Raw genomic sequence first — 130,336 nt, 5'->3', positions numbered from 1 at the left:
AAAAAAGAGAATCGTAAGCCAATGTCCACATGACTGGACTACATGTCTAACTTTAACCAATAAAGGCGAGTTCAATTTGTCTGGGTAATTTGGTATGGTAGGCAAAAGGTGTTTTTTATTTCTCATTCTCATTTTCTAACAAAGTTTTTTCCATTTATTTAATTTAATGAGTTCAAAAGTAAAATGAAATAACACTTTTATGGAAGAAAGTATAAGACAAGAATATCAATATAACATCAACATAACTATTACAAAAGGAAGATATTTCAAAATGACCAAAAATTAAAAAAGAGAAGAAATTTAAGAAACTAAGATATGAGACACTTAGGTTTTCTTTGATTTTCTTCATTGAAGATGTCTCCAAAGGCATGATGCATGGCTGCAACAAATTCTAATTCAACTTCTTTGTCAAGTCATCTCTACTCAACAACAACAACAACACAATATTGGGTAATAAAAGATAAAATAGAAAGAAAAGGAATCTTCCGGTATACCTTGAGCTTCAGGGAAGTGATCAACTCGGCATGGTTGAAATGTTAGAATTCACATAACTGTGTGGCCTCATTGACCTCCACGGTTTTGATTTCCAAATTGCATAAGGATTCTATAATATAATTGGAATATCAATATTATTGAAAATCCAATATAATTAGAAGTATTATATTCTTTAAAGATTAGTAGAAAACCTTGATGGATAGGAAACCTATTAAAAGAATAATTTTAGGCCATCAACCTTCATCTATAAAAGGGATTGGCTACCCCATATTGAAAACATTGAATAGACAACGATTTGTGGAGAACACACAAAATAAGATAATACTAAAAGAAGTGATATCCATCAATCACCAATCCAGCCGATTCATATAGAGAGAAAGGAGAAGGTGAGTCTAGAAATAAAAGATCAACTTGATTGGGATTCCAAAGGTTACAAGAAACATGGATTGAAGGACACACCTCCAACATATCAAATCAACGATTTTGCTAACATAAGGTAAGTAACCATAACTTTGTTTTAACGTGAATGATATGTTTAAGATATGCATTGATTAGATTTTATTGGGACAATAAAAGTCATGTTGAAGATTTGAATGCATAAATTTTACAACATGTGATATCAGAGTTATGGTTTTTGAGTTTCCATATCTTGGCTACTATTCATGAATAAAAGATTTTCATGGTTTATAATAAAATTCTTGTGCCAATTTCTTGATCCCGTTATATAACCATAATTGTTGAATTTTTCATGTATGTACATGATTCAATTTTTTGTATTAAAATTTCTAATATATATATATATATTCAATAGGTATTTTAGGATTTCTGATTTATATATATTCAATCAGTATTTTTTGGGTTTTTTGATATTTATATATATAATATATATATATATATATATATATATCTATATATATATATATATATATATATATATATTCAATTGGTTTTGGAATTTTTGATTTCATGAACACTCAAATCGGTAATTTTGGGAATTCTAATTTTCATACATACATACATACATATTATATATATATATATATATTGCTGTTTGTATATTCAATTGGTATTTGAGATATTTCCAACTTATACATGTACAATCAACTTCAGAATTTTTCAATTTACACATGTATGTTAAATTTCAAATTTCGATTTATACATGTATATTCAATTTCAGATTTCGGATTATCAATGTATATTCAATTTCAGATTTCGATTTATCATGTATATTCAATTTCAGATTTCGATTTATCAATGAATATTCAATTTCAGATTTGGTTTATCAATGTATATTCAATTTCAGATTTTGATTTATCATGTATATTCAATTTCGGATCTTTCAATTCATATATGTATGATCAATCATAGATTTTAGGTTTACACATATATATTTCAGATTTTCGGTTTACATGTGTATATTTAAATTTTAGAATTTTCGGTATTTACATGTATGTTTCAATTTCAATTTTGAAATTTTGTTTTAGCATATATATACATAAGTTACCAATTTCGTTTTGGGTTTTGATATGTATATATTTTTCAATTTGGTTTTATTAATTTTATTTTCACTTATATACATTGCCAATTATGGTTTTGGAAATTTTCGATGCCATGTGATTATACAATTCAATTGTTTCATGGTTCTTACTCTTTGTTTTTTTTTTTTTTTCTTTTTTTTTTTTTTGTTCTTATAGAGGAAAATTTGTTCTTTAGGCATCCAATATTCTCTTCCTAGGTGTCAATTTTAATGTCTCTCCAACAGGACTCTTTGTTTATATGTGACCTTTGGCTCTTTACTTGACTTTTTGACAATCGTGCTGTATCGACATGGGGGACACAAATTCTTAGGATTTTGAGAGATTTGAACCCAATTCTAGTTCAGCAGAGATATATAGGCATTTTCTGAGGCATTTTGTGGTTTTCCGTACCCTTCAAAACCCATAAACATTGATTAGAGGCATCTTGGTCTTTGGAATAGAGTGTTCAATCCCAACCAAAACAAGGAAGTCCAATTGATGTGTGTTTGGAAGCATGAATCGCATAGTTTATTAACTGCACGATTACGAAGATGATTGTTCGGGTTTTGATTTGGGGAGTCGTAATGGGACTGGAAATCGGAGTTCTGACCTTTTAAATTAAAAGAGATTCTTGAGAATTGAGAAAGACAATTGGAAAGTCAATCTAGAAAATGGCTTTAGATGAAACGAGAAGCACTTAATTATAACCAATTGATAAGACTGCTTATCTTGGTTGAACAACTCAATTCACATTGACAGTACTAGGATATATATCCTCATCGTGGGACGACGAGTTGGTCATTATAAAAGATAAGGATAAGGCTAATCATGATCTGATCAAACACAAACAACACCAGTCTGATTCTGCTGGGGGTTGAACTGATCAAACACAAGAGGTTTAAATCAAGGAGATAAGATTCATGCCTTATTGGACTACTAATTCTCAAGCCTTATAGCATTGACTGTCTCAAGCTTAAATTATCGAAAGGATTTGATCTATTTCAAAGACCCAAGATGCTTTTCTTAATATATGTTTTGCTCTTGAGCTTTTCCATCAATTAATATCACTCTCAGTTAGTCCGCCATAATTTTTCTTGACAGAAAGATAACATGATGGTTACATGTTGGAATTTAACCAATAAAACCAAGTTCGATTTGTATTGGTAATTTGGTATATACGGTAGGCAAAAGGTGTATTTTATTTGTCATTCTCATTTCTGAAAAAAATTTATTTAATTTAATGAATCCAAAAGTAATATGAAATAACACTTTTGTGGGAGAATGTACAAGATAACAATATCAATATGACATCAACATAAGTATTACAAAATTAAGGAAGATATTGCATAATGATCCAAAGATGAAAAAAGAGAGAAGACATTAAAGAAACTAAGATATGAGACCATTGGGCTTTCTTTGATTTGCTTCATCGAAGATGTCTCCAAAGGCATGGTGCGTGGCTGCCAAATTCTGATTCAACTTCTTTGTCAAAGTCATCTCTGCTCAACAACAACAACACAATATTGGGTAAGAAAAGATAAAATAGAAAGAAAAGGAATCTTCCAGGATACCTCGAGCTTAAGGGAAGTGACCAATTCGACATGGTTGAAAATTTTCTTTGAACTTCTAAGATTTACAGATTTCAAAACTGCAAAAGAAGCCTAGAGTTGTCATAATCTACACATCACACACAAAAACAAGTTTTTCTTAACTTTCATTCTGCACAAAAATGGAAGTAGAAATGAAGGTAATGTATAGGCCAAAAGAGAAAGGCTTTCCATTTTAAGTCACATTAACTTTTTAAGCAACGAGGCTGAATTAAGAGTGTTTACATTAAATATAAAATCTTACATGCACCTTCCCAAATCACCAACATCCATATGGCTTGGTGAAGATCTTGTGGTTGGTGGTTATCCCACTTTATACCTAATTGGGTTGGTCGACCAACAAAATTGTGTCATAACAAAAAATGGATCAACCAGTTCTTATCAAACAATCATATGGAATACCGTAATTGAAATGATCAACAAAATTGAAAGTCGATCATTGAGATATCGATGCTCTGGGCATTTTGTCAAGTGTTTATTTAGTTATTACAGTTAATGGCAAGCTTTACAGGGAAATTTGAGACATTGATTGGATTAATGTATTTTGATCAAGATCACTAAACTTAGGGCGTGATAATTTCATGGAAAATATTTTCTTTGGAAAAATAAATTTCACTGTCTTGGAAAATGGATTTTCTAAGAAAAGTTTTTTGGGTGTGGGATTGCACAAAGGAAATATCATAACAAGAGTTAGTTTATAGTTTTAAGGTAGTGCGTGACCTTAATGGAATAACTTTAAGATTTTCTTACAATTTAGGCTTACCAATAGAAGAAAAGAATCAAAGAATAAAAGATGAAAAAAAAAAGGATTTTCTTACCATGATGAGAAAATTATTTTTGAGGGGTCACTCGCATGAAGAATGATTTTTCAAGATTAGAAAAGAATGCGAATCATCCTTGAAAGCCTCCCTTCAATTGATTCCCTCGCAAAAACAGTTTATTTCTCTAAAAAAAAAATTCTCTCTCAAGAAACCCTAAATCAGAGATGGACATTATTGCGGCTCAACAACTGATAGAGCTTAGTAGAGACAATACAGAAGGTAACCACAGACCTCTTATGTTGATCACCACCCTTCCAGGCAACGTGGCCACATTTCTCCCTGAAATGTCATAAACAATGACCAAACAAGAACATCTCCAACACTTTCTAAAAACTTTACAGATATATAGATCTCAAAAGAATCAAAGAAAGCTAGAGGTGTCATAATCGACAAAGAGCAAAAACAAGATTTTCGACACTCACTTTGACCAAAAATGTAGTGAAAATGAAGGGTACATATAGGCCAAATGAGAGAGACTTACCATTTAAAGTCACATTAATTTCTATAGGAATCTTGCTTAATTTAGTAAATATTTAAATATCAAATTTTACATGCACCCTTCCCATATCTTTAAGGTCCATTTTGATAGGCCCCAGATGGGTTGTCAAGTCTATCCACACTGGTTGGTACGTTACAACTAACTTTATACCGTATTGGGTTGATCAAACAATAAATCAATGTGATAACAAAAATGGATCATCTAATCCTTAAGGAACAATGATCACCTCGAATATGTCAAATGGAATGATCAACGACATTGAAAGTCGATCATCGAGATAATAATTTATTGTGCATTTTGTCACATGTTTATTTAGCTCTTGCAATTACGAACATTACACTTTATCTAAATATTGGTTGACGGACCCATTCAATGATATAACGTAAAGGAGTGATCAACGACATTAAATGTCGATCATCAAGATAAGAATTTACTGTGCATTCCGTCACGTGTTTATTTAGCTCTTGCAATTACGAACATTCTACTTTATCTAAATATTCCTTAACGAACCCACTCGATGATGCAATGTTTCAAATGGAATGATCAACGACATCGAATGTCGATCATTGTGAGATAACGATGTACTATGCATTTCGTTATGTGTTTATTTAGCTCTTGCAGTTACGAACACTCCACTTTATATAAATATTTTTTAACAAATCCACTCAATAATATATGAAACATTTCGAATGGGCTGATCAATAACATTAATGTTAATCATTGTGAGATAGCGATGTATTGTGCATTTCATTACGTTTTTATTTAGCTCATGCAGTTATAAACATTCCACTTTATCTAAGTGTCTGTTTAAAGAACCGATTCGATGGTACAAGCATCAAGCATGCAAGCTTTACAGCTAAATTCGACACATAGAATGAATAATGAATTTCCATAGCTCCTACTAAACTTAGAATGTTTATGATTGTGACGAGAATACTTTTTTCAGAAAATTATCTTATGATATTTATAAAGTAGACTTCATTATCAAAAAAAGTGTTTGAATGGGCACACTACCAAAATGTAAGAAAAAAAAAAAAAAAAAAGGCTGGTTAATAGTTTTGGAATTGTGGGTTATCATGATAGTATAACATTAGGATTTTCCTACCTCAGTGTAAAAAACCATTTTCTTGGGGATTGGGTCTGAATATTAATTTTGTCAGGATGAGAAAATATTTCCAAAAAGAATGATTTTTTGGTGGACCGCAAGGGCTAGTAGTGACGGGCAAATCCAGTTCCCCGAAAGAGTCCCTTCTTTTGCTATCGAAGCCTTGGACAACCTTGTTGTTGGGCTTGACATGGAACCAATCTGCCTTCAGCTTGTGTAAGGTCTCTAAATGGCAAACATTTGAGGTCGGGCAGTTGTCAATTAACATTCTGGTGACCGTCATGTCTTTACACATGACCATGATGTTCACTGATGTGTCCACGTCCCTTTTGAATGAATTCGTTTTCTATGAAGATGATAAGGTTGGGGTCATGATTTGTCCCACTGAAATCGTCTCAACCATTTTTCACTAAATAATGAAGGAGTCCGATTTGTAAATAGGGATTTTATGAGAGATGGGAGTCGCCACCTAGTTTAGGTCTAGGAACCAAAATAACTCCAAATGGATATGGATCAATCCACGGATCAGATAAATGGGTAAGGGGGTCGGATTATGGGTTTCGAAAGGTATTAGATACCAAACCCACCTGATTAAAATGATCGGTCTCTACTACGATCCAAGAAATATCCTAAGATCAAACAGGGAAGACTATGGTCAAGGCTAGGGTCTAATCATCATCATCAATTTATATCAGATATACCAAATGAATCTTATGGCTAAAATCCTCCAATTATTACATGATTTCTCAAATTCTACACAAAATAGAAAGATTTGAAAAAGCCTCAATTTAGCCTCATGATCTAAAGTCGATAAAAAATCCACATGAAAATATTTTCCAAGTCGTCCAAAATAGAAACTTATGAGAATCTTCTAAATAAAAAAATTTCAAATAGAAAAATACAAAATTGGAACTTATGAAGTTTCTAAATCAAGAATCTAAAGTTTCCTAAATTAGAATTTGAAGAATATGATGAGTTCTGAAATTAGAAGTTTAATGAATGAATCCTCAAAAATGGAAAGTTTTCAAAAAAATCAAATCTTCAAATTAGGAAATCCCAAATGTTTATGAATATGAAATTTTCGAATAGGAAAATGCAAAATCTTCTAAATTGGAAATTTGTTAAAACATGAAATTTCCAAAATAGAAATCTATAAATATATACTTTTCCAAAATAGAAAATTGTGTCATTTCCATACTAGAAAATTTCGAACATAAATTTTTCAATAATTTGCAAACAAAACTTCTTAAAAGAAGGATTTTATGAATATAGGGTCCCAAATTAGAAAATCATGAATTTACTCATCAAATTGAGAATTTAAAAATAACACAAATGACCCACGTTACTACGCTCACCGGATTGAAGATTGACGAATATCAATGCATACAAATTCAAATCCAAAATAAATCCCAATTTTTCAAAGCAATTATCACTCAACTACATGCCTCTCAATTTTTCTGAAATAATTATCAATTAAGACATGCATGCTCGTTATGCTAAAAATGTATCACCACATGGAATAGTTTTCAACTCATCACACATTCATTGTAAAAAAAAAATCATATAGAACCACCACTACGTCATAATGTTGGATAAACGACTGTCTTAAACAGTCGTTTTTGACAAAAACGACTGCCCTTGCAGTCGTTTGCGCAGTCGTTTTAAAAGGAGTCGCGATTAGAATGCGACTGCTGAAGAAAGTCGGAAAAAACGACGGTTTTTGACCGTCAAAAAGACCGTCGAAAAAAACGACGGCTTTAGTCCGTTAACATAACCGTCGAAACAAACGACGATAATGAATTTAGATCTCAGAATTTGGAACTGTTAGAAACCGTTCCAAAACTAGAATTTGGAACGGCTTAAAACCGTTCCAAATCTGAAAACACTACCCAAAAAAAAATATATATATATACCTTAGACATCGATTAAAATCCGATGTCTACAAAACTGATGTCCTAAGTCTGAGACTTTGGACATCGGTTACAAACTGATATCTAAACTTTTGAAGAAAAAAAGAGATATGCCCATACGGATGGGATTTGACAAAAAATGTGGAAGCAATATTTTAGAGCACGGATAAAGCTTACCAAAGTAGATCGAAGGGCTTGTCGAAGACTGACTGATTGTTTCTCTCACATTAGATACTCTCTCGGGACAATTTGTCGTTAAAACTTTTACGTTACGCGATTATGATACTAATAAGAACATAAAGCAATGAATTGATGCTAATAATGGCAAGGGCTATACCTGATGGGTCACGAAGACAATCTCAGATCGGAATGGTACAATCCAACCCCTTGGCGGTGTCATTGAGGAATATCAATGAAAAAAAGGAAAATTAGAAGTAAAATAATACAATTAGATGCACAAGTAGATTAGGGAGGGAAAAAAAAAGGAACAGCAGAACTTGTAAAAACAACCATAACACAATCAGATAGCTTATACAGACGGTATGCACCTCATTTGCCACATTTGAGAGAGCTCTATAAAGCCCAATCCAAACCGGTATCGTGGCAAGAGTTGGTAGGCATCCTAAAAAAGAGTAAAGTTCGTGAGTTTAAAAAATATAGGTACTGAAAAAATAAAACGAGAATAGAATTCATAACAAATAGCAATCAAACCCAAAAAAATTACAAAATACAAACTAGTAATGCCAAGAGAATGACAATCTTAAGCTTTTCTCTCATCAAGAGGTACAATACCAAGATAACTCACATCTCTATTTTGAAACATAAATGCCGTGCAAAATATGCAGCCTCTGTCCTTGCATTAGTACATCAAATGAAAGAATACTAGTGTCTATGATTTATGAAAATTACTACAATATATCATATCATTACACACAAAAAAAAAATTTATTTTTCTCCACTAAACCTTTTTCTTTCTTCTATAAGTTACTGTTCTGAGAACCTTCAAAAACTTACTATCAGTTGAACAAAAAAAAAAAATACCCACACCCATTCCAATTAAAACCAATCAACAGGGAAGAATAAGAAGTTCAAGGTTGAAACTCCTGAGGTAACAATCTAAAGTTCATTTGGAGAAGACTCATGCACAGACCAGTGAAGCAACTAGGCCCCTAGATATATAACTCATGTATATATTGACAGGTATTATGCTCCTAATATGATTGTTGAATCCAACTAACATAAGCTTGATTTCCTAGTAGAAAAGCATAGCAACAATACCGACACTAATTTTTGGATGAATACACGAAAGGTTCCACATAATCATATCCACACAAATAAGAATTCAATAGTTTGGGAATGATGAAATGGTACCACAGATGATAAGAAAGCTACTTGCCAATGGGTTTACACTGGCTAGTTTATACAAGCGGGCAGTTTCAAGTTGTATTCTTTCCTGCAAGCAGAAATAAATGTCAAGGTTAATCATCAGGGAAAAGATCATTTACTGATCTGTTTCAAATCTTGGCTGGATTTCAAATAATGAAACTGAAAAAATGTTTTATTTCTTTCAAGACAAGGAGCCCTAGACATTATGGTTTTTATTAAGGCCATGTTAGAAATAAGAACTTTGGAGATCAAGGATAGGCTAACAAGAGACCCAAACATAGTTCACGACATAGTAATTGATGTCTTGGGTCTCTTTTTTCCCTGGAGCACGATCTTTATCAAAGCAAAAGGGTTATTCTTTGAGGACTTATTGGGGAGGCGGAATCGGGATTGTAATCGCTTGTTCTTGATTTTTGATCTTTTTCTCTTTTCTCTTCTGCTTTCCTTGTTCTTCCTTTTGTGTTGCCTGCCGGGTCTGGTCTTCTCGACCCCCATTGTTTCAATAAAGCTTTTTATTCATCACAACAGAAAAAAAAAAAAAAAAAAAAAAAGAAACAAGAGACCCAAAACATCAGCTTGAAGTGGAATGTTTCACTAGAAATGTCCATTGATTTCCTGGGTCATCATAAATAAATAAGCATGTGTTAATAGATTGTAGTCCCTGCCTTCATTTTCTTTCCTGTTTATATTGGTGGAACTTATTACGAGATTGTGTAAACTAGCATAATAGAAGTCATATACCAATTAGAAACATAGTCACAAAATTCTCCTAATTTTACCGAAAATTCTCCAAATAAGAGACAGGACAATTAAATCGGCAAATAAACGATTAATTAATTAGTTGCTGAATAGGGTTAACATTCTTACTCTTCAACCTCAAAATTTAATCTTTGCCAACCTTCAAATCTCGAGAACAACTTAACCTTCAAATCTCGAGAACAACTTAAAGATTTTTTTAGTGAGGTTGAACATGATGGGTTTTGGGAAGAAAAACCAAAAACATCATTTGTAATTTTGTTTAGTCCCCGAAAATTCCACGAAATTTTTATGAAAAATTCCCATCCCTATCCAAATAAACTGATCTGAACTCTTGCCTAATAATTGCCGAATCCGAACTTAGTTACTACAACTAGAAGAAATTACATGAAATGCCAGGAAGAAAAAGCACCTGATCACCCGCATATCGTTGTTGGATCGCCTTTACTTGTGGTTGCAAAGATCGCATCGCCATTGCAGACTCAACCTACATTTTCAACAATTTTTGTCAAAAACTTTACTCAATTTGTCATTAATAAATTATTATTTTTTAAATGCAAATTTTACAACACCAAACCTGTTTCTTTGTCAAGGGAAAAGTGGCTGCTTTAACTAGAACAGTGAGGAGAATAATAGCAAACCCATAAGCATATGGCACATGTAAAGTTGAGAGCCCATGCCTAGAGGTGTAAATTATGGTTTCAATGCCCTTAACTGTGGATTATCGAAAACTAGCTATAGTTTTAATTAAAATAGTTAATCCTATTCGTTAATTAGATTTCTTAATGAACCTTCCACAAAGATCAAAACTGATGTTTAAATATAAATAAGACATCATCATATCTATCACAGTTTCAAGCTCTTAATTTCAAAGAAAGAATTAATACCTCGTATGCATGTGGTATTTCTTGTCCAGTAATAACTAAACGCATCAATGCATGGCCAATTTCTGGTTCTGAAAGACATGGTTGGTTCTGCCCACTTCAAGAAGTCAGAAATTCTCCACAAAAGAGGAGCAGGTCCTTCCTCCTTTTGGGAATCCATATATCCTCCACGACGTGCATCCAATAGACCCTGGCCAAAAGCACAAAAGTAAAAGCTACAACATATATTTAAACATCAGGCTCATAGATAATCCAACAATCATTTATGGGGCGGGCAATCAATGTTGTAACATCTCTAAACATGGGTATGATGAGATGGAATGAGAAAAGTAAGATATGTACGTTCTCTGCCTGAGTGACCGAATGCCTTTTCGGAAAATATATATATCATTCCAATTACGTAATAGGAACTTGATTCGCCTAGCAATGGTCCTGTGGCCAATCGTATTCGAAAATTATATTAACCTGCCCCAATCAAAGGGATCTATGTTATAAGCAGTCAACGCATAAGCATACAGTGGATTACCTCACCCACACAGCACAGACAGAAACTACCAAAGGGGGTTTGACAGTTATATGCCATTTTGTGAGGCTGGGCGTATCTGGAGGGACTATTCCTACTTCCAAAAGGGGTTGGGAAACCCTAGATCATCACACACATAGGCACACGAAATAGAAGTAACCATCAAAACTCCCTTTCCAAATGTCAATAATATGCAAAATTAAATGTACAAGCATGTTGACATATTGGGTTTGCCTAGAACAATCTGTCTCACAACCCTCATTTTAAAATTACAACGGTGTGCTAGCATGCCACCTAAGGAACCTTCTAAGTCAAAAACATTAAGGCCTGGCCAAGTGTCAAGTTTTCTCTTTTTTCCTTCTTTCTAGTTCTTTCAACATTTCTCTTGTTTTTATCGATTTCTAATCATAAATCTCAACAAGTTCATATTCAGATCTCTGAAAGGAATGGAAAAAACAGAAATGTAAGGGAGGAAAACCTTTCGGCCATGGTATCAAGTATAAAAGTCAAGATATTTAATGAGTTCATGGATCTCTTACTTCGAATATGGAAGTAATGAAATTAACATAAGATCAAGCAAATCCCATCTTTCCAACAGATCAAGTGGATCCTAAATCTCATTTGACAAATCAAGTGGATGCCACCCCATCTGCAACAGATTAAGTAGATTCCACCCAACTAGCAACATAGCAACTACATTTGGAAGTAACTGTCCTTTTTCTGTTTGGAAATGTTTGCATCTATGTTCAGTGGTAAGAACACAGAAAATGGCTCACAGAACCTTACCCTAACATTTCCTCTTTAACAATCAGATCGCGACACTAAAACAGCCAATTTACATAGGATATTTTATGCAAGTCATTATATAGGGAATTTTTTTTCATTCAATAGAAAACAAGACATATGAAGATCATTTTTTTCCATTCAAAAGCAAAGGTCATATACTAAGACTGCAGTAAAAAAACGGAACTGACCACAGATTGAAGTTGACCCAAACCCCACTTATGATTTTCACAGCTATAAAAATGAAAATTTTACCTCCTTTGGCTGGTGTAGGAGAAACAGCCATTCTAACTTCTTTAACAGATTGATCAATAGCTCCTCCATATACTTGACCACAACAAGTTCTTTCTATACACGCACTGCTTCCACTTCGACAACCATTTGTACCTTCTTAACGGTACAAGAACATGCACATCTAACGAAGTACATTTAGGCATTTAGCAAACACAAACAAGAAATTTTTAGAAATTAACAATACATCAAGTAACATAAGTAACACACAAACAAACCCAAACAAACAAGAAACAATACACCATTTTCAATCAACAAGAAGAACAGAACAACATTCAAATTCAAATCAAACAAGAATAACATAACAACAGTCTCACTTCCTCATATGAAGTCTTTTTCCAATTTAAGCCTTCTATTTCAACCTTGGGAGGATCAATTGACAATGTTGTACTTGATGAGGGTCTAGTAGAAGCACAAACATAATAAAATAAAAGTTTTATGCACTTCAGTGTCATTTAAGGTAAAAATATGCCCTCAAGAGTTTTATAATACTGAAGTTTCATCCACTAAAAGAACAATGCAACAAAAATAGAAAGCTAATAAATGTACATAGCTTACTATAAATAATAATAATAATAATAATAATACAAGTTCAAACAATCACTTCATGTCCTAAATCTAAATAATAATAATAAAGCTTGCTAAGTATTGTTTACTAACCTGATTTATCTCTCATTCCCTTTGAGCTGTGAGCGCCTCGTTTTTCTTTAATTTGGACATTTGATGATGATTAAACCCCTGAAGAGATGAAGCAACAAATTAAATAGAATTCAATGACTATCTAGTATTTTCTTTACCAGGATCAAGATTTTGGGCACTATTCTGAGATGCTAATATTTCCTGTGATTAAGGTAGAGAGATTTGTGTGACAATTTTAAAGGCCATTTGGTAGTACAAGACTCTTCGAATGAACCCTATTATCGTCTTCTCTATTGTGCTTAGGAGTCGCCGTGAATCCATGGAAATAGAGAATTTGATTCAAGATAACAAATAGAATCAACACTAACCCAAACAAAAATACGAAATAATTAGTACAAATCCGTCAGATCCACATTAAATTTAACTAAAATTTGACCTAAACAACAAATAAAGATCAGATTCAAGCAAAAATCCTAAAAAATTATACTCCAAACAAAACCTTATCTCTAACAAGAAAAACGAATCCATTAAAAAGAAACACAAAACCCTAAAAAGATAATCAAATCAAATAAAAACAAAATCAAGAAATAATTGAAGAATCGAAGCTCACTTGTAAGGCGATGACGAGGGTTCTAAAGAGCCTCCTTCAAGAAAGGATCCACGGCGTAGATCTTTCGATCAAACTCCGATCAATTTCTTTCCAAAAAAGAAAATCCGATCGATTTACTTTCGAAAATGAAAAAAACGGATCGATTCTGAGAGAGAGAGAGAGAGAGAGAGAGAGAGAGGGAAATGCTAGATCGAAACTTAGAGAGTTGATTCGAGAAGAGAGATCCGAGAGAGAGAGACTCGAGAAGAGAGATCTGACAGAGAGATTCGAGAAGAGAGATCTGACAGAGAGATTCGAGAAGAGAGATCCGAGAAGAGAGATTCGAGAAGAACGACGGATTTGAGAGAGAGAGAAAGAGAATAGCAGTCGAGTTTGTGCAATGGCGGAGAGACAGAGACAGAGAGTGAGAATGGCTAACAAGAGAGAGAGTGAGAGTCAGAGGAGAGACAGAGACGAGTTTGACAATGGTGGAAGTCGAACTTCTGTCCGAAGAAAGTGTTAGAATGGCTATCGGCACTCCAACTTTTACTTATTACACTCAAATAAGTGAAACGACGTTTAAACGACAGCCTAAAACTGTCGCAATTAACGACAGCCTTTAGCAATCGTTTTTAACGCAATTTTACCGTCGCAATATACACAATATGACGTAGTGCACCATGTTTAGACACAAAGATCATGTCATCACAAACTCATAACAAATGCATAAAAAAAATACTCTCCTAACCCTATCAATGTGCAAAAACAAATAAAAATATAAAAAAAATATAAAGAATATTCTTCTAACTCTATTGAAATGCAAACAAATAAAAACATGGAAAAACACCTAAAAACATTCTTCTATTCCTATCGACGTGCAATAAAAATAAATAAAACATAGAAACAATATATAAAGAAAGCAAATTTCTTCTAATCCTATTAAAAATAAATAAAATTCAGATTTCTTCATGGTATCAAAGCGAGCCTTTCTCTCCATGACGTCACCCATTTCATATCTCCATGTGCTTTGGCCTAATTCGGTCCACACGTGCAGGGGCGTGTTGAGTGCCAATTGGAAGAACTTCACACACTTCTTGAGTTCGACATGGCTGCCTGCGATGTCTCTGTTTTAGCTCCTTCAAATGACACCTTTGTTCTGTCAAACATCTCACACCTTGTTCCTATTAAACTAGATCGAGGTAACTATCATCCCTGGAGATCCTTATTCCTACCTATACTTCAAGGCCACAATCTTTTGGGCTTTGTAGATGGATTATTACCCTGTCCTGTACAGTTTACACTTGATAATGATGGGAAGTTGTCCGCTACTGTCAATCCTCAGTACAAGGAGTGGATTCTCAAAGATCAAAATCTGCTCACATGGATCAATTCCACCTTATCTGAAGCAGTTCTTCCATATATCGTTGGATTATCAACATCCAAAGCTGTTTGGGATGATCTGGACAAAAGGTTTGCCTCCCTTTCATGCTCTCATGTATTACAACACGAGAAACAACTACAATCTACCAGTAAAGGAACCTCCTCTATGCAAGATTACCTTCAACAGATTAAGGTGTTGGCCGACAAACTTCATGCATATGTTGGCTTGTCAATGAAGATGATCTCATCCTTCATACTTTGGATGGCCTGCCTATTGAATACTGTCCCTTTAAAGCTTCCATTCTCACTCTCTCACAGGCTGATCCAGGATCATTGGAAGAACTTCACACACTTCTTATCAAGTAAGTAGTTGAAGATGAGGGTGGGGTTAGGGCATCCTTTTGCATTTTGATGGACACAAAATCCTAATGATGAGACATAAACTTGTGCCATATGTTACCAACTTGCGATCCTTGTGTATTTGAGAGATTAGGGGACTGAACAAGATGGTTCTTACTCTTTGTTTTTTTGTTCTCATAAAGGAAAATTTGTTCTTTAGGCATCCAATATTCTCTTCCTATGTGTCAATTTTAATGTCACTCCAGCAGGACTTTTTGTTTATGTGTGACCTTTGGCTCTTTACTTGACTTTTTGAAAATTGTGTTGTATGGACATTGGGGACACACAAATTCTTAGGGTTTTTGAGAGATTTGAACCCAATTCTAGTTCAGCAGAGATATATAGGCATTTTGTGGTATTCAGGACCCTTCAAAACCCATAAACATTGATTAGAGGCATCTTGGTCTTTGGAATAGAGTGTTCAATCCCAAACAAAATAAGGAAGGCCAATTGATGTGCGTTTGGAAGCATGAATCACATAGTTATTAATTGTACGATTACGAAGATGATTGTTTGAGTTTTGATTTGGGTAGTCATAATGGGACTGGAAATTGGAGTTTTGACTTTCTAAATTAAAAGAGATTCTTGACATTAAGACAGACAGTTGGAAAATCGATCTAGAAAATGGCTTTAGATGAATCAAGAAGCGCTTAATTATAACCAATTGATAAGACTGCTTATCTTGGTTGAACAACTCAATTCATATTGACAGTACTAGGACATATAGCCTCATCGTGGGACGACGAGTTGGTCATTATAAAAGATAAGGATAGGGCTGATCAGGATCTGATCAACAAAAACAACATGAATCTGATACTGCTGGGGGGTGACTGATCAAACACAAGAGGTTTAAATCAAGGAGATAAGATTCATGCCTTATTGGACTACTAATTCTCAAGCCTTATAGCATTGACTGTCTCAAGCTTAATAATATCGAAAGGATTTGATCTATTTCAAAGACCCAAGATGTTACTTTTATATATGTTTTGGTCTTAAGCTTTTCCATCAATTAATATCACTCTCAGTTAGTCCGCCATATTTTTTCTTGACAGAAAGATAACATGATGGCCACATGTCGGAATTTAACCAATAAAACCAAGTTCAATTTGTATTGGTAATTTGGTATGGTTGGCAAAAGGTGTATTTTATTTCTCATTCTCATTTTCTGAAAAAAAATATTTCCATTTATTTAATTTAATGAATCCAAAAGTAAAATGAAATAACACTTTTACGGGAGAATGTATAAGACAATAATATCAATATGACATCAACTTAAGTATTACAAAATTAAGGAAGATATTGCAAAATGATCTAAAAATGATAAAAGAGAGAAGAAATTAAAGAAATTAAGATATGAGACCATTGCATCTTCTTTGATTTTCTTCATTGAAGATGTCTCCCAAGGCATGGTGCATGGCTGCAACAAATTCTAATTTGACTTCTTTGTCAAAGTCATCTCTGCTTAGCAACAACAACACAATATTGGGTAAGAAAAGATAAAATAGAAAGAAAAGGAATCTTCCTGGATACCTCGAGCTTAACGGAAGTGACCAATTCTACATGGTGGAAATTTTCTTTAAACCTCAAAGATTTATAGAATTCAAATCTTCAAAAGAAGTCTAGAGTTGTCATAATCTACACATCACACACAAAATAAGTTTTTCTTAACTTTCATTCTGAGCAAAAATGGAGTAGAACTGAAGGTAATATATAGGGCAAAAGAGAAAGGCTTGCCATTTTAAGTCACATTAACTTCCTAACCAACAATGCTGAATTAAGTGTGTTTACATTAAATATAAAATCTTACATGCACCTTCCCAAATCTCCAACATCCATATGGATTAAGCGAAGATGTTGTGGTCGGTGGTTATCCCACTTTATACCTGATTGGATTGGTCAAACAACAAAATTGTGTTATAACCAAAAATGGATCAACCAGTTCTTATCAAACAATCATTTGGAATACCTTAATTGGAATGATCAAAAAAATGTAATGTATATCATTGAGATATCGATGCTCTAAGCATTTTGTTACTTGTTTATTTAGTTCTTGCAGTTAATGGCAAACTTTGCCGGGAAATTCATGACATTGATTGAATTAATGAATTTTGATCAAGCTCACTAAACTTAGGGCGTGATAATTTCATAGAAAATATTTTCTTTGGCAAATAAATTTCACTGTCTTGAAAAATGGATTCTCTAAGAAAATATTTTTGGGTGTTTGATTGCACAAAGGAAATATCATAACAAGAGTTAGTTTATAGTTTTTAGGTAGTGTGTGATCTTAATGGAATAACATTAAGATTTTCTTACAATTCAGGCTTACCAATAGAAGAAAAGAAAAAAAGAAAAAAAAAACTGGATTTTCTTACCTTGATGAGAAAATTATTTCTGAGGGGTCATTCTCATGAAGAATGATTTTTCATGATTAGAAAACAATGCAAATCATCTTCAAAAGCCTCCCTTCGATTGATTCCCTTGGAAGAGAAGTTTATTTCTCTAAAAAAAAAAAATTCTCTATCAGGATACCCTAAATCAGAGATGGACATTGTTGCAGCTCAACAGCTAATTGAGCTAAGTAGAGACAACATTGAACGTAACCGTAGCCCTCTTATGTTGATCACCACCATTCTAGGCATGCGGCCACGTCTCCATGAAATGTCATAAACAACGACCAAACGAGAACATCTTCAACACTTTCTAAAAACTTTATAGATATATAAATCTCAAAAGAATCAAAGAAAGCTAGAGGTGCCATAATTGACAAAGATCAAAAACAAGATTTTCAACACTCGCTTTGAGCAAAAATGTAGTGAAAATGAAGGGTACATATAGGCCAAATGAAAGAGACTTACCATTTAAAGTCACACTAATTTCTATAGGAATCTTGCTCAATTTAGTAAATATTTAGGGTTTGTTCTTTACAAAAGCCAGCTCCAGCTCCAAAAACTGACTTCGGGAAAAAGTAGAAGTCCAGAGCTTGCAAAATCACATCCAGCAGAAGCTTGTTCGTTACAGAAACACATAAGCCAGAAATTGATGTTTGTTTGATAGCTTTTTATTGCTGGATTCTTATAAAATGACTAGAAAACCCTTAATGTTGATAATGCACCCATAATGCACAAAAATGAGCAGAATACCTTAATAAATATATACATAATAAATTTATATTAAAAAATTATAAAAATAATTATTTTCAATTTAATAAATTTATAAATTTTATAATTCTATTGAAATTTTGATAGCATCTCCTCTTAAAAATGAACATATGATAAAGAAAATACCTTTATATTATACAATCTAACATCTACATAAAGATGAATGATGTTTTGGTAATAAAGTAGTGATAATGAATTACTATTGATCTTTGTAGTAAAGATGAAGGGTATTTTGATAATTCTGTTTTATTTTTTAAGGTTAAGTTTGATTGAAAATTTGATTAAAGATGAAGGATATTTTGATAAAGATGAAGGGTATTTTGGTAATTCTCTTTTATTGTCTAAGGTTAAGTTTAGTTAGAAATTTAATTAAAGATGAAGGGTATTTTAAAAAATTAAAGGTATTTTGGAAGATGAAGGGTATTTTGATAATTCTTTTTATTTTTAAGGTTAAGTTTAGTTGGAAATTTGATTAAAAATGAAAGGTATTTTGATCATTGGTAAAAATGAAGGGTATTTTGAAAATCTTATTTTATTTTTTAAGGTTAAGTTTGGTTGAAAATTTGATTAAAGATGAAGGGTATTTTGATAATTCCTTTTTATTTTTTAAGGTTAAGTTTGATTGAAAATTTGATTAAAGATGAAAGGTATTTTTGGAAGATGAAGGGTATTTTGATAAATATGAAGGGTATTTTAGCAATCTCATTTCATTTTTTAAGGTTATGTTTAGTTGAAAATTTGATTAAAGATGAAGGATATTTTAGTAATTACACTTAAATCGTTTTACGTTTTTAGCCTCCAACAAAAGCCATTTGAAAAAATCCCTCTTGGGCAACTTCTTTTAAGAGCTACTTTTGGGCTTCAATTAAAATCTATAAGAGCCAAAAAAGTCCAAACGAACATTATTTATTTGATTTTTTTTGGCTTAAAAGCTAAAAAAGCAAAAAAAAAATAGTTTCTGAAACTGAAAAGAACAAGGCTTTAAATATCAAATTTTACATACAGCCTTCCCATATCTTCAAGATTCATTTTGATAGGCCCCAGATGAGTTGTCAACTCCATCCATAGTGGTTGGTACATTACACCTAACTTTATACCTTATTGGGTTGATCAAACAATAAATCAATATGATAACAAAAATGGATCATCTAATCCTTAAGGAACGATCGCCTCGAGTATGTCAAATGGAATGATCAATGACATTAAAAGTTGATCATCGAGATAAGAATTTATTTGCATTTCCAGATTTGGCAATAAGGAAGAGACTTATATTTGGAGAGATCCTTGGTTACAAGAAATTAGCATAATTTTCAGATTTGAAAATCGGGTTATTAATCAATTCGATTGTCATTTAAATGCGAAGATTTGGGATTTAATTGTCGATAGAAGGTGGAGTTTCCCAAGACCATATAATGAACGAATGCAATTAGTTATGGATCAGATTTCAGCCACTCAAATTCCGAAGATGTTGTTGAGGGATAGAATAGTTTGGCGCTTAACAGCGAATGGTCAATTCACATCGAAATCAGCTTATTAGGCATTACATGAAGGGCAAGGTTCAGTTGGTTGGAAGAAATTTTTTTGGAACAAGAACCATATTCCAAGAATTTCTTTTATTTGTTGGCTAGCTGTACAGAAGAAATTAGCTATAATGGAAAATCTGAATAAGAAAGGTTTCAAATGGGTGTCATGGTGCTCAATGTGTGATAACCATCAAGAGACAAATGACCATTTATTCTTTCGATGCTCATATACACAATAGATTTGGATCCAATGCTTGAAGAAGTTTGGAATTATCAAAGTTGGAATGGGGTCAATAGAGGATGAAATTCAAGTGATAAATAGTGTGCGTTTTCAATATAAACAGATGATGCAAATGTTACATTCAGCGTTTTGTGCGGTAATATACTACTACTAGAAGGAACGAAACTAACGAATATTTGCGGAACTTATATTTCCAAAGGAAATAGTGCTGAAACATGTGGGAAAGGCTATGAAGAATTGTTTCGATGGGGCAGCTATTGAAGTCGACTCCAAAAAAATTAATGTGCAGATTATGAGTAAATAAAGCTGCAATTACTTAGTTGTCAAACCAATGATTAAACATATCTTTTGGGCAATGTCAGAGGAGAACGTGGTGAAGATCAATACAGATGGGGCTAAATCTTAGCATGGATCGGGTTTCAGGTTCATCTGTAGGAATTATGTGGGAGAAATTATGTTTGCAAGATGAAGTAACATGTTTGTAGAAGATATAATTCAGATCGAACTTCAGGCTATCTTAGAGGCGTTGAGATATGCAAGATTGAAGAGTTTGCAAAGAAGCATTATCTCCTCAGATTCCTTATACTCATTCAAATGCATCAAACAAGAAATTGAGCCTTCATGGAAGTATTGTGAAATACTATTGGAAATTTCTGAATAGGTCCAAGTCTTTGTAGAGTGTTCCTTTGAATTCTTTTGGAGAGAAACAAATCGAGCGGCGGATTATTTAGCAAAATTGGGGTCCTATTCAGATAATTTTTTTGTTATTGAAGAGCGGTGCAATGTTCCTCAAGATCTAGTTAGAATTGTAGAGAAAGATTTAACTTGTAATTACATTCGTTAGTAGTGCTTCCAGGGTGGGGTCCCTTTAATTCAAGCTTATCAATAATAAAAATAAAAATAAAAATAAAAATTATTTGCATTTCATCATGTGTTTATTTAACCCTTACAATTACGAACATTCCACTTTATCTAGATATTGCTTGACGAACCCAATCAATGATACAATGTTAAGGAATGAGATGATAATTTACTGTGCATTCCATCACGTCTTTATTTAGTTCTTGATATTACGAACATTCAACTTTATCTAAATATTCCTTAACAAACCCACTCAAGGATGCAATGTTTCAAATGGAATGATCAACAACATCGAATGTCAATCATTATGAGATAACGATGTACTGTGCATTTTGTTATGTGTTTATTTAGCTCTTGCAGTTATTAACATTCTGCTTTATGTAAATATTGTTTCACTCGAAGATATATGCAATGTTTCAAATGGACTGATCAACAACATTGAATTTTGATCATTGTGAGATAGCGCTGTATTGTGCATTTCATTACGTGTTTATTTAGCTCATGCAGTAACAAATATTCCTTTTTATCTAAGTGTTGTTTAAAGAACCAATTCGATGGTGAAAGCATCTAGTATGCAAGCTTTTAGCTAAATTCAACACAGAGAATGAATAATGAATTTCCAGAGCTCCTACTAAACTTAGAATATTTATGATTGTGTAAAGAGTATTTTTTTTTTCAGAATTAATATAATGATATTTATAAGGTAGACTTTATTATCAGAAAGTGTTTGAATAGGCACACTACCAAAATGTTAATATATATATATATATATATATTAAAAAAAAATAGTTGGTTAATAGTTTTGGAGTTGTGGGTTATCATGATAGTATAACATTAGGATTTCCTACCTTGGTGGAAAAAAAACCATTTTCTTGGGGCTTGGGTGTGAGAATATTAATTCTGTCAAGATGAGAAAAATATTCCCAAGAAGAATGATTTTTCTTGTGGATTGCTGACGCAACGTGAAATAATAGAAGGATAAGAAAAATCTAGTACAGTATTCGCCAGAAAAGAACTCTCAAAGAAATTTTTATAAAATTGAAAATGAGTTCTGCACTGTAGTTATAGTCCTTTTTATAGAAAATGAATTCTAATCCTAGTAAAACATGAAAATAGCAAAATACAACAAAAACTACTAAAAATAGTAAAAATGAGTTACGCATGAAAATAAATACTACTTAACTCTAGAAGTAAAGTAGAATTGACAGTGGGTGATACTATCTTCTATAACTAAAGTTATAAATAAAATGAAGCAAAATGCAGAAGTAACATTAAAATGTAAATCGTGGGAGACATTTCTGACATACATCCACGTTAGAAATCTCCCCCATGATGTATATTTCAATGACACTCCAACACGACTCTAAAATGAAAGTTTCCTAAAATAAAAAAAATTACCTAAAATACGGTAAATGGAGTTATTGGGCCTAAAAATAAAAAGCCAATAGGCTTGGAACTGAAAGATCTCGACATTTCCATTCAAGAATGGATTTTTGAGGATAATTCTAAAAGGGGTATTTGATGAGGTAATTATTGATGATGATTCATCAAACAATTCAACTTTATATCTGCAAAGTTAAGATTGTACGCTAATCAATATTCAAAAACCACACACACACACACACACACACACACATATATATATATATATATATATATATATATATATATATATATATATATATATAATATATATATATATATATATATATATATATATATATATATATATATATATATATATATGTGCTTTCCAAATCTTGAAGGTGTAGTGAAGATTTATACTAGTGGTTCGTAATCGGTGGTTGGATAGAGCCTTGGCTTTGTGGGTAGAGATCACTGTAGGAAGGACTTCTTATCAAAGAAGTTCTTGCTTATCAAAGAAACAAAGGCTTAACACAGTTCCACCACATAGAGGTCTTCTTTTTATGGATCCAACTCCAACCACAGTTCTATGATACTAAAATGGGCACTTTGGTCCTTAAGAAATGATAATGGGTTGTGATCACATTGTTGAGATATCCATGTGTTGTGCATTTTGTTAGGTACATGGTTATTTACTTCTCAAAGTCACTAGACATCCCAAGTTATCACAACATTGCTGAAATTACATTTGATCAAATTTATCACTTCCGAAAAATGTGTTATCCCTATATGTATGAGTTCCTAAAAGTTGAAAATCATTTAAAATAATGAATAAGGTTATGCGAACTCAAATTGTAAACCTTCTGGGTAAAACAATCAACCTTAATCTTTTCTAAGCTTAATAAAAATACTAGAATTATCCTTTCAATCCCCCCCCCCTTTTTCTTTTTACCTTTTTAGCTATGTTGGATGATGGGTGGTTGTGGTTGATTCTGAGAAACGTGATTTTTTCAGTAAACTAGGGTTGGAAGCATCCCCCTGTTTACTAATATAAAATGAGTCATACTTTTGGTGTTGAACCACTTCTACTCCTCCCCCTCATTATAATAGTAAAGATTTGATAACTATAGTTTGTCCATGCCAAACTTGATCCAATGTAATTTCAACAATATTATGATAACTTGGGATGTTCGGTGACTTTGAGAAGTAAATAACCACGTACCTAACAAAATGCACAACACATGGATATCTCAACAATGTGATCACAACCCATTATCATTTCTTAAGGACCAATGTACCCATTTTAGTATCATAGCACTGTGGTTGGAGTTGGATCGATAAAAAGAAGACCTCTATGTGGTGGAACCATGTTAAGCCTTTGTTTCTTTGATAAGTGTTCAAGTTATAGATTATAAAATTAAAAGAACAAAACTATCTTGGTAAACAAGGATCAATCCACAAAGACAATGTTAATCCGGTAATCTTTTCACTTTGAACCCAATTCAATTTATGCAAACGATTTAAAAATAATTTTCGAGAGAAATTATCTAAAAGAAAATACTAAAAGTAAAGACTTAAAATACTATGGAGAAGTATAGACCAATTAGATCTACTGTCACAAGTTTTATCAATGATTTTATGATCCTCTAATTATCTCGATCCACTAAATAAAATTAATATTTGTGGATCGAAAAATCAAACAGTTATATTAGAAAAGATATTGAAAGTATGTGATTAATATATTAAACTAATATTATGTGATAGATATTAATTGTTCTCTGTGAAGCATGGTTAATCTTGAACTTATCAAAAAATGAACCATCAAAATTGAGAAACAATCAATATGAAATCCAATGATATTTACTTAAAACTATCACAATAAAATGATCATGCATTATCATGATAATAGTAAAAAGATTGATAAAAGCTTGCTCCGACTTCCTTAATCGATCTAACAAAGAGTTCAACCGACAATCATTACAAGAATTTTAAAATAAAATAAACATGATAGAAAATAGAGATGACAGATGAGGGAAAGATGAATCCTCTTTATTGCTTCTTGAACTTTGAAATCGGCAAAGGTTCTTCAATTATAAATCTTTAACAAAAAGTAAAAACAAAAATAGAAAAGAAAATTACTATTATTCTAATCTCTAGATGATTTTTTACTCTAGCCTAGTCTCCTATTTATAAAAACCAGATTAGGGTTTTTAGGATTTCAAAATTTTTTTCGTAATTACAATAAATCGAAAATCCTAATTCTATATGAATGATATTCAATCGTCAATCTTCAATACAATTTTTGAGGTTTGATTCACTACCTTAACTACGTCTCCCTAGTCAACCTGGGCCCACAGGACTTGAGTCTTGGTCAATTGATTGCTCCCGAGTCCTTTATCTCAATGAATGCTACAAATCTTCTGAATTATTCTCAAAAATTTACAGTGATCTCCCGGGTCCTTCCTACAGTGATCTATACCCACAAAGCCAAGGCTCCCTCCAACCACCAGTATAAATCTTCAATACACCTTCTTCGAGATTTGGAAAGCACATTTTTTTTTGGTTTTTGAATATTGATTATCGTACAATCTTAACTTTACAGATATAAAGCTGAATTGTTTGATGAATCATCATCAATAATTAGCTCAATCAAATATCTCTTTTAGAATTATCCTCAAAAACCCACTTCCAGATCCAAGCAATGTTATTGGCTTTTTTATTTTCAGCCCCATAGCTCCATTTACCATATTTTAGGTAAAAAAAATTTATTTTAGGAAACTTTCATTTTAGAGTCGTGCTGGAGTATCATTGAAATATACATCATAGGGGACATATCTAATGTGGTTGTGTGTCAGAAATGTCTCCCACGATTTACATTTTAATGATACTTTTGCATTCTGCTTCATTTTATTATTAACTTTAGTCATAGTAGACAGTATCACCCACCGTCAATTCTACTTTACTTTTTGGGTTAAGTAGTTTTTATTTTCACGTTCAATTCATTTATACTATTTTTAGTAGTTTTTGTTGTATTTTGCTATTTTCATGTTTTACTAGGATTAGAATTCATTTTCTATAAAAAGGACTATAACTATAATGCAGAAGTTATCTTCAATTTTATAAAAATTTCTTTGAGAGTTCTTTTCTAGTGAACACTGTACCAGATTTTTCTTATCCTTCTATTGTTTCACTTTGCGTTAGCGATCTACAAGAAAATCATTCTTCTTGGGAATATTTTTCTCATCTTGACAAAATTAATATTCTCACACCCAAGCCCCAAGAAAATGGTTTTTTTCCACCAAGGTAGGAAAATCCTAATGTTATACTATCATGATAACCCACAACTCCAAAACTATTAACCAGCTATTTTTTTATTTTTTATTTTATTTATTTTATTTTTTACATTTTGGTAGTGTGCCTGTTCAAACACTTTCTGATAATAAAGTCTACCTTATAAATATCATTATATTAATTTCTAGAAAGAAAATACTCTTTACACAATCATAAATATTATAAGTTTAGTAGGAGCTCTGGAAATTCATTATTCATTCTCTGTGTCGAATTTAGCTATAAAGCTTGCATGCTAGATGCTTGCACCATCGAATTGGTTCTTTAAACAACACTTAGATAAAGAGGAATATTTGTAACTGCATGAGCTAAATAAACACGTAATGAAATGCACAATAGATCGCTATCTCACAATGATCAACATTCAATGTTGTTGATCAGTCCATTTAAAACGTTGCATATATCATCAAGTGAGTTTGTTAAGCAATATTTACAAAAAGTGGAATGTTAATAACCGCAAGAGCTAAATAAACACATAACGAAATGCACAGTACATCGTTATCTCATAATGATTGACATTCAATGTTGTTCATCATTCCATTTGAAACATTGCATCCTCGAGTGGGTTCGTTAAGGAATATTTAAATAAAGTTGAATGTTCGTAATGTCGAGAACTAAATAAACACGTGATGGAATGCACAGTAAATTATTATCTTGATGATCGACATTCAATGTTGTTGATCATTCCTTAACATTGTATAATTGATCGGGTTCATGAAGCAATATTTAGATCAAGTGGAATGTTCATAATTGTAAGGGCTAAATAAACACATGACGAAATGCAAATAAATTTGTTATCTCGATGATCGACTTTCAATGTTGTTGATCATTCCATTTGACATATTCAAGGCGATCGTTCCTTAAGGATTAGATGATCCCTTTTTGTAATCATATTGATTTATTGTTTGATCAACCCAATATGGTATAAAGTTAGGTGTAACTTGCCAACCACAGTGGATAAAGTTGACAACTCATCTTCGGCCTATCAAAATGGACCATCAAGATATGGGAATGCTGCCTGTAAAATTTGATATTTAAAAATTTACTAAATTAAGCAAGATTCCTATAGAAATTAATGTGACTTTAAATGGTAAGTCTTTCTCTTTTGGCCTATATGTACCCTTCATTTTCACTACATTTTTGCTCAAAGTGAGTGTTGAAAATCTTTTTTTTGTTTGGCCTTTGTCGACTATAACCCCTCTAGCTTTCTTTTATTCTTTTTAGATCTATATGTCTGTAAAATTTTTAGAAAGTGTTGGAGATGTTCTTGTTTGGTCATTGTTTATGACATTTCATGCAGAAATGGTTCCAATTCATGTGGCCGACTTGCCCTGAACGGTGGTGATGAACATAAGAGGTATGTGGCACACTTGACTCTCTATATGTTATCCGTACTTCTTCTCAACCTTTCCCATGAAGGAACGATTTCAAGAAGGGCTTCGTACGTACAGTGGTATTTTCGTAATTCTGTTCGAAAAAGCTGTTAATAAAAAATAATGGTTCTAACCGTTTTATGTAAGTTAGTGTAGACGTTATAAATTTTCTCCATTTTCTTTTCTATTATATATTTCTCCAATCAAACGTCCAAGTTGAAACTAATCAAAGAGAAGTGTTGTTAGTTTTTGGTTTTTTTTTCCTTCTTTTCTGCCATTAAAGTGATTTTCAAAACTTCAAGGAACAGAACCTCAAGAGTTCGTTAGCCATGTCTTCTTCTCATGGGAACACTTCATCTCAGGTTCCTGTGGAAGGCAAAAGAATCCCGCTCTCCAATGAAGGACAGAGAATCTCGAGGAATGAGAGTGTTGGCTCAGATTCTCGCAATAGCCGTTCTGTCAATCAAGCAGATTGCATCAAAAACCTAGAGGATTACACAGAGTTGATGGACAGAGGATCGAATGCCCTGAAAGCCAAGAATTTTGCTGAAGCTATTTATTGCTTCGGTCGTGCCATTGAATACAAGTAAGAGTTTATTGTATCTGATTTTCTATTTCTTTGGTTTCTACTCTTTCATTTGATATTGAAATTTTGATGTTCAGATTGTTTCTATGAAATTTGATGCGAGATTGGTTTCCCAAATGAATTCTTCTGTCAATCTATGAACATTTTACTTCTTTGATTAAAGAAATGCACATTATTTAAAATGTGCATAATTTTGTTTGTAATTGTTTTTAATCATAACTAGTGTCTTTGAGTTGATTTCCAATTTTTATACTTTATATGTTTTAAAGTGTGCTTCAATCAAAGTCTTGTTTGTCTTTCTCAATTGTGATTAAAATGTATATAATTTTGTTTGTAATTGTTTTTAATCATACTAAGCATTAAAACTGTTAATTTAATTGTTATTTCCAATATTTATGCTTTATATATTGTTATACTACGTGCGGCAATTTTGATGAATAATACGAAAGAGAAAAACAAGAAAAAAATAAAAATAAACACAAAGATTTAACGTGGTTCAGCGATGTACTTACATCCACAAAAACGAGAAACTGAATTTCACTATATGTCAAATTAGAGTTACATAATAAGAATTTATAATAAACCCTAGTCATACCGTAGGTATTAGAAAATTTCAATAATACCCTTGTACCATACCGCGGGGTCGTTGCCCCCGCACCCCCAACCTACAAAATTCGTCTCTGGCAAACATATGTTTTTAATAGATGCCATCGTTCGATACGTTATGCATTCCGAGCAGAAAAAAGAACTCAAAACTCTCCTCTCTCCACTCCGGCATCTGCCTATATTCTTTATATACATATTCCACTCAATATGAGCCACATACATCAACATATATGTTTTAAAACATACTTCACTCAAGTTTCTTGTTTGTCTTTCCAAGAATGTCGTGTTGTTGAATACATGTTAGAGTTTATTGTTTCTGATTTTCTATTTAAATTTCACACGTTTTGTTTTTTATAATTAGTTTTGAAATTTCTTGAGCTTGATCGTCGCAAAGTATTTTCATTTCTTGGGTCTCTACTCTTTCATTTGGTATTAAAATTTTGAATTGTTTCTATGAAATTTGATGCAAGATTTGTTTCCCCAATGAAGTATTTTGTGTTTTGGTAGAGATATAGTTTTCAATCGAGGAACATTTTTCTTTCTTGATTAAGTAAATGTGTATTGTTGCAAATATATGTATAATTTATATGTCTTAAAGCATGCTTCACTGAAGATTCTTGTTTGTCTTTCTCAATTGCGATTAAGTTTGATGTTGAAACTTGGTCGAAATTCTTTCTCTGACCTTAGCATGCCCTGTTCTTTATTTATTGAATTTTTCTTTTGTTAAATTATAATGCTTAGATATTTTATTTAATAAAATTAGAATCCAAAAATGCTATTTCTCATTAATCATATAGACATATTGCACCGTTTTCTCGTCTGGGGTTATTGAAAGGGCTTCGGTCATTAATCATGCAATTGTATTTGCACAGAACTGGAAGCTCTGGTAATCTTTCTCCAGAATATCTTGGTAAAGTTCTTCGTGGGTATGTATCTATATCGTGGTTGGCATATTTATTATTTTCACTTCTAAACCAAATGAGCTCTAACTTTTTTTTTTTTTTCTTGGGGGGGTGGGATAGATGCTACTGAGGTAGATAAGGTAGAAGATGATGTTGAAGATAAGGTAAAAGATGATGATGCGGGAAGTAAAGTGGGCGAAGGATCTGACAGCATGTCAGACGTAGATAGAGCAAAAAAAGTGACTGAAACAACGAGTGAAATGGTTTGCATGTACTCGAGAGACACAATGCAGAGAAGAGACATCTATGCAGCCCTGGGGGACCTTGCTTCAGGAACAGGTTCATTTGTATTGCTTTGTCCTGGAAGGAACTCTCATATCTAAGTTGGTTGCTTAATTTGTTGTGTATCCTGCAAAGGACATTAAGAGATTGTTAAGGGATCATCATGACTCATTATCCATTCGGGAGCACCATCGGCTCGAACCTGACAGTCTACACATGGTTGAACTGTATCCGAGTTAATCTGTTTATTGTCAAATTCTTTATGTAGTAATAATTGTATTCATTTTTCCCAAAAAAAAATTTCTTGATGACAACCTTTACCCAAATCTCAGATATTTTAGGATATGTATGGCAATGGAGGTTGGCATAAAGCCTGAAAAGGCCATTACTTATTGCGAGAAAGCTCTATCAGTTTGTAACGCTTGGCTGCTGGGGTCATGGACGAACTGAAGGGTTCCGAATCTGATCCTTCTCACTCGGATATAAAGGCTGAGATTACCACTCTCCAGCGCATCTCCACTGAGTTGGACGAGAAAGTGAGTGTTAGTTAACAAGTACATGAAATACTATTATATTGTTCAACAGTTAGTAATTCTCACTCGGTGCTTGGTTGCATAGCTTTTACAACTACAACAGCTTGCCTTACAACCAACCCCTCTATCCTCGGAAGACATGGAAATGATTTCAGCTAAATCAATTCCAACAATGTCAAACTCTTCAGAAACGAGTAACAAAAACAACGGTGTGAATGCGGACTTTCCGACTGATTCTTCCACTAAGACAGGTGCAAGTTGCATGTGCAAGTGTGGTAGGGAAATGTTAAGAGAGCACGTATAGTCCCAGGCAGTGAAGAAGCTGACTCCTTATCTTGATCATTCCTTAACGTTGCATCATTGATTGGGTTCGTCAAGAAATATTTAGATAAAATGGAATGTTCGTAATGGCAAGGGCTAAATAAACACATGACAAAATGCAAATAAGTTGTTATCTCGATGATCAGCTTTCACTGTTGTTGATCATTCCATTTGACATATTTGTGGCGATCGTTCCTTAAGGATTAGATGATCCATTTTGTAATCATATTGATTTATTGTTTGATCAACCCAATTAGGTATAAGGTTAGGTGTAACTTACCAACCACTGTGGATAGAGTTGACAACTCATCTTGGGCCTATCAACATGGATCTTCAAGATATGGGAATGCTACATGTAAAATTTAATATTTAAAATTTTACTAAATTAAGCAAGATTCCTATAGAAACTAATGTGACTTTAAATGGTAAGTCTCTCTCTTTTGGGCTATATGTACCCTTCATTTTCACTACATTTTTGCTCAAAGTGTGTTGAAAATCTTTTTTTTTTTTTTTTTTGGGCTTTGTCAACTATGACACTTCTAGCTTTCTTTTATTCTTTTGAGATCTATATATCTGTAAAGTTTTTAGAAAGTGTTGGAGATGTTCTTGTTTGGTCGTTGTTTATGACATTTCATGGAGAGATGTGGCTGAGTTGCCTTGAAGGGTGGTGATGAACATAAGAGGGCTATGGTTAACTTCAGTGTTGTCTCTACTTAGAATTAGTTGTTGAGCTGCAACAAAGTCCATCTCTTATTTAGGGTTTCTTGAGAGAGATTTTCTTTTTTTAAAGAGAGAAACGGCTCTTGTGAGGGAATCAATTGAAGGGAGGCTTTCAAACATGGTTCGCATTGTTTTTTGATCTTGAAAAATCATTCTTCATGAGAATGCCCCTCAGAAATAATTTTCTCATTAAGGTAAGAAAATCCTTAACATCTTGAGCAACGATCCTGAATTAAGTGTTTAAATTAAATATAAAATCTTACGTGCACCTTCCCAAATCTCCAACATCCATTTGGATCGGGTGAAGATCTTTTGGTTGGTGGTTACACCCGCTTTATACCTAATTGGGTTGACTGAACAACAAAATTCAGTTATAACAAAAAAATGATCAACTAGTTCTTATCAAACAGTAGAATACTGTAATTGGAATGATCAACAAAATTGAATGTCAATCATCGAAATATCGATGCTCTGTGCATTTTCTTACGTGTTTATTTAGCTCTTGCAATTAATGGCAAGCTTTACCAGGAAATTCGAGATATTGATTGAATTAATGAATTTTGATCAAGCTCACTAAACTTAGGGCATGACAATTTCATAGAAAGTATTTTCTTTGGCAAATAAATTTCACTGTCATGAAAAATGGATTTTCTAAGAAAATATTTTTGGGTGTTTGATTGCACAAAGGAAATATCAAAACAAGAGTTAGTTCATTGTTTTAAGGTAGTGCGTAATCTTAATGGAATAACATTAAGATTTTCTTAAAATTCAAGTTTACTAATATATATAAAAAATAAAAAATAAAAAAATAAAAAAAGGAATAAAGGAAAATGGCAAACCTTTCCATACGACACAAGTCAGAAACGTTTGTCAAGTTTAATTTGTGGAAAGCTGAAATAGAAAACCAGACAGGTAGGAAGATCAAATGTCTCAGGTTAGAAAATTGTACTAAGTACACAGATTCAAAGTTCATGGAATAGTGTAAGCAGCATGGAATCAAGAGGCACTTCACAGTACGCAAGACACCACCACAGAACAGTGTAGTAGAAAGGATGAACAGAATAATAACTGAAAAAGCAAGGTGTCTCAAGTTGAATGCAAGGCTTGCCAAGAACTTCTGGGCAGAACTATTGCTTGAGAAAGTTCACACTTTTGAGATTGCAGCGGACATGTTGACAAAGCATGTTAGTACAGATAAGTTCAAGCATTGCTTGGACTTGATTAATGTTTCCAGATGCTAGATGGGAGACATCCCAACCTATTGTCCTAGGTGGAGTTTCGGGTTATGTTTCTTTGTGTTTCTCTTAAGGGGTAGATATTCGTCAAGGTGGAGATTGTTGATGTATGTCGCTTATATTGAGTAGAATACGTATATAAAGAATATAGGCAGATGCCGACGTGAAGTCGGAGTGGAGAGAGGAGAGTTTTGAGTTCCGAGCGAAGCTCGGAACGCATAATGTATTGAACGAAACGGAGTGAACGACGACATCTGCTAAAAACATATGTTTGCTAGGGACGAATTTTGTAGATTGGGGCTGCGGGGTAACCCCCCTGCGGTATGGTACAATGGTATTATTAGAATTTTCTAATACCTATTGTACGACTAAGGTTTATTATAAATTCTTATGATGTAACCCTAATTTGACATATAGTGAAAATTCAGTTTCTCGTTTTTGTGGATGTAGGCACATCACCGAACCGCGTTAAATCTGTGTGTGTTTATTTCTTATTTCATTCATGTTTTTCTCTTTCGTATTATTCATCAAAATTGCCACACGTAGCACAACATTATGTCATTACATGAAGGGATGATTCGTAGCGCCCGTAAAGTACCCAAGTGCCCTTGAAGGTTGGTGATGGATACAAGAGGTTTCTAAGCACATATTTAGCTCTCCGTGTTTTCACTGAACTGGTTTTCAACCATGGCGAGTTGGTCACTTCCCTTAAGCTCGAGGTATCCTGGAAGATTTCTTTTCTTTCTATTTTATCTTTTCTTACCCAATATTGTGTTGTGGTTGTATTTGTTGTTGTTGTTGAGTAGAGATGACTTTGACAAAGAAGTTGAATTAGAATTTGTTGCAGCCATGCACTAGGCCTTTGGAGACATCTTCAATGAAGAAAATCAAAGAAAACCCAACGGTCTCAAATCTTAGTTTCTCTAATTTCTTCTCTTTTTTCTTTTCATTTTTGCAATATCTTCCTTAATTTGGTAATACTTATGTTGATGTCATATTGATATTGTTGTCTTATTCATTCTTCCATAAAAGTGTTATTTCATTTACTTTTGGATTCATTAAATTAAATAAATGGAAACTTTTTTGTCAGAAAATGAGAATGAGAAATAAAACACACCTTTTGCCTACCATACCAAATTACCGATACAAATCGAACTTGGTTTTATTGGTTAAAGTCTGACATGTAGCCATCATGTTATCTTTCTGTCAATAAAAATTATGGCGGACTAACTGAGAGAGATATTAATTGATGGAAAAGCTCAAGACCAAAACATATGTAAAAAAAGCAGCTTGGGTCTTTAATTTGAAATAGATCAAATCCTTTCGATAATATTAAGCTTGAGACAATCAATGCTATAAGGCTTGAGAATTAGTAGTCCAGTAAGGCATGAATATTATCTCCTTGATTTAAACCTCTCGTGCTTTATCAGTTCACCCCCAGCAGAATCAGACTCGTGTTGTTTGTGTTTGATCAGATCATGATTAGCCTTATCCAATCTTTTATAATCACCAACTTGTCATCCCACGATGAGGCTATATACCTAGTACTGTCAATGCCAATTGAGTTGTTCAACCAAGATAAGTAGTCTCATCAATTGGTTATAATTAAGCGCTTCTCATTTCATCTAAAGCCATTTTCTAGATCAACTTTCCTATTGTCTTTCTCAGTTCTCAAGAATCTCTTTTAATTTAAAAGGTCCAAATTCCGATTTCCAGTCACAGTAAGACTCCACAAATCAAAACCCAAACAATCATCTTCGTAATCATACAGTTAATTAACTATGCAATTCATGCTTCCAAACGCACATCAATTGGACTTACCTCGTTTTGGGTGGAATTGAACACTCTAATCAATGTTTATGGGTTTTGAAGGGTACTGAAAATCACAAAATGCCTATATATCTCTGTTGAACAAGAATTGGGTTCAAATCTCTCAAAATCCTAAGAGTTTGTGTGTCCTCAATTCCATACAACACAATTTTCAAAAAGTCTAGTAATGAGCCAAAGTTCACATATAAACAAAGAGTACTGTTGGAGTGACATTAAAATTGACACATGGGAAGAGCATATTGGATGCCTAAAGAACAAATTTTCCTTTATAAGAACAAAAAATAAAAAAATAAAAAAATAAAGAGTAAGAACCATCTTGCTCAGTCCCCGGTCTCTCAAATACACAGGGATCCTAAGTTCATAACATATGGCACAGGTTTATGTCTCATCATTAGGCTTTTGTGTCCATCAAAATGCAAAAGGGTCAATGCCCTAACCCCACCATTTGGATCCCATAGACAAACAGTCCTTTTGATTAATGACAAACCCCTTGACCATGGTCTTCTATGAAAGACTAATAGATGACGACTAAACTACCCTCATCTTCAGCTACTTGGAAAAAAAATCTTTGATTTGTTTTTAACCAAAAAGCAATCATTCTCCACATGGGGTTACTTCAATTTTCATGGACTATCAAATAACCCAATGAGAAGAAAATAAATGAAACTTCAATTAAATCAAGGATTGAAGATGATGATTTTTATATTAGAGCTATCGTGATAATCTGACTAGCCCATGTGGCACACTCAATTGACTCAATGTCATTGAATGTTCGTAGTTGCAAGAGCTAAATAAACATGTGATGTAATGCACAGTAAATTGTTACCTTGATGATTGACATTCAATGTCGTTGATCATTCCTTAAAATTGCATCATTGATTGGGTTCGTCAAGCAATATTTAGATTAAGTGGAATGTTTGTAATTGCAAGGGCTAAACAAACACATGACGAAATGCAAATAAATTGTTATCTCGATGATCAACTTTCAATGTTGTTGATCATTCCATTTGACATATTCGAGGCGATCTTTCCTCAAGGATTAGATGATCCATTTTTGTTATCATATTAATTTATTGTTTGATCAACCCAATAAGGTATAAAGTTAGGTGAAACTTACCAACCACTGTGGATAGAGTTGACAACTCATCTTGGGCCTATCAAAATGGACCTTCAAGATATGGGAATGCTGCATTTAAAATTTGATATTTAAAAGTTTACTAAATTAAGCAAGATTCCTATAGAAATTAATGTGACTTTAAATGGAAAGTCTCTCTCATTTGGCCTATATGTACCCTTCATTTTCACTACATTTTTGCTCGAAGAGAGTGTTGAAAATCTTGTTTTTGCGCTTTGTTGACTATGACACCTCTAGCTTTCTTTTATTCTTTTGAGATCTATATATCTGTAAAGTTTTTAGAAAGAGCTGGAGATGTTCTTTTTTGGTCGTTGTTTATGACATTTCAAGGAGAAATGGTTCCAACTCATGAGGTCAAGTTGCCTTGAAGGGTGGTAATGAACATAAGAGGTCTGAGGCACACTTGACTCTCTATATGTTCGACGTACTTCTTCTCAGCCTTGCCCATGAAAGAACGGTTGCTCCCTGTTAGGCTGAAGGTTTGAAGAGAGGCTTCTCTAGCTGTTCATTTCATGACGATTTTTCGTCTAAAACAAGGGAGGTGGGAATGGCAGCAGTCAGCCTTCATGCCTGTGAAGACAATTTCAATGAAGAAAATCAAACAAAATACAATTATCACATCTCTTTGTTTCTTTAATTTCAGTTTTTTTTTCTTTTCTTTTAATTTCTTATTTGAGTAGTTTTTGTGAGAAAGAGATGCTTTCTTGTAATATGCCGAGTGAACTGGTTTTTATAATGTGGAGGGTCTTCCTGACCACCGTTAAATTATTGAGAAATTTACCAATACGTGATCAACTTTTGACAAAAATACGATTCCGGCTCACTGTTCATTTTAATTTCCGAAAACGTGAATAGTGACAATTTCAAAGGTTCAAAGTGACAATCTTGCAAGGTCATTAATTTTAGCGAGATCATCACTATATAAACCAGTGAGATTCTCACTTTAAACCTGCAATCTTGTCACTTGAAAAACCTGAGATCTTGTACGCGTGGGCTTTTCCTGTCAAGAAAACTAGATTTTGGTGTTTCTTTGAAGGACTTATCTGCAGCTAAGTAGTAGTTGCTAACAAGGGTCCCTCTCCAAATTTTCTACATAGACTACTGTGATTTCAAATTCCAAACTTTTCTCCAGTTTATATTTCAATGGATCCTAAGTACCTGTATTCTGCCATAATAATGGGAATTATAATTGTCCCAAAATGTGAAAAATGCCCATATTCAATAGCCTAAGGCCATCGAATTTCATAAAATTTGACAGACCAAGACGTCGAATTTTTTATTGTAGATTTGTTTTTTCCAATGGGTTGAAATCGTCAAATTAATGGAGGATGGAAGAAATATGACGGCTCGAGGCCGTCAAATTGGGGAACATCAAAAATTTCAACGGCGTTAGGCCATCGAAAATTCAGTTTGTAAAATTCTTGGGCCCTGACCTGTCGAATTATTTTGTCAAAATTTTCAGTTTTCACAAAGTGTCCATGAAATTCTCCTTCTCATCAACCTTAGTTTCACGAAAGCCCATGAATTTCACTTTCTCCTCGTGCATAAAAATCATGATCCTTTTATTTGTATTATTCATCCCTCTAACATTTCAAGCAACAATAGACACTTTATATGGTTGAATAGTAGAGGTACCCTCGACGTACGTGGTTGCTTCTTGATCTGGTAGCTCTTTGAATGAATAATGAATTTACCTTAGCTTAGTGAGAAAAAAATTGATGCCATTGGAGAATATTTTGCCAAAAATTCAGACTTTTCTAACGAGAATATTTGGCTTTCAGTTATTATTTATTTCATGGATCCAAGAAAACTATACCTCTTATGGATGAATATTTAGTCTGCCCTTCAAACATAATCACAATTTTTTTTTTTTTTGTTTGCTAAAGCAAACAAGTGGAACTTAAATAAAAATTAGAAATGTTACAATATGACCATGAAAGGGGGCATACCCCCTAGATTACAATATACAAAATTCTTGAAAATGCAAACGATTCCAAACATAAATTTTTCTAGCATGATTTGGCAATTCCTCTGTAGAATAGCAACATAATAAGAAGGTTGAGCAACCAAGAGTCTTCTGTGTCTCTGGAGATGATCAAGAATCAACTTGGGCATGCACATGCGCCTCTCCATGTTGTAAGCATACAATGCCCAGCAAGTATCAACATAAAGATGACACAAGAAAATGGGCAGAAAGAAAAGGAAGCTAAGGCCCATTGATGAAGTGGTCGTTAGATCTGTTGAGACCATAGTTCAACAGGTGAGTTTCTATTTTCCTCATTTTAACCTTTTTTAGTCGATGATGAATGTGAAAATGGTGAGGATAAGAGTGGGGATGATGTTAGGGTGCCAAAATGAAATTAAAGTCATCACTTCATTGCCATTGTCAAAGATGAACTCCACAAAAGTCTAGAAACATTTCTAGTTTGGTGAAATCTCCATCATTGATGTCGAAAGAAAACAGTCATCACCACCAAAGTTCAAGGATGAAATGTCATGAACAACGATCAGCTACTTTAAGATGCAAACAAGAACAACAAAGTGCGCGCGTGTGTGGATATGGAAAGAAAGACCCAAATAATCTAATTTTTTGAACACTCTTGGGGATATGGAACAAAAACTCCATGAAGTTAAACACTACGAAGGGTATATAAATAAAAAGCCACCAGCAAGTTATTGAAATAGAGAACTATCTTGAGCTCTACTTCAATGACTTTGTTCTTCCATCGTAATATTTTTCCTATACAACCCATTGATGGGAATGTATATATGATCATTTTGTGTGTGGGATCAATGCTATTATATCGTCTCCCCATGCCTAGCATATGAAATGTCATAAACAAAGATCAGAACTAAACCCGGCAACAACCCAACGTCGCTAGTAACAGCATCTTGAATATCTTTCAACTAACTTTGGGGATTTATAACACTACGTAAAAAAAACAGGGCAAATTCAATGTGATTCTTTAAATTACACTACGTGAAAAAAGGACTAAATTCGATGTACCTTTTTCACGTCGTGTAGATCTTGAAGCAACAAAAAGAAGTTTATGATGGGGGGGGGGGGGGGGGGAGGGGGGTGATGTTATCTATCATTTTGAACAAAAATGGAGTAGAAATATGAAATATATATAGGCCAGGAGGGACCTTTAGTACATAAAGTCACATTAATTGTTGAGATCAAAACTTTCTAAAATTTAGTTTATTTAACTAAATACTAAATCTTTCATGCAATCCTGTCAATTGCATAAGATTCATTTTGATTTGATTCAAGATGAGTTGTCAACCCTATCTGTTGTGGTAGGTAGCTACCCCATTTTATACCTTATTCGACTAGATGACAGAAAATAAATTTTTAAGAACAAAAATTGGATCCAATTGTCCATTAGGAGCGATCACAATAATCTATGGAATTGTATGTGAATCATTGAGGTATCTGTGTTTGTGCATTTTGTTATCGTTTTATTTAGCTCTTGAGTAAACAATATTCCATGTTATCACAATATGTTAGAAAGAACTAGCTAAACAAGTTGATTATCTAGCTCGTCCGTTTTGTAACTCTGTCGATTATTTGAAACTTCAAAACTTAAAACATAATTTCTTTTTTCCTATGTGCAATCAAACAACATTTTCTGAGGTAATCTATTTTCTAGATATATAACAGCTTCTCGCAAATTGATTTCCTCGAGAAAACATATTTCTGTGATCATACACACCTAATTAGCAAATTGGTATTGTGCTTCAAGAAAATTCAGCTAGCACATATATTTTGGCTGTAATCAAACACTCGTTAGGGTATTGATTTTTTTATTGGAAAAATAATCATATTAATTCATAGAATTGCAAAACAAAGCTTATCGACTTAGTTTCATCGTCAAATGTCTTATGGTCTAAATTGAAAACCCACTGATGTGCTTTTATTAATTCAATTCGAAAGGGAGTCGTGATTATCTAACTCCCCCACATGGCATATACTCAAAATACTCTATTGACGTGGCATGGGCTAGAACCATAGATTTTATGGCTCAGGATACATATCTGCACATCCTCATAAATATGTGCAGTTGTGTATCCCAGGGAAAAAAGATTTATAATTCTAGCACATGCCACATCAGGAGTGTATGTTGAGTATGCCACGTGGGGGAGTCAGAAAATCATTACTCTTTGAAAAGCTATTGAACTGAAGACTTGATTTTCACTAATTTATTTGCAATATAACTATAAATGGGTAGCGTTCTGAGGCCTTAAAGAGAGTCAAACATTGTGCCAAATATTTTTTCAATATATGGGTTAGAAGTGCTAGAATGGGCTGATTTTTTGGAGATTGATCTCCGGTTTACAAAAATCAAACATCCACGATTCTTCAACTTGTAAGTTAGAACTTTCAAAATGAGCTGATTTTTTGTGAGGATGATCTCTTCGCCATTGAGATCATCCTCCCAAAAAATCAGTCCATTCCAGAACTTCTAATACCTATTTTGAAAAATGTTTGACTCTTTTTAGGCCTCTTAACTCTTCCCATTACAAATTGTTCAATTATAATATATTTAACGGCCCAAGCTGAACCATCATATGGGCCTATCTCCCAAATCAACCTAGCCCTTGACATGAGTCAGGCCCATCCTGGCCTGATAGTATTATTAAAAATAACACTACCCAAATCTCCGGCCCAAGCCCATTGATAGCCCTACTTATATACTCCTTGATTTGGTTGGTGAAAAGTATGTCCACGTGGCTTTTTAGGTGAGTGGATGTTTTCTTTCACTGAGAGAGAGACACGTCAGCTTGAACTTTCGTTCAGCAAAGGATCTCCTCTGTAGTGAGCAGGGGGCGCAGTACACCCAATTAGTTTTGTACAATTCTTTCTACCACTCTAAACAGCCCTCTCTTCCTTTATACAGTCCTTTTATTTATTTGTTTATGCCCAACGATGCACCGCCCCAGTGTCCCAACTGCCACGGCACGTGCACACGTGACATCTTTATCTCTTTTCACATTTGCTAATTACCTCTTTATCACTCTAAAATGACCATGATACCCCTGCTTTCAACATCCATCTGACTTAATAATATTGAATATTAATTTAAATAATTGAACAAAATCTAACATCTCAGAGACTCTCAATCTTTGACCAGTAAAGATTCTTTCCCTTCTCCATGTTTTTGGAATCAATCACCCCATGTAATGCACAGAGCTCTTAAAGGATCAGATCCAAGTCAGATTAAGTATGATTTGATATAAAAAGAAATATAGATAAACTTCATATATTTAAATAAAATATAGACTATGATCACATATTTTTGTACTTTCTATTGTATCGAGAACCCATTGGAGCAAGATATGGTTGGTCTAGAACCAATCCGATCGATCATCATAAAATCTTTTATATAAGTTATCTGATCAGAATGGATTCAATATTCGATAGCCAACCCCAAGCATCAAGATACTTATAAAACTATAACCTTTGAAGAAAGAATTTTTCCTTTTTTTTTTTTTTATGAAAATGCAGTAAAAGACATCTTTAGGCTCTATAAAACTGTGGCAAGCAGAATTATAAATAGATTGGATTGATGTGATCTGATAGAATCATGTCTGGTTCGAAATCTCAATCAATTGGGTCATCTAATTTGTATGTGTATATATTTTTATTCAATTATAAAAGAATTTTTTATTTAATGTTTTACTTCTTTGTTTTCACTCTAGACCTCAATCCCATTTCCAAAATTTATTTAATAATAAATTATATAATAAAATGGACATCTTGCTAAGTTGATAAAGTTTATATATCCATCATAAACTAAGAGAAAGTCAACTAAAATTATTTGGCATGTTCATTGATTATTGTCCCAATGAGAGGAAATATCCAGGTTGAAGATCCAAAAAGATTGAGAACTTAGATGAGGACAATAAAAGCATGTATGAAGTCTCACACTAACAAAAGCTTTTTCTCATAGTAACGAATACTTGAGCACATGCAGTCCTCCCCCACCACACGTACCAAGTAATTTGTGGGATAAATCCTTGAGTAATGGTGTGTAAGGGGCGATTCATACTCAAGACCTCCACTTTATGATGCCATCTCACCAACCCTTTGAAGTTAATAACAAAAGACATATCTTTAAACATAATGAAATAGAAGAATAAGATTTGTTTACCCTATCCAATCTTTGGTATTAAGTTTTGTATTAAGAAAACAAGAATAATGGAGAATTAAAAAGAATAAAGCAATATGCAATCACACAAAAAAAAAATACATATATTTTTACATAGTTCCCTCAAGATTGATATATATCCACAGTTCACACTAATTTCACTATTAAAAGAAAACTTATAGTTACAAATTACACCTTTTCACCGAAAATAGATATATGTGCCTCTAGGAAAGTTTAATCAAAGTTTTACATGATATTAGTAAAATTAAAATATTACCTTTGAAAATTTTCTTTTAAGGTCTCTTCCTTAAACACCCACCTTTCGAGTAGGGGTCTGTTTGCTCCCCTCCAACCCCCTAGGGAGCTCAGCATTGAGCTCAACCGGCAAGACGTATGGCTTGATTAACAATACTCTTTTCTAACCAATACCATCATGCTCCAAAAACCATAACATTTTACCATTGTTGTGGAATTTGACCAACATCCCTTGTACATTAACGTTAAATGAAGATATTGGTTATAATACTAAAACAAATCAAAATTCCAAACACCCCAATAGTAGAAAGAAAATTTTGAAGTTAGATTAGATCAAGGATAAGATTGTGATTTTGCTACTAATGAGTCAAAATCATAGTCCCTCTTCACTCACGTTGCACACGGTGCTATTGTAAAAAGAGAAAATTACTAGAAAAAGATTAAATATTTTAATATTTACAAAACATAACTTATTTTTTTTAAAAATTACCAAAAATGAATTAAATGACTGGACAGTCCAATGAATTAAGTGGAGGTTAAATTCTTGGGGTGTTGAAGCAAGCTAAAAAAACGCTGGACGTTCCAATGTTTTAATCATTTGGAGAACACTTTTGGTAAAGTAATAAATTTTAATACATTAAAACGTTGGATAGTCTAACGAGTTACTAAAATGACTTAATTCATTTTTGGTAATTTTTAAAAGAGTCATGCTACACTATCTACATTGGACACTACATTCATCACTGAGCTGACTTGACAATGCACAGATAACCATAGATTTGTTTTCTTAGATATACAAATTAAAAATCAATGGTTGGGAAATCCAACTCAGTGTCCAACGCAAGCAGTCCATCATTTTTCTTATTTAAAAAAATTGATTCCTTCTGGTAAATATTAAAATATTGAGTCATGATAATATGACTCATCAGGTGGCAAACTCAATTAACTCCCTAAACGACAAGTTCGAGAATCATAGATCTGTATGTCTCGAGATACATAATTGCACTTACCCATAAAAAGTGTTTTTCAAGATAATCATGTATCTCAAGGCATACATATCCACATTCTGAACTTGTCCACGTCAGAGAGTCTATTGAGTATGCCACCTGGCGAGTCATGTCATCAGGTCTCTCAAATATTTAACCCTCTTTTGGTAAATTTCCCTTCTAAAAAAGTAGGTAAAAGCTGCCCCCACACAGTGTTTTTCGACATTTGTTTTCCTCCTGAGACTACCAAACTTAGATGTGATGAGAAGTGTATCTTCTGCTCTTATTACATAGAGTGGAGTTGCTGAAGAAGAACATAGAAAAGCTTATGTGTAGAACGAATTTCTCTTTTATAAATCAGTTAGTATTAGAAAGAGAGAGAGAGAGATGGTGGGCTCAGGAGGATCATCAGATAGGAGCAAAGAAGCTGTTGGGATGATGGCCCTTCATGAGGCCCTTAGGAGTGTCTGTCTCAATTCAGACTGGACTTACTCTGTCTTCTGGACTATCCGTACTCGCCCGTATGCAACAACACCACCTCTCTCTTACCCTGTTTTTCTCTTTAAATCGTCTATATTCTCAGAACTCATGTAGATTCATTTCTGCTTTAACTAATGGGTTTTTCCTGTGTTGATTGTAGAAGAAGTAGAGGTGGTAATGCTTGCAAGGTTGGCGACGACAATGGCACCTTGTGAGTATAGTTTGCTTTTTGCAGAAACAGAGAAAAACAGGGGAAGAGAGAGAGAGAGAGAGATGGGTATTAAGTATTAACTATTAAGTAATTAAGTGTATCCTGTAATCTTCAAATAATTTTTTGTGTGATTTTTGAAGTGGGTTTTGTGTTTGTGTGTAGGATGTTGATGTGGGAAGATGGGTATTGCCAGGGAAGAGCAACTGAATATGTGGAAAATATTGATGGTGAGGATCCAGTAAGGAAGGCCTTTAGCAAGATGTCCATTCAGCTCTACAATTACGGAGAAGGGTGGGTGGTGGGTCGGTGTTTTATTTTATTTTACTTTTAATTTTAATTTCTCCTTAAAAAAATTAAGGAAATTAAAATTGACAAAAAAATGTAGACAAATTATCTATTATCAAACATTTTTGGGATTTGATTGGTTAGTTGACTAATCTTCAACAGGTTGATGGGAAAAGTTGCTTCTGATAAATGTCATAAATGGGTTTTCAAGGAACCTTCTGAATCTGAAACCAATGGCTCCAATTATTGGCAAAGCTCATATGATGCTGTATGTATGGAGGGACCCAAACAATAATTTTAAATTAATCTTGAGATTTAAATAAAGGGTCCGTTTAGCGGACATCGTTGGGAGACAATATCTGTCCAATATGGCTTAAAAGTTTTGGATTGAACTGATTTTTTTAAAGATGATTCTATGGCGAGAAGATTATCCTTACAAAAAATCAGCCCATTCTGAAACTTCCAACCCCATCAAAAGTGGTTTACAAATTAACGATAAAAAATTAACGATTCACAATTTTAAACCATTTTTTTATGGGGTTAGAAGTTTTAGATTAGACTGATTTTTTATCTCCTCATAAAAAATTAGCCCGATCCAAAACTTTTGATCCATATAGGACAAACATTTTCTCCCTAACATTGTTTGTCCAACACTACCCTCCAAAAAATATGAATTTTGATATAATCTCTCCCCTTTTAGAGAGCCTTCATCTTTTCTTGATATCTTTGCAGATTCCTTCAGAATGGACTGATCAGTTCAACTCAGGAATTCAAGTGAGAATAGAACAACTTGTGCTTTTATTTTTCTTTGATAATTTATTTTGGGCTATTTGCAATTTTTTTCTTTGATCATTTAAGTTTCTCTTTTGTTCTCTTGAACAGACCATAGCTGTAATTCAAGCTGGCCATGGCCTTCTACAGCTTGGTTCGTGTATGATTGTAAGAACCCTCCCCATTTAAGATATTTTAGTTTATTTGCTAATCTAAGGAGTAATTTAGTTGTTTTTAATTTATTTTTTCTAAGAAGATTTGAATTGCTGGGTACCATTTAATTTTGATCCTTGAATTGGTGAATGTTTATGAAACAAATTTATTTATATCCTCCTCAGATACCTGAAGACTTGCACTTTGTGCTGAGAATGAGACACACATTTGAATCTCTTGGTTACCAATCTGGCTTCTACTTGTCTCGGCTCTTCTCTACAAGCAGAAATACTTCATCATCTTCCCCGGTTCCTTCAAAGCAATCCAATACTCCTTCAACCATATTCAATTGGAGCCAAAGACCGCTCACATCTGCGACTAATATTGTCTCTTCTCCTGACTTTCAAAACTCCGCTCGACTTGGAATACCTCAAACCAGAGATGAAACCCATCTTTTTCTCCATCCCAATTCGTCTGATATCCAAATGGAAGATATGATCGCTGATCACGAATCTGATATTAAATGGCCAAATGGGTTGTCCTTCTTCAACGCTCTCACGGGACAATCGGATGATTCCAAGCTTCAATATGGGACTGAAGCCTTTAGAAACAAACCAAATCAACAACAACATCCACTCATTCTTGGAGGGAGGAATTCAAATTCAGCAATGGACCTTTCTGGCAGGATCGATGAATCTAAAGTTGTCTCAGAAGCTTCGAATTTGAATGACTACTTGAACTTGCAAAGCCATCCAAACAATAATGACAAAAAGATGGAGAATAAGTTCAAGAGGAGCTTTACTTTGCCTGCAAGAATGGCTTCTTCATCTTCTTATTCTTCCTTGAATCACCATCAATACCTACCTGTGGACTATAAGAGCTCTGAAACTGGGATGTATGCCGATATCACGGAAAGCTTCTTAGAATAAATTCTGGAATTCTTTGTATGGGAGGACAATGGGTAAAGGGTTGTATCAAAAGAGAGAACTTGGTTATGTTTTCATCTTCTATGAGTGGATTTTCCAGACTTTTGATGCCAAGTTAAAATCCACTTGGAATGTTAAGAACATATATATTTGTTTTCTTCATTGTATTTTGATGGTTATATTTGATTCTACATGATAGCTTCCATGAATGGTACTAATACAGTAAGTATATAAAGGGAAATGTTCAGCACCAAACATTTTGGCAAAACATTTTTCAAAACATGGGTTAGAAGTTTTGGAATGGGCTGATTTTTGGTGAGGATGGTGTAGAGATCATCCTCACCTCACCAAAAATCAGCCCATTCTCCAAAACTTCTAACCCATGTAGGACAAAAATGGTTGGTTAAAATGTTGGCCAAAATGTTCGGTGCTGAACGGGAACCATATATATATAGGGTCCCTTTCAGTAACAAACATTTTGGCAAAACATTTTGGCAAAACATTTTTCAAAATATGAGTTAGATGTTTAGGAATGGGCTGATTTTTGGTGAGGATGATCTCTACGGTGAGGAGATCATCCTCACCAAAAATCAGCCCATTCCAAAACTTCTAGCCCCATGTTTACAAGTTGAAAAATCGTGAACCGTCCATTTTTTGTAAACCATTTTTGATGGGTTAGAAGTTTTGGAATGAGCTGATTTTTGGTGATGATGATCTCCTCCCCGTAGAGATCATCCTCACCAAAACTCAGCCCATTCCAAGACCTCTAACTCATATTTTGAAAAATGTTTTGCCAAAATGTTTGTCAAAATGTTTGTTGCTGAACATTTCCCATATATATATATATATGGGTCACGTTATTACGACCCCCTTTGCGACCCCTTTGCGACACACCTTTTTGTCTTATATGGGCAAAAAATGTTTGGAATGAGCTGATTTTTTGTGAGGATGATCTCTATGGTGAGGGGATCATCCTGGCAAAAAATCATCCCATTCCAAAACTTCTAACCCCATCAAAATTGATTTACAAAAATTGGACGGTCTATAATTTTTCAACAAAAATCGGACGGTCTAGAAGTTTTGGAATGGGCTGATTTTTTGCCAGGATGATCCCCTCACCATAGAGATCATCCTCACAAAAAATCAGCCCATTCCAAACATTTTTGCCCATATAAGACAAAAAGGTGTGGCGCAAAGGGGGTCGCAAAGGGGGTCGTAATAACGCAACTCATATATATATATATATATATATATATTATATATATATATATATATATATATATGGGTTAAGAAACACATAAGATACTTGACTATAAATTGACATTGTAGAACTAAAACAATGTATATAGTTCTCATCATTCAACTAATATCAAATACAAGCCATGTCCAACTTGCTTATAAAATCTTCAAACCTACCTTTTTCGATGTCCTTTCTGGAATGTAAGTGACTTGGTTTTCGCTATAAACTAGCTTCTGATAAATTAGATATAATTATATCCTTTGACATGTTTTTCCCCTCTAGAAGAACTGGAACAACAATTTTGATTTCAACATATTGAAACACGAATCTTTAAAAGAATTTTTTTATCAATGGCCAAGGCATCCTTCCAGAAAAGGAGAGGTTTTGAGTTCAAACCCCCTCATTGATCACCTACAGGGATTTATCCCTACTTATCTGATATGTGTGGTTTGTGGAGTATTAAATATACTTGGGGTATTTGGGCTAGATATGGTGCTCTAAGATGCCAGTTGCCTCACCTCTGCTAGTAGGCCCTATAGGTTTGGAACTTGTGTCATAAAAAATAAAAATAAAATGATAGTAAGATCAACTACATCTTATAGAGTTGAATGTTTGATGATCAAGAAACATATTTTAAATATAATAAACATATATATTTGTTTTCTTCATTGTTTTTTTATGGTTATATTTGATTCTACATGATAGCTTCCATGGATGGTACTAACATAGTACAGAGGATGCCTAATACAATAGCATTACAAAGGACCATTGTATGCAAACTTGAAGATAGTGTATTTTACAATGTCAAAGATATTGTAGACAAATCTCTTTTATTTATATGGGTTAAGAAACACATAAGATTCTTGACATTGGAGAACTAAAACAATTTATATAGTTCTCATCATTCAACTAATAGCAAATACAAGCCATGTCCAACTAGCTATAAAATCTTAGAACTTACCTTTTTCGATGTCCTTTGTGAAATGTAAGCAACTTTGTTTTAGGGGCGAGGCTAGGATTTTGCCCATGTGAGGGCACCCAAGAGTAGAGATTTTTTTGTGGGGACAACTAAAAGTAAAAAAAAATAGTTGTGGGGACAACTAAGATTAGAAAAATAAATTTGTGAGGGCAAGAGTGCAGATTTTTTTTATCCGCCACTAAAATCTGTTGCAATATCTCACTAATTTATAGACTTTGAAAATTCTTGTGGGGAGGCAAGTGCCCCCACTCTAAATCCTCCCCTGCTAGGTTTTCGCTGTAAACTAGCTTCTAATAAATTAGATATAATTATAGGATGAGCAACTACTATGTGATTCCCTGAATATCCCTAGGTGCCTCTGTCTCTTGGCTCACAATCCATCGATTCGCTACCACTCCAAATACCGCTGGAAAAGACCCCTTCAGGCTAGTTTACTTTATAGGAGATCCACTCATGCGGGTAGCTCCCATTCGTCTAGGAAATAACTCCAGTTCTCTAGACATGATTTTCCTCTCTAGAAGAACTAAAACAACAATTTTGATTTCAACATATTGAAACACAAATCTTTAAAAGAAATTTTTATCAATGGCAAGGCATCCCTCTAGAAAAGGAGAGGTCTTGACTTCAAACCCTCTCATTGATTACCTATAGAGATTTATCCATACTTATCTAGTATGTGTGGTTTGTGGAGTATTAAATATACACGGAAAATTTAGCTTAAATCACTCAAGACAGACCTGATCAACTTATGAATCGGACGAGTCAACTCGAAATCGGCCGAGTCATAAATCAGAGAACAGCGCTTCCTGGATAAGAAGGGAAGAACGGGTCTTCGGCTCTTTGCATAAAATCGAGTGACTTAAATCTATCGTCGCGCCACTTGTCGAAGGTCGACACATATATCACCACCTGTCTCTTCCTGTCACTCTCTCACTGATTTGTTTTGTTTTTATTGAAGATTGAGGATCAGCTTCACACACACACAAACCATATCAGGAAGAGAAATTCTGCACAAGATTAAGGTAACTGTTCTTTACTTCTCTTCAATTATATTATTTTTTTATTTTTTTTTATTTTGGGGAGGCTTAAGAGAAAAAAAAATATCTCTTATGATCTACAATTTAGAAAATTACTCAATAATTTAAATACTTTTTAGGATTTTAAATAGTTTTGATTTATATATAATGAGATTTTGTGTAACAATTAATCTAAAATAGAACCAAAAAAAATATCCAATTTGAAATCTATACATATATTTTCCAATTGCTGCACAACTCGATATGAACCGGTTTGTGAGGGTTTGATTGGCCTGAGTCAAGCCGGAGTGAGTCCAGTCCCGCAAACTGGTTCTTAAAATCATGAGGTGTGAGGAAATTTGAACAATATGATCCGAGTCTCATTAGGGTAGCAGACCGTTGAATGGATCTCTTTCACTGATTTCCAAATTTGTTAAGTTCGAGTTTTCTTATGTACCATTTTTAACCAGACAGAGGTTTTGGTCCGGTCCGATAAGCTGAATAGGTTGATTATTAAAGAAGCTATCATTTTTGGTATAATTCTACATATATAAATGTGGGTGATCTTCCATTCAACCCTAGTTCCCATTGATGGTCCTTGGCTTTAATCGTCAATGGTGGCACCTGCAAAGTCAATCTAGATTTTAATAATATTTAGGCGTTGTCTAGAAAATTGCGTACGTTTAATTTGTAATGAATTGTTATTTATAATAGAAGGATCTCTAGATTTATCATATTTTATTTTGTCATTATCTTTTCTTTTAAATTATTACATGCCCATTTGTGTTGTATAACTGTCTTGTATTTTGTTGCGCTACACAGAGCTACGGGGGTGGAGCCCCCAGATTGAATTTTTTAAGGGGTGTGAAAGGGAAATTGTTTAATATTTTCTCAAGGGTTTTTCTATTTTTTGGGGGTTTCTCTTTTGGAAAGATTTACATGTTTTGGTAACTCTCAATTTTATAAATAGAGATCTCTAGGGCTGTAAAACAGATGAGAAAATAGTGATTGTTCTTGTTATGTTCCGTGGATGTAGGCACACTGTCGAACCACGTAAATCCTTGTGTTTTGTGCGATTTTGTTGTCTTTGCTATTTTGTTTTTCACAATTGGTTCACACTCGGATGGAATCTCCCTTGCTCAGGTGCCAAATGTCGTAACGTTATGGTGTGTGGTTAGTCTTGATACATCATACTATACCATAGTAGTTTTTCATTTAAAGCTAGTGAATCATTGCAAGTATCAATCTTCATAGACAATATCAAGTGGTTTAGTACGCATGGGAGGAAGCATATGTCAATATTAACAGGTAGCTGTCAATGGTATAATTTGGTGGGCATTTCATGCAAATTGTTATGTAACGTGCCTATCTCCCATGCCCAAGCCCGACTTGGAACATGAGGGCCTAGTTTGGTGCACGCTAATAACTTAACAGGACCCGACGGGATAAAACCCGACCCATTGACAGTCTTAGTACTGTTAGTTACCTTTATGGTTCATATATAGTTACCTTTGTTTGCTTGTGATCAACTAACCCTTACCTCCCTTGGAGAGATACCTCGCTTTCCACGTACTCAGCTTTTTTACCATTCTGTCAATAACACCATCCCAAATACTTTTACTGTTATACGCCGCTCCTAGGGGAAGACCTAAATAGGAAGAGGGAAGATTGTCACTAGAGCACCCCAAAATAGTACTGAAAATACACTTTGATACAAGTTAATGATCACAGCCTCCATTTAACTTGGATCATGCAGACATCATTGTCACCTCCATTAACTTCATAACCATTAGGCATCATGATGACCCTAAACTTGTCATGCCACCACTTAGGTTCTTGTTTTAGTCCATATGGTTTGGAGTTACATTTTGTTAGCAAATACGAGCTTTTGAGCCTCATATAGGTTCTTGCTTTAGTCCATATGGTTTCAAAATGATCCATGACTGACTTCATGAGTACTTAAATTGGCATACAATGTAGGTTAAAGCAGATTTTGGTTCGGATAGAGGCAAGAACAAGATGTCAGGCAAAAGCATCACTCATGGTGTCCATTTGGTTAAGGGAAAATCTCATCATGCCATGGAAGATTTTGTCGTCACACAGTTCAAGCAAGTAGAGAACAACGAATTAGGCTTATTTGCAATATTTGATGGCCATTTAAGTCGTGATGTTCCAGAGTACTTGTGCTCCCATTTGTTTGAAAATATTCTCAAGGAGGTATATAAGACATCCACCTTTATACACACATTTATATTTTTAATCTTGATTTCATTTCTCTCTTCTCTTGTTGCGAGCAGCCCGACTTCTGGACTGAAACAGAAAAGGCAATCAAGAGAGCGTACCGTATAACTGATACTAAGATTTTGGAGAAAGCGGTTGATTTGGGTAGAGGAGGTTCAACTGCTGTTACTGCAATATTGATTAATGGTCAGAAGCTGATAGTAGCAAATGTTGGAGATTCTCGAGCGGTTATCTGCAAGAATGGTGTAGCGAAACAGCTATCAGTCGATCATGAGCCAAGCAAGGAGCGAGAGAATATCGAGAGCAGAGGTGGTTTTGTATCAAATATGCCAGGTAACACAACTTTAGTATATAATTTTATGCTTACATGATAAATTTTTATTAGTGCACCCTTTTCGTTTCTTCCTAGATCGTAATTAATGAGTTATAAAAAAAAAATGTTGGTGTGTGGTGACATAAGGTCTCTTCCTTCAACTGCCATCCTACTTTGACAAGTCTCATGCCATTTTTGCCAAACATGTCTTGGATTGGGTCATTATCTTATGAACGGGTACTCCTAGAATTAAACTTGGATCATTTGATGTGTCTAGGGGACGTCCCACGAGTTGATGGACAGCTGGCAGTTGCAAGAGCATTTGGTGATAAGAGCTTGAAGGAGCACCTGAGTTCAGAACCAGATGTGGCAGTCGAAAAGATAGACGATGACACAGAGTTTTTCATACTAGCAAGCGATGGGTTGTGGGTGGTTAGTATTTTCAAATACAAATACTTAGTATTATATTCATGTAGCATACATTTGCATTGCTAGTTTACTATATATGCATGGGAGAAAGAAACTCTAAAACTGAGGATTGTTTGGTTTTGCTTTCGGAGGTGGTTGCCGCCGCCTCCAAAAAGTCAATATTCTTAAGAATTAATCCGAAATTGTTTTTCACCAAACACTCCACAGCTTCTAGAAGCTCTTTTAGAGTTGCTAAACGCACTTCGCTGGTTACTGTCACCAAACAAGTGATGTTGCAATCATGATTCTTATAGAAGTGATTCTATAGAAGTACTTATTTGCGGTGTATTCAGAATGAAATTCTCAAACTTTTTTTTACAAGGTAATGTCAAACCAAGAGGCAGTGGATTCCATCAAGCACATAAAGGATGCCAAGGCCGCTGCCAAGCACCTGACCGAGGAAGCCCTCTCCAGGAAAAGCAGGGATGATATCTCCTGTATTGTTGTGAGGTTACACTAGTCTTTTATTTGGTTTTGTTTTCGTAACTTTGTTGTTCAAGACCTTTGTTTTGTGTTGTTTTTCCCTTGGTTTTTTTTTTAACAATAAAAGTGGATTTATATAACATTCTTGAAGTTTGATCCTGAATGTGGGCATGCAGTCTTAGTGGTGGGGGGTGCACCTTTTTTTCTTGGAGTCATGCTGTAGTGACCTCAAGATTGGACCTCATATCGCACATCTTGACGTGAAAGTGGATAGGAATCATAGATGCTTTTTCACTTGTATCTCGAGGAAAACATCTATGGTTCCCATACACTTTCACGTCAGGGTGTGCAATGTGAGGTCCAATCTTGAGGTCACTTCAGCATTTTTCTTTTTCTTGTGTGTGGCACCTAATGCTTGCCTCAATTCATCTTATTTTTGGGTTTCAGTAAATCTAGCACGAGATCGAGCTGAATACCCAAATTAGATTTCCAGTGTGATTCAAGGCTTTTATGTTATGGTTTTATACATCCAACATGTGGTATAAGAGCAAGATTTCCATTGTAATTCGGACGTCGTCATTACTTGTCCTAGAGATCCAAGTCAACTTATCTGAGGTCTCAAAAATCTTGTACTATCAGTCTATCACTTTGTTTATTGTATGTCATCCAGGAGGTTGGATTCAAGGCCCAATCTTCGAATTTTGAAGATTGATGGGGAAGGGGGTTTGCCCCCTCCTAACAGTTATACAATCGGCTAAAAATAAAGGAATTGTTCTTCCATTCAATTATGTTTAACTATTACATATCTTTTGTCTTCCATTCAATTATGTTTAAAGTCACATATTTCATTATTAGACGTACTGTTTTGAAAACTTGATCCCACTGGTGGTCTGATCGGGTTCGATCCCATTTCAGATAAATTGAATCATGGTCCAACCAATCTGACGTACTATAGACAATTAAAAAAATAATTGAACTTGACATTGCAAAAAAAAAAAAAAATTGTTGAACTTGATACTGTAATTATTTGTTCCGATCTGGACGCTAGATAGATCTCTTCTCAAAATACTTAGAATGTATATATTATAGTTGCAAAATGGACAGTCGAATCAAACGTTACAATGAAATCTTCAAAAAATTTAGAATCTTAATTTCATTCGTGAAAAATATATCTAAATATTCAAAATCTGGAGTATATCATTCTTCACTACCTACTCACTATAAAAAAAAAATTTGCGTAATTGAAAAATCTAAATATTTGAAGAAGATGAGAGAGAAATGGATGGTTTCGGTAATCCAAATAAAAAGCGACCATTTAGATTTAAAAATTTACCAAATGGAATATCAAGATACCGTCCAAAAGTTACGGACTATTAGAACAAAATCTATTAAGGGTATGTTTGATTGCACATGGAAAATAGGGTAGAAAATCAATTTCCATGAAAAATGATATTTTTCAAGTGTTTGATTGCACATGGAAATGGAATTCATTTTCCACCCCATTCAAAAAGTCCACTAAATCATGGATTTCACTTTCCCACCTATATGGGTGGGAAAATGAAATCCACACATATTTTTCATCATCAATTCTTCCCTACCAGCACCACCACCACCACCATCACTATTACACTAACTTCGTCGTTGTCGTCATCGGCGTCGCCATCGACTCCGTCTCCGACCACTTTCTATCTTTCTTCTTCTTTTTCTTCTTCTCATTCTTCTCCATCCCTCACCTCATCCGCCACCACTACCACCACGTTCTCCCCCCATCTTCCTCATTTACCTTCATCGCCACCGTCGTCGTCGCCGTCATGGCCGCCACCATCGCCGTCGTGGCCGCCACCGTCGCCACATCCTCCCCCCTCCCTCTTCCTCGTCATCTTCTTCTTCCTCTCCCCCTCCTATCATCTTCTTTCTCCTTCTCCTCTTTTTTCTTTTTTCTAATATTTTTTCATGATTTTATCCATGTGAAATCAAACAATGGAATTTGATTTTCCAACCCTACCTATTTTTCACAACTAATTTTTCATGGATTTCAAATTTCATGGAAAGTGACTTTCTATGCAATCAAACATACCCTAAGTAACTTTCCTTTATTTATTTTTATTTATTTATTTATTTTTTTTGTGTGTCGAAATTAATAGTATGGCATTTTCTTAAAATATTTAGTATACATTGTTTGGTAAATATTCATTTGTGGCCACGTTACTTATAAATAAAGTACTTCTATATAATTACTCTTGGAAAAGTAATGTTTGTGACATTAGGACCCTGTTTGGACAAATAGAAAAGTAACTATTTTTTACTTTTGAAAGTTAAAATACTTGTTTAGATTCATTTAAAAGAAATTATTTTAAAAGATAAAAATCTTAATTTTAAAAAATAAAAAAAAATTATTTTCTATTTTTAAAAAATTTTACTTTCTCGCAAACTACTTTCTTCTTAACTATTTTCTACTTTCTATTCAAATGGACTCTAAACATTCAGGGATGGGAAGCGGATCCTTTGTACTACGTTCTCCATGTAGTCCTCTGAAGTGACATTTACGTCTTGAAAACAAAATCTGACACCTCAGCCATACATGGATCATAGTGTAGGTCAGATTTAAAAAAAAAAAAAAAAAATTATTGACATTTCTTTAAGTCCAATTAAGAAATTGAAAATGAATTTTTATGTGATATGTGATATGACTCTCCCTCAATCATCAAATGTCCCTATAGGGAACTACAAGGAGAGAGAACATACCATAGAGGATCCACTCCCACAGGGATGATGTTAAGGGTGTGTTTTTTTCCAAAATTTTAAAAACTGAACTCATGATCAAGTGAATGTTAGTGAACTTGGTCCGATCATAATCATCGGACCCTAAATCAATCCAATTGACTGATGCATGCTTATTAAAATCTTAAAAAAATGTGTATAAGCTTTTCTTAATATATCCTTATTGATTTGAAATTGACATTAAGCCAACCCCACGGGCTTTGTTGAATATGTTATAATTCTTTGTAACGTTGAGGTAATAACTTGAATCAAACTTATGTAATGTTTGATTGGTGTATTTTAGTTTTAGTTTTACTTTTAATTATAATTAGTACCCGAGAAATAATTTAAGAAAATTAGGGTGGTGTTATAAGTAAAAATGAGGGTGCCAATATAATTTCTTAAATGCAAAATTAATGACAATTGACTCGTCCGAAACGCGATGAAACGAACGAGTTTGAAATCCTTGGTCAGGACTCGGTCCGCGAAATTTTACTTGACTCAGACTCAATTCTCAAACAAGAGTCTGGTGCAGGGTGACGACGACACCACCATAAGAAAACCAGAGAGAGAGAGAGAGAGAAGGAATGGTGAGTGAGGCGGAGGCATCATCATCATCGGCGTATAAGGACTATGTAGCAGGTTTGGCTGCTGGAGTTGCAACTGTCATCACTGGTCATCCCTTTGACACTGTCAAGGTCTCCCCTTTCTTCCTTTTTCCCACTTTTCATTTGCCCTAATTTTTATTTTATTTTTCAAACTCAAACAGTTCTACACGAATCCCTAACTGATAATCACTCTTGATACATTAATAACATAATTTGAAGTAATTCATTCCAACATAAATAATATTAAAATTAAGAGTTTGTTTTTCCCTAGAAGAATTGTTTGTGTAATTTGGTTATTTTGAGTTTTGGATAAAGGAAGTATTCAATGAGGTCATAAAACAAACAATTTGTTCATAAAAATCCTTTTTTTATGATTCCGATCTCACCATTCCACTCTATAATGAGATATGTGACATATCTTCGGTTAAAGGCATGATTTTTAATGTTTCCATGTCATGTTTTGGCCTTCATGCTGCTACTTTAGAGCTTTTGAGTTAACGAAGTTCGGGTTCGGCAATTATTCGATGGAGGGTCAGTTCGGTTAATTTGAAAAAACTCCGGGATTAATGGAGATTCTTATTATAGAAACAAAAAAGAAGAAGACTGTTTAATAAGATTTTGGAAAAATAATCAGGTTCATTGGTTTTTAGGGAAAAAAATCAAGGTACCAAAAAAGACCATTAATCCTTGAAGAAGTAGAAGAAATGAAAAAATAAAATAAAAAATGTACCTTGATTTTCAGCTTGTAGAGAATGTTTCTACTTGTCAGAGAATAGTTGGAAGTAGTCAAATAGGGCCGAGAGGCAGAATTTGGAGTTCAAACTTGGGATGGTTTCAGAATAAACTAGAAAAAACAAAAACAATGAAACGCAGTCGAACCCTCAAATAGGGAAGGAGTCCATTAAACAAATTTGCTGAATTAATCGATGATTACATTTCAATGCATGTATTTTTTTTATTTGTGAGAATCATGATGACATGGATCACTAAAATCTGCATTAGCTTTTCCTATGTGTATATTTCTTGAAAGAAATTTGCCTAATTGATGAAATACTACCTCATGTCCATTAGACATGTTCGTGCTATTTCACCAAAATTTTCTAATGCGTATGATACTTCTATTGGCTGATGTGGTTCACACTCACATGGTATTGTTATTTATATCAGGTGAAGCTACAGAAACACAATACTGAAGTGCATGGAATAAAGTATAAGAATGCATTGCATTGCACCAGTAGAATTCTGAAGAACGATGGAGTATGCTTCTTGTACCTCTTTTGCAAAATAATTGGGTATTTCTCTATGGATTTATTTTGGATTCCTAATGGATAGAATAGCATACAAGAAGACAAGAGAGTACTTTTTAAATGACCAAATATTGACAATCATAAGGGAGAAGGTGCCAACTAGTTTAGTTGGTAAAGTCTACAGATGATGATACCATAGACCTGAGTTGGTTTCTCACCATCATTGAGTTGCTTATTGATCAAAAAAATAATAATCCATGTGGGCAAAATTCTTTCCAGCACAAATTGGAGGATCCATTCTTTTTTTTCACAAGCTCCTTCAGGTTAGGAAAGCCAATCCAACTGGCCTAGCCATGAATATTGTAGTGTAGAGGTTAAGCTGTTGAGTCCTTTGGTTTTAGAGTAGCACCAAATCTTACTCTTCAGTTCAACTTCCATACCTGTCACCAACGTGTGATGATATTCATGGTAGACAAGCGCATTACCCGATCCCTCAATAACCACGTTCTTCACTAAATAAATGGTTGGTACAACCCTCATCACCCAATTTTGAAGATTCTTCGTCAAAAATTGGGCTGGGACCAGGACTACGCGGTTCTTCCCGGTAAAAACATCATGTTCAACGCTATTAGCAAGTTGTGCCTTGTCACTATCAAAAACAGGTTCCTCCTTGAAGAGAGGGTTGTCATATTTGGAGAGCAATCCATCGTGGTAGTTTGACTTCTGAGCACTTGCTACTAGTATTCTCAGTATAAAAAAAAGGGAATATTATTGTTGTTATTACTGGTGTAAATGTCATTGAAGGGTAGTGCAAATTAATCAATTTGGTTTCCTTTGCAGTCAGACCAGTGTCAAAGTTGTGTTGGTCAATATTTCTTCCACCAGCCCTCATCACATAAAATTGCACCTAGGATAAACTATCATTTTCTTCTGTCAATTCTTCATCGTAAACTGGTGGTGTTTCCTATTTTTCTAAGATTGAAGACACACTGCACCCCATTCCTCCAAATCTAGCTCAAAACTCTCTTGGAAGAGTTCTTTACTCCCTATTTGTGATCCTAATTCACAGTTGCTACTTGCCTTCCTTCGGGATGGACACCCAACAACCTTCATGAGAGGCTCCATCTAGTGTCTTAGCTTACAAGTCTAATGTTGTAGCTCTTGAAATGCTTCCCTTATGATTGTTATTTTTTTAAGCCTCCACTCTTCTGAAACCATGAAATGATTCTCACCCTCAAATAAAAGACAATTTATTCCCATGGGAGTTGGTTATGGTCCTAAGTGACAAACAGTTTTGACCACATCTTTGATTTATGCAGGGCTTAGGTATTTTGCATAGCAACATTTCTAAGGAATTTACCAGTTTTTTTGGTGAAAGGTGTAGTTAAGTTGTCTCTTTGTATAGGAAGCTCCTTTACTAAGCTCAAGGTTTAAAATCTTGTCTCTAGACATTGTCTCGGGTGAGAGAAAAACCAAGACAATTCCAAAACATTCAAAAGATAAGAAGCATATGGCTTACCCAGGCTTCATGACAAGGATTTGAATCCTGAACTTTTCTTTGTAAAATGATCTATAAGGACTTGATGCACAGTGCATTGGAGTAATAAGGGATGGGAGCTGTATATACTCCACTTTAGACTCGTTATTGCTGATATATGTATCACAAAATTTGCCGAATTTTGGCGAAATTTTGGAAAAATTCACCAAAAAGGTGTCTGCCAAAAGATTGGCAATGAATCGGCTGGTAGCAACCAAATGAGTGACAAGTTTTCCTCTTCTTCCAAGAAGTTAGATCAACTAACCACTATCGATGTACTTTCTGAGGATGCCAATCTACTGGCTTCAGGGAGTGGATTGTTAGTTTTGGTGTATTGGGTTGTAGTTGTACTTGTTTGGTGGTTCTATACTTTTATTAATAGTTTTTGGTGAAGTCACCTAATAAGGATAATTATTCAATCCAAAAGATTTGAGTTTTGGGTCTTCAACATCTCTTTCGCCTCTCTTGGATAATAATGGCTTTTGTGCTTAAATGGCTTCCAATGCTTAGCTCCATGGATTTTTTCCTAGTGGGACATCTACTTTCTTTGCATTAAACTCTAGAGAACTCAGAGACTATTGTGTTTTACAGGTGAAAGGACTTTACCGAGGTGCAACATCTTCCTTCATTGGGATGGCATTTGAAAGTTCAATTCTTTTTGGCATTTATTCCCAAACAAAACAATCACTTCAGGTATTTCGGAATCAATGTTTCATATCAGTCGCGGCCGATACAGATAAGTATCGGCTGATACATTCCAATATTTTAAACCATTTGTTTAACTGCTTTTTTTTTTTTTGTTCTTCTTCTTCTTGTAGTTATTTCTTGGATCTATGAGGTGGTAATGATATATCTATACTACTTGCTTCTTGTTTAGGGAGAAGTGCATAGTAGTAAGCCACAGCTCCAAGTTGTCATTCCTTCGGCAACTTATGGTGGAGCTATAATCAGTTTCATACTCTGTCCAACGGAACTGGTGAAAGTAAGTGAATTGGAGAATTAATTAATCGTGGGTTTTTGTTTATCACATTTCTGAATGTGATATTGAACTTTTCCAGTGTAGGATGCAAGTTCAAGGTGCTGACTCACTTGTTCCAATAAAAGATAGATATAGTAGCCCACTTGATTGCGCCCTTAAAACCGTAAAGAATGAGGGGGTAAGATCAACTATATTTTTTAACTTTCACAACTTGGGCACCTGATTTAACAATGGGCTGGTGGAAAACTACCCTTATAGGTGAATGGTATATTTCGTGGAGGTTTTGCAACTTTAGTAAGAGAATCTATCGGGAACGCAGTCTTCTTTAGCACTTATGAGTATAGCCGTTACTACATGCAACTGCAACTGAATTCTGATTTATCTAGCCATAGCAATCCATCAAAGCTATTGATTGATGTTGGGATTGGCATAATCAGTGGTGGGCTTGCTGGTGTGGCTGTAAGTATTTGAAAACTTACTAATTACCTTCTCTAGGTATCATATTGAACTACATTTCACATGGTTCGCTCTTCTTCCTCACAGTTTTGGTCCACTGTTCTGCCCTTGGATGTTGCGAAAACTGTCATTCAAACCACCCCAGATAGACAATCTAGTAGAAATCCTTTTCAGACATTGAGCTCGGTAACGTCTCCTCTTTCCATTCCTCTTTATTTCCACATCGCCTCCTTAAAGAGACTTATTGGGTTTTGTTCTATAGATATACAGGAACACAGGATTGAGGGGATGTTATGCAGGTTTGGGCCCTACATTGGTGAGGGCATTTCCCGCAAATGCAGCTGCAATTGTGACCTGGGAACTTACCGCAAAAATTTTAGGGATCAAACGTGACTAAATATTTTCGATTTAAATTCCGCAAAAATTTTGGTTTGTGGTATTTAAAATCCTGTTGTGGTGATTGTTTAGGGTTCTGAAGCCTTTGCTGAAGTGTTTCTCGATTTTGTTTAGTTCAGAGGTTGGTTTATGAGGCTAGCTTTTAATCGGCCAGAACCCTAACTGTATCAACAATTGAATTGAACCGATATGATTGCACATGTGCTTTAATTTATTCCTTTGTGATTATTAAAGTGATTCATCTTGCTTTTCCTTTTCAAATCTTAACTGGTTTGGATTATAGTGGCATGTCAATTTAGCAAAACTGTGTGAAAGTTGTCAATTTGATTACAAGCAGAAAAATCATTCAAAAGATTAGAGGCATAAATTGGTTAAACGGACAATTTGGGGTCGATTAAATAAATCGTATTCCTCCACTTAATTATGTCTAAAGTCATGTCTTTTGTTAGTTCAATTGTATTCATATCTACACTCTTACAATCTCAAGCCACTTATTTATTTTCTAATTTTTCTCGTCATTTCAGAATTTTTGACTTGCAGATTTCTTGTATTTAGGACAGTTATAAGATTTTGTTCTACCTGACTAAACCGTCTCAATTATCTTGGTTTATCATATGTTGAGGCTATTTCTATGTTTTCATGAATAAGTTCAGAATGATTTTTATCTTTCTTAATTCTTTCACTCATATATGTCAGCTTCCTTATCTTTTTTATGCTCCATCTATGAACACATGTTTCTTGATTACCCAACATTATGCTCCACAAATCATAATTAGTCTTCTTGTTTTCTTAAAGGGAAAGGAAATTTTTCATCAGATTTAGGATGACAATATCCAGCTCTATGTGAGAAATCAATGCCAACAAAGCTATAGTTTTTAAGATTAACTAAAGCTCAAGTCTCTCACTCATGCCTATGTTCATCGAAATTACTATTAAAAAAACTATGTTTTGGATGGTAAAGTATAAACCTCTAAGTAGTTTATTTGGGAAAATGTAGGAGCAACTCAAATGGACGATAAATTAAGACAAAAGTCGATTCAGATGGCTTGGGCATGTTCATCAAAGATCAAGGACAATCTCAATTAGAAGAAATATTCAAGTTGATGGCCCTACAATAGCAAGAGGAATAACCAAACGAACGTGAATGGAGGTAATCAAAGCAGATATGAACTCAATTTCAATAATAGAAAACTTGGCTCTGGACTTTGTGGAATGGAAGAATTATTCACTTAACCGATCCCAAATCTTTGGTTTAAGGCATTGTTGTTGTTGTCGCTGAAACACAAGGAAACACTCTTGGGAAATGTATAGAGCTTTCAAACTGTTTTTTTCTTTTCGAAAGAACAACCATATACACAACTTTGTATGGAGTATCCAATACTATTACCTTCGAAAATACGTTCAAGTCCCATAGAGTAAAATTTCCACCAATTACCAAATACAAACAGCCAACAAAAACACATCAAAATATTCTCACGATTCTTGGTGCCTGGGTAAGGCTTTATGTTAACCAAAAGATAAAAAGCTAGAGAATTAAATAATTCTACTAAATAACAAAGAAAAAAAAACGTAAAAAAGAAGAAGAAATTATTGTGTATTTAACGAGTCAAGTTCTACATGTTAGCCGCAACGAAAAGAAAACTGGCGAAGGCTAGTCGATTCAACAATCTAAAGCTCAGGTTTAATATCTTAAAGAAGACAATGAATCAGAAAGTATGGATTCTATAAGCAGATTGAGTCTAGTGCCAATCTAAAACTAAGAACACCTTGAGACTATGTAGGCCTCCTTCAAGGCAATATCCTTGAAAAACTGATTCTTCAAGATATAATAAATGGTGAACGCACACCAAGTTCGATCAAAGTACATGTAGATAGAACATAAACCCATTACATAAACAATACCTTAATGAACTAAACCAACCACCCCAACTATCAATGGAGCACAATTGCGAGATTGATGATATTACAGTCCTTCACATTTAGAATACAATTAAAACACAATTATTAAATACTAATGATCACCACCGTCAGAGAATAAAGGAAGCCATTGAATGACAGAAGAGAGAGAGCATTCTCAAGAGCAAACAGTTAGATCTTATCTGATATGGAAATGTTTGGAATTTCCGGGGAGGGTCATCCTCCCACTTTGGTCAGCTTGCCTGCAATGATTTTCCTTCGGAGGGTCCACCCCTTTACGGCTCGAGCCTTCTCCAATAGATTCCGAAGAGTTCTTCCTTCGTCGTTCATTGTGTCCTGCCAAACGCCTACGACAACTCCTCTTTGCTTCATCAAACTCCGATAACTCATGAAACCTGCAAAGATAAGTATTAGAAACCATTCGAAACAGAAGTAAAAAAGTTGGTCTTCCGATGTTTTGAGTTCACGTGGCTGATTTCTTTGGAAATCAACTTCACTCGCGATATCTTGGACTATTTGGAAAGAATGTTGACAACAGAATCTTTGAAGATAAAGAGGACAGTATGGACCATATTCTTCACAAGTTATTCGAGATATGAGAGGGACTCGATTCAGCTTTGATTTTACATTTGTTTCTTTCTTTGTTAGATTCTCACTCACCCTCTTTGTTTGTTTCCTTGATCTTTGTCCCCCCCTCCCCCACCATTAATAGATTTTTATTTTACTGATAAAAATAACTATATTATTTTTCTGCAATCGACAACTGTGAATGGAAAACGAACTTACGAAAACGTTGAAACACTAACGACAATTCAAGTTGAATTATTGAACTAAGAAACACCAAAATATAAAACTACCTTTAAGTTGAAAATCTAGCTAGAATGAGATAGTTGGGTTAAAAACAGACCAAGAAGACTAGTCAAGGTATGATAGGGATCACAATTGAAACTGGAATGAGCACAATAACTCATATAGCGATAAAACATCCATGTAAGGTGGAATTTCCAATAAAAAATGATAAATTTGAATTACCACGAGATTGCAGTATCAAACACATCATACCCACCAAGAAAGAAAATGATCTTTTAATCGATTACATACAGACAAACAGATTAAACAGCACAGTGAGCTTAACCTGGAAAAGCCCAACCTGAGCGAACATAATTAACGAAACATTCACTCAACATAATTTGGAACGAAAATGGAACATCAATAGAAACATAAATTCAAAGAATGAAAATTTCAGATAATTTCCAATAATTCCAATGAAGGACTAATCAAGGGCTTGTGATGTAACAGGTTTTAACCTGTCCGGATCATTTTGACCTACAATGTAAAGAATCTCTAAAATACCTAGAAGACCCAACATTTGAAACTAAGACTTTGAACTTTTACAACTTTGATCACGGTCCAATTTGAAGAATCCACACAAACATTCAAGAAATTCCATAAACATGTTTAAAAGGCGTAAAATTAGAGTTTCTAGATCTACAATTACAACCACACACCAAATGTCTTCCACTCTTTCTGTTAAAATATTGAAATTGAACCAGAAATTAGAATTTTTAATATTATGATCACCAACCCAATTTAGCAAAATATCTACATAGACAGATAATAAATTAAATATGAGAAAAAGCGTAAAATTAGGGCTACTTGACCTACAATTACCATCACAAATCAAATGTTTCCCTCTTTCTGTAAATAAACTGAAATTGAAACTTCTACTTCGTAGTTCAACAATTATGATCACCAACTCAATTGAGCAAAGAAAATATACAGACAGAGAAGAAATTAACTGAATGAAATAAGCTAAAATTAGAGTTTATTGACCTACAATTATGCTCACAAACCAAATGTCTTCCCTTCTTTCTGGCCTTAAAAAATAAAAAACTGAGAGCTATAACTTCACCCGTTATGATCACTAACCCAATTGAGCAAAGAATCTAGAGAGGCATACAAGAAATTAACTATGTGAAATTGGGTATATAAAAAAAAAACTAGAGTTCCTTAACTGAAATTGAAATAAACCAAATGTCTTCCCTTCTTTCTGTAAATAAACTGAAATTAAAACTGTTACTTAGAAGTTCAAAACCAATGATCACCAACCCAGTTGAGCAAAGAATCTATACAGACATTAAACAGGTCAAACATGAGAAATAGGTTAAAATTAGAGTTTCTTGACCAACAATTATGATCAAAAGCCAAATGTCTTCCCTTGTTTCTGTAAATAAACTGAAATCAAAACATTACTTTGAAGTTCAAAAACCATAATTATCAACCCAATTGAGCAAAGAATCTAAAAAAAACATAAAAGAAGTCAAACATTAGAAATAGGTTAAATTAGAGTTTCTTGACCTACAATTATGATAAAAAAACCAAACGTCTTCCCTTCCTTATGTAAATAAACTAAAATTGAAACAGTTACTTTGAAGTTCAAAACCCAATGATCACCAACCCATTTGAGCAAAAAATCTATACAAACATAAAGCAAGTCAAGCATGAAAAAAAAGGTTCAAATTAGAGTTTCTTGACCTACAATTATGATCACAAAACCAAATGCCTTCCCTTCTTCCTGTTAAAAAAAAACTGAAATTGAAACTGAGAATTATAACTTGACCCATTATGATCCCTAACCCAATTGAGCAAAAAATCTAAAGAAACAATAAACTATGTGAAATGGGTTTTAAAAACCCAGAGTTCCTTAACCTGCTACATTGCTGACAGAACCTCTGTCGAAGCCCTTGGACGATGACAACAGCAGCTTTGGAGTGATGCTCACAAACCTTGTGTCGTCGATGATACCTCTTCGCGTCAATTAGATCAACCGTGCACTTCTCCGCCTGACATAACGGCGGAGAAACACCTCCACCGTTGGAACCTCTCTTACCCACAACTTTCTTCTTCTTGTCATAGTCGCCAAACCCTCCTCCCAACCCAACTTCTTCTTCCTCCTCTTCTACGTCATCTTCCATCACCACTAAATCTTTGGCTTTGTCCTTATGGATTCTGGACTCCATTAGTGAGAATTGTGGGATGGAAGAGTAGAGGGAAAAGGCAGAGAGGAGGAACAAATAACTGTGAAGTGTGAGAAGAGTGAAGAGAGAAGGAGAATTGAAGAGAGGAAAAGGTGAAAAAAGGAGGAGTTTGGACCACAAGCTCCATTTTTTTTTCCCCTTCTGTCAGTACTCTTGTTTTGGAGGGGGGAAGTGATAAATGGTAAAGAAGTTGGTTGAAAAAAATAACCGTTAATAACGCCAGTTATAACGGTAATAGACATAACTTAAAAATAATAATAATAATAATTTGAGGATAACAATTTCTTTGGAGAGCTGTTATTGGCACCCCAACTTTTACTTGTTATACCCAATTAAAAATAAAGAAAGAATAATGTTGAAGTTACCTCAAGATTTGGACCTCTCATCGCCCAATGCTTTTACTCAAGATATGAGTGAAAAAGCATATATTTTTCCTATCCACTTTCATGGCAAGATGTGCAATATGAGGTCCAATCTTGAGGTCACTCAAGGACGACTCATAAAGAAAATAAGTAATGTTTGAGAATAAGTTAACGTTGGGGTGCCAATAGAAGAGCTCTCTCTCTCTCTCTCTCTTCTAGAATTCTATTTCTTGGGTTTAGGATTTTATGAGTCTAATATTCATAAGAGTCTTGCTCAAGTGATTGTGCAAAATACTGCATTTGACACTGAACTGATGTGGAGGTGTGCAGAACCATTGATGATTTTCCTCCAAGTAAAAGTGAAAGCATCAACGGTTTGGTGCATATCAACTCAGTGTCAAACGTAATATTCTGCACAATCACTTTAGGACCTTTTCCAATCATAATTGTAAACAACTATTAAAATTGTTTGAACGAGTGTTATAATGTTTTATAATATTGAGATTATAATTTGAGCCAAACCTTGGTAATGCGTGAAGAATATGTTTTAATCTTTAATTGGGGTGTAATAAGTAAAAGTTACGGTGCCAATAGTAGCTCTCAAATTTTTTGGGCTATACTATGTACATGTGTTGAAAACTAAAGCCTAACAATACTTTGTAAATGTCTAGAGGTGTCAATGGCTCCTCTTAACCGAAGCCCCGCTTGAATGAAAATCAAATATTTTTATTCTTGGATCACTTGTTTTAGTACTAAATTCAGCATTTTTAGTAATAAATTGGAGTTGGTAAGTACAACTTAGGTGTCATTTGGAAACACTTATGGGGGATGCTTCCCTCACTTTTGATAACGACTTGGCTTCTTGTTTCTCCCCCAAATACAAAAGTTGAAAATGGAAAAAAGCATTTGTAAGAATCTAACAGAACTTAAAAGTATAACTTTTTTGAACAATAATACCCTTGAATCTTAGTTAATGATTGTAGAAGGTTAATTTAGTAAGAGCATCTAGACCTTACACGTGTCCAGATATGAAACTAGCAAGAAGCTAGAATCGATTGATTTCCTCCCAAGTGATACCTAGGGCACCCAATTTGAAAGTCAGCTCTACCCAGTATATAGGCCGAGCAAGGTAGACTTCTGAGTAGACTCCGGATCAATTCAAATCCCATATTTTAAGGGAAGATCCCAAGAATTAAGGGAGTCAATGACAGAGTCCAGAGAATTTTTCCCTTCTCAGTATCCTCTCCTAAAGGTAAGGAATCATTACTGTAGATCCTTGAAGATCAGGGATCTCAAGGAGATTTCTTATTCAAAGAGATCTCTCAGAGAGAGCTATAAATAGAGCAGGAAACTCAGAAGAGGGGGGATTCGAAAAATCAGAGAGTGCATTACAAATTAATTTTAATATTTTATCATCGGAGAGTTTTTGGTAGGTATCACATCGGTATTACCATCGCAGGGCAGATGGGACAGAAGACGAACATAAGGAGCTGAGTTGTAAGAGGTACCACGAATTTGCCTCTATAATGACTAAAATAACATCTAGAATATTTATAAGAAAATAAACTAGAAAATCAAAAATTTTAATACAATTATTAGGATGTCCGAAAAAATTCTTTCCAAAGAAAACTCTAAAACACTCTTACCAAATAGCCAATTTCACAATTGCAATTCTTATAAAACTTTAATGTCTAAGTTACTTAAAATTGCAGATAACACCATGATAGTACTTAGTGTTAAAGAATCTGATTTCTCTTGAAAGAATCTTTTGACTTATTTATTTATTTAATTTTAATACAAAGGGTAGATAATTTGTAATCGATTAAAGAACCAAGATATTTATTGGTTCAATAATGGAATCAAAATTTATAGAAATTCAAATCATTTTATCTACTAGGTTTTAACTCAAGGTATATCCCTTTGTATATAGCTACAAATTTCTTCAAACTCATAATCAATTATAGAAATTGACTAATATGATTACTATATCCATTGTTACAAACCATCATCCTCAAAGTCTTATACCAAATATTTGTAATCAACTAAATGAATCATATTCCTCTATTCCACTTTATGCAGTTACAACTTATGTTATTGAAAGAGTGTTCATCAGTACGCTTGTAGTATCTCCATCTATATTCTTTTGGATCTTTTCTCAAAACCTTTAGCTTGAATATTTCTTTTAATTGGGACAATAATTGACCATCGTTGACTTGTCCAAACCATTTCACTTCACTTTCTCTTAATTTATCCTTTTATTGACTATATTCCTACATTTTTTTTTAAGAAACTAATTTCTAAATTTATCTTTCCTGATCATTTCATTTGTTCATTTTAATATCCTTATCTCTGTAACCTTCAATTTATTAACAAGATGCACTCTTGACTACTCTACATTTAGTTCTATAAACCATAATAATTCGTAGTCCATTTTAACAAATTTTCTTTTTAATTTAATAAATTTTAATTTTAATAAATAAAAAAAAGCACAAAATAATTCAAAATAATTAATAATCTCACTTTAAATTATTATTATTTAAATAATATTTAATTTTTTTAATACAAGTTTTATGTTACTATTAACCCTTGCACCTACCGATAACTAAGTTCTTTATTAAGGCTCCTATAAAATCTTGTTAGCCACCAACCCATAATGTGGGTTGGATTACCATCATTAATCCCACCATAATGATAGTGGAACCCACATCAAATATTACAATATCTCAAAAAATAAAATTTGAATTTAAACTTAGGAAACATATATAATATTATAAACCACTAAAAATAAGATTTTAGTAACTAAGCTTGAAGATAATCTTTCCAAAAAATATTCACTCCAAAACCCCACTATATAATGTTGTAACCATGCCCAATATTACTTTTCAAGCCGTTATTTCTGTTCCGTTACCGTTATCTTTAAGGAAAAATAAATAGTAGTGGAAGTTTAACTCTGAAGGTGCAGAGCAGAATCGTTCTCTACACGGTAGCTCACCTAAACTTCTACATCCTCATGACTTTAGAGATTTCTACTCTAAGCTGTCCGTGCAGAGAAGCTGTGTCCCATTCTATTATTCATTTATTCTCTTGAGTCTTGTGGCGGCTTTTGTGGTTGTAAGTGGATAGGTGGTCACATGTGCAGGCATCGGTCCCTACATTACTACACATCGCTCTCTTGTCTCTGTCTGTAGCTCATATACGAACCGTTTTGATAGCGACACTTCTGTTTTAATGTGTTTGGGACCGTGCAGCATGCGTTAAGCGAGTTTGGCACACTAGACAAATCATCAATTGACACATGTCAAATTTTAATGTACCTTCTTCTCCAAGTCAATTGTGGGGGCTACACGCCCTTACTACCGCTCCCACCTGTTTTCACTACATTTGATCTAGGGAGATTCTATTGCCACACCATATTTTACTAAGAGCACCTGAATTTGTGTGCTTATTCTTTATTGACAACGTTTGAATTGGGGTGCTCATAGTAAAAGTTGAAGTGCTAATAGAAACTCTCTTGATTTATTTAGATGTTGCCAATAGAATTAGAGTTAGGATGGTTAAAATGGAAGTGAACTTTTAGATTCTTATATAACAAAAGTATACCAATTAGACTAAAAAAATTTATAAGATTGTAGAAAGATCAATTATGTTTTAAGAAATTGAACGATGAACAATCAACATCAAGCTAATCAATTGGATGTAGTAGAGTGGATGTTGAGATGGATCAACGGTAAGACTAAGAAAAATAAATTTAGAAATGAACACACTTGAAAAAAAAAATAGTAGTAATTAACTCCAATAGACGATAAATTAGTAGAAAGTTGACAAAGATAATTTGGACATGTTTAGTGAAAGCCAATTACAACTCTAGTTAGAAGAAATATCAAGTAGAAGGTCATGAAAGTATGAGAGGAAAATCCGAAAAAATAGAGAGATAGTGAAAGTAGATATAAATTCACTCTCAATAATAAAAGACTTGATTTTTGACACACTAGAATATACAAACAAACTAGAATCATGATTTTTTGACACCCCCTCAGACATACACTCTCATACCCCCCTGACATGGCATGAGTTAAAGCCATAGATCTTTTTTCTTGGGATCTTTTTCCCTGAGGAAAGGATCTATGGTTCTAGCTCATTCCACGTGAGGAAGCATATGTCAAATGGGGGACGTCAGAAAATCATTATTCTACAAACAAAATTCATTTATCTGACCCAAAATCTTTGGCTAAGGTTTAAATTCAACACCAATCCAACTTGACCTAGATTAATGTATTATGTATAAATTTAGAACTTGTGAAAATTGGCTAATGAAGAAAAAACACAAAATCCTAATCATTAAAATATGCAATTTAACTATTAAGGTAAAACATGTATCCCTAAGGATACATTATGTTTCCTTAGGATAATTCCCAATGGTCGAATTTTGTGTTTTAATGACCAAGATTTCATCTGTTCTACATGAATCATTTTGCATGAGTGGATCTCATCCATAATGTTGTTTTTTCATGTGGTGCAACTAACAATTATGTTTTCTAATATGGTGGTGGTTGCTATGTTTTTTTTATTTTCTTCCAAGCTTTATTATCAACTTTTTTAGCATTCTTTCGTATGTAACGACACCCAACTTTTCTAGGGTCCAACAACACTCGTACCAAAAAGTTAGTTGGACATTAGATTTTTCTGTTTTGCCATTTTTTTTTGGTTTTTTTTGTTTGCATTATTTGAAAACAAGTTTTGATGTTACTTATAAGTGTCACAGAAACCATGTGCCATTGCTATAAATCTCACTCATACAAGCTGAGATGGGGATAATCAACGTCATGACATATCTCAAGTGTAGGAAGTCGAGTCTAATGCACATTAAAAACATTATCTTTAAATGTATCGTTATCCCTCCCCACGTAATGGTCACCATACAAGTCCAATGAATAAGTGCTTTGTAGTTTGTTGTAAACAAAATCAATTCGAAAGTTGTTTACGAATTCAATTTGATGAATTAAATATTGAAATAGGAAAGATTCAAAATATGAAAAAAGAAAAAAAAAAAATTGAATCTAATACATTTTCGGTGTATAAGTCCTTTGAAATGATTCCAATTCATAGAAGACAAAACAAGCAACTCCTTAAATAGGCACACATCTTTGGAAAGTCATTAATGCTAAAAACATAACAAAAATAATTTTCTTTTTACATTTAAAATAGGTATCTAAGAACCCTCCACTATTTTAAATATACAAAATACTTCAATCTAAGTATATAACAAGAATTCATATTTGATGAATAGTGTCTTCTGGATCAAAAATGAATTCTCCTTGTATCCTTAGATTGAAGTATTCGTATATTTAAAATAGTGGGGGATTGCCTAAGTATATCAAGTCAAGGAATGCTAACATCCAAGACCCCATGGGATGTTAGTATCGTTCAACACTTTTTTTTTTTTCCAATAATATCTCTTCTTGTTTTGTCTTTTAGTGAAAAAGGCAAGACCATGTTAGTCTTTCACAAATAAATGCATTTATTATGTCATTAATAAATATATTTATTATGTTGACATTGATTGTCAAAACATTTCCACAAAAAAGATATTTAGTTCAAAATACTTAAATATTCATAATATTTATTATGTAAATAAGTATTTATTGTATAAAAAATCAATACATCCTTGTCTTTTTCACCAAAAGACAAAACAAGGAGGGGTATTATTAGAAAGAAGTGTTGGACAATGCTAACGTCCCTGCGAAGTATTGGACATTAGCATCCCAAGTTTATAATATACGTACTTTTCTCAAAATACATTTGGGTCCATTTATATATGTTCATACCACTACGGTTTTGTGCTTTAATTTTGATTCTTGATAAGTTTTTTATGAGATAAACTCACTTGAAAAGTGGACAAACTTTTTCGTAGTGTAGTTATAGTAAGCTTCCCATCAACATTAGTGTTATATTCTCATTAAGAACCAGTACCCATCTCTCCTTGTCATTGTTTTGCCTTAGACCAATATGTTTAAATTTCTGTCATAAGTTTCATAATGTATAAGCCTTGTATGATTTCACTATCACAGTATATAGATGATGGTGGTGATGATTTAACCATTAGAATAATTTCTATTATTAAATTCTTCAACAGTTATGCTTCTTTGCTATCAGTCACTAATGCGACACATTCATATTCCATAGTGGAATGTGTGGAAGAAGTTTGTTTCATTGATTCACTTGAGATAGCAACTCCGCAAAAGATGAAAATCTACACATTAATATAAAATATATATACAATACACATTGATAGTATGATAATATTATCCAAATTAAACTCACATATTTCTTTAAAAATATATGAATTAACATAGGGGCGGAGCTAGGATTTTCTTGTAGTGGAGGCATATTATAGTTAATGGTACAGGTGAAGAGTCTGAAGATGAATGGTTTTAGGGAGAAATTTAGAGATTTTTTTGTTGGAAATTGAAGAAAATGATATTTAGGTCATTTCCAATTAGTTTATGAGAGAAGGCTTAGTCAAGAGGCAACGTCATCTTCAAAAAATGAATTGAGGGGGGGGGGGGGGGGGGGGTTGGGGGTTTGGGGTTGGAGAAATGTGAAGGGGTGGGGGCAAATGGGACAAGTAATTAGTTGAAAATACAAGAGTGTCTCAAAGTTCTGTGGGAGCAATTGCCTCTACTATCTCCGCCCCAAGTTAACACATCCTAATAAGTATATCAAAGATTACTTATAAACCTACTCAACTTTCCTACAACATAAACAATATTTGATCTTATAGAGCAAAACTCTCAATAATCCTTGAACAATAACAATTAAGAACATCCATTAACTTCGAGACGTCTCTTGAAATTTGATCCATATAAACTTTCAGAGTCTTGTTGTATTCAATGTTCTCTCATTTCTAGAAATCGTTAAATTAAGAATAAAATTTTGAAATTGTTGGAACTAGATATAAAATTTAGACATACGTAAACCAGTAGACGAGTTAAGTCCAAGGCTTTTAGGACACTGTCTTCAAATCTTTATTCATTGATACTAAAAAAACTTTAGACAACAATTGTTAAATGATGTCTATAGGAGTGATGTTTTTAAAGGTCATACAGATTCATGTCTAAACTCCTACACATTTTTTACACGATCTCTCCACTTGAGAAAACTGCCCTTTAGATCAACGATTGTTAAATGATGTCCATAGGAGTGATGTTTTTAAAAGGTCATACAGGTCTATGTCTAAACTCCTGCACTTTAGATGTCATTTTTTCATAAATTAGATTAAATACTAATCATAAAATACTATTTATCTTCAAATATGTTGGAATAAAAAAAAAATTCTAAATAAGAAAAAAAAAATTCTAATATCAAATATTTGAGTGTCAAAATTCTTTTGAAAAGACCTCTATTTATAAGATAGAAAGAAAAAAGGGGGAAAAAAAAAACAGCTCCACATGCTGTCTAGTCTCATGGATAGCTTTACTTACTCCATATTCGTACTGAAAATGATATTGGATGTGCTTCCCAGGCTGGAAAGAGTGTCATGGAAAACTAGCCGTTGAGTTGGAGAGACCACCCACTATTAGTTTCATATTCCATGTTCCTAAAGTGAATGAGACAATATTTAACATGCAATCCTTGTCCTTGATAGTACATGCTCGTACCCAAACAGCCTTTGAAAAAATTAATAGAAACATTTCTACAGATTGTTGATCAGACCTGAAATCCAATCCAATCCATTCTAATATGATTCTTTTGGATAAAGTCTAGAATACCTATTGAATATGTTATGAATCAACAATGTATCAATCCAACAGGAAGGAGTATTCAGTCGGCCGGAAGACTTATTTAGAGTGTAGTTCCATAAATGGTAGAAATTATGTAAAGTATATTATATATTTTGTTAAGGGTCAGGTTCCAATGACTCAAGAAAAAGCACACGATTCCAACTATGTAAGTGTGAGACTCATCCTTTAGATAAATTCCAACAAAATATGTATTATCAATTTACATATAAAATCATGGACGTTGGATTGTTCACTTACAAATTAGGATCTGATTTTATTTTATTTTTCGAAATCAGGGCGTCAGGCCCTTTAGAGTACCTTACATATTCTTGGGGTATTTGCATTCCCCTCTCCCCCTCATGCACAAAGTAATTTTTGGAATACATCCCTAAGGATTGTTCACCAACCCTTGGGGGTAACATATGCTTTTTCTTGAGTTAATGGAATAGATCCTTTCTTTAAATATTGAAAGTTGTTATATCCAGTTAAATCTGGACTAGATCCAATTACAATTAGATTGGATTTCGATCTTAATATTGATTTTTGATTTTTTTTTTTTCAAGCTGGTTTGACAAGGGTTTGATCCAAAATCTGATCAATTTTGGATCCAATCATTATCGAGTTGGTAACAGATCAACCTTGATATGATCCAAACCTGATCGATTGATGACCCTATCAAATGATACGAGGTCCTCGATAGGGTTCGAGTTAATATTACTACAGCAAATAAATTAAATTAATATTAGTTTATTGGAAAACTTAAAACAAATTCGTTGAGATGGCCGAGTTGGTCTAAGGCGCCAGATTAAGGTTCTGGTCCGAAAGGGCGTGGGTTCAAATCCCACTCTCAACATAATTATTTTTTTTCAGTTTGTGGAAAATTTTTTGGGAAAGCTGATGAACTAATATAGGATGCCGTGAAGAGAAATTCTCTCCACCAACCAATCACGCTTGCTTTTTTCAATACAAGGTGGTGTCATGCCATTGATTCATCAGCCTAGTAATGAAATTTATTAACAAAAAATTCGTACTTAGTTTTGGTGATTTTAATGAAACACTTTTCTTACTAAGATTTTAAGTTTTACTAAAAGTCATTTTGCGCAAATGGATTTTCACATCAGTCATCCAACACCATGGCCTTCCAAATTTTATTGAAAAACTAAGATAAAAAAAAAAAAAAAAACATTTAAAATATAATTTCTTTTGATCTACAGTTTTGAATATGGATGGCTACTGAACTTCTACATTACTCCCAAACTTAAAATTAAAATTCAACAATGAAAAATAAATATTTTTGAAAGAGAAAATATTCAAAGTTCATAAAATTTCATCATCTACAATCTTGAAGCATTAGATCGATTTTTTGGAAGCTACAAGGTGAGCCTAAGGATCCTTAGTAAGGGTGAAATCGTTGCTAACTTAGAAAGACTAGTTGGACTCGTAATTTTATTATAAAATCACACTATATGATAAAATCACTTATGGTGTTTATTCATAACATAGTGGTGTTGTAATATCATTACCCTTTTACTAATGAGAAGAAAGAGGAATTGTACATAGTTTTATACTTTAAACCCGTTCCCTTCGAATCTCTCTAGTAATTTCAATTTGAAGAGGTATATTATAATACACCTAAAATAAACAAATTCGAGAAAATAGATTAATATCCCAGACAGATAATGTTTGCCAAAAAACGATTAGTTTTAATTGAAATAAATATTCACATTGAAGGTCCTAAAAGAACGCAAGAAGGAAAGAAAAAAAAAAAAAAAACATGAATGAAGAGAGAAGTATGCTTGAACTTTGAAAACCACATGTTTAAAGCACTCTAACGCATCTTCCAAAATCTCTTCCGTTTCCCTCAGCTGCCATTTTGGAGTACATAATCCATCAGAAGGGTTTCCAATGTAGTCTTCCAAAATGAAAGACATTTAGAACTATTCCATTTTTCTTTTGCTCCAAATTTTTTAGAGTGGGTTGATTTAAAAAAATTTACGGATCACCTTTTTGGAAGACGGGATTGGAGTCCCAAGTTATGCTTGTTTGGAAGGGGAGACCTTGTTGCACTCATCCACAACAGAGAGAGTATCACATTAAGAAAAAAATAAAACCCCAACCCTCTACTATTAAAGCGATTCCAACGCAAACAGCCATATCTCCAAGGCATATCTGCTAAGTATTTTATTATAGGGAGTGATTTTGCCTATTCAAAGGGTTTTCACTCTAACCGTAGTAGTCGAAACGACTCTCTACAAATTCAGCTATAGTAAAATATTTCACAATTATCATTGTTTTTTATCGCCAACAGATAAAGAGAGAGAAACTCACTTTCTCTTCTTTTGTCTCTCCCACTTTCCCTCTCTTCAAAATATTTCAAAGTAGAGAACACTAACTCAAATGCGTTGGAGTGATTTCAGAGAACTCTAACTTTGTAAAATGGCAGTTAGGAGAGGATACAGAGTTCGAGCCCAAGTGCATTGGAGTTGCTTTTAAAGGACTAGATTTGATTAAATTAAAAAAATTGAGAATTTTTTTTTTTTTCATCTACATGATCCAGCACTTTGAAAATGAACGGTCATTGAACCTCCAATGATCAATTGATTTTCAATGGTGTGTTTTTTTGTATCTAGATGACATGAAGCTATCCTAATTGTCAAAAGCGCTATAAGAAAAGTTGCTACAGAGGATCCACTCTTGTTTGGAAGACCCTAATAGTGCCACTTGTCAACTCTCCAACTTTCTAACTCTTTTTTTTTTTTTTAGGGTATATTTTAACATTCACCACTTAAGGTGAATATTTGAAACATTCATGCGCAATTCCAACAAATACTTCTCGGGTTTTGTTAGCATGTGCACAAAGGGCACATATTAAAGTGCATTAATACACCTTAAATATGAATTGTCCAATCAATCATTTGGAATTGTCGATCTCGATGATTTTAATTTGTTGTTTTATTGGTTGAGGTACCATTAAGAAAGAAAGATTTAATTAAATGGATTGTTAAGATATGACTCAAAAACTTAGGGAGCATTTAGAAACTCATCCCTTCACTAGGGTCTATCAGGTAATTTTCTCAACTATACAAATTCCTCCAACAATTGGCTACCTCTCCTTAATTTCCCCAACCTCACACAAATAGCACAAATAGTAAATGTGGAGACAGTTTTAGAAGCCGTTGGCCTTGTCAAAGCGTGTCCATCACCCTAACAACCCCCTATTTACCAAACCATAAAATCCCTCATAGTTGAGTAAATCACGTTGAATCACACAAATCACCATAAGTCTAAATTTCAACTTCATGTTTTTCTTTTAACCAAATACCTCATCGCCACCTTTCTTTCCTCTCTATTCTCCTTCTCTCCCCCTCCTTCATCAGGAAGGGCAGAGACTAAAACTCAAATCTCTTTTTTTTACTTGCTTTCCCTCAAATTTGTTACAGTAGAGTAGCCGTTAATCATAGGTGTCGATGACCCAAATGGCTCTTCGGCTTTCATTGATCCTCCTTTTCCTTGCTTTGGCCTTTGTGGTCGAATCATCAACTTTTGATGCAAGCTGGGGTCTTACCCATTTCACTAGTGGTGCACGTGGAGCTGGTGGGCTCACCACTTCATACACATGTAACGGTCACATTGGTGATTGTATCGATCAGGAGGATGAGATGATGATGGACACTGAAATCAACCGACGATCCTTGGCTCGACATAGAAGGTGGATTAGCTATGACGCGCTAAAGAGAAACCAGGTCCCTTGTAGCCATCGTGGCAGCTCTTACTATGGTTGTGGTAGAGCATCAAGGGTTAATCCTTACAGGCGCGGTTGTAGCCGCATCACACATTGCCAAAGGTACCTTCACTGATGAGAGAAAATGGAAATCGACATCGGTTTATTACACTATTAATTGGGAATTATAATCATATTTCGATCAATCCTTCTTGCCATTGTTTCTCGTCTCATCTTGATCTTGGTTTAATATGGTCATGTTTTTTTTTACTAGTATACAAAAGTGTTAATGTGATATGGGTGCAATAAGCAGAGCTCATCACCGAGGCTCAATGGGTTTTTTTATTTTTATTTTTCTTCTGTGAATGTTGTTGAGAAAATATAAAAAATTTATGCAATGTTGGTGTGATTTAAATAACTAAGAGTGGTTTCTTCTGCGGAAGTATTTTGTAAAACTGCCCTGCATTCTAGCAGATTTCACTCAATTTTCTCATTTTTGGTTCCCTTTGTATGTTGTGTAATGTTATATCAAGTCCTTCACTAAACCTTTTGAGTGTTCTCTAAAGTAGATATATGGTGATGCTCACGTTCAAAGTTCGTGTTTTTCGACAAAACATTCCGGTTTTGGCTGAAATTTGATATCAAGACTCAAGATTTTTTTCCTAACCGAAACCTTGCACGAAACATGGTCTATAATTTTCCATATTGAATGTAACGACTAATCAAAGGTCTCCCTCCTTCCCTGACATTGTTCTTTGGACTCCTTGATCCTGTCATGGTGTCTAACACCAAGATTGTAAGCTATAGGTACATGGTTTATAGTGTCATACCATTACAGATGTTTCATCTGAGATATATTTTGGATTATCGACCCTAAAACATAGAATATTTTGAATTATCCCAGAATGTATCCCAATTTTACCCCAGACTAAGACATTGCCTCACGACAAAATTATAAACCTTGCAACCATTATTTCTTTACATCAAATTAGGCGTGTCAAATTATATTGAAGGAAAAACAAGGTGATATTCAAGACGCCCTTATTATCAGCTAAACTACACATTTTATCGTCTTAGTCAAGCAAAGTACAGCTTAAAGTCATCACCAAAGACAGACCCAGACATGTAAACGCCAAGAAACATGGCTCAAATCTTATACTGGGGGAAGCCTAAAACCTCAAGAAGTATGGAATGCCTCCTTCCATACAACCACCTGACACTGATAAGAGGAAACCAAATGTAGCTCCTAATTATCCCTTGTAAGCCTAACGCACCAAGAACCATGTCGTGCCTCCTTCCATACAACAAGCAGCCTAACACTGGTAAAAATGATGGCGATCAACTCTCTTTGGCTCCAAGGCAACCCAAGGGGAGAATATTAGAGTCATATTTTAAGCTAATTTCACTGCCCCAATTGTCACCTCAGTCAAGATGCATTATAGACACCCAAGAAATGAAAAAGGTGAACTTCGCTACAACTGCAAGGGCCCTGACTAGCTAAACTACCTGCAATCAATCCTCAATCCAACTGCAATTCAAAAGCCAACAGGAATCTACAACGGACGCACAACATATCGGTGCCACGGCATAGATACCTAATATACCTCATTGTGGGAGGTAATTTCCACACTTTCAATCCTCCACACAATCACTACATTGAGATTTGTACCTGAGTGGCTTCAGACTACTACCCTATCAGAGAGGGACACTGAAGGTTTACTACTCTTTAAAATACTCGCTCTTAATCTACAACTTGGACCTTCACTAGCTTGGTTGTTGGAGTCCCTTCATTGGAACCACACCAATGTCCCAGCAAATCGGGGAAGAAGACTGGAGCTTGATATCTTCATCAAAGAAGTAGATTGGAATTTAGAGATCTTGTCAGTGAAGAAGATATCATCCGACAGACCATATCTCAAGGAGTGTGCAACAGAGAAGTTGCCACACTCATCACATTATAACTTCAATTTTCAGGATCTAAGGCAGCAACTGAATGGGATCTGACCAATTTTATTATTTTCTCTAATCATTCCCTACTAGGCGAAGTTCTTGGGAAATGTATTTATAAACCCAAAAGATATCCCCAGTATTTTAAGGAAACCTTAGAAATATGTTTTGAAACATCATGAAAACTTTTCAATACCCTCACCCCAAGGGATTATAAATTCCCTGTAGAGTTCAAGAAGAAGCAAAGTTATAATGAATTTTCAATGTAAGAGACATACTCCAACAATAAAACAAAACAAAAAAAACTTACTCTACAACTTGGAGACCTTCTGTTTCCCTATTCCCACAGCCTACTGGACAAATCCTCTTCTCCTACATACATCGTTGTTCAAACTGCTAAGATTCTGGTGTAGGATAGATCTCAAAGTCTCCTCAGACACTGACTATCCTCTATTCCTCTTAAATCACTCAATCAATTCTAGATTAGTGGGGATGCCCACGTGTGTCTAAATTGATCATTATCCCCCATGCAAATGTACACTAAGTACCCATAATAGAGTGATCATGACCTAAAAAGTTTCTAGTCTTTTCCCAGACAAAGAAGTCCCAAATGAAACACCGCCCAGCTCCTTACTTATAAAGTTTAATCTAAGTACACCCCCCCCCCCCTTCTTCCTCCTCAAAAAGAAGAGGCCTTCTAGGCTCACAACGTTCATAGCTATTACATGTGCAAAACTCATTCATAGATAGTTTTGCTAGGATATGCTTGTATGCGCACCTGTACATTCTGTTCAATTATTTAAGAGGCTCAATTTAGAACAGCAAAAATTTATATTCTTTGTAGGTGTAAACATGACCATAAACAGGAAAAGAAATCAATGAAAAAAGAAATTTGTTCTCATGTCCAAAGAAATTTATCCGATTCCGGGGAAATTCCTTAATGCATTAATTATTCACAAAGCATAACTAGACTAATGACCCTCAAAGCACATATTCAAACAAAGTCTGAAAAAAGATCAACAAATTCCTGAAACATTAGACCAAATCTGAATCTTCAAACAGTTTAGGACAAAAAAAAACTTTTACCCTTCAAAACTTGGCACCAACAACATCGTTCTCATCTCCATCATTTACAGTGGCAATAGCCTCCCCACCATTGGCATCTGCCTCCACAGCTGGTTGCACTTGTTCGTCCTCCGGCAATGGCTCTTCGACATAATCATTCTCGAAAGCATCCGTCGGAACCTCATAAATCCTAACTTGCGGCTTCGTTGGGTCCTTCACTAAAACATACTTCCCTTCATTCAATTTCAGGCACAAATCAACAATCAACTTAACAATCCCCCACATATTAGAAGTATTCAAATTGATTTGCATTGCAAACTCCTTCGGCTTAAACCCTGCCACAGCTAAGATCACATGGTTAAAGTGATCTCTCAGATGAACCCTTGAAACATACCCCAACTTCATCACATCTGCACTAGCCAACAATGCTTGAGCAGTCCACTTCGCAAGCTTATTCGCATTGTTCTTCAGCTCTGTAGCCAATACCGCACCTTTCTGTGTCTCCAACTTTTTCCTCCAATCAACCCCTGAATACTTCGGATCAAGCTCATTTAGAGCATTCAACGTTAAGAACGATTGTTGCCCTTTTACTTCTGAAGCACTCTGAACCTCACAACGAGGGACAATATACATTTTGTTGTCAAGCTTCCATCTTCTATACCGATAAGCAACCAAAGCAACCTCTTCACCTTCAGTGGCAAACGGGTTCGACTCCTCGAGCCTCACCTTATTCCCATCTCTCACCAAAACTTGCTGTGAGAATTTCTGATTGATACAAGCTGCCTCGACACCCAACGAATAAACTGAATTAATATCCTCCTTGTTTTCGGGCTACGGCTCCTGCCATGTCTTGTTACCGGAAAGAAGATCTAATTGTGACCCATCTCTTTTATCAAAAAATAATTTGTTCCCAACTCACTGAATTACAATATCCCCCGAATAAACCGATCTGGGAGCACACATTAAAGTCGAAAAAATTGAATCTGTAGCAAAAACAGTAGCTTTATCTTCATTAGCAAGTCTACGAATTACAGGATCATCAGTTGTAGTTACTTTGAATAAATTCCGATTCTTGAATCGCTCTAATCGTTTTCGTTCCTCGGTGTAATTCGATCATAAGTTCTATCATAAAATTCGAGTGCCCCACAAATAAGAAGATCTTCTGGTTCAGATACAGAGAAAGATAATTTCGAAAAAGTCGGAAATGGGATTTGATCGAGCATTGTCCATTCGGGTTGGATATCAACAGAGGACCTGAACACCGCGGCTTCGCGTCGAGGATTGTTACCGCCTGATCGATTCATGTTGTAGAGACGACCACGACGCGCGTGTTCTTTGTCCACTTCGTATTTCCGCGCTTCGACTTCTTCGTCACGGCGCTGTTGCTGAAATCACCATTTTGGGCCGAATTTGGGCCGAGGAGGAGGTTTTCCATCGACGGGTCGAAACGATGAATCGTCGTCTGCGGCGAATGCTGCTGCGGACGATTCATCGAGGGAGAAATCGACAGCGGAATCTGATGGGTTTCTAGGGTTAGGGTTTATGATTGGTTGTTGAAGTTTCTAGTCCAATCTGCGATTCAACCGAGTTTTTCTGAACGGTTCAAGGGAGCGTAGCGAACGTTGGATGGGGGGTTGGAGAGAGGAGTATGTGTTTCGGGAGGACCCCAACCTCCTGGATTGAAGGGAACAGTGCGTACTTCGAAGTCCACCATTGTTAAGTGGTTTGAGTTCTCTGAGTGTGAAAGTGAAAGAGGGGGGAGTTTTGAAACCCTAGTTTTGTTTCTTAAGAGAACTACTATTGGTGCCCCAACTTTTACTTATTACACTCCAATTAAATTTAAAGAGTATAATACAAAAAGAGGGTTAAATTTTTTATTAATTAAAAAAAGATTATGTTTTTTAAAAAATGAATAATGCTGAAGTGACCTCACATCGCACTTCTTGACATGAAAGTGTATGGGAACCATAGATGTTTTTCATTGAGATACGACACTTTCATCTCAAGAAATATGAGGTTCCAACTTAAGGTCACTCCTGCACGACTCTTCAAAATTTGTTAAATACAATTTTAAAACGTTGGATTACTTAGCACTTTAATAATTTCTTGGACAATTCAACGACTTGGAGTTTTGCAAAAGATAATAATCATGTTGGACTGACCTCAGCCTGAAACCTCATATCGCACTTCTTGAGGTGAAAGTGGATATAAACCATAGATGCTTTTTCACTTGAAATTTGAGTGAAAAAACATATATGGTTCATATCCACTTTCACCTCAAGAAGTGCGATATGAGGTTCTAGCTTGAGGTCACTCCAACACAACTCTTTAAAAATTATTAAAAATGATTTAAAACGTTGGATTGTCCAACACTTTAATAACTTCTTGGACAATTCAATTACTTGGAATTTTGCAAAAGATAAGAGTCATGCTAGAATGACCACAACTTGGAACCTCATGTTGCAATTTCTTGACATGAAAGTGTATGGGAACCACAACTACTTTTCATCGAGATACGAGTGAAAAAGCATTTATTGTTCCTATCCACTTTCATGTCAAGAAGTGAATATGAGGTTCCAACTTGAGGTTACTCCAGCACAACTCTTCTAAAAAATTAGTATTTTTAAAAGGTAGGGATCCATAGATTAATGGAAATGAACTCATATGTTCACACGTAATCTCTATTGTATAAATGTCAAATTCAATTATCAAGGTTTATCTTAGAGATACGTGATGTATTTTCCAGAAACATATTGTATCTCAACCATTGGATTTTGCATTTCATTGATAGAGATTATGTGTGAACATATGAGTTCCATCCTTTTTCATGACCCTACAGACCCCTTTTTAAATATATTCTAAATATCAATATATATTTTAGAATATCCTCCATCACAATCTTCCATTTGTGATGAGATACACAAACAATGATGCAGTGTATCTCATGCATCTCATTCTCTAACACTTTTTGATATTTTCCCATTCAAAAAGTGATTAGAGAGAATAATCCTCTCATTTTGGGGGAAAATGTTAAGTATAAATATTTTCTTCTCTTTCATGGAGAGATATCGAAGAGTGAAGTTCATGAGATCAACATCAAGAGGTCACTGATGTCAACTTGTTTCTTTTTTGTTTATTGGTTATTGTCAATAGTCACAAATATCATGAAGAAAATTTGATGTGGAAATGTAAATTTTCTTGGAGTGTAATAATTAAAAGTTATGGCACCATTAGAATATCTCTTTCTTAAACGAAAAAAAGGAATATAGTTTTTTTTTTTTTTTTCCTTTCTAATATTTTTGATATTTTAGAAAGGTAGCTAAACTAGGATGTTTATGCTCTTTTGATGCAACATGTGGTTTACGTAGTGTCAAGGGCTGTGAATGGATCAAGTCTAGAAGGGATCAAGTTGATCTCAGACCTATCCAATAAGAATTGGATTTGATAGTATCAGACCATTGTTAGATTGGGTATATTAGGATTCAAATTTGATCCAATAACAATTGGAACTAGTCTGAGTCGGATTATATCCCACTTCATATGTTAAAGATAGGTCACTTTTAAATGTTTAAATCAAATTTAATATTATTTTATGTAGAGGTGATTCTAGGTTTACCTCTATCAACTATGCTCTGCAACTGTGATGAATGGCCCTTGCTTCTCCAATTGTTTGGTGGTACCAATGTGATATCTATCAAGAGTCCTCTAATACCCAAGTTAGATTAGAAAAAAGGAATAATCAGCCAAAAAGATCCATCCCCTCTCTAGCTTTCTTCCTCTTATAGGGTTTTCATCAATCCTCCCAAAATAAGGATTCCCTTCTTGATTGAAGGAATCAAGGGTTCTGATCATGGGTAAATCCCATATCTAGAAGGAAATTTGACCGTTTTAGAAGGAATATGTTTTATTTTGCCAATTACTCCTATATTCTTGGGATTTATCCTTCAAATTAGGAATATATGTTTTATTCTCCTATATTCTTGGGATTTATCTTTCAAATTAGGAATATGTTTTATTTTGCCAATTACTTCTTAAAATATGATAGACTGAGATCTGCACAATCTTATCAACTTTGCCCTGCTTTCTCATCAAAGTAGACTTCAAGCTTCACCCTAACATGTAATTGAGTAGGATTGGGCTGTTAATCTTACATGAGTACCACTTACTCGGAGCAGATGTCATTCTAATATGCTCTGACTTTCAACAGGATCTGGACACATGCAAGGCTTAGATGAGTTACATCTTTTACCCTATACGATGTATATAATTTCTTGCATTTTATCAAATTTGTTCATGTTTGATCTAGAACTTATATGAATGTTATCAAATTGGAACACCAATCTTTGATCAAAATCCAAATTAATCAGAGAATTTTTTGTTTGATTTGATCTACTAACAATTCTACTTTTGAAAATACTCGTTGTACCATTAATCTCCCTAAAACTAATATTGGTCGCAATTTGCATTTTTTTTAATTCTTTTAAACCACAAACATTTCTAAAACTAATATTGGTATGTCCTTATTAACCATGTATTGTTCTGTCCTTTTTAACCATGTATAAAGCGGGTACACTTGTGGAGAGCATGAACAAGAGCATGAGTTTTTTTTTTTAAATCAAAGTATCCAAGCCTCTTAAATCATCTGACTAATCCTCAGGCACGTGCAATCCCCTCCCCCCTACATGTGTCAGGTAATTTTTGAGATAAATCCTTGAGGGTGTCCCTATAAGGGGTGATTCATACTCAAGACCTCTGCTTCCTGAGACATAGTCGTGGCCATCTCGCCAACCCTTTTGGAATTGCAACTTATGATTGTTAGATTTTAAGTTCTATGCTTCTTCTCAAAGATCACATGGTTATTAGTTTTATCTCCTTAACTTTATTTTGCCTCAATTATCTCATAATAAAACTTTGTAGCTCAACTCTTCTCCATTACTTTAGTTCTACTTCTGATCATTTTATATTCATTCAATTCATTGCTTTGTTATATTATTTTTTTTGTTACTCATGTTGTGGCTTGACTACAATCTTACGATCTTCAACTATTTACTATTATACAATTCACATTAATACAATTACATAAGGGGAGTGGGATTCAAATATTTAACAAGTAAGAAAATTATTAGCTCCCCAAGTGCCAGAGTTGGGTTTGAGAGTGGGAGGGCCATCCCTAACAGAAGAAGGTTGAGAATAATTATAGTTATGACCCTAACAAATATTATCCAATGTATTATTGGATTTTTTGTTCCAATGACCAATATTGAGATTGTGGCATGTGGGAAGAGATAAGGATTAAATTATCTAAAATTTTCCATTAAAAAAATGAAGAGGAAAGATAACGAAGGGGAACAAAGTTTCTTATATTCTCATACACAATTGCACAAATTTCATTGTCCCACTTGTATATATCTACAACTAAAATCTATCTCGTTGCATTCCATGATCATTGCAAAGTTGCATTTCATGTCACTCTTATTGTGAATTGGCCACAATTTCACGACCTCAATTAACTTGCTCAATCGACTAAATCATTTCAACCTACTACTTAGGAGGAATATAATTTTTTTACATGTTTACTTTAGTCATAGAACTATGCTTTTTCTTGAGGTGACACATGTTAAAAAATGTTTACTTCCACACTATCCATTTGATTATATCTTAGTAACTATCATTTAAATACTAGTATTGTCCACATAAAATATAAGTTGAAGTTTTTAATCCAAGGACCAAGGATTCAAGGAAGAAACCTAGTTTTGTGTGGTTAACCCAAAGCTTATAAAAGAGATAGTATCCAAATATGGCTTACCAAAACATGTCCAATGATAAGAGGTAAAGTTGTGGTTTGACGAGCCATTCTCTTCCTCGTGAATCTCTTCACATAATTCTCTAATCAAGACTAGTTAATCACCCCAAGCCTCCTTTTGAGTGTGGATCTCAAAATTTAAGGTACACACTTAAAAACTAAGGTACTTTCTTCAAAAATACCACAAAAATATATATTTTCCTATCCCAATAATTTTTACTACAAAGATCTAGTTAGGTTGTTAGATAGGCAAGTACTTCTAAACATAATTAATGTGGGATTATTTTTGTGGACCACCTTAAGATTAATGGACGAGTAGATCGTAGTTAAATGTATGTCCTTGATCTGGTTGTCGAAGAGTGATTAGAGATGGATTAAAGCTCTCTATTCTTCTTGATTCTTATACGCCTTATTCCTTTATCTTATTCTTCTTAAATGATTAATGAGATTAATTTCAAGCAAAATATAAATAAATTTATTTATTTTTCAAATTAAGAGAAAGTATGAATTGGTCCAATCAAATTGAACCAAGACTATTATTTGTCAAATTTTAGGTTCAATTTAAAGACTTACCAAAAAGGACACATATACCCCTCTCCCTGTCTCTCTTTTTTTCTTTCTTTCTTTTATGCTCTTTCATATATTCTCAAATGCATTATAGGAATATTTTCCTGTTTAAAGACAAAAGTACATGGGGGCCATCTTGGGGGAGATATTGAAAGGATATTGGCCCCATGTACTTTTGTCTTTAAATAAACTGTAATTTTGTGTTATGATGTTTTCCTAATTATTCTACTCTTTTAGGTAGTTTTTATTAATAAGAGTTATTTCCCATTAAGAGTTCTATAGGTAATTACTATTAATTAGATTGTTTCCTATTAGGAATTTATTAGTATTAATTTGTTTCCAATTGGGATTTTTTTTATTATTATTATTATAAAAATAAGTAATTAGCATTAGGAAGTTTCAGCAATTTTACAAAATAAATCAGTTTCTAAGAAGCACGACTTTGCTATTGAGTGAGTCAACTTGTTTTATTTTTCGATTCGATAATGCTTGTACCATAATTATTGGAACATAGATCCAATATAGACAAATAAAACGAATTGACTCACTCAATAGGGGAGTCGGCCTCCTTAGAAAATGGTTTATTTCATAAAATTGCTTAAACTTCCTAATGCTAATTACATCTTTATATAATAATAATAAAACATTCCTAATGAGAAATAAATATCTTAAAGGAAATAAACTCCTAATAGGAAACAATCAAACTGATAGTAATTACCTAAAGATAGAACTCTTAAAGGGAAAGAACCCCTTTTTTTAATAATTAAAAACACCTAAAAGAGTAGAATAATTATGAAAGTATTCCTAACATTTTGAATGAAAATCAATACTTATTTTCGAATGTCTTCTAGTTTAGGGATGATTTAATTTGATGATTAGCCATATATATAGAAGACCCGACGATGCTACATATGTTACTATTCTTTATCATCATCTATGCTTTATCCCAAGTATTGGGACGACAATGCGAGTCCTTTTTTTCCTAAACATGTGGGGACCCAAAATCCCTCGAAGATCATTTTAAGATTAGGAATTTGAGATTTGAAATTATAATAGTGATTGATTGAGTTTGAAAGCTATTGTTTTGGATGGTGCTGAACACTTAGCACATGTGATGCATATCTCTTGTTTTGATTTTCTTGCTTGCTTTAGATAGAGACAAAAACAAATTGAAGGAAGGAAAATAAATTTTGACTCAGTATAGTAGTCCCCATGATAAGCTCTCATTGAATATAATTGATTCAAGTTCATAGTATCAAACTTGTCCAAGATAAAGATGACTTGTCTCACACGTTGTCTATCGAATCAATATGGATTTTGTATTATTAATTAAAATAATTACTTCTTTCTATAATGTAAAATTTGTATCTAAATAAAAATATGATCTTATGATTAAGCATATTCCAATCTAACTTATTTTACAGAAAGTTTTGAATTATATAGATATTAATAAATAGTTGTACGTCAATTTAAATGGTTTATCTCATCCAAGTTGAGATGACTCGGCCAAGAATTAATAATCGGTCTTGTCCATGAATGAGATGAGACGTCAAACCTAGTTTTGAAATCATGTTCGAGTTTGATCTTTTCACCATTAAAGCCGCTTTTTTTTTATTTTCTTTTGCTAAACAAGCAAAGGGTTAAATAAAATAAAAGAGTGAATTAAAAGAAATTTGAGGGCCTATTAAATTATTAATAAGGGGGGCGTTCAACTGACAATCTTAGGACGATAATGTTGGTTGATAAAATTTGTCTTTTATGATTTTAAAGTTTCGGATTAGGTTATTTTTTGTGAAGATGATCTCTATGGTGCGGAGATCATCCTCACAAAAAATCAACCCAATATGAAACTTCTATCCCCATCAAAAATGATTTATAATAAAAATCGATAATCTACAATTCTTTATAAATCACTTTTGATGGGATTCGAAGTTTCAGATTGGGCTGGGGTTTTTTAAGGATGAACTCTTCACCAAAGAGATCATCCTCACGAAAAAAACAAAACAAAACAGTCCAATTAAAACTTTTAAGTCATATAATTTTGTCAACCAACGTTTTCATCCTAAGATTGTCAGCCAAATGCTACCCTATTAATAATACATCCCTCTTAATTTATTTTCACATATCCCCTACATTTACAAATTTTGGAAACTAAATGAAGGCAAACTCTTGATGTCCAACATATGGACTTCTAACTTAACAGGACAATTGCGAAAAATAAACCGTCTAAAACTGAAATTATTTCCAAAAACTACTCAAAACGACTCTAAAATTCAAAAATAAGAATAGAAGAATGGTAAATCTCTTCTGAATGGCTATATCTTCTTTAGCTACAACAAAGTTTCTACAGAGCATCAAATAACCAAGTACATATATATTCTTTGGACTTGTGCACCCCAAGTTTAAAGATCATTTAAAAATTCATGGACAAGCCTTTTAGTTTCCTTGATATTCTTGCAACTACTCCATAACCAAGTGCAGATTCTCCAACCTACCAAAAAAATGCAGAAGTATATCTTTGAATCGTTAACGAAATATGGTATTATAAAACGAAGAACATCGGATAAGAAGAATTGAGAGCATGATTAGTAGGTAAAACCTCTGAATGTATTGTGTGGAAGATGGTATTGCGGACGACAGAAGAACCAGCATTCACAACCTCAGCTCCTTCTTCGTGAAGAACACGGATAATGTTGTAGAACATGGATTGATACTCAATCCCACCTATCAAAACTACATCTAGAGCACTACCCATATTGTGAATTTCAATCTGAGGTGGTTTCGAACTTACAATCATTCCACTACTCCTTTCTTGGCTTATATTATCAATTCCCATTAAATGATCTTTCTTCTCTTTCAATTTCTCCATTTTTTTCTCTAATTTCTTAATGTAGCTTATTGCTTCATCTATTTGATCGGGCAGGGACATCATATCCTGCAAGCCCATTTACTTTGTATTATTGTTAAAGAAAATTTTATAAATTTGTGTGTGTGTGTGTGTGGTGTGAGAGAGAGAGAGAGAGAGAATTACCCCTGATAATCCACGTGCCACACTCAATTGACTCTTCTTACTTGATAAGTTTGGGAATCGTAGATCTGTACATCTTGGGATATGCATTTTTATTGTGAAGTGCATTTTTGTATCCTAAGGTGTACAGATCTACTGTTTCTGAACTTATCAAATCACAACAAGAGTCGATTGAGTATGCCACATGGGGTAGTCAAATTATCACGATTCTTACCCTAAAGAAGCTAAACATGAGAGAGTGAGAACCTTTGTAGTTTGATTGGAATAAGAGAATTGAGTCTGTGTGGATGGATGGGTGTGGGTGAGAGAGAGAACCCATCATCCTAAGAGACTTGACATGAGAGAGAGAGAGAGAGAGAGAGCGCACCTTTGTGTTTTGATTTGGAATAAGAGAATAAAGCTGAAAGTAGAGACTCTTCATTTGATTTCTTCTGTTTCTCTCAACAGTTTTCCTATCTGTCTTTGATGAACCAACTTGAATCTCCATCTCTTCCTCAATAAACAAACCACAACTTTCATCAAAGTCTATCAGTAAGTGATAGTGCTTGTTATAGAGGGTTTTATCAGAGAAGAAAGCTAAAAGGTAAAAGCACTACACGACAATAATAAAAGTTGCCTGATTTGAGGTTACGGGGCCTCATGCAGGGCGGAGCTAGGATTTTCTTGTAGTGGGGACAAACTATGATTAGTTGTATAGTTGAAAAACTTGAATGGAGGGAGGTGAGGGTGTGGGGGCAACTGGGGAGAGAGATGAGGGAGTGGAGACAAATGGGACATGTAATTAATTGAAAATATAAGAGTGTCTTAAAGTTCTATGGGGCAATTGCCCCCACCAGCTCCTTACTGGCTCCGCCCTGGCCTCATGTGTCATTATCATTTGGGTCCTTATAAATTTTCTTTGACCATTGACCTAAAAACTGTTCAAATTTCGGCTACCCAAGTACTTTTTGATTCTACAAGCTAACTTCAAATTTGCAACTATGTGATTAAAAATTAATTAAGCACAAAATATTTCGTTTAGTCAAATTTGTAGGCTTGATCATGACATATTATCTTCTTTTGTAGTTGTAGGGTTGATACTTGATAATAGACACTCTTGGTTGCAAAAGACATGATCAAGATTTATGTTGTAGACATAATTTTGATCACATTTATATGATGGGTTGTAGCGGTGGTGGATTGGTCTATAAATGTATGTAATGTATACTATATGATCTCTTTGATTCCAATAATTCAGATCAAAAGCACCAGAAAATGACATTGTATCAAGAAGGAGCATCATAAATATTAGAAATTAAACTATTTAATGATTGAAAGCAAAATCAAGAGGTACAGCATCATGTTGAGTAGAAGATTTCTACTAATAAGGTTTATATCCTTTAATGTAGCTTGTGATCCAATTAAAAGAGTATGTACAATTATAATATAATTCATGCCACCCTTTGTGTGACTCTTCATAACAATTCTTTATAATTAGATCGGGTCAAGTCAAATTTTTGGTGACTTGTGAGTCAACTTAAATAAATTAGTAAAATATTTAAGAAAGTATTAATATAATTAAATATTTTTAATATGTTAAAGTTTTAAATAATTTTTATGTTACTTAAAAAAAAAAGAATAATGATAAAACCAACACTCCCTCTAACTTATATCTCTAACGTGAGAGGTGTTAGAACTATAGATATTTTCATCGGGATACTCAATTGCACATATTTATGGGGATGTGCACTTGTGTATCCGATGGAAATATCTATGATTTTAGAATATGTCACATCATGGGTGTATGTTAGAGGGGGTGTCAGAATATAACGCCTCAAAAAAAAAAAAAAAGAGGGCAATGATATTACAATACCGTTATGTTATGAATAAACATCTTAAGTGATTTAATTATATATAATGTGATTTTACAATAAAAGCACTTATAATGCTTAGATTAATAACATAATTGATGTGGTGACATCACAGCCCCAAAAGAATATTAAAGATAAAGACACAACTTTGTCCCAGTTTGCAATTAGGTTCCATATAATCCAAATTTCCAATTAGGTAAACAGACCCTTTTTCGACTTTTTCTTTCAATCACCTTCAAATTCCATAAGATGGTTTTTATTATATATCAATTCGATATCAAATCATCTCCTTTAACTCGTGCATTTAATCTTCCAAATCATCTTTATTAATGTGATAAAGGAGTGATTTGAAAGATTAATCTTGTGCTCCCCATTGCTTAGATTATTTTCAATCAACCAGCCATGTTGGCCCACATGACCAATGATTAAAGTAATTTGATTAAGTACTTTTTAACAAAAGGAAAAGTGATCTGATGAAACTTGTTTTATGTTGGAAATCCTAGCTAAGCCGGCCCCATGAATCTGATTAACCTGTTGTGTGTGGTTAGCGTTAAATTAGCTTGGCGTGGCAAAATAAACACCTCTGAAGGATTACCCATGCAAAACTATAATTAAGAAAGCTTACATTACCTACCAACTTTTTCTAATTAAACCACACCAATTAATAAAATGTTATATAAAACACCAAAGAAGAATATAAACGCACCATATAATACTATCCTCCTCTTCAATAGGAAAATGGGATGTTAAAATTCAACACCAGCCCACATTTATTGCTCAAGCCCAATGACTATTTAGAGTCCAATTTCTAGAATCTTCTTAGAGAAAACTCTAGATGTTTTTAGATAAAAGAAAAATAGAAGATTCTAGAATTATAGATATTTTGGTAGAAAACTCTAAACTAATAGATATTTTTAGAAAGTTCTAGATAACAAAATTGTAACCACTAGATTAAGAATGTGTTGGCACAATCTTAACCATTAGTTAAGGAGGTGCCACTAGTATAAATAGGGGTGAGTCCTCTCATTTTGTAATCAAGTAGTAAGAAACAAGTTGTGAGAAATAAGTTGTGAGTAAGAGGTCTTGAGAGATTGTAAAAAGTGTGAGTGTTTGTAAAAGTGTGTTTTTCTTAATAGAGTGTTATTTTCTTCTTCAACTTGTGAGTGATATCTTTATTGAAGGTATAGTACAAGTAAATTATTTACTTGTTTATATCCAATATTTGTGCGTTTAGAGTCAAGTACTCTAGATTTTTTCCTCAACATGGGACACATGTTATTGTTGCACCCGTGCTCAGTTCCTGTAAAATTAGTTTGAGAAACAATATCCCCAAACTTGGAAAAGCAATCGATAAGGCATAAATCCTTGGAAGATTGTGAGTTTCTAATCATTGTTTGTAGGAGAAATCAATCATGGAAGTGCGTCGATCAGGATGAATACAAGGTTTATTACATTACTAGTAGGAATGGGATATCGTGATTAAGAAGAGAAAAAAAAAGATTGATCTGCACCCCAACACCCCATTTATTTCTTTTGATTGGTGTTTTATAGTTAAGAAAAAAGGGTTACTAATAATATAAACCCTAATAATAATAGGTGCATGGATTACTAGTAAAGAACCTTAATTTTACATTCACATGGCTAACATGGTAAGGTGGGCAGTTTTCCAAAATGGGTGATTGTGGGAGCACCAAAAATGAGAAAAAAACACTGAAAAGGAACAATCTCTAAAAGTGAGGAGGGTTTATGTGGAGGAGAGTGAACTAAGAAAGATTAAATTTGAAAAAGATAAGTGATTCTGTTGGTAGGTGGGCCAAATTACTTTGGTATCTCATGTGATTTGTGTTGAAGAAGATCACAGTCCGCTCTTCCTTCAAGCTTTAAAAGACGGGTGGGGATAGTGGAAAATATTATGAGATGTTGTTGCTTTGATAGTTTTATTCGTTCAGACTTTAGTGCGTCATTTCTGACTAATTGGGTAGTGTTCTGTGAGCTTTTTAGCCAGTTACTTGGTATTTGCCAAGCATGGAGGGGAATGAGTGGGCATCTTTATTTTTGGTCCCCCCCACCCCAATTTATTTATAAGTTAAAATCATCAGGACAATACTTGCTTGCCACTTTGAAGAGAGAGAGAGAGAGAAAGAGAGGGAGATTCTTGGTGTCATGGATGCTTTAGTTGTTTTTTCTTAAATGGGCTCCAAAAATATATATTACGTTTAAAGCAGAATACTGGATAATAGTATTCTGTCCATAAATAACAAATTGTGACATTTTTTTTTAAGGGTTGGGATCCTTAGACTCATGGAAGGGAATTCATATGTTCACACACAATCGTGACAATGTATATGTGTGATACAATGATTGAGATTTGTCTTTGACATCTATAATGTATTCTCGAGATACATATTTTATTGCAATCGTTGGATATCACATGTACCTAATCACGACTTTATGTGAACATATGAGATCACTTTTCATGAGTCTATTAATCCCAACCCCTATCTAAGGGAGCGGATCTTCTGTAGTGTAGTTTTCCTATAGTTCCTTGTAGTACACTTGAAATAGTGAAGAATCCAAGTTGAAAAATACAAACTAATAGATCAATCATGCTATAATCATTGGTTTAGATCAATTTTGAAATATATATATATATATCTTTAAACTTGATCAGAAGCATTGAAAGTGGATGATCACTGTAACTCTCAAATTTCAACAATTCGATTTTGATGCCTGTTGCACGTGAATTCTCTCAACCATTGAACCACACTACATGGAACTATAGGAAAACTTCACTACAAAGGATCCGCTCCCCTTATTTAAGTATTCAAATAGCCATATTGAACGTGTCACATTAATAAGAGAGGAAATCTAAAAGAATAATGATTTTCTGACTCCTCACCTCTGACATACTCTCTTGATGTGGCATGTGCTAGAACCATAGATTTTTCCTCAGGATAAACAATTGCACATTCTAGCACATGCCACGTTGAGAGAGTATAGGGGGAATATGTCAAAGGGGGAGTAAGAAAATCACGACTCAATCTAAAACTCTCCTTTTAAACTTAAGAGCGAGAGAAACTTTATGAATAATGATTTTCAGACACCCCCCTTTGACATACGTTCCTTGACGTGGCATATGCTAGAATCATAGATTTTTTTTCTCGGGATACACAACTACATATATTTATGATGATATACAATTGTGTATCCCGAGGAAAATCTATGTTCTAGCCCAGACCTCGTCAATGAGCGTATGTCAAAGGGGCATCAGAAAATCACGACTCAAACTTTATTACTCTAATTCTGAGATATTCCTCCAGGTTTTGGTGTATATTTTAGACACCCCTTGCGTGTTTAAATTGACCACATACCCGCATGGATGGAGTTCTGTGAGAAACTAATGAACTGAAATACTTAAATGTATCTTCAATTTCCTGCCACCCCATGAAAAAATCCTTGATTTTTTTCCCCATAAATCCATCAATCTAGACCTCTTTGGAGTCCTGCAAAGTTGAGATTTCAAAGGAGTAGAAACTACCAAACAGATAAATGAGAAGATAAATAATAATTTTTTACCTTAGAGGATTTTGCTAAATAAATTAAAGTTTTTACCTTACAGGTCAAAAAGATGGAATTTTCTATCATTTTTATTAGGGAAAATTATTAAAATAGGATTAAATCTTTTCATATTTATAAAAAAGATTTTATTTTAAAAAAAATTATCAAAAACGAATTAAATCACTTGACAGTCAAATGTCTCAGTAACTCACTAGACTGTCCAATGTAACTCGCTGGACTGTCCAATGTTAAAATACATTACTTCACCAAAAATGCCCTCTAAATGATTAAAATTAGGAGTGTCAATGGATAGTCGAAAATTCGAATTCGGATAGTTTTATATATTCGAATCCTTATCAAATACAGATTCGGATATTAACATTTTGAATCCGATAATATCCGATTCGAAATAATATATAATATATATTATTTTAGTTTATTTATTTTTTATATAAATAGTATAATATATATTATTTATTTATTTATTTATTATATAATAATATAATATATAATAGGTTTTTTTTAATAATGAAAAATCAATTGATAAGGAAAAATTGTGTTTTTTTAATATACAAATTATTCAAATTCTAATCGAATATTATTGACGTCCGATAGGATAATCGAATTTGCATTCGGATAGAGTTTTAGAACATCCGTTGGATTTTAATTCGGATATCAAATAAAAATTTTGGATTTAGATTCGGATATTATTGTATCCGAAATGAGTAAAAGAGCCACATATTACCAAAGAGTATTGAGGATTCCATAAGGTTACGTCATGTTTTTTATTAGTCAGATATCCAGAGTACTTTTGGATTTATTAGATCAAGATAACCCTTAGTTATTGATTGATTTTGCAATTCGCCAATAGATTATCAAATATTGACTTTTCAATTGGAGGAGCAAACCAATAAAAAATTGATCAAATCCAAATATTATTTAATTATTACATTGGAAAGTGTCTTTATGGATTAAATTATTGGAATCAAATCCAACCAGATAATAGTTGGATTTGTATGTAATAAAAACCAATTTGATATGTAGAATAGTAGAGTTCGATTGCACGGCATCCCCTTTGGGGCTAAGGGGGTAAAAATGGAAAATTACTAAAATTGGTGGGGGTATTATTAAAAATCTTTGAGATTAAGGGAGTAAAAAAGAAAAAAATAATAATAAAGTTGTCAAGGAGAGGTATTATTAAACAAACAATTAGAAAAGACAATAAAATTAACTAAAGAGGTAAAAAAGAAAAGATAGTAAAGTTAGAAGAGTATTATTGAAAAATAGGGTAAAGTGAAAAAATAACAACATTGGATGGATTTTATTAAATGAGGATGAGAGGGAGAGGGAGAAAGCATATACAATTGAAGGGGGTGAAGAGGAAAAATAGGTAGTGTGGATCCCATGATGGAAAGTTTATCCTTCATAGAAACTATAGCAAAGCTCACGATGGAAAGTTTATCCTCAACAAAACTGTAGAAAAGTGGGGTCGATAGATGTGTTTTATTATATAGACTAGAATTCACTCATGCTAGCATCATCTTTGGGATTAAGTGAGTAAAAGCGAAAAAGTAAAGTTGGGGGATGTTATAAAAACTTTTTGAAGTTACGAGGTAAAAAATGAAAAATAATAAACTGGGTTAAAAGAGTAAAGGAGAAAATGTGGTAAACTTAGATGAGACCCACAGAAATCATAATTAGATAAGGTGTTTATCCTAATTGGATGAAAGTTTGTTTTTTACAAAACTAGACCCTGTAATTGTGTTTTCTTATATAGACTAGAGTTCACTCATGCCTACAACACAGGCATCCTCTTTGGGATTGAAAGGGTAAAAGTGAAAAACAATAAAATTAAAGGTATTATTGATTTTTTTTTAGGTTAAAGGATAATCTAAGGCAATAAAGGGGGTTAAAGAGGTAATATAACAAAAATAGTGGGTGGGAATGAAAGTTTATCCCTTACAAAATTAGTATACAATATAATTTATCATATATTATCAAATTGGGACATGATTGATCTAAAATCATCCAATAGATTATCAAACAAATTGTACCCTTGGAATATTCGTTACGGAGATAGTTTTTGGGTGGAAAATTCATCTGGATTGTCCTAATGGATCCCAACCCCAATGGCCATCTTCCATAATTAGAAAGATGAACCATCAAACCTGGTATCTCATAAAAAAAAAAATCTCTTTAAACAGTTTCAATTCTTAATTTTGATCGATCGATTTTGGTTCTCAATCATGCCAAGAGAGTCAAACTCGAATCGGTTCCAACTAAAAGGGCCCAAAAACCATTAATACTCCTAGTAAAAAGTAGCCACCTGAAAAGGGTACTTTTCATGTGATAAATAAATTACCCATACCAGAAAAAACCATCACTTTAGGAATTTGAATTCATGTTCATGTGAAGAAAGATATTATTGTTGACTTCATTGGAAAAGAATTGTGATTACTCACGACTCACGAGTCTCCCTCACCAACTTAGACTTAACTCTGGACACGGACAATGCAAGCTTCAATAATATAAGCTACAACAACACATGTAAAATATGGTCATCATACATATTCCGAGCTTGAACCAACCCCTTACTTTTCAAACTAAGATATTTTTTTTTGCCTCTGTATACGCAGAATCATAAATCTTTTTCTTCTGCATCCCAAGGTAAATGATCTACAGTTTTGTGCTATAGGCATATGTCAGAGGGGGTCAGATTATCAAGGCTTTTTTCAAAATAATCACAATAAATTAAAAAGATTTACTTAGTGTGCGTTGATTAGGAATGTGGAACCTATCATCCTCAAAAGATTTTATAAAATTAAATAGTTCATTCATCATGATTACCCTTCTCGAGTCCTAAGATAGCTTGATTAAAGATATACCAATTGAACTTTCTCAACAATTATACAATTCACGAGAAAGTTGAGGTTCATGACATGATCAGATGCATCGACTAAAGATATACCGATTGAACTTTCTCACCTATCACCACCTACCCCATGTATTATAACTAAAGAATTAAGATTTAGGATCCAATATGGTGTCCTGTTTCGACAAAACAAGAATGGTGTCTATGTGGCACACTTCAGATGGAATTTAAAACACCTCCGGCTACTAACCAAGCCGTGCATGCTGCCCAATGTGAATATTTATCTAATTCAAACATGCCACATAGACACTGTTCCTATGTATAGGAATGGGACATCATACTGAATCATGACTCATGGATTAATGAGAGAGAGACTGAGTGAGTGAGAGTAAACAGTCATAAAAATTGAACATTGTAATTACAGAGAAACCTGGTAGAACTACAAAAGCCAGGGTACATAGAGAAAGAGTTACGAAAATTTGGGTTTAGGCACGGGCATGCTGTCGGGATTTGAAGGGCTTAGCTTGTGAATCCGATGACGTAACCCCTTCTTCTGATCCTGACAAGTCAAATTCTGACTAGGTTTCAATGTGCCATCATGAGCAAGTGAAGACTGGAATTCCTCTAATACCTTCACAATCTGCCAGAACTCGGGCCTCTTCTCGGACTGTTGTGCCCAACATTGTTCAATCAAAGCTTGTAGGGCAGGGGGGCAGTACCTTGGAATAACAGGCCTCAAATTCTGAAAATCCCAATTGTAACAAGTTAGAAATTCAGAGTCGTATATTCCGTTTCAAAAACAAGAACATCAAATGAAAATGCTTGTTATACAGCATACTTGTCGAAGATCTTAGAGGTTATAAGAATTAATAAAGAGCCAATGATTTCGATGGGGTATCTTGAAGCATTCAGAAATTATTGCTTTGGTTTTAATTCAGATAAACCTAGCAAATATATATAAAAAAATTCGGGAAAATATGTATTTGAGGTTCTTCTTTAAGACCCATCAACTTCAACCTCCCTAAAAACCCTATCTTGTTCTTGAGATTTGAATAAAGAAGAAGATTGAATCTTGAGGTTGAAGAGGGGGTGGGGCGGGAGTGTTGGCAAATCATTGACTAATTCGTTGACTCATCAATTTAATTGGTTGGTCCCTTAATCAGAGAATTTTTCCAAATTTTGTGACAATGTCTAGAAGGAGAGAAATAGATGTGTTTTTTGTCGTGAACACTCCCTCCGTAAGGTCATTCTAAGTTGGGGCCACAAATCTTTTGACAACTTCCATGTTTGGATACACATAAAAAATTATTTTTTTTTTAATTTTTTAAAGTTAAAAGGTTAAAATTTTGGTTTGGGTTCATCTTAGATAACTACCTTTAAAAATTTTAAAATCCCAACTTTTTACAAACAAAAAACAAAAAGAAACTACTTTCTACTTTCTACTTTCTAAAAGCAATTTTCTTCCAAACGGGGCAGCTCTAGTCTCTATTTTTTTTCATTCTTTCACTTACAACTAAGTAGGTCTTCTCGACCTCCTTTGTTTCTTTCATTTAAAAATGACATGGAGGACAAAATCGAAGAGAAAGCCATATGTGCACTGTTAGATTATAAATTAAGGCAAGAGAATCGTGACTTGGAACCATACCTTATTCACAACAGCAAATGCAGCTTGGATGGGTGTCATATCCTCATAAGGGATCATTCCAGCCACCATTTCCCATAAGAGAAGTCCAAAGCTGTACACATCAACCTTCTGTCCATAAGGTTTGTGTTTAATCATCTCCGGCGCCATCCACCGATAGGTACCAGGGTCCTCAGCCAGAGTATCACAGTACGCCACCTCGCAACCTATTCCAAAATCAGCAATTTTCAAGTGGAAGTCATCATCAAAGAGGATGTTCTCGGGTTTAAGATCGCGATGAATGACTCCTTGCGAGTGCACATATTCCATTCCTTGAGCAATCTCTAGAGCAATTTCGATCAGTTTTTGCAGAGGAAGAGATTTATGGTCTAGTTTGTGCAAGAACGCCCTCAATGAACCCCCAGAAAGATATTCGGTGATGATACAAAAGGTTGATGGCTGTCTATATGCCGCTACCAACTACATCAACAATTCAAAGATATCCATGAAATAAAAACAAATAAAAGGAACCAAATTCATACATAAGTTCTTCTTGTATGTTAAGTGTAAATAATTTGATTCAAATGAGGTGGAAACTCATGACAATGAGGAGAATCAATCAAAATTCCACAATTAAGGAGCCCTCGTAAGAGGTGTATCAAATTAGAACTTCACAATCAAAACCCATTTCAAATGAAAACTCAACGACCGATCAAGAAATAAATAAAAACTCAACGAAACAACAGAGAAAGATTTGCAGGCAGTTGAGATCAATAAATAAAAACAGAATTTAATTAAGACCCATACACAATTGAATAATTTTGTTCACAATTTCTGTAAAGAAGGAGACCTGATCATGGGCTGATATTATGAGTGGAAATTAAAAGGAAGATGAGATTAACTACCTTAATAACATTTCGATGGTAGAGGTGAGACAGAAGAGTAACTTCTCTATTGAATTGCTTCTCTAACCGAGCCGCCAGAGCTTCATTTTCGTCATCATCGGGTACACTAATAATTTTCAATGCAACAAGTTGATCTTTATACATCCCGCGGTAAAGCCGACTGTGTGCACCTAAGGCAAACTTAGCTCCAATGAACAACTTGGAGAGATCAGCCACCCATTCATCGGCCGTTTCCACAGCCGTGACCCTTCCCCCTCCATGATCAAAGTACTTTGTCCACGTTGACTCCTTTCTGTTCTTCGATTTATCCGAAAATTTCATAGAAGAAAAGTGCCTTAGAGGACTTGTACTTGATAACAAGGAATCGGATGCCCAAGCATTGCGAGAACTTTTGTCAAACAGTTTGTGGATAATTCTCTTCTCGGATTGTTTTCTTTGAGGATGTGGAGTAGAAAATCGCTTCTGATCAATCCGAGCTTCCTTGAATGCCTCCGAAAGGACAGTATTGGGTAGAGGGGATAAAGATCTTTGCTTGTTAATAATAGGATTTTGTTTAATCTGATTGTCAATTGATCGCAGTCCATGATCATCCGTTGTCGATCCAGGCCTATGATTTCGATAAATTAGATTGTCAAACGATAGCAATCCATGATCACCCGTTGTCAACGCAGACCTAGACTTCAATTTAGAATCATCTCCAGGTTGAAGATTTGAAGGAACATGAGGAAATCTCGACAAAGGAATCAATGGAAATCTCGATGAATCCAACCTATGACAAACAGTATGAGAGAATTTTGCCCTTCTCACCCAAGAATTGGCCTCTCCCTCCATTAATCCTCACCAACACCAAGCCTCTCAAACCCTAAAACTTCTAATATGAAAAAAAAAAAAAAAAAAAACTCACTTTTATTTGTTTCTCAGTTCACAATCTAAACAACCATATTCAAAAAACACTAAAACAACAACAGAGCTCCATATCCAAAGTTCCATCAAACCCATTAACAAGAAAACCTCTCAATCCCAAATTCCAAACCAAAATCCCTTGAAACCCAACAATACCCATTAACATGGTCACATCTCAAGCCCTGAGTTCATCTCCACCAAACCAAAATAGCTTCAGATCCATCAAATACCATTAAGAAACAAAGCTCTGAAACCCTAATTTCAATCTCCAACAAACCCAATATCACCACCAACTCGAGGAACTAATCCTTTTAGCTTCAAAGTCAAACACCACCTTTGTCAAAAACCTGGAAAATCCCACACAGTAACCCAAATAAACAATTACACCAAAAAAATTAAATAAAAAAAAAAATACCCAAACAATAAAATTACTCAATTAAATTATAATAAATAAATAAATAAGAACCCATGATTAAAGCTCCATTAAACATATAAGAGGACCAATCATTGAGACCAGAGAAATCAAAATTCCATTAAAAAAAATACCCAAAAGTCACAGGCCCAGAAATTAAAAAACCCACCAACCACTATTTAATGCAAAATGCCGAAAATACTGAAGAAATACAAAATCTATACCTCAACTGTAAGTTCTTCACCTTCTCTTCTCTTCTCTTCTATCTCAAACTTATTTCTTTTTTTTTTTTTATGGAACGATTCTCTCTCTCTTCTAAAAACAGGATCATACCTTCCAAAAAAACAAAAACAGGATCTTAGAGAAATCTAGTACGGATTCGTTTCTGTGAGTGGAGCAGAGAAACAAAAATACGTATCGTATACGGACCGAAGATTTCCGTTGGATCCCCTCTATTTCTTGCGTACTTCAGTTGTGGGTGTGGGACCCACTCTAAAAAGTCAGAAATGACGGGAATGAGAAAAGAAGGAAGAGTACTGATTCTGTACTACGGGGAATCGACTTCCATTAGGAGTAAGATTCTCCATGATAGCCACGTGGCATTATCTTCAAACAAGAGATTGAATAGTCCAGCAAAATAAAATTTGAATCTAATTAATAAAATCATTGATCATAATTATTTGGACCAGTCTCGTACAGATCGGATTCAATTTATAAAAATCGGATTGGATCTTTATTGGGTAAGAAGTTTCATTAATATAAAGATCCAAATCTGATCCAATTACGATTGGATTGTGTCGGGTGGCTGAATCCTACAAAAATCTTAATTGAATTCCATAATCTATTTTTTATTCAAATCAAGCATACTTGATTGTTAGGTCAGACTCAATCGTGAAAGCCCTCGATTACTTTTCAGAAAAATGAAACAATATGATTGATCGATGTACAAAATATAACGAAATTTGTTATATTTTGAAAGAAAATGTACAATATAATGCATATATTTTTAAATACTTATTTGATCGAGACATGGTTGATTCATTAACAGCCCTAAGTATGTCAAAATGTGGTCCTGAGTCAATTCTGGGTTGTTCAACATTTTTCTCTTTGCTATACTATTTTATTTTACCATTATAATAATTTCAGCTTATAAGAATTAATGTTACATTAAAATAGTACAAAATGATATTTTGAAAAACTTGACATTATATTTTTGAAAGTAATATATCATTTAGATCTATGTAGATATAGGATTGAATTTGTATCAGACCTGAATCCAACTCTGATCAAAGGAAATCAAATCATTCTCAATGCATTTTTTTTTTTTAATTTGGACCTCCTCTAAGGGCTCATACCGATTTTTTCGATTTTCGATAAAATTTGACTATTTTTATATTCTTTGAATTAGTAAATTCAATGAAACAGTAACTTTGAGTTTACGCAACTCCTTGTAGTACAGGATTTTACGCCCTAGAAGAAAAGAATAATATTTAGTTTGCTGAGCTAGTCTTCCATGGCATGCAATTTGTACCAGCGGAGACTTTTTAAGTTGTTCTTCTATACGTGTGGCAGATTGCAAACGCACAGATGGACCAAACGTTTCTGGCTGAGAAGAAGTGAAGCAAACCCAGAAGTTAAAAAGTTAAAAATTAGAAAATAGAATCGAAACGTCGCCATCGAAGATGCAGAAGCGTTAAAAACCTCAACAAATAGAAACCCTACAACTAAGTACGATCGGTTCGAGTTATGGGTGGGCTTTAACGGATCAATCCTAATCGGGCCTAAAATCCTAACCCAACCCAACCCAACCTGTTTAGCCTGGCCTAGTAATAAAAATTAGATCCAAGTCTGGCTCACACTCACATGTATTTGGGCCTACATACCAGATGGATGGGCCACATATTTTATATATAGAATATAAAGCATCTTCATTACCTATCAAAATATATATTATAAAAGATAGAACTGCAACCAGGGCGAGTTGGAAGGTCAACCCAAACTCAATCCAAGTTGTAGACCCTCAACCCGACCATAAGTTAAGAGCTCATTAACCTAAAATTGAGCTTCTAAAATTTGGGTAGAGCTCGAGTTAGGTAATTTTGGACGGGTTGGGCTCATTGAGCAAGCCCAATATCATTTTTAAATTAGGCAATTTGCACAAATTAAGCTCATTTTTCTCTCTTCAAAATTTATGTATAAAAAACACTCTTTGTCTTCAAAAAACTGTAAAATACTATACTTAAACATATATAGCATTAAATTTAAATATGGGTTAGCCCGCCCAAGTTGTAGCCCTAATAATAGATGTCAGGAAGGAAAATAATATTGTCCATTTTAAATTGGATTGGTCACATGGTATGGAGAAGATTTGGATCTACTGGAATATGAAGTATTCCTAATTTGGAAAATGATTGATTTAGTGAATTTAAAAGGACAACTAGTTACAATGTAATCTAGGAGGATTGTACTATTTTAATCATAGAAAGACATTTTTTATGAAGGGGTATTTGGACACGTAGGCACAACTAGCAATGGTGAGGTAACTGACCTCTTAGAGCATCGTATCTTACCAAAATTCCTCAAGTATATACATGCAATATACCCCCACAAACCACACATACTAAGTAAGTTGTGATAAATCACTGTGGGTGTGAGCCAGGGGGTGTCCAGACCTATAGGGATGAGTAGTAGGGGCAAGGTAACTGGCCTCTTAGAGCCTGGTATCTCGTCCAAATCCCTCGGGTACATGCAATACCCCCACATACCACACATACTAGGTAAGCTGGGATAAAACCCTATGTATGAGTGATGAACGAGGGGGTTTGAACTCAAGACCTCCCCCTTTTTAGAGGGAGGCGTGGGCCCAATCCTCATTGGTTATACTAGGACTCTTTGTTAGACACGACTCTAAGTTCTATTTAAGAAGGAAGATAAGTAATGGGTAGAAAGAGGAAACATCATTTGAAGTAGGAGAAGGGAAAATCAAATGTAAATAAGGGAAAAGAAATTGTGAGTCTAAGAAACGAATAAATTTTTCATTGGTGGTGTATTTTAGTGAATTGGCCTCAATGAGCTTGGGACGTACCCTTCTATTTTTTTGTGTTATTTTCTTTTACTTTCATTCTTGATGATACTTTATTTCGTTCTTTTTGAACGAGGAATTAAACTTATCCAAATATAATATCTAATTTATTGGGCTAGATGAGCCACCCGACAAGCTTAGCTCCCAAGCCCGAACCTGACTTTAAACATAAAGGCACTTACCAGCCCGATAAACTACCAATATGTTGTGTGTTCCAATGTTAAATGATGAAATAAAATTTATTAATAAGTATTTTGCTAATAAGAGTGAGATTTAATCTATAATAAATCTTTATCCATATAATTTAGTCTATAATTTTCCAAAATCAAGAATCATATATATGTATATGTGTGTGTGTGTCAAAAAACCTATTCATGCTTCTAGAGATTAAAGGTTAAGATACTTACTTTGTGCCATAAGTTAAATCGATAATTCAATTTGTTAGAAGTGTGTCTTTCTCAATCCATGTGCTTGTGATCTTATGTGCATAAATCCTTAATTGTTCTATAATTTCTAGACTCACCTTCTCTACACTTTCTATATTGGTTCAACTTAAAGCTATAGTGATTGATGGAGATCACCATGGTTCAAAATTCTAAATCACTTCTTTGTTATACACGTTTTGTGTGTGTCTATTTTGGGGTACCGATCCACTTAAATAGATGAGAATATAGGGCCTAGAGATCCTCTTTTAATAGAATTATCATCCATCAAGGTCTCCTTTTAATACTTAAAGAGTACTTATATTTCCAGTATAATTGGGATTTATCATTAATTTTTGACGACTCTACAATATATATTCCTTGTGCAAATCAATATTAAAATAGCTATATATTTTTCCAAAATTACTTAACTCAGCAAATTTTTACTATTTACATTATAAGCAATTTATAAATATTTTACTTCTATAAAAACTGTTATGTGATGTACATACAGATAAGTTGACAAATTTCCCTTTATTCCCTCGCGTTGAATGTAGGTTCGTGAATATGTAAATAAAAAGTACGATCATACAATATAAAATTATTATGTTACAAATAAATAATCATAAAATTAAGTATATGATAATTTTAGAAAGAAATTAAAACAAACGACAACTCAATAATTTTTTGCAAAACAATATTGTTTATGTAAAATATCCAATATTTTATCAAAGGTGATATACTCATTTTGATATTTATTTATTTCCATCAAAAGGATTGTATTTTAGAGGGGGATTATCTTGAATTTGCCTTTATATCTATCTATATATATATATATAGATATAGGGAAATGTTCAGCAACAAATATTTTAGCAAAACATTTTTCAAAACATGGGTTAGAGGTTTTGGAATATGCTGATTTTTGGTGAGGATGATCTCTACGGTGAGGAGATCATCATCACCCAAAATCAGCATATTCCAAAACTTCTAACCCCATCAAAAATGGTTTACAAAGAATGGATGGTCCACGATTTTTCAACTTGTAAACTGGGGTTAGAAGTTTTGGAATGGGCTGATTTTTGGTGAGGCTGATCTCCTCACCGTAGAGATCATCCTCACCAAAAATCAGCCCATTCCAAAACCTCTAACCCATGTTTTGAAAAATATTTTGCCAAAATGTTTGTTGCTGAACGGGACATATATATATATATAATTTTGCATTTGAAATTCATACAAATAGAATAATTTAATTTAACTTTATATCCTTATTTCAGAAATAAATCTTAAATCCTAAATATAGTTCTATCTTCTTCTTTTTTCCGTAAGAGTACTGATTTTCTAACTAGAAATCAATTGTGTATCTCTAGAAAAAGAGCTATGGTTCCGTGTCCATGCCATGCCAGTTGAGTATTGACCGAGCGAAGACTTTCTAATTAGAAAATCATTATTATTTTTATATAATTTTGAGAAAAAATAATAATATTTATTTGAATTTCACAAGAAAATTAAAAAAATGGATATTTACAAAAAAAGTGATCAACTTTTAACAAAATTATGATTTTGACTCCTTGCTCATTTTAATTATCAAAACGTGAACAATCTCGAATTTGAAGGTTTTAAATTGACAATTTCTCAAGGTTAAAGTAATTAATTGAAAATAGTCACTTTAAACCTCCGAAATAATCACTTTAAAATCGTTGAATTCGTTATCGTTTTGAATTTTTTTTTTTAACGAAAACATGATCATTCACATTTTGATAATTAAAATGAATAATTAGGTGAAATGGTACAGAACTCATTTTCAATTCAAGAAATGGTAATTCACCTAAAAAAAAATCTACAATCAGTATCCGTTTTGATAATAAAAAAAAATACATAAATATCTAAATGGGTATACAACTCTTTTGATGTACTTAATTTAAAAATATGGTTGGACCAGCATTTTTGGCCTCTCGCACATGACTTTTTGGTATTTTTCCCTAAATGTGGGGTCGATTGAGCATGCATGGTTGCAGGAATTGTGGAAGTATAGGTTCCGTTCAATGTATGACACGTGGCAAGTAAGTCAGAGTCTTTTGTAGATCGTACGTCAGTCCTATTGGCGACTTACCCAAGCCTACGTAAAACCATGTGCCATAAAAGTGATGGTCGATGGTCAATGACAGCTTTTAAGAGCGTGGGGTTTGATATTGATGGGGTTTACTAGACGAAAGATGTACACGTGTTTGACCAATAACCAATCTTGATTGTCTGTACGATCCTCGACATACGTCCCATGATCCAACAAAGGAAGTTAATGCTAGAAGCAAAGAGACATTTTAGTTCACACCCCACTAGAGATGGTATTTTGTTGGGATTCCCTTATGCATAAAATTTGCTTGAGAATTGGGATACACAGGGTTTTTTTTTTTTTAAGTTTAATGCTGGAGTGACCTCAGTGAGGATATCTTGATGTGGTGGCACGTGCATGCCCATAGATGCATTTTTTACAAGATACGAGTAAAACACATCTACGTATATGCATGCCCCACCATATCAAAGTGTTCCACATGTGTCCCCTGCTAAGGTCACTCCAGCACGACTTTTTTTTTAATGGTCATTTTAATTTTTAATGAGTCAATGGATCTCTTTTTTCTTTTGAAAAATTATTATTTAGATATAGAATAATGATTTTAAGAACCCTCTCTCACGTACGCTTCTATACACCCTTAACATGGCATGTTTTTTTCCTCGAGATATATAACTACACATTTTTGGGGATTGCAGTTATTTATCCCGGGGAAAAAGATCTATGGTTCTAGCCTATGCCACGTTGGGGGGTGTATGTTAGAGGGGACGTCAGAAAATCATGACTCATTTAAATATATGGATTTTGTTAACGTGTGTCCTAAAAGCACACCTTAAAGTGCATTAAATACACTTAGGGTCTTATTTTTATATTGAAACTGTAGACATGGGATTTTAAACATTCTTCAAACATCCCTCCACTTTGGGGTGTTTTGAAGTCGCCACCATTCAAATTGGTAAAGGGGTGTGAATGGTCACCCGATGTCTCATTTTTTGAAAATTAAATCATTTTTGATGTGATGACTCTCGTAGGATAATGCACGTGGTCCAACCTTTGATTCGAGGTAAGGGGGTCCATTTATGGAGTAGGGAAGGTGTTAGGCACCCTACTCCACCCACCATAGGTGGTAACCTCGGATTCGATTTTCTTAAAATAAAAATAAAATAAAATCGAAGAAAAATTCGCTGTGTGCCCTCAAGTGTGAAGGACTTTCAATGTTGGCTTCAATCATTAAGGGCACCCTTATGTAGAAAGGGCCCTTTGGTGATTTAACCCATGGTGGTGTGTGCAAATGTGTGGGAAAAAGGAGAGTAGAGGAGGGGGTTAGAGGGGATGGTCCTTTTTCGAACCCACCTTGTCCCAATCTTGATCTTCAAGGCTTTTCTTGATGTTCTTCTTTTGAGTAGACTTGGACTTGCTTCCTTGATTTACTTGAGAGAAGGTTGAGATTTGAGAATGGTAAGATGAGTTGAGAATTGATGGTGGTTATGAGGTAGAGTAAGAGTAGAGGGTTGAGAGTGGAGAGTTGAGTTGAGGTGAATTGTGATATTTTTGAGGTATTTTGCTTAATTTTTCATTCGTTGTTGTAAGAGAAGAATGGATGGGTTTTTATAGAAGTTGGGAGTATTTTAAGGGTATAATGGGGTGAGGGATGAGAATAGTGGATAATGGCATGGGTTTTAGAGAGAAAGAGTGTGAAATTTGAGATGAAAATGAGGGTAGTTTTGTAATGAGGGAAATGAGTTGTGTTTTAACCCAAATGGTTTGGATCTTACCCAAATCCATTTGGGTAGAGTGTTTGGTGGGGTGAGATGAGTGATAGTTGATGGGAGGAATGAGGGGTGTAAGAGAGTTGTTTGGAGAATGAGTGTTGAGATAGTTGAAGAGTTAAGGTGTTTGATTTGGGGGGGATGGGTAGTGATTGGTTTGATTTTGAGAGGATTGAAGGGATGATGACATGTGGCAAATGGAGAGATGAAGAGATTGGTTGATTGGAGATGGTAGTTGGTTGATTAGAGAGAAGGGTATGGGGATAATGGTGGGAGGTATGAGTTGAGGTGATTTTGTGGGAGTGTTTTAAGGGAAAGTGATGGATAGATATGGGTTGTGATGTGGGTGGTTGATAGTGTTAGAGAATGGGGAATAGGTTAGGGTATGTAGGGTATGGGTTATGATGTTGGTGGTTGATGATGAGAGGATGGGGAATATGTTAGGCTAGGGTAGGGTTATGGGTTGAGTTGATTTTTGGAGGGAAATGATGGAGTTAGTTGATTAGATGAGGGAGGTGGAAGGGTGTGATGACATGTGTCATTTTTTGTATTGAGTTGGTGATTGGTTTGATGAGATTGATAGGTTGGATTGGGTTTGGGTATTGAATTGGGCTTAGGTTATGAGTTGGGCTTAGGTTGGATTGGGTTTAGATTGAATTGGTTTATGATGGATTGGGTTTTGGGGTGGATTGGATTTATGATGGATTGGGTTTTGAGACGGATCGGTTTAGGTAGAATAGTATTGCGTTGTAGGAGAGTGGTGAGTTGTATGGATCCATGGGCCACGTGAGTGGCCTCGGACATTTATTAATGGGAAATGTATTGGGTTTTTGGGGTGGATTGGATTTATGATGGATTGGGTTTTGAGACGGATTCGGTTTAGGTAGAATAGTATTGCGTTGTAGGAGAGTGGTGAGTTGTATGGATCCATGGGCCACGTGAGTGGCCTCGGACATTTATTAATGGGAAATGTATTGGGTTTTTTGGGGCTTTAGAGCCCATTCCGATTTTTCAATTTTTGGAGGTATTTTGCGTTGAGGGCCCGTTCAAATTCGGGTGTCTACAAAAACTATCTTCAAAACTCCTAGGTACTTATTTCCAAGGAGTATCTAATGCATTTTAACATGTGCCCTAAGGGCACACGTTAACAAGACCCTAGAAATATTAGTAAGGGTCTTGTTATCCTGGGGCAAAGCCGGTAAGGGGCCCGAAAGGGGCAGTTGCCCCCGCCTTAACTTTTTGAATTATTTAAATCACCCTAGATCTTTTTGGATAATTTAAGATAGCCCCATGCTTTAAAACGATGACATGTGTTGTTTGACCATGTTGCCCCTCTCCATCTTCTATTTGTTTAGACACACCTATGCTTTGGTGAATACTTGAGATACCCCATTTTATCAACTTAAAGACATGAACCCTTTTATCATGTTGCTCCACCCAACTTTTCAATTTCTGGGATGATTTAAGTACCTCTATGTTAAATTGGTGAATAATCATCTTGACCCTTGTTAGCAATCTCCCATATAATTCTTTAAAAAAATCATGAATTTTTTTGTTGTTTTTTTTGTTTTCAATGAAAGTATTATTGAACTATTTTGAATAATTCATGGATTTTAAATTTGAAAAGATTAAAAAGCGATTTTTACAAATTTTTATAAACCTTAGTGAAAAGAAAATGCTACTACAACCAAAGTGTAAACTTGTAAGTTGCGATGCGTAATACAAGTCGACTTTGGAGCAGCCATGCTTCAAAATTTTGGAGGGCTTTTTACATGACAAATGTCCCTTTTATCTTTAAGATAGATATTGGACCCCCTATTTTAACGAAAAACAATATCAAACAGTTCTATTTATTTTCAAAAAATACAAGAATTAATTTTATATAGAATGTGAAAACCAACCTGAGCGCGGCTTAAGCCTGCTAGGGATGGGCTTGGGCATAGCAAACAGGCCCAATAGGAATATGGGACCGATCTTCTTTTTAAGTGCAAGTTAAAAATCAACTAAACCCAGCCAAGCCCACCTCTTTAAGTTTTTGATGCGATTATTAAATGAGATGAGTAGAGTAGGATTAATTTTCATAATACCCTTACCTCAACACATCATGACCCAACCCTTCATGCTCATTCAAGTCCATATGATCACCACTCAATGAAAGCTTGCTTGCGTTGAAATCATTGTACTTAGGAATCCTGTATGAGAATTTTTGAAAACGATAATCTTGGAGTCGGACTCATTTAGTGACTAGATCTTGTTCCCTTGCGCGTCACTAGTAGGTAGACTCAATCAATAGGTTAAAATATATATATTTTTTTTTTGGGTAATTTGATTATAGAAACATAAAATTCATAAAAAAAATTGATTCTATTTTCTAAAATAATAAATATAGAGAAAGTTGATTGAAATGATTTGGTCATGTACAAAGAAACTCGGATGATAACAGTTAAGAGAAGAGGTATCAAATGGCTTGCTTTAATGAAACAACATTGTTTCCAAATCACACAACTTGAATCGTGGTACAATGTGAGGTAGGCAAATTTTCTAGTAAGTCGAACGTAAGCATGGAAGCCTTTAGCTTCGCTCGTTGATCTGAAAATCCCTTTGTGATGAGTGGCAAGGGCATTATTATTCTTTTATATGTGTTAAACCATTTGGCTTGCATATATTTGTGCTTCCTCCATGGTCCCATATGCATCTTGTTCTCTTTCATGCATTTCTTGGAGGCCGAACAGATGATCTTGACCAAATTACGTAGCCTTTCTGGCTTCCCAACAAACACTTCAGGAAGTCGGTTGATTAGCTCATTGTATTCGTTACTTGCTCTAGCCATCTCGAACTCAGCTCGAAAACTTAATTCGATCACCACTCTCACTTCCCCTTTCTTAGGATTTGACTTATCGACCACATCCAAATAAGTGTGTTCCCCTGCAACCATGGCACACATATAGTTCAAAGAAACTCCTTTTTGCCATAAAATTTGAATAATTTCACTGACAATTTAAATGTAATTTTGCAATCTCTTTTTTTTTTTTTTTTTTCTTTTTTTGGTTAATATTTGATTTCTATAATTGAAATATTTGAAAATAATTTGAGTCAAGTCCCAACCAATTAATCCAAATCTTCATATTGGGACTCAAAATAATTTAACTTCTAGACTTAGATAATTTTGTGCCCAACATCATTTGACACTGGAATAAAAAATAATAATATATACTATATACATTATTTGATGTTTGGCTTATATCAACCGAAGTCACCCTTGGAACTAAGATCATATTTGATAAAGTCGTGGTTCTGGACTAAAAAAATTCAAGTAATATGTATAGCATTATATTATTTATGGAGGACAATACAATATATTAAACAAAGTTATAACCTTTTATATAATTAAAAAGTATTTTTTCAAATTAAAAAATTGCATCAATAAGTTGAGATTAAATCGTTGAATAAAAGAATCTCAAATTAATTATAATAGATTCAACAAATCAAAGAATATAAATCAATCGCAGATTGAAAGAATCGCGAATAAATCACAATACTTTTGAAAAATCGAAGAATTTTTTAACTTTGATTAAGATAAATGATCTGATAGTAATAACTAAGAGATGATGACGATGACTTCCAGTTCCATGGATGTGTTGGTTATTTTGGTCGTTTGAAGCATACTAGAATGGGTCAGGTTCAAGGGCCATATGAGAAAACATATGAGAAAACTTTCGTTTTTCAAAGTAAGGGTTAGAGGTTTTGGATTGAGCTGATTTTTTGCAAGGATGGTCACTATGATGAGAAGATCATCCTCACAAAAAATCAGCTCAATCAGAAACTTCTAAATCCATCAAAAGTGATTTACAAATTTGTGATAAAAATTGATAAAAAGTCGATGGTCCACATTCTAAATCACTTTTAATGGGGTTAGAAGTTTCAGATTGGGCTGATTTTTTTTTTTTTTTTGATGATCTTTCCATCATAGAGATCATCCTCACAAAAAATCAGCTTAATCCAAAATTTCTAACCCATATTTTAAAATTTTATTTACCGTGGAAAGTTTTCTCATATGTTTTCTCATATGGCCCTTGAACCTGACCCTACTAGAATTATGCACACTATCCCAAAGACACAATGAGAACTCTTTAATTACCTGATGGGGTATATGGTGTGCTTCTCCAATTAGACTTGCAAATGGCACTATTAAAACCAGCATTTTGTAGTCGATCACAAACATCCCTCAGCAAACACTTGCGGCAGCCCCCAATGAATGGTATCCTCTGACAAATGCAAATATTTCCAGTCATTTGGGATTCCCTCAAGGCCTCTTTACTAGCACGACGAATCTTGGACTCGACTGAGCTACTCCTACCCAAGGTTGCCTGTCAAATGTTAAAAAGGTTCGAGTCAGCATAGCTCACTTTTTAGATAATCCTCCCAATTTTTGTGAAAATTAGAGGTACCCGTCTCACTAAGTCCTAAGTCACACTCTCTTCTGACGAGCGGTGCCATCATCGCTCGTCGTGCACCTTCCATTTCTTACATGCTCTTTCTTACTAGTATTTCATCAAACAATGTACATTCCTCATGTAACCACCAATAGTGTCTTAGTGGTCCACTAGTTCAAGTTTGTTATGATTTCTCCTATAAGCAAACGAATAAGGATTGTACGGTTTAAATACAAGAACTCTCATTGAAGGGATTTTAGAAAAATGAAAATTGAGATCATGAAACATTAACTTGTGAAGTATCTCGATTTATAGAAACATAGAGAAATATTAAATTTTTATTGAAAAAAAATTAAATACTAGTGAAGAGAATAAAATGATTTAGGTTTATGACGCGCAAAAATCGATGTGCTCAATGGAATTTGAGCTCTGATATCATAAAAAATAATCAAATTTGATAAACTTGAATGATTATTACATACCCTAATAAGATTTATATAAAAAAAAGAGAAATCACAATCATATCTAATTAATAAGATCTTAATTATCATAATCAAATCTGATCCTAATTCTAAATTAAATCTTTATCATTATCTCCAGTGCATCTTAAATATGATATGGAATATCTAAGAACACCTTCTTACAATGGATCATATTAATGCTCTAATAACTTCAACCTTCAAACCTTAAGGACAAATAGAATTTTGGGGGAATTATTGAATTTTTTATAGAAATGAATGGGTTTCTAAGCGGTTAAAAACAATAGACATAGTATTGAGGTTAAAGAATTTGAATATAATAAATCTTGAGAGAAAAATCCATAATTTTATGGCTAGAAGTAAAATGGGGGCATAATTTAGATTATTTAACATTAGTCTATAAGACAAGATTGAAATGGAAAGGAGAGGAGATGGGCTGAAGTTCACCCTTAAAAATTATAGGGTAACTTTAGATACCCTCGTTTTCAACTGATGACACGTCGATCTTGACTTTTTATATCATGATGAACTAACAAACTGATCAAAATACCCTCATTTTTAAGGTCATGAGTCGAATAAGGAACATGCCAAGCCATTACACCTAAAATAGGCTTACTTCTTGAATTGGTCCCTTTTCAGGTCTATCTAATGAATGGCTCTGATGTATTTGACAAGAGGGTATGAAAAACATACCTGGAGAAGTTGGTGTTGGGCCTCCCAAAAGGCCTTGCTCTCTGCCACGTTGCTTGGATGCTCACTCTCCCCTTCCTCGTCGTCATCGTAAACATAATCTTCATTGTAACAACTTTCCGATGATCCTTCTCTTTCTTCAAAAAACCCAAATACCGTGTCAGCTGCAAGACTCGCCATTTCACCGGAATATTTAACTTCTTTGTCAAAACCCATCAGAATCCGACGATGCATCGGAATTCTTCCCATCTCTCCGGCCATGTTACTTCTAACTAGTAACTACTTCGGATTACTTGAAATGGCACTGATTTCCATGTTGTTTATATATCTAGATTTGACGAAGTGGGACCCATTTGGGAAACATAGATGAACGAGACGCCGCGTGAATAATTATCCACGTGGCAGAAATTGGTTTGTTATGTGCATCAGGATGCGTTAGTTTTCGTGGGAGGTGGATAAAGGTGTTTTGAAGACAGCAGAGATCCACGTCAGGTCGATCCCAACATCAATAATTCGAGCAATAATTCCAGCATTCCTTTTATTTTCCAATTATTACTAAATAAAATGTTTTTAATAAAAAAATGATTCATCTTATCCTGATATCGTGATCAAGTGCCAGCTGGAGATTCTGATGCCAATGACACGTGGACTTATCGAAGAACATTGATGTGTCGGTATTATCTACTGAGTTGGGGCCTACTTATCTTCTACTTCTTACCTAACAACGTGTTTAGTGTATTATAAGTAGGGGAATACAAAAATAACATGCTCCCCCGTTCAAAACGTTATTTATATTTTAAGGGTTTTTTATTTTATTTATTATTATTTTAAGGTTTTTTTTTTTTTTTTTTAAATGTTCATTTTATTGATTTATATATGGCAATTTGTTAAGGGTATTTTTTATCATTTGTCATGATTTTATTAGTTAGTTGGATGGTTTTTATAAGGGTGATTTAGACCTGTCCCTTATGTTTTGTTGCATATTAGAGATACCTCATGTTTTGAAATTAATGACATGCATCCCTTGACCTTGATAATGGAAAAAAGACTCAAATACCCTTATCTTCAACTTCTAGTAAAAGATCCAAATTTTCTTCTCAAAATCATTTATCTTCAAGTTCTCCAACTCCATTGTATAACCACTCAATTATCTTTTTTTTTTCTTCTTTTTTAAGTTACTCAATTTCATCGTTTTCAACCTAGAACTAATCATTTACATAAGAGTCATGATAATATACACCCCCTTCTAACACACGTCCCATCATAGAATCTTATATCATTTGCCTCGAGATACACTAGAAAAAGATTTATGGTTATGTGTATCCTGAGGCAAGTGATATTCGATTCTATGAGAGGGAGGGGGGGGGGGGGCATGTGTCTGATGAGGGCATTAGAAAATCAATACACTTTATATAAAATCCTAGATTTATGGTTATGTGTATCCCGAGGCAAGTGATCTACGATTCTATAATGGGGGTGTGTGTAAGAGGAGGGCATTAGAAAATCATTGCACTTTATATAAAATCCAAAATCACAACATTTTTCAATTTCCTCAAAAATCTTGTGTTGCTTCAATCTCTTGGGTAACTTTAATCCATTCAATCTTATTTTCATCCATCATTTTCTATCTTACCTCCTTTGTAGAAAATCCTAACTTTTTCTTTCCAAAATTTTATCATTTGATATTTCTTGAAAAATTATATCTTGTCTTAAGATTTTAAAGTTGAAGACTTGAAGTAGCTAAAATCTGAATAGAGATGATGGGGGTTCAAAATTTTATCCAAAGATATCGGAGATGAATGGTTTTGAGAAGAAAAATCTAAGTTTTTGGCTAGGGGTTAAAGATAAGGGTAATTGAATCTTTTCCCCGGTAGTCTATTTGAACATAAAGGAGGTATCTCCAATATTCAACAAAACATAGGGGGGGGCATGTCTAAATCACCCTTTTCATAATCAAAAGAGGAGCACATGAAGGACATGGGTGTTCAATGGAACCAAACCAAAGTCCTACCCAAACTGAACCTAAAACGGACTTCCCAAATGTGCTAACCCGAACCTGAATCCTAAGCCAAAACCATATTAAATGGTTTGATTGGTTTGGTTACCAAGTCCAACCCTCCACTTCGACAACTTATTTTTGAATAGACGTGTGAAGCTTGCTTAGTTGGTGAGATATGCAAGTAGGGACGAAAAATAAAAAACCTTGTAAGAATATGATTTGATGTATTATAGTACACCTTATTATAGAGTATCGTATAATAATCTAACATTCTATCAAAATCTTGATAATCAAGGATCGATGTAATTTTGATAATGTAAATCCTTGAAATCTATTGTCTTTAACTTGTAATATAATAATTGTTTGTGCCAAACTGTCATCGATGAATAAAATAGTGGTAAATGATTGATGGTCCAAGAGAGAGGGAAATTGTACTTGTCAATTGATTACGAATAATGTAAATTTAACATTATATTAAAATTTTCACGAAATCATTGAGTTTTTTACTATCATTTTCATTAATGTTATATAACTTTGGAGGATAAATATATCAAATCCATCATAAGATAATAATTTGTCTCAGTAAGAATACCCACCTGAGCCTTGGATTCTACCAACTTAGGTTAATTCCATCACACAATGATCATGGGTCGGGTCAGAATGTTACCCAATTCATCAAGGCCATCTACCAAACCCATGATCATATTATAATGAGGGAAAAAAAATAGTTCCCAAATTATTAAAAACTTAATCTTTCCCTCGAGATAACAATTGCTCCGAGAAAACTAAAATCACCAATCATGTCACCTAGGTTTCAATGATGAAGTCATTTGATCGGAAGGTCATTATCTTCTCTAAGACTAGAAGATCCATGTCCATTACTCTTCCATAGATTGACATAAACTTGATGGCTGCAACTGTCACTATAGGGAAAAATACCGTCGCAAAATGATATAACGATGGCCACACTAGCCATTGGTACTCATCGCTAAAAGTCCCATAGGTATAGGACTTATAGCGACAGCCGCTATTGGCCGTCACTATAGGGTATCTTTTAAAAAAATATTAATTAACTATAGTTGTGGCCGTCGCTATAAGATTTTTTGAAAAAAAAAATACCCCCCCCCCCAATGTATTGCCGAATATTGGAGATACCCCTATGTTTTGAAATTGATGACCTTGACCCCAACTACCAACATGAAAAGGACCCAAATGCCCCTCGTCTTTAACTTTCGTAAATCTAACTAAATTTTTTAGATTTGTTATGCATATATTCTCTCAAAATGTTGAAATATCACTAATTTTTTTTCTCTCTTAAGACGTAATTTCATTAAAATTTCAACAAAAATATCATATAAATTGTAAATTTTACGAAATTTACGATTATAGAGACATATTTGATTCCTTGATCAGAATAGCTTTAGACTCTACACTTTTATGCTTATGAAATCAATACAAGTAAGTCATACCATTTGAAGTTCGGAATTCGGAGGCGTGACTAACAGTCAAAATTTCACCTTCCTGCAAGTAAACAACACAAAGTCAATTTTTGTTTTTTATTTTTTATTTTTTGGATAAATATAGAGATTATATTAAAAAAAAAAAAGCCTAAGAGGTCAAGACAACCTACTGAAGCGACAGAAACAAAGACGAAATCGCAGATAACAAGTTAACAACAAATATAGATCCAAGCTTAGAACCACATCTCACTAAAAATAAAATCTTTAAAGAAAATTCCCTTGTAATCCTTTAATCTAGCAAAGGATTAAGGAAACATTGCGATTTCACAATCAAAGAAGATCTTCAACTATGTTTTTTTTTATTTTTTATTTTTGGAGGGGGGGGCTTAATCAAGCAAAAAAATCACACCATAATTGAACAAAAGACATAAAGTACAAGCTAGCACACAACAGCAAAAAAAACTGACCCACCATGCAAAAACTTCCACGATCAAATCTCCTAGGTTAAAATTCAATCTAAATATTTGATGGTAATAAACCAATTAATGTAACATATACGAGTGTTTCAAACATTTCGAATGTTTTGACAGAACATCTGATTTCGGCCGAGACAAGAACTAAACATCGAATCCGAAAAGTTGATGTTTAGGGAATATCTCGGAATGTTTCGGTCAAGACTAACAACATTTCTCTTGACTGAAACGTTACTTCGAAACAAGATTTTAAATCTTGAGATTCCTTCAATGTGAGACACACTGACTTCAACAAAGTCAAGACAACAAAACACCCATGAAATTGATTCCATATATTCAGATAAATTTAAATTACAAACAAAAAAAAAAAAAATAGCAGCATAAGTTTATATATGTCTACATATAGAACACTGCCCATGGATAAGCTAATAAGCATTACAACTACAAAAGAACTATGTAAGTAATTGATGGAAAAAGATATTCAACAATTTTTTTGGGATAAGGTTTTGACTTTTGATGATAATGATGGTGTGTCCAAGAAGTGTCAGTGCTAGGTTTCCGATGCAATATATTTTCACAAATGGAGCCATCTAGGTTCTCGATAAGTGAAGAATTTAATAATTCTAGTCATGGGAATCAATCATGAAGTTGATTCCATATATTCAGATAAATCTATTTGGAAGCAAATTGATGCCTAAGCAAAGACCAATCAAAAATCAAGAAATGACTACCAAACACACGTATCTTGGAATGAGTTTCCACAGACCCACAGTATCGATAAAAACATGTTCTCTTTTCAAAATCAATTGTGAAATACAGCAAACCTGCAAATAAAAAAGTTCAATAAAACCCTAGATTTTTGTGATTTATATAAACTAACATCAAACAATTGAAAATTTTTAAGTTTTGATGAAACCAAGGTGAAAAATCAACCTCTTTTGGAATTGTAGCAGAAAACAACAAGGACTGCCTTTGACGTGGCACACAATCAACAATTTTCTCTATGTCCTTTTAGAATTGTAGTAGAAAACAGCAAGGACTGTCTTTCACAACTATTTATGAACCACATAATGTTCACCTTTAATACTTTATTTTATGAAGCACATACTCCTCTAACTGAAGTGCTATCCTAATCAAACTAAAAGGAAAATTTTATAAGAGGGCAGTGAGATTGATTATGTTTAATGGATCTAAATGTCAGCAATCAAGAAACAAGAAGTACAAAGATTGAGCATAACCGGGATGGGGATACTAAAATGAATAAGTGGAAAAACTAAGAAAGATCAATTTAAAAATGAAAGCAATTGTGTGAATATAAAATCAACCCCAATGAGTGATAAACTAAGGAAAAGTCAATTCAGATGTTTGGTTATGCACAACAAAGATTGATTACAACCTCATTTAGAAGAAATATGAAATTTAAGGTTCTAAAAAAAGCAAGAGGTAGACAAAAAGGAATAGGGATTTAATGATATTAAATAGAATTGAATGGAAAAAAAAATAACAAAATTCATAACCCCAAATTTCTGGGATAATACAATGATGATGACATTCAAGTTTTTTTTTTTTTATTAGTATAAAATTTTATTAAGAGAAAAGCGGCCGAGGTGTGTCTATGGGTGACCCCCTTTCCCCTCCTGTGACCCCCCTTTCCCCTAACAAGGACCGGTTTCCCCCCCTAACCCCTTCAGGGGGAGTAGCTCAGAGCTACATAAAGCAATTAACTCGAGAAAATGACTTCTACGATCTCTAGGTTTTCAATGAGTTTCATGAACCTGAAGAAAACAGCACCTTCCATTCGGCTATTGAAGCGGGAACCGCTTTTTTTAACACCATGCTAAAAATGCTCGATGGGCAGGAGTGCAGGCTCGACTCCAAATATTCGCGAGTCTTCACCCAAAAAATAAATGTACCTGTTGTGTTGATTGCAAACCTCTTGCCAAGGTCCTTCTTAATATTGGAGACTCACCAGCTCAGAAAGGAACTGTGGTGGGGGAACCGAGGACCCAAGAGAGACGATGAAAAGCTACCTGTGGTTTTGGATGGCGTCTTGCGAACCCAGCTCGGGAAAATTGCAATTATGCAACCCACTCTGGTTATCTGCTACAATTCCCAAGGCGAAACTGAGCCTAAAGAAACCCCCGCACTTGTTCTTCCGCGCAAAGTCGTACAATTCTTATTCAATCCATAAATAGGTCCCCCCTAGCTTGGTATTTGACCACTCGACCGATCGACTAAAACCAATTCTTCTTGGAAAAGGTCGATCGATGAGTTGTTTCTTCTCCCGCAATCTCCTTCATCGCAACGATTCTTCCCCGTTCAAGAAGAACAGTTTTCGTGATCGAATTATTTTTTATTCTTCGTTCTATGCATCTGTACATAGTAGCTATGATCCTACCTTGGTCCAAGCTTTCTAATTGTGAATGAAATCTCATTCGATGAAACATCTCCCTAAAGGCGCCTCCATTTAAAAAGGACCTTGGCAAGAGGTTTGCAATCAACACAACAGGTATCTTTTTTTATGTTATTAGTGATCGAACACTTTAGCTCCTTCATAAGTTTAACTGACAACCATCCCCAAAATGGTTGTGATTCGTACGATAGGGGATCTACCACAGGTTATGTATTCAAGCCCAGGGCTGCTGCTGCCACATTTTTTCATAAAAAGCTGAAAAGAAAGAAATCTAGTTTGATTTCTTTTAATAAATAACCTCATTTACAATTTAATATTTCAACCTAATCACTTTGCAACAATAAATTAATGATTTTTTATAAAATTACATATGATCTAATGTTATAATCAAATAATCAAGTCATTCCAAAATAATCGATGTATACAATGATTACCAATTTTTTCATCGGTTTGCTCATAACAATCATCACCAATTTTTTCAATAATTAGTCAAACTCTTAGTTCTAAAATGTGGAACTTTCCTCGAAAGTCTTTCACCCAAGGTCTTAACTCATGACTTGCTCAACTCATCATTCCAAAACGTGTCTATAATTATATAATTTCACAATAATTTTTAAAAATAATATTTAATTTATGTTCAATATAAATATTATCATGACAACCAAAGATTTATAACCAAAATCTATAGGAAATTTATATCTCACATTATTAATCGATCGACATGTAAGAAATTCATAATCATGTTATATACTTAATTTTTAATTACTACGTATATATAAATTTATGTGTCGTGAGAATCTAACTTAATAAATGTTCAAATCCATTAAAAAAGTTAGAGTTCATTGATTGACTTAATTTTTTGATAATAGTTAATGCCTTGATTGATAAATGATTTTTAAAATTTGACCGAAGATTTATGGTTATTAGTTTTATTAATTATCAAATGATTCAATTATTTCATTAGTCAATTTTAATTAAGATTCAAGTCTAATCAAAGATTTATTAATTGATAATGTTAATTGGTTTGATCAATTGATTAGTTAAGATTTGAAGTTGATTAAAGTGTATTGGTCAAAATTTTAAATTGATTAAGGTTCAAAAATTTAATTAAATTGTTGATTTTTTTATTGGCTCAGATTTTTAAATTGTTGATTGGTCGATTTTGATTAAGGGCTCAATTTGTTGGGTAATGATTTTTCAAATTTGATTACAGGAGATAATAGGTAAGGATCAAAGAAAAAATATGATAAGATATATAAATTGTATCTGTCAAAATTTTGGAGGTCTAATAGCCTCGCACTGGTTCAATTGTAACACCAGCAACTTGTTCGACGTCTTCCAGATGTTGCACTTATTCTATTGTAATATTTAAAAAAAAAAAAATACACTTATTGGTTGGTGGTTGGTGTAAGGAACAGCGAGTAACTGGATTTAAAATTAAATAAAGATTACAAAAAGAAGCATGTGTAAGTCTGGCCAAAACATTCTTGTTCTTACATCAAAATAAGCAAATCATAATATGTAAACAAATAAACAAAATAAACTTAATTTAGAAAGAAAATATTTTTTAAGGAGATTTACTTCGTTGTATACGGATAGGGCGCTTTAAAAGATTTTTTTCCTTAATATGATTCTCCTAACACGATTTGATTTGTTATTTTTTAAGAAAAAGTTGTGGAGAGAGAAATCCAGTTTGATTTATTTTCACTATATTGATGTTTTAAGAGTCTTGAATACGATCATCATGACTATTTTCATAAGATCGAAGTGGTAAAGAAATAGAGAAATAGAGAAAATTATAACTGTGTTTATAAGAAGATATGATTGTCTTCATTTGTAAAGAGAAAGATGTGATCAAAATAAATCTACATGATTGAATTCTTTAGTAAACAATCTCATTTACAATTTAATATATCAAAACAATCACTTTGCAAAAAAAAAATACTAAGGATTTTTGACCAAAATGCATATGGTCCAATGTTATGATAAAATAATCAAATAATTCTAAAATAATCAATGTATATAATGATGGTCAATTTTCCCATCGACTTGGCCATAACAATCATTACCAATTTTTTCAACAGTTCAATCAAACTCTTAGTTCCAAAACGTGAAACTTTTCTTGAAAGCCTTTCGAATCTTTCACCTAAGGTCTTAAGTCATGACTTGCTCAACTCATCATTCCAAAACATGTCTATGACTATGCAATTTCACAATAATCTTTAAAAAGAACATTTCATGTAGTTTCAACATAAATATTATCACGACAACCAAAAATTTATCACCAAAATCTATCAGACATTTATATCTTACATTATTAATCGATCGACACGTAAGAAATACATAATTATGTTATACACTTAATTTTTATAAAGACATATATATAAATTGATGTGTCGTGAGAATATGTCTTAATTAATGTTGAAATCTGCTAATAAAATATGATTCCTTCTTTTTTGTTTTCTACACTTTCTTGATTTTTTACACAAAAACTTTTGACCTTTAACATGCAATTAATGAAATTTTTTTTTCTTTGGAGGGCAACACATACCATTCCCACCCAACACAACTAACCCCTAGTGGGTGTGCAATTAATCTAATTTAAAACAAAATAAACTATGAAATTATACCTAGTGTTTGAGTTCCTTAAAAAGACTTGAAAGAACACTTTGAACGATTGAAAAATTGTTAAAAGATGAACAATCCAAATAAGATAAATCTAAATTATTCTTGTGTTCTCAACATCTAAATTCATGCTTAAAAAGTTAAATTTCGTTGGTTGGCTTTATATTTTGATAAAAATTTGGATTTAATTTGTGGATTAATTGATGCCTTGATTGGTGAATGATTTTGAAAATTTGACCGAAGATTTATGGTAGATTGATTATATTCGTTATCAAATGATTTGATTAGTTTCATTGGCCAATTTTTGTTAAAGTTCAAATTCAATCAAAGATTCATTGATTGGTAATGTTGATTGGTTCGATCAATTGATTAGTTAAGATTTGAAGTTGATTAAAGGGTATTGGTCAAAAAAAAGTAATTGATTAAGGTTCAAAGTTTATATTAATTGGTCGATTTGTGTCATTGGTTTATATTTCTAAATTGTTAATTAGTCGATTTTGATTGAGGGATCAATTTTTTGGGTAATGATTTTTCAAGTTTGATTGGAATTTTAGTGGATTGATTGATTTTTACGTTTAACTGGAGGCTTATTGGTCCCATTATTTCAAATTTGATTGGGGGTTTAATCCGTTGATCGAAAATCAAAAGATTGAACGAATTCATTTATTGGTCATCGATCTTTAAGATTGTTCAAATATTGAATTTATTAATCGATTAGATTAGTTGATTTTTGAGGTTGAATGAAAGTTGAATTTAATTCATTGAAATTTGATCAGGAATTTAATTGATTGGTTAATTTGTGATTGGTTTGATTTTATTTGTTAAAATTAATTAAGGTTGATTAAATTTATTTGTTGGAAATGATTGGTTAATTTTTTAGGATCGTCATTTTATGTCATATTGATCGAAAATGTCATTCTATGTGACAGAAATCATCATTTTATGTATTCGAAAGTACCATTCCATGTGATGAAAATTATCATTTTATATGATCGAAAGATTCGCTTAGGCGTATATTGATTTCTAAGTGTCAGAACCCAATGTTATATTGGTCGTTTTATCGATTTTTGCAAATTTCTATTTTTGTCAAAAAAACGTTGTTTATTCCAAGATTAAGGGTTTCTATGTCCCGTAATCAAATTTTCCTAGTGTCGTAAAGTCACTAAATGTATCGGAGGAATTTTTTTCATTTAATTTTGAGTGTAAGACTTATTTGATCCCGTGGTGATAATTTTCATGTCCCAAAGTCAAATTTTCCTAGTGGAGTAAGGTTCCTAAAGTTCTCAAAATATACATCGATTTTAAGCGTGCATAACAACCTAGGTGACAAATTGTCAGGTCAACAACTAGAGTAACGAATTGTAAACAAATACCAAAATTGTTTGAACAAGTGTTATAATGTGCGAGCATGTGATGTTTCGACATTGCACGTTCCCCGAAACTAATCTTTAGACAAGACCATGGAGTATGGACTAGTAAAACCTAGATACAAATCTGATCTAGCATTTGTGGTTATCAAAAAAAATTATTTGAACAAGTGGTATAATGTTTTATAATGTTGAGATTATAATCTGAGACAAACCTTGGTAATGGTTGAATAATATATTTTATCCTTTGATCAGGGTGTGTTAAGTAATTTAAGAAATTGTATATGTAATAAGTAAATGTTGGTGTGCCAATAGCAGTTTTAAAAAAATATTAAATAAATAAACAACAATCAATCCATCTCAATTCACTTAACCCATCTCTATCCATCTCAAGAACTGTGTCAATGTCATACATCTTAAAAAACAGTAATTGACAATTGCTACTAACCAATCTCTTTACCTTGGGAAGCGTGTCCAAATATTTAGTCTGAAAAAATAATAATGCTGATGTGACATTAGGATTTAGTACGATTCTCACATTTCTGACGCGGAGATGTGAACATAACCGTAGATTTTTTTACTAGTATCTCGAGGAAAAAAATCTATGGATAACACATTAACGCAGTGACAATCGCAGTGAAAAACAAAGTCCCCTATGACTTACCCAATTGAAAACCCATGCTCAGATGCCATAAACGGCAATCCCCAAAACAATTCTGCCTTCTTGTTTTTTTTTTATAACAATAAATGCCAATTTGCACTAATTCTAGGGTTAGGGTTTCCAATTTCAGAGATATCTATATGAATCACGTTTAAGAAATTTAGGAATTTAGGGTTTTATATTACATAATGGTTGGATCTCTTACTTATGGAGAGAGATTTTAGGTGGGTATTTGTTTTGGGATCAATGGCGTCTTATGGGTTCTTCATGATCTGTCTCCTCCACTCTTTGATCGCTCTCACATGTGGAATCTTGATGATGTTTTACCTCGACGAGATCACTGTATTAGGGCACGGAAGAGAGACTGCCAGTAAACTATTGGGATCTACACCTCACGATCAGCTGTTGATCCAAATCTCTGATTCGTTAGGTGGATTGCTTCTTTGTGTGATCGGGTTTCTGCTTTTCATGGTGGCGTTTGTTCGAGACAGAAAATTTCAGAGTTTTTTCGCTAAAGGAGCTGTTTTTGTTCATGTTTCCATGGCTGTCTGGAGATTTTACTTTGAGAGGAAGCTTGAAGATCTTGCTTGGGATTGGCCTAGACAGGTTCTGGGGGATTTTGTGTTGGCTCTCTCATGGGTTTTCTTTCTAGTTTACTCTTGGAGGGAGAAATACGATTAATTTGATAAGGGTTTCATCATTCATGATTTCAGATTCTTGAGCAGCACTGCTGAATTAACTAAGCTCTAAGTGATGTTAATGGAGGAACTGAATTGGGAATTTGGGATAAAAAAGAAAAGTTGAATTTTGGGTTTTTCTGGTTCAGTGAGTAAGATTCAAGATGGGATTTGGGAATTTTAGAGAAGCAGAGCTTGAGTTTTGGTTAGTAAAATTTGGATGAATTTTGTTTAGAAGCTTTAATTTAAACTTGTTTTGTTTCAAACATAATTAGTCTTCTTTGCAAATTATCTTCCATAAATAAAAATTGAAATACCTGAAAGCTTGTTCTGATATGAATTTCATTTGGATCCAACTTAAATAAATTTCCAATGAGATTCAATTGTAGAAGAAACATGGTTTCAAAACTTGTCCTAGATCCAGATGTATCGTCTCGGTATCGTCCAGCAACAAGACCGGACGGACAAGTCAATGTATAGGATGAGATTAAAAACCGACGATTTTTTTTTTTTTTCTCATTGATCAACGAGAAGTCTCAAACGTATTGGAACTCATCCAAGAGGACTCAGTTGATCTGTTTGTTCATAAAACATATGCTTCTCATAGAGTAAATGTGATTTGTCAGTGATGAAATTAGTAAACATATAGCAGAGGATTCGGATTTGGGTGAATTTGATATTCTTTGTTGTTTCATCTAGCCATTCTTCTATTAGTTATTTTGAACATTTAGTCAATAGAGCGAGCCTCACTACTTGCTTGCCGCTATGCATTGTTCATCTTATTATTGTTTCGAGATCAATGGAAACATTAGTTTATAAATTTGTATCTCTATGAGTGCTATATGTATGTTTATTAGTGATCTTTTGCAATTGTTTATGAGTAGGTGAAGACTGGTTTCGAACCCAAGTTTGAATCAAACACTTTAACCAACTTAGCTAATCGACACCTTTACATTTTCGTACTTTTCACTTTATATGGTAGGAATTACAGCATTTTCAAGAGTTGTTACTAAGCCTCAATGTAAGACATACTCCATTATTGGCCGCTCCCACCATGGTTCAAAATTTGGTGTCCATCTGAATGTTTTTTTGTGGAAATTTCAGTTTTGGCTGAAATGGAACAAAACATTTAATATTTATAAATACTTTTGTTATAAATACAATAAAACCCACTAAGATTTTTAGTAATTGTAGTTCACTAAATATTTTTATAGAAATACTATTAAGATTTTTAATATTTACCCTCTATTTATATAAACAAAATTTGTTCCGACGTTTAATGCTGACACATCATATACTTGGCGTTACATCATTTATCTTTACTACTATAATGAGTAGAATCAGGATAAGTACGATGTCTTGTTATTATAGAATAGGAACAGTGTGTACGCGGCACATTTTAGTAGGAATTTTAAACCACACCAGACTCCTAATCAAGCCATTTTCTTCATTGCATGCAGCCTGATATATTTAATCCCCCAATCAAAATGTACCATGTAGGCACCTAATATTATTATAGGAATGGAACACAACTCTGAATCGCGACTTTGAATCGTGACTTGTGAGAGAACGCCAAATATAAATGGTTCAACACCAAAACTTGGAATCTCAAAAATGCCCCCACCTCTACATTTAAACTTAATACGGTCAGGATCATTATTACCAATAATCAATCAAATTACAATCACATTATTCTCATATCCCTAAAATAACATTGATAAGTTTTTAAAATTGCAAAAACATCTCTTTTTCTATTTACCTTAAAAAAAAATTATTAATTATAAAGACCCTTAAAATACATGTACAACGCACATGCCACATCCTAGTAATTATAAAAGAATAATGATGAATGCACGTGGTTGGGTACGCGGTTAACGTGACATGGGCACAAAACCACACATCTTTTTCCTGTGTATCCCCATGAAAAAGATCTATGATTTTGTGCCCTTGTCACGTCAGCCGCGTACCCAACCGTGTGCCAAAACCACGTGCATTCATCATGACTCATTACAAAAAGAAATATAAATATAAATAATAAATGTAAGATATATAACAATGGGTCCAATCCAACCTTAACCGCACCTGAAAAATAATTCTGATTCTAGTTTTTAGTTTAGCGATTTTAACACTTGCCATGACTGAGCCCATGCTTGCTAGAGCTCAGTAATCATTTTCTCATTTTTGGTTGGCATGGGTGAACATCCATGGAACAGCAGGTCCAAAAAGCTACATTGTGTATGAAGGAGAATGGCAGCCGATTGCAACCCAACTTCATTAACAAACCATTACTACCCAGATATAATCAGAAATATGATAGATAAATGGCTCAAAACAAAACTGAATGACTAAACAAAGAAATAAAGAAAATAAAGTCGAAGAAAATACACAAAACTATGGCAGTAAGACCAGTTTCAGAATTTGATCTGTACAGTGAAGTTCGTACAAACTAAAAGCGCACAATGTCACCGAGGCAATCGAAGAAATGAGAGATGTTAATCTTTTCTTTACCAGAGTAAATAGCCTCGGCAGCCCCACCCTGCTCTCCCTGGACAGCCATTTCAATTAACATGTAGAGCTTCTTGATTGGCATCTGAAATCCAAAACATGAAAGAAAAGAGTCATACATTAATTTTCAGAGTTTATTCCAAGGACGTTGATTATGAAAAGAGGTATGAAGTTGTCAGTCAATTCCATCATCTCATTAGCTTTGAACACTTTTATTTGCCTTTCCTTCATTAGTATTAGAGAAGTAGACTAAACGAATTAGCATATTGCATTGAATATATCTAAGCTTACATCATTAAGGGCCTCTGCAGCAGCATCAACATCTTCTATGGAGAAAACATTAAGCTTTTCTAAAACCTGCAAAGATGTGGAGAATACAAAAATAAGATTTAAACATTAATTAGAAAATTTGATGGGAGTTGAGAATGGATGTATTCTAACATTGTTTCCGGTAGATTCCAAGACTACTTACATTATAAAAGTTTACTTTTTAGAAAAATAATAAGGTCTCCTTATGATCAATTTAATCACTATTTTCATATGAAGTGCTGTGTAGTTACTGGCACCTAGTCTACTGTTGTGAGTCAAATAAAACATGGCATGAAGATGTACATAAATAGACATGCATCTGTGTGGTTTTGAGCATATCACTTAACCAAGAATTAGAACAACATTAGTGGGTGGTGTAACAGGTAAAGCTGTTACTGTTATTCCATCGTAACAGAACCAGAATGGCATTACATACAATTGGCCCACCAGATATAATATTAAAAAAAAAAAAAAATTGACAGGAAAAAAGGCTTCAAAATGAATTTGAACTTAAACAACGGCTGTTATTTAAGGTTGAAAACATTTTTTTTCTTCCAAAAAATCAATTTTTTTTTTTTTGTGAGGAAAAATTATTTGAAAGAAAAAAAGAACCAGAGATACCTACAAATCTATAAAGAGCAAAGACAAAGAAGAGAACAGCAAAGAAACACATGCTCAAACAGAACCTAAGATTCCTCCTAACAAGACCAAACCTAAAACAAAAATCCTCAAAAAAGCTCTTAAGTTCTTTTAAGGCTTTATACCAGAAAAACAAAAGACCAAGAACACATCTTTTTATCGGTGAAGACCAAACACACTAATAATCACTTCATATACAGAATGCTTCTTTCCATCAACCACAAGGCCATTCCTCTCTCTTAAAACGACCCAACACACAGCCAGAGGAGGTGCTCCAAATGATCCTTTCTCTTGATGTGAAAGGCTGGGACTGCCACAATTGAAACAGAGCCGAAATAGAGTTGGGGAAACATCAGTGCATGTTGAAAAGAGACAAGACGTGAAACAAAATTGATCGATCAAAGTTGCAATGAATTCTGATGAAAAATTT

General features: G+C 33.9%; 11 protein-coding genes, 1 non-coding gene and 1 pseudogene across 15 annotated transcripts in view; 7 read left to right on the top strand and 6 right to left on the bottom strand.

The window, feature by feature from the left end:
* Window positions 1-27,670: 27,670 nt before the first annotated feature.
* Window positions 27,671-30,054, top strand: LOC147390429 (uncharacterized). Its single transcript, XM_086457435.1, has 3 exons — window positions 27,671-28,039; window positions 29,518-29,571; window positions 29,668-30,054. Exons 1-3 carry the CDS (start codon window positions 27,783-27,785, stop codon window positions 29,675-29,677), a joined length of 321 nt encoding a protein of 106 aa, XP_086313561.1. The 5' UTR covers window positions 27,671-27,782; the 3' UTR covers window positions 29,678-30,054.
* Window positions 30,055-43,238: 13,184 nt separating this feature from the next.
* LOC147390428 (protein RICE SALT SENSITIVE 3-like) lies at window positions 43,239-45,989 on the top strand. Its single transcript, XM_086459248.1, has 7 exons — window positions 43,239-43,517; window positions 43,637-43,687; window positions 43,850-43,978; window positions 44,135-44,240; window positions 44,705-44,746; window positions 44,855-44,911; window positions 45,082-45,989. Exons 1-7 carry the CDS (start codon window positions 43,384-43,386, stop codon window positions 45,823-45,825), a joined length of 1,263 nt encoding a protein of 420 aa, XP_086315374.1. The 5' UTR covers window positions 43,239-43,383; the 3' UTR covers window positions 45,826-45,989.
* Window positions 45,990-48,902: 2,913 nt separating this feature from the next.
* Window positions 48,903-52,661, top strand: LOC147390427 (putative protein phosphatase 2C 39). Of its 2 annotated transcripts, none has more exons than XM_086458779.1 (5): window positions 48,903-49,063; window positions 51,038-51,274; window positions 51,355-51,631; window positions 51,889-52,043; window positions 52,402-52,661. In XM_086458779.1, exons 2-5 carry the CDS (start codon window positions 51,077-51,079, stop codon window positions 52,537-52,539), a joined length of 768 nt encoding a protein of 255 aa, XP_086314905.1. In that variant the 5' UTR covers window positions 48,903-49,063; window positions 51,038-51,076; the 3' UTR covers window positions 52,540-52,661. The 2 variants fall into 2 exon arrangements, with proteins under 2 accessions (XP_086314905.1, XP_086314906.1); XM_086458780.1 differs by lacking the exon at window positions 48,903-49,063 and adding an exon at window positions 50,121-50,223.
* A 2,668-nt stretch (window positions 52,662-55,329) lies between these two features.
* On the top strand, window positions 55,330-60,737 carry MBAC1 (Mitochondrial substrate carrier family protein). 2 transcript variants are annotated; one of them, XM_086458450.1, is made up of 8 exons: window positions 55,330-55,960; window positions 57,038-57,127; window positions 59,246-59,347; window positions 59,532-59,636; window positions 59,713-59,811; window positions 59,892-60,092; window positions 60,177-60,275; window positions 60,352-60,737. In XM_086458450.1, exons 1-8 carry the CDS (start codon window positions 55,850-55,852, stop codon window positions 60,484-60,486), a joined length of 942 nt encoding a protein of 313 aa, XP_086314576.1. In that variant the 5' UTR covers window positions 55,330-55,849; the 3' UTR covers window positions 60,487-60,737. The 2 variants fall into 2 exon arrangements, with proteins under 2 accessions (XP_086314576.1, XP_086314577.1); XM_086458451.1 differs by lacking the exon at window positions 55,330-55,960 and having other exon boundaries at window positions 57,038-57,162.
* Window positions 60,738-62,287: 1,550 nt separating this feature from the next.
* On the bottom strand, window positions 62,288-65,556 carry LOC147390425 (squamosa promoter-binding protein 1-like). The gene is made up of 2 exons (XM_086458452.1): window positions 65,112-65,556; window positions 62,288-62,797 (listed from the first exon to the last, which is right to left on the bottom strand). Exons 1-2 carry the CDS (start codon window positions 65,420-65,422, stop codon window positions 62,581-62,583), a joined length of 528 nt encoding a protein of 175 aa, XP_086314578.1. The 5' UTR covers window positions 65,423-65,556; the 3' UTR covers window positions 62,288-62,580.
* An 8,799-nt stretch (window positions 65,557-74,355) lies between these two features.
* Window positions 74,356-74,436, top strand: TRNAL-AAG (transfer RNA leucine (anticodon AAG)). Its single transcript has one exon. It is a non-coding gene; the product is annotated as a tRNA-Leu (tRNA).
* A 2,614-nt stretch (window positions 74,437-77,050) lies between these two features.
* Window positions 77,051-77,440, top strand: LOC147390423 (protein RALF-like 19). The gene has a single exon (XM_086457867.1). It carries the CDS (start codon window positions 77,051-77,053, stop codon window positions 77,438-77,440), a length of 390 nt encoding a protein of 129 aa, XP_086313993.1.
* A 2,733-nt stretch (window positions 77,441-80,173) lies between these two features.
* On the bottom strand, window positions 80,174-82,057 carry LOC147390422 (eukaryotic translation initiation factor 3 subunit D pseudogene; annotated as a pseudogene).
* A 6,312-nt stretch (window positions 82,058-88,369) lies between these two features.
* On the bottom strand, window positions 88,370-90,463 carry LOC147390421 (basic helix-loop-helix (bHLH) DNA-binding superfamily protein). Its single transcript, XM_086459573.1, has 3 exons — window positions 90,082-90,463; window positions 89,286-89,621; window positions 88,370-89,177 (listed from the first exon to the last, which is right to left on the bottom strand). The coding sequence occupies exons 1-3, from the start codon at window positions 90,199-90,201 to the stop codon at window positions 89,100-89,102; spliced, it is 534 nt and encodes a 177-aa protein (XP_086315699.1). The 5' UTR covers window positions 90,202-90,463; the 3' UTR covers window positions 88,370-89,099.
* A 7,914-nt stretch (window positions 90,464-98,377) lies between these two features.
* LOC147390420 (serine/threonine/tyrosine-protein kinase HT1-like) lies at window positions 98,378-102,253 on the bottom strand. Of its 2 annotated transcripts, XM_086459727.1 has the most exons (4): window positions 102,060-102,253; window positions 100,521-101,770; window positions 99,640-100,095; window positions 98,378-98,736 (listed from the first exon to the last, which is right to left on the bottom strand). In XM_086459727.1, exons 2-4 carry the CDS (start codon window positions 101,349-101,351, stop codon window positions 98,464-98,466), a joined length of 1,560 nt encoding a protein of 519 aa, XP_086315853.1. In that variant the 5' UTR covers window positions 101,352-101,770; window positions 102,060-102,253; the 3' UTR covers window positions 98,378-98,463. The 2 variants fall into 2 exon arrangements, with proteins under 2 accessions (XP_086315853.1, XP_086315854.1); XM_086459728.1 differs by lacking the exon at window positions 102,060-102,253 and having other exon boundaries at window positions 100,521-101,828.
* Window positions 102,254-111,568: 9,315 nt separating this feature from the next.
* On the bottom strand, window positions 111,569-115,314 carry LOC147390419 (uncharacterized). The gene is made up of 3 exons (XM_086457281.1): window positions 114,782-115,314; window positions 113,315-113,543; window positions 111,569-112,101 (listed from the first exon to the last, which is right to left on the bottom strand). Exons 1-3 carry the CDS (start codon window positions 115,037-115,039, stop codon window positions 111,674-111,676), a joined length of 915 nt encoding a protein of 304 aa, XP_086313407.1. The 5' UTR covers window positions 115,040-115,314; the 3' UTR covers window positions 111,569-111,673.
* A 10,498-nt stretch (window positions 115,315-125,812) lies between these two features.
* Window positions 125,813-126,789, top strand: LOC147390418 (uncharacterized). Its single transcript, XM_086457262.1, has one exon. It carries the CDS (start codon window positions 125,984-125,986, stop codon window positions 126,455-126,457), a length of 474 nt encoding a protein of 157 aa, XP_086313388.1. The 5' UTR covers window positions 125,813-125,983; the 3' UTR covers window positions 126,458-126,789.
* Window positions 126,790-128,769: 1,980 nt separating this feature from the next.
* LOC147390417 (vesicle-fusing ATPase-like) overlaps window positions 128,770-130,336 on the bottom strand; it is a 19,499-nt gene continuing 17,932 nt past the window's right edge. The window contains exons 20-21 of the mRNA XM_086457261.1: window positions 129,250-129,315; window positions 128,770-129,043 (exon numbers count right to left, since the gene is read on the bottom strand). Of these exons, the coding sequence (XP_086313387.1) occupies window positions 128,900-129,043; window positions 129,250-129,315 (210 nt within the window). The 3' untranslated portion in view covers window positions 128,770-128,899. The remainder of the gene's footprint in view (window positions 129,044-129,249; window positions 129,316-130,336) is intronic.

This window comes from Akebia trifoliata, chromosome 11, assembly GCF_017979445.1.
Source record: "Akebia trifoliata isolate Shusen 1 chromosome 11, ASM1797944v1, whole genome shotgun sequence".
In the NCBI taxonomy this organism is placed as follows: domain Eukaryota; kingdom Viridiplantae; phylum Streptophyta; class Magnoliopsida; order Ranunculales; family Lardizabalaceae; genus Akebia; species Akebia trifoliata.
This window is presented reverse-complemented; position numbering and strand designations above follow the sequence as displayed.

Excerpts from the sequence above, each read along its gene's own strand:
- LOC147390420 (XM_086459727.1), bottom strand. The coding sequence starts at position 101,351 with ATGGAGGGAGAGGCCAATTCTTGGGTGAGAAGGGCAAAATTCTCTCAT. Across the intron at positions 100,096-100,520 it reads ACCATCGAAATGTTATTAAG|TTGGTAGCGGCATATAGACA; the intron begins GTAGTTAATCTC and ends TTGTTGATGTAG. Across the intron at positions 98,737-99,639 it reads CATTTGCTGTTGTGAATAAG|AATTTGAGGCCTGTTATTCC; the intron begins GTATGGTTCCAA and ends TGGGATTTTCAG.
- LOC147390421 (XM_086459573.1), bottom strand. The coding sequence starts at position 90,201 with ATGGAGATTCAAGTTGGTTCATCAAAGACAGATAGGAAAACTGTTGAG. Across the intron at positions 89,622-90,081 it reads TTCCAAATCAAAACACAAAG|GATATGATGTCCCTGCCCGA; the intron begins GTGCGCTCTCTC and ends ATGGGCTTGCAG. Across the intron at positions 89,178-89,285 it reads TCCACACAATACATTCAGAG|GTTGGAGAATCTGCACTTGG; the intron begins GTTTTACCTACT and ends TTTTTTTGGTAG.
- LOC147390427 (XM_086458780.1), top strand. Across the intron at positions 51,275-51,354 it reads TTGAAAATATTCTCAAGGAG|CCCGACTTCTGGACTGAAAC; the intron begins GTATATAAGACA and ends TGTTGCGAGCAG. Across the intron at positions 51,632-51,888 it reads TTTTGTATCAAATATGCCAG|GGGACGTCCCACGAGTTGAT; the intron begins GTAACACAACTT and ends TGATGTGTCTAG.
- LOC147390423 (XM_086457867.1), top strand. The coding sequence starts at position 77,051 with ATGACCCAAATGGCTCTTCGGCTTTCATTGATCCTCCTTTTCCTTGCT.
- LOC147390429 (XM_086457435.1), top strand. The coding sequence starts at position 27,783 with ATGTCTTCTTCTCATGGGAACACTTCATCTCAGGTTCCTGTGGAAGGC. Across the intron at positions 28,040-29,517 it reads GGTCGTGCCATTGAATACAA|AACTGGAAGCTCTGGTAATC; the intron begins GTAAGAGTTTAT and ends GTATTTGCACAG.
- LOC147390428 (XM_086459248.1), top strand. The coding sequence starts at position 43,384 with ATGGTGGGCTCAGGAGGATCATCAGATAGGAGCAAAGAAGCTGTTGGG. Across the intron at positions 43,518-43,636 it reads TGGACTATCCGTACTCGCCC|AAGAAGTAGAGGTGGTAATG; the intron begins GTATGCAACAAC and ends TGTTGATTGTAG. Across the intron at positions 44,912-45,081 it reads AGCTTGGTTCGTGTATGATT|ATACCTGAAGACTTGCACTT; the intron begins GTAAGAACCCTC and ends TATCCTCCTCAG.
- MBAC1 (XM_086458450.1), top strand. The coding sequence starts at position 55,850 with ATGGTGAGTGAGGCGGAGGCATCATCATCATCGGCGTATAAGGACTAT. Across the intron at positions 57,128-59,245 it reads GAATTCTGAAGAACGATGGA|GTGAAAGGACTTTACCGAGG; the intron begins GTATGCTTCTTG and ends TGTGTTTTACAG. Across the intron at positions 60,093-60,176 it reads GTGGGCTTGCTGGTGTGGCT|TTTTGGTCCACTGTTCTGCC; the intron begins GTAAGTATTTGA and ends TCTTCCTCACAG.
- LOC147390419 (XM_086457281.1), bottom strand. The coding sequence starts at position 115,039 with ATGGCCGGAGAGATGGGAAGAATTCCGATGCATCGTCGGATTCTGATG. Across the intron at positions 113,544-114,781 it reads CCCAACACCAACTTCTCCAG|GCAACCTTGGGTAGGAGTAG; the intron begins GTATGTTTTTCA and ends AACATTTGACAG. Across the intron at positions 112,102-113,314 it reads CACACCATATACCCCATCAG|GGGAACACACTTATTTGGAT; the intron begins GTAATTAAAGAG and ends CCATGGTTGCAG.
- LOC147390418 (XM_086457262.1), top strand. The coding sequence starts at position 125,984 with ATGGAGAGAGATTTTAGGTGGGTATTTGTTTTGGGATCAATGGCGTCT.
- LOC147390425 (XM_086458452.1), bottom strand. The coding sequence starts at position 65,422 with ATGGAGTCCAGAATCCATAAGGACAAAGCCAAAGATTTAGTGGTGATG. Across the intron at positions 62,798-65,111 it reads TTCTGTCAGCAATGTAGCAG|GTTTCATGAGTTATCGGAGT; the intron begins GTTAAGGAACTC and ends TTATCTTTGCAG.